The following is a 144179-nucleotide window of genomic DNA, read 5'->3' as shown; positions in this document are numbered from 1 at the left end:
GGGGCTAGAGGAAACTAAGTAAGCTGTAAGTCTCCATACACTGGGAATCTCCCTTAAATTTGGGTGCATTTGGGAGCTCTCACTGCACATGAGATGAGGATTAAATCTGTTTGATTTAAGTCTCAGTGGTCCGAGCATCTCAGTAGACATTTGTGTTACACTTCCATGATCCTCCATCAGTTAAGACTCAAATGTAAGCTTCTTAGCATAGTGAAGGAGATCAGAGTATGCCTCCCTGAAATATTCCACTTTGGCATGAGGATTATTTTGAGCTGAAAGCAACTGAAAATAGCAGACATAGAAACAGCTCTCAAGCCTTCCCCTGTCTGCCTAAAGGCAGGGCATAAATCTCCCTTTATGTGAAGGTGTCCTCACCCCTCTCCTGTACCAGGAAGAGGAGACAACTCTTATGGACTTAAATCTGCATAAAGAAATCTTACAGAAATAACACTTATCTGCCATTAGTTTCCTCATATATTTGCCTTCCTATGATTTATTACCCCTAGAAGCTCAAAACTCTTTTCCGTTGTCTTGTTGCTTCTCCACAAATTTATCGCCCTTTGTTAAAATGGTATATAAGTTTCTGGGTTTGACCCCCTCTTTGGGGTTTTCATTTCATTTCTGTGAGGTCCCCCATATGCATATGAAATAAACATTTTTCTTCTGTAAATCTGTCTTTTGCCAGTTCAATTTATAGGGCCCCAGGCACTGAAATTAACAGGGTAAAGAAAAAAGTTTTTTTCTCTCTGACAATAGCACACATCATCCTCTTGCCCCTGCCTAATTCTCTAGCCCTATCTCCTTTACCTCTTCTATGTACTCGGTCTCTCCAACCAAACCGCCTACAGCTGCTTGGATGTGTCAGGCTGCCTCACACCTTGGTGCTCTGCACATGCTGTTTCCTTGGCCTGGGAAGTTCCTTTTTTATTATATATCTACCAAATTCTTAAAAACCCCCAAGGCTCACCACAGGGCCCTCTGGATGGTTGATGTAGATCTGCCCTCCCCTGTATTCCCCAAGGACTCTGTGCACACTTCCCTCACAGTCCTCTTCACAGCATGGCTTTGGATCTGGGCAACTGGGGCCCTTGCTTGGGCCACTAGTTTTTTTTAACAGCTTTAGTGAAGTATAATTTGCATACCATAAAATTCATCCACTTAAATGCACAATTCAGTGGTTTTTAATATAGTTACGGATATGTGCAACCATCCGCACAGTCAATTTTAGAACATTTTCATCATCTCAGGAGGAAACCTGTACCACTTAGCTATCAATACTATTCCCCATCCCCCCCAAGCAACCACTAATTCCAGCCCTAAGCAACCAATAATCTACTTTCTGTCTCTTTAGATTTACCTGTTCTTGACATTTCCTATAAATGGAATCATACAATATGTGGTCTTTTGTACAATTCAGTGGCATTTAGTGCATTCATGATGTTGTTTCCTCTGGGTCTGTCCTTCAAGGATGGACCAGGGATGCTGAAGTGCACACCCTCAGGTGGCCTGGGAAAGCTATTTGTGGAGGTGTGGATAGGGACTTAGATGTCAACATACGTGTTCATAAGGCCCCTTGAGTGTGGCAGGCAGACAGGGTAGGAAGAGAAGGGAGGCTTATCCTGGACTCCATGAATGTTAGAGGTGAGTCTGCTTTTCACACAATGCCTGACCTGTCAAAATGTTCTCCTAACAGTGCCCTTATTCCAACACCACACTGTCTCATCACTGTCAGCCACGTTTTCACTAAAGCTGCCCCAGCACCCCATCCTCGTCAACACACAACATTGATTGGACAGGATTGTATAGCTGAGCTAAGGTAAGCCAGTCAAATGCTCCTCTTCAGGAATGTAGAATTCATATTCAGGGATAGCCAGAAGTATAAGATGTGAAATTGGAGACTGTGGGTTGGCCGTAGTGTTCTACGGAGCTGAAGGAGCAGAGGAGTGGTCTGCAGAGAGACCCAGATGGTTATTGGCAGGGAGGAGCAGAGGTCAGTCCTGCAGACTCACTGCTTCCTGGGCCCAGCTCTTTCTGAGTTATGGCAGGTTTTGAGTTATACTCCTATGTCCTTAAAATAAAATACTCCCACTTTTTCTTAAGCCAACCTGGGTTGTGTGTGTTAGTTGAAATGAAAAATTTGACTAATAGGCTATGAATTTGTTGGGGACAGGGATCACCTCTCTATCTATAAAATAAACCTATCTCTAACAGTAACATGTAAAACTCTTAAAACAGTGCTTTATCATCACCATCATCTTCTTCATCTTTATCTTATCATAATCTTAGTAAGAGATTCATTATTATTCTTTTTATTATGAGCCCACAATCCCTTATCTGCAATTCCAAAATCCACAAAGCTCTGAAATCCAAAAGCTTTTCAAAACTCAAGTGGTGGCATCACTTAAACTTACTTGGTGGGAGGTTTTGCACAGTCTGTATTCATTTCAGCATTTTTAGCAAAAATATAAATGTTATCTGATTACAGGGTGTTCCCCAGACTCCATAGGGTGTTACATAATGCATGATATGTGTGTTGTAAAACTTTTCCAAAATTGGAAAAATTATCAGTTTTGGAACATATCAGGCCCCAAGTATTTTAAAGGTTGTGGGTCTGTATTTATATGGTTAAAATGATAGGGCCCCCCTATTAAAGATGTCTTTCTTATCTAGATGTGTTACCCTTTAACCCTTCCACTTTTGAGTCATATTTTACCAGGCTTGGGCTGTTCTGACCTGAAAGGAGCAGGGCGCCTCTAGTTGGTTTAGGGTTGCGGCTGTGATGCATCTTGCTGGAGGTGTCACTAGCTGGAGCCCCATTTTTATGCTTATTTCTCTGCTTGAGTGCTTTGGCCCACTTGGAGTGTATGAATGTTAGTTCCACATGGCATGAGGCTTGGGCTCACGGGTATAAATTCTCATGGGAGACTTTCATTTTTTCCACCCAGATTCCAGGTGAAAATGAGATTTCCTGTCTCTGCATAAATGGAGGGATTTTTTTCCCACTCTTTTCTTGACTGTGCACTTTTAAAGCACTTTTAACAAATACATTCATAATGCTTGGGTTTCCCTCAAGCAAAGACCTTGATGGATTGTTTAATATCCTCTCCCAGCATCAGCTTCTGATCTATTGATTAGCAAAGCAGAAGAAAAGTAACGGAACTGCCTCTAAATATATTCTGTCAAGCCTTAACTACAAATCTTAATACAGACCTGATATCTTTAGGACATCCAAGAACCTTTGTGCCTAATTGGCCTATGCAGAAAGAAACTTGAGCAAACTATCCTGAGGATAGTGAGGTAATGACAAGATTGAAGTGAGAGAGAAATTGTCAGGGTTTGGCTGAGCCCTCTGACTGCCAAGACCAATCTATTGCTTCTCCTTTTTTAGTAGCTTGTCTAAGAAATGTGAGTGAGAATCTGGTTCAATGATATTCAGAAAGCATTTTCTGGAACATGATTTTGTACCACGTTCTATTTTAGGGTCTAGGGATACAAAAACAGATATGATAGGGCCACTCCACTGTCATCCATGACTCACACACAAATGGAGAAAATAGAAATGACATAATTCAGTCCATAAGAAATACCATTACATTTTTAAAATGCTGTAAAATTGGGCAATTATTATATCTGCTGGGTGTATGCCAGTGTCCTTGTTAGGAAAGACAATACCTATTCCGTCACCAATAAACTACTCAAGAGGGAAAAAGAGAAATATATTTACAAAGGCTAGGTGTATCAACAAGGTAGGTGAGTTATTCCTCTTCTCAAAACTTCTCTTTATCTGGACCTTAAGAACTGGTGTCTCAGGGGACCAGCCCTGTGGCCTAGTGGTTAGGTTCGGCACACTCTGCTTCGGCAGCTGGGGATCAGTTCCTGGGCGTGGAACTATACCACTCGCTGGTGGCCATGCTGTGGAGGAGACCCACATGCAAAATAGAGGAAGTTTGGCACAGACGTTAGCTCGGGGCAAATCTTTCTCAAGCAAAAAGTGGAAGAATGGCAACAGATGTTAACTCAGGGCAAATCTTCCTCATAAAAAAAAAAAGAAGAAGAAGAAGAAGAATTGGTGTCTCAGTGTGGGACATTGGCATTTTCAATCCAACCAATGTTTTTTGAGGCATACCACATGAGAGGTTCTGCAAGGGATACAAAGATTAACAGGGCTCAGTGCCTGTCCTCCAGGGCTTACACTCTGTGTGTGTGTATGTGTGTGTGTGTGTGTGATATTAGGGACAAAAAATAACTATCTGAAAAGCTACCATAGATTGGATACTTCCTGGATGCTAGGCACTGCTCAAAGTTACTTTTAATCTCCTTTAATCCTCTCAACAACCATGTAAGGTAGGTATTATTCTCACTTTACAAGTAAGTGACTTTCCCAGGGTCACAAAGCTAACAAGAGAAGGATCAGAGGAGAATTCTGTGGGGGCTTGAAGGAGGAAATATCACATTTGAATAAGAAGATACCAAAAGCTGCATAGTGGAGGGTGTTTTTTGCGAGGCCTGGACATTTGGGCAGCATTTTGAAAGGCAAAGATTTTGGGTGCAGGGTGTGGAAAGTGTTCTCAGTAGAGGGAAGAATAAGACCAAAAGCCCAGGGTGCACATGCAGAGCATAATGCGTTTTGGCCGGTGTGTTGGGAGGTGTAGGAGTGTGGTGATAGATAAGACTGGAAAGACAGAACATTTTGTTGGAGGCCATTTTTTCAAATGACAGCTGAGGAGTTTCTGCAATGTGGGGGTTGTTAAAGGCAGTGGTGTGGTCATAGCTGTGCTTTAGGAAGATGACTCTGTCAGGATTAATACTGGAGAGCAGGAAGGCAGGAAGCAGTGAGACCCATAGGAGGGTGTCAGAAGAATTTCATGGAAGGTAATGAGAGTCTTAAGTAGGGCAATGGCTTTGGGAGTGGACAGCATTATGTCTTTTAAAACGAGCATCCTGTGGGTTGTTTTGTTTCAGGATTCCTAAAGAATTGTGCCTATTTCCACCAAGTAAACCCATAATATCAGTACTTTGATTGAGAATATGGTCCTACTAATCATCTAAAAAATTAATATACGTCATTACTTTCCAAACAACATTGTTTCCAAGTGGCTTCAGTAGCTAAGCACTGATGCTTAAGGCAAAGCACAGGTGGTAACACCAACCCCCAGCCCTCAGTCACATGAGGTGCCCCCAGCAGCTCAGCCTCTGACTCACAGGCTGGAGCAGGTGGACTGTGGCAGATGCTGCACCTCCTGGTGCCCATGTCACTCAAGGATTTAATCACAGGGGGGCCATGCCAGGTCATATAGAGGTCCTTTCTTTTTGAGGAAGAAGATTGGCCCCAAGCCCCAGTACATAGTTGTATATTCTAGTTGTTGGTCCTTCTAGTTCTGCTATGTGGCACACTGCCTGAGCACGGCTTAATGAGCCCCCAGGATCTGAACTGGTGAACCCGGGCCGCTGAAGCCAAATGCACAAACTTAACTGCTATGCCACCGGGTTGGCCCAAGGTCCTTCTTGTGAGACACCAACCAGGCAGGCTTTTTTCCCTTGATTAGATGGGCACAAAAGTGATGAGTGAGAAAAGGGGTAAAGAGTCACATTTGGGGCAAATTGCCACCCGAAACTAAGCAGGGAGTTTGTGTGGTAGAAAGGTTAAGTGCATAGATTGGGGATCCAGATAGACCTGAGTTCAAGTGCTACCTCTGGTCCTGGCTGGCTGTGTGACTATGGTAAGATGGATCACTCAGTCTTAGTTTCCTCTCTTGGCATGGGATCAGTAATACCACCACCTCAATATTTATTTAATATAACATCGTCTATTCAATTTCCACCTCTCCCATAAGACCCATTTCTTTAATCCCGTAACTACCTTACAAAGTTGTAGAGAAAAATGCTAGACACATAGAAGTGTCCAGTAATTGTTTGATATTGTTATTATCATATATTATTATTTTAATATTATTAAGATTACAGTGTCAAAAGCTCCAGTAAGATAAAAACTGTTTTTGTCATCTACCTTTATAAAAAGCTTAATAGAGTTCCCATTCGTTTAACTGTGGTTTAAAAATAGTGTTTGGCGATGACAATTAAAGCATGGAGATCAGGCAGCTCAGTGCAAAGTACAAACTTTCTAGGAGTAACTGCCAATCACTGAAAGAAGCCGTGATTATAGGGCTTGATACCATTGATCACAGACAGTCTAGAAAGTACTTGGAGATATGGATTACTGGTTAGGGCAAAAAGGAGTGGCGGAGAGGAGGTTGCAGGATGGAATGAGGTAGGATGCCATCACTCATGTCAGTGAGGATAAAGGATGAACATGCTTCTGGTATATAATACAGTGCCATGCATATCAAAGGGTTCGATACATGTGCCAGCAATCAGTGGTGACCTACTACAGAGGGGTGGAGAGAAGTGGTCTGGAGAAAAGGCCCACCTGGCCCTTAGTGGGCAAAAAATACATTTAAATTAAAGGAGAGAATTAAGGAACTAGGATTTCTAGTTCCCTTACACAGAAAGGAAGTTTACTGATGAAGAAACCTAACAGGGAATTTTACAAAATTTGCAGAATTTTACCAAAAAAACCTCTCTGGTTGGTCATCAGCAGAACTAAAATTTTTATATGATTTGAGGGCAAGGAAAGGGACCCTGTACCCAAAGTGACTTCCTTCCGTGGGTATCATGTTGCTTCAGAGTTCCCATGAAGAGTACTTCTTTCCATTCTATTGCCAATTTGCAGCTTAGTTAGAATGGGTTGTAAGATTGCTTTCCTTGGATAGAGACTGGGGCATTAGAAAGGCCCTTGGCTTCTGGAATGAGAGTAACGCAAGATGGAGGCTGGGAAGAGAGACCGCCCAAATAGAATGATGGGGAGCCATTGCCTTTTTCACTGTTTTTCCGTAGGACTGACCTTTAGTCATTCTCCACATCCTTAGATATGGTTGGCTCCTTTGGGTGGATTCCCTGCCATGGCTTTAAAAGGTCCAACATCTGTTTTCGTCATATTATTTCAGTTAGGTGCACAGACTTTTCAGGGAGATCAAATTCCCACTTGCTGTTGGTCTTCCCAGCCTAAAAGTAAACACGCTTTACTTGGGCTCCTGTGGACTGAATTTTTTTCCCACCTTGGGACTGACATAAAACATCTAATTCCTCCTTAGGGCTTCAACATTTCCAGATGCCTTTATAGGATGCCCTGCCTGGGGCTCCCACGGGGCTCAGCATAGACGAGAAAAGGAAGATCAGACAGTTGATCTGACTAGTAATGGTTTGCTCCCCTTGGAACTTCACAGTCCCTGGCTCTGCTCCAGAGCCACCCTTTCTGCCTGTGCTGAGCCACTCATCCTCAGGGACGCTTGGTAATCAGCTCTGTCAGAAGCTCATCTATCTCCTATACAGAATGGCTCAGGTAGAAAAAGATGGTCATTCTTTAAAGCAGAAGCAGATCAGAAGAAGGGGGGACAGTGGAGAGCCAGTAAAAGCCTTTTTGTCACCTAGTGCCCAGTCTGAGGGCTTTGCCATATAGCCTTTGTCCAGATCTGACCTGGCATTTGAGACCTTGAACAACCATGAGAGAACATCTCACACACACACACACACACACACACACACACAGTATCTGATATTGTCAAAGAACTATTCTGATTGACTGTGGATAGTGAATATATCTGGCTGGCAACCTACAGGGAAATCTGAAAGGACTTGTCTATAAGGGAAATAAGAATAACACAAGAGCTTCTTTCCAGCTAAGCTTATTTTGGTACCTGCTGATGCAAAGACCAGCTTCTCATAACATTGAGAGTGGGGGCCTTGCCGGTTTTTGAAGATTTAAACACTTTCAGATGCCACCTTGTGAACGACTTGATGGAAAACGTTCTGTCAACTCAATTCCCCAAACAAGGCATATTTTTCAAGATGTCTGGAGGATGAGGGATGGCTTTGAGAACCCACATTCGAGAGGGCATATCTAATCAGGAAACACGATGAGTACAGAGCACCCTCCTCCTTCCTGCCCCAGCAAATATTACTGCTTCTACTTCATGGAGAAACAAGAATGAATGTCCTAAATTCCTACCTCCTCTCATGCTGTTATACCAAAATAGTCTTAAACATTTACCAATTTGTTGCCCGTTTCTTACCCGCACTGTTCTTACTGCTAAGTAAGTGGTATCCAGCCCCTGTTCAAAAGGGTCAATTCTCCTGTGCTCTGATCTGAAGAGAAGGTTCCTCTTCCCTTCATTCTTTCCCTCTGCACCAGCTCCTGCCCCTCAATCTATGGTCACAGGCAAGACTTCCATCTTAATCAAACAATTGAAATCCTCTTGGACCTTCCTTACTTTAATAGCCATACTTTTCAAGAGAGAAATTTCGCTCATTTATTCTTTACTCATTCACTCATCCATCAGCCTTTGATTGAGGACCACCCACATGCCAGGAACTGTGCAAGGTGCAGGGAACACGAAGATGAACAAGACAATCTTTGCCCTCAGGGAGTTCACAGTCTGGTGGAGGAGACCAGTATATTAATAACCACATAGAGAGGGGTAAGTGCTACATCAGAGATATTTACAGGTTCTCTGGAAGTACACATCACTTTCCAGTTCATCCTTCAAGACATAGTAGAAAACTTACTTCCTTTATGAAAATTTTCAGCAGTACTAGTCTTTCCCATCTTGATGCTCCCACACCACCTTGTTTGTACTATCATGATATCACTTATCATATTTCACTGTAATTCTCTCTTTGCTCAGCTTACTCCTCTGCTATCCTGTGAGTTTCCTAAGGTCAGGGAGTTTGCCCTCTTCACCCCAGGACCTTTATCCCAATGCCCAGTACTTACAAAGTAGAAGCTCTCAACAAGTGCTGATCGAGTGAGAATGAGTGAATGTTAGAAGGAGCACAATATCTTTGGGGCCAACTTAGATTATGGTGACAAGGATAAAGTGAGAGAAGCCTTATGATGGAGGGCAGAGCCATGGGAAGAAAGCCTCAAGAACCACTTGCACATTCAATCCATTCTCTCTTTCCTATTACCTAGAGTTTCTCCTTTCCACCACATTTCTGTCCAAACCTGGGAGGGTTTTGAGTTTGGTTTTTATCACAGAGGTCATTTCCCTTTCAAAACTGGAAGAGTTTGGCTGGTTGTGCATGAAAACCATGCCTTCCACCGTGATGCAACCGAACCCCTCCAGCCATTGTGGAAGGAAGCTTTAGACCTTCTGAAAATGAGGAAGAAGGCGAGTATTGGAATTAGGACAGCAACCAAGTAAAATCTATGAGGCTCCCACCTTTCAATCATGGAGGAGATGTTGGGCAGAATTTATCTGACCAAACACTGTTCTTGGAAGCAGGTAAGTTTTTATATCTATATTTTACTGAAGATGTAATTGGAGCCCACAGTTAATGGGTTAAGTGGTTTGCCCACCAGCTAGTAAGAACCTAGATCTTCTGAATTCTAAGACAAGAGTCTTTTCTCAAACTCTCTGAAGCTAATTGAGCAGTAAAGTGAAGAGATCAGCTTGCAGTTTCTCCAAGGAGTGAGTCAACTTCCCAACTATTTCATGTTGACGCAAATGCCTTTCTTCTTTTGGCCTGTGGATTTATCCAAAGTTATCTTAGATGCAGACATAGCAGATGGTTAGGGTTAAGGGAAGGGGGCTATAAGAACCCCCAGGGGTAAAGCGGCTTTCTGCTACCCTGCTCTTGTTCTGTAGGGAGTCACTACATAGAACAGTGCTCTGATAAACTGCCCAGTTTATCACCCCAAATCTTGTCAGGGCTCTAGAGAAATGGCATCTTTTTCTGAAAGTTCAATACCTTTTAACTTTGCTAAATTTCCGCTAATTCTGTGCGTTTCTTTTTGTTACAAACTCCATGGAAAACTCATTAGTAGCTTATTAGCCAGGACTGTTGGAGCTGAGCTGATGCTGTTCAGGAAAATTAGTTTGTGGAGCTTAAATCAATGCCGGAAGTGATCCTTGTTCAGCTAACAAGAGCTTGATAAATGCCACAGCACAATTGGCAAATGCCAGCAATCAGAAGTAATAAAACCATGAATGGATCTCAATAATTCAGTCAAAAAAGGTCGCACATCAATCAGGGATGGGATGAGCAGAAGGAGGATGTAGGAGTTAAAGAGCAATCTCTTCAGCAATCCAATAAATTTGCCAGGTTTGGGGAAAGGAAACAGTGATGTTGAAGACAGGACTGCTGGACATCTGTGAATGTATTGAAGGAATCCTGTTAAATGTTAAAGAAATATATTAATTTCTGATAACTTTCATGACCTTGGTTTCCTTACTTGTGTGATAGAAAGGATTGGTAAGTTGGGATTCGCAGTGAAAGTCTGAAAAAGAATGCTTTCCATTTGCAAAGCCCTTAATTCGTTCCTTAACAATTGCCCCTCTTGTTTGATTCTTGCAATAATTCTGAGATAGGTAAGAAGGTTCCATCTAGAGTGGCTTATAAATTCTAGCACCTTTCATTCTACCTGAAGTGAACATTCCTTTCTTTAGGATGATTTGTAACTTTGGAAAACTTCAAAGGCAGAACTTGTGAGGTTGTAGCATTTAAAAAAATTCAATTTTATTTAGATGTACAGACAGTAAAATTGACGTGTGTGTGTGCGTGTGTGTGTGTGTGATCTGTTTCAGGTCTCCTTGTCAAATAACAAAATTTCCATCACATTTTACAATTCAATAGACTCTTTTAAAAAAATTTTAAAAAATTGACATACAACATCATATTAGTTTTAGGTGTATACCACAATGATTTGATATTTGTATATATTGTGAAATGATCACCACAGTGAGTCTCGTTAACATCGATCACCATACATAGTTACAAATGTTTTTTTTCTTGTAATAAGCAGATCGGTAGACTCCTGAAGGCAACATATCAAACAAAATAAATGTCACTGACTAGGTGCCTTGAGAAACTTAAAGGTGGGTTTGGAAGCAATTAACTGTTTTTCCAAGTTGTTTCTTTTCCTTTTATACGTTAAGGAGATGTAACCACCAACCATCCTGAAACTGACCAAGCCTCACCATAGAGCTATGCCCAGGACCTTTGCCTTATTTTTAATGCAAAGATCTCTCCAAGAGGAGCTTAGGTCTCATTGTGTGGAAGCATGTTCTCCAACTGAGCCTGTGCAAGCAAGTACCCACCTCTCCCTTTTGAATATTCATTCCCCAACTAAAATAAAAGTTCCTGCTTCACTTTGTTGGGGGATGCCATGACTTTGGAAATGATTCCTCATGGTCTCCTGTTCGCTGCAAATACGCTTTACTCTGTGAGACAACTTTCACTGGTGTAGAGTCTTATTTTACTCACCAGGAGGCGAGCCCACTTGATTTGGTAAGGTAACTACTACCAGAAAAAACTTACATTTGTGGTGAGGAACATCACTGAAACCCAGAGCCAAAGGATCTGCTGGATAATAACACATGGTAGATATCCTGTCTGTTTGAGCACTTTCCCCTAAACAAGAGAAGGGAGAAACATTTTGCAAGTAATTAGGAGATTTATTTATTCTTGTATATATTTACTTCTGTATATTTACTTACTCCTGTAGGTTCTTAAGAATGTTTCCTTCAGCTCAGTTTCCACAAATGCTCAATTTCTTTCAGTTAAGTTTCTCCCAAATTTATGTGTTCATGTCTTTGGCTCCTACCTGTCTTCTGACTGTACCGCATAGATCCAACTGCCTCTTCCACATTTCCATTTAATGTCTTCCAGGCGTCTTACATTTTGCATGTACGAAACCGAGCTTTTGATCTGGAAGCCCTCCTCTCCCACGCCCCCTAACCCCCAAATCAAACATTCTCCCTATAGCCTTACCTGTTTAGATAAATGGCAATTTTATTTATTCACTTACTTAGGCCAAAACTTTTGGCCTCACGCTTGACTTTCTTTTTTCTCATGTCTCACATCTGATCTGCCAGCAAATGCTGTAGACCTGATCTTCAAAATATATTTGGAGTCCTTAATAAATCTATAAATGTAATTCATCATGTGCACAATTAAAGAATAAAATGATATGATTATCTCAGTAGCTACAGGAAAAGCATTTAATACTTAACATAAATTTTGATTTAAAAAAGTCTCTGGTTAAATTAAGAATAGAAAGGAAATCCTTTAACTGAATAAAGGGTATAAAAATCTATAAAAATCATCAACCTAAATTGAGAAATATTAGGAGCATGCCCTTTAAAATTACAAACAAGACAAGAATGATTATTATCACTTCTATACAACATTATCCTGGAGGTCCTAGTCAGTGACATAGACAAAAAAAAAAAAGGAATAAGACTGTCTTACTGTCCTTCCTTTCACATGCGAACATCGTCTCACTTAAGCTGTTTGCTTGTGCAATTCTCTTCTCCTGAAGTGTTATTCCTCATATAGTAAGTGATCAATAAATATTTGTTAAGTGAATTAACAGATGAAGAATGTAAGCTCCATGAAAGCAGAGGTTTTTGTCTGTTGTGTTTGTTGCTGTATCTCCAGCTCTTAGAAGGGTGTGTACAGGAGCAGAAGCAGATACATAATTGCAACATGAAAACATGGGGCTCCTCATTAAAGAAAATTCTTAAGATTTTCAAGAGAGTGACAGTAAAGCATTAAACAAAGTGTGGGACCTTCTGAGCATATGACCCTCTGCAACTGCACAGATGACATACCCAGGAAGCCAGCCCTACAGGGAAATTACATAGTAGGCACTCAAAACTAATTGCTGAATGAATGAACAAATGAATGATGTCATCTTATCATCTCAACATCCCATAAGGCAGTGGGTACAAATGAAGCTCAGAGATCTAAACGGTTTGCCCAGTTTTACAGAGTCTGTGCCCTACTGTATCTGAACTCAATGGGCTTGTCTCCCGGTGAGTGCAGAGCTGAAAAGCACAACCAAGGCAGAAGTAGGTGAAGAAAAGGTTTATTGCTTGCACAAGCAGTGGAGAACATGAGGAATAACTCCCAAAGCAGTGTCTCCCCTAACTCAGTGCTGTGGAGACTTTACCTGAAAGATCAGGGTTTATTTGTAACAACTGTGTAACAAGTGTGTTCTCTTAAGGCACATGCGTAGCATGTATACATATTATTACATACATCACATGATCTAAAAACAGCTATTTGGACCCTCCCAGAGGAGGAGAATTTAAGATGCTAATGAGTTAGGGTAACTTTAGGACGTCTTGGTGCTGGGACATTTTGCAGGGGGTCTTTCTGCAAATGTGTGGTTTCTCTGCAAAACAGCAACATCTGCAACACAGGGACAACAATTCCTGCAAAACAGAACATATAGTTTCCTTTTTTCTGAAAACCACTGGACAGATTATGTCAGTTGCTAACCGGTTGCTCAGTAACCCTTTCTTTGCCTGGTTCCATGGACTCACTACCTTGGCCAGATAGAACTGGAAGGCAGGGCAAAGGAGCCCGTTGATGGAGTCCATACAGGACAACCCCTGGGCCACAGAGCAGGGTGGAGAGGAACACCCTGGGTGTTGGGGGACACCCGTTTATCATACCCTTCTCCTGACTTGTTTCTTCATGAGACTGTAAGTTCCCTGAGGGCAGTGGAACTGTATGAAGTCCCCAGAACCTAGCCGCAGGGCAGACGCATACACGGTAGTCTTCAATAAATAATTAGTGAATAAATGAACAAATGAATTAATGAAAAAGAGGTTGATATAGAGAAGATGTAGCCAAAGCCCTGCAGGTAAAGGGATACAAGTTAGTGAGTTCATTGAACAGATGAAGACATTTCACAGAAGTGGTGGAAAACAAACAAATTATGGTCTTTTCCAAGGCGGTGAGTCAAATGTGCTGAGCCTGCCTTCCATCCTGCTTCAATTTCCTGTGGTGCTGCCGATGGCGGTGTGGGGGTGGGAGAATGGGAGACTTGCCTGTCTAACTTGTTTTACCTCTATCCCAAGTTTCCTTTTCCCACAGTCTCTTTCTCTCTCTCTCTCTCCTTTCTCCTCCTCCCCTCTCTTTCTCCTCCTGCCATGGACATCACTGGGGGTGGGATGGAGTTATAGGAGGGGGAAGGGAGCTGGATGGGGTTGATAGCCAAGGATAGAGAAAGTGATTTTTGGTTGACTTTATTAAGGGAGTGAACTGATGATACAGGTCTCACAGGGGTTATTTTCTGAAACTCTTCATCACTGCATCCCACCCCCAGCCTCAAGGGTCTCACAGGCCTTCAATAGACAGTGATGGAGACAAAGGGTCTAATACTGTAGATTGCTGGTGGTAGTAGAAAAAAAATTTTTTTCTTACTTTGAACAGATTTGCCTCTCTCTAAATCAGATGATTATCATTTTAACTCACTGATGTTTTTCTTTTGCCTTGACCTCTAGGAAGCTCCAAGCTAAATGTAATGCCCAAATTCAAATATCATAGGAACTATTGTGTTTATTACATATACTTTTTCCTCTTTACTCTAAAATTTTGTTTTTCTATTGCAGTTGTAGTAGCTTTACGCCAAACTTTCAAAAAATTACACTTTTTTAGTATTATGTATGGAATATGGTGAAATACAGATAATCAGCAAAAAAAAACACTTAGCTTTTGGGTCTAAGTCACGTGAAAAAATTCACAAAAGATGTGTGTAAGCAGGTGTATTAGTTAGGTTGGGCTGCCATAGTGAGATCCCACAGACTGGGGCTTAAACAGCAGAAATTTATTCCTCACTGTTCTGGAGTCTGGAAGTCTGAGATCAAGGTGTTGGCAGGGTTGGTTTCTCCTGAGGCCTCTCTCCTTGGCTTGTAGATGGCCACCTTCTCACTGTGTCCTCACAGGGCCTTTCCTCTGTGAGCACATCTCTGGTGTGTCTCTTCCTCTTCTTGTAAGGACACCAGTCCTATCACATTAGGACTCTACTCTTATGACCTCATTTAACATTAATCACTTCTTTAAAGGCCCTGTCTCCAAAACCAGTCACATTGGGGGTTAGGGCTTCAACATATAAATTTTGGGGAAACAAAGTTCTGTTCATAACACTGAATCTAATTGAGTTTCTAGAAAATAATTAAAAGACTCAGAGGCCATGATTTTGCTTTCTGCATGGCCAGGAATTGAGAATGGATATCAAAGGCGTCTGCCCCCCATCTGACTTTGAGGTCACTGAGGCTGCCTCTACCTGCAAGAAGAGAGGACTTTCTGTCCCATGTGCTTGTCCCATCTCCTTATCTTTTGTGGCTGAGCTTCCTTCTGAGAGATCCACATGCTTATTTCTGCTCTGTCTGGTTCTCTTCCCCTATAAGCAGTCATAGACATTTGCCAACAGATGGAATTGCCTTGAGCACCATGCTTTGCATTGATTTAAGATATTTAGCTTAATGTCCAAGGTACAGACTCTGCAAAGGGGAACCACCCCAGCCTGAGAGTTGAGGATCTTGGTTTCCAGCCCCAGCCTGGCCGCTGCCCGGCTGTGTGGCCCTGAACTTCTCATGTAATCTCTCCGGCCTTAGTTTCCTCATCTGTGAACAAGGGTTTGATGGGCTTTGTTCCTTCTCTGGTGGTCTCCAAGATTGGCAGCTTGTGATATAGTGCAGTATTAATTTTGTCTTCATCCGAACCTCAGCATAAGAAATTGAACAACTTCCCCGAAGTCACAGTGAAGTTTTTCAAGTTATTTAACTTCTCTAAGCCTAAGTTTCCTCATCTGAAAATGGAGTTAAATACTAGCATTTACTTGTGAGAAGTAAGTGTGCCGAGGTGTGTAAAGCACTTGAACAGTGGCTGGCACATGGTGAGCTATCTATTAATGTTATCTCTTAATTTATTATCACCTTTATTATAACACCAGTGTGTGGTACACAGTAGGCATTGGTCCACTAACTGACAGACTGTCACTGAAGCTAGGAGAGGGTCCAGGAGCTGCAGCCCCAGTTCTTTGTGTATGAGGCTGTGCTCTCTGTCATCGTCTTTTTTTTTTGGACAATTGTTGCTCCTGTTGGAATGACCCAAACTAACTGTGTTGGATCCTGGCCTTGGCACTTACTAACTCTATAATCCTGGGCTGATTTTGCAAGTCCTCCATTGTAAGGGGCCTTTCCATGTGTGATGTGAGTGGCGCAAGCTCTAAACTCAGTGTCTTGTTTGTTTTGCTTTCCCGAATGTCTGTCTCCTGGCCCATTCCTGTTCTGTCTGCACTTCGCTCCCTAATATTCATACTTTTCTCTCATGCTTTCACATGCAACATAGCACTCCTTGGAAAAATGAACTAAATGGCCAAAGGAGAAAAACTATGTTTATTCTACACTCAACACTTCTGATACCCAAAGTGTGTTTTTTCTCTCCCACGTTAACCAACTCTCCAATTCTCTGTGAACACTTACTGGGTGTCCTACAATTTAACTCAATTCTGACACTGTCTACTTGGAGTTAGCATCAGATCTCACAGGTTAAGGGCTCAGTCCCACAAAACTCCTCTTCTCCCTCAATTCAGATGCCAATCATATGTCCAGGTTGTCACCTGTGCTTCTGACCAACTGGCTACAAATTGGGATTCTCATGACTCCCTCCTCAAGTTAGATAATTTGTTAGAGCAGCTCACAGAACTCAGGGAATCAGTTTATTTATTAAATTACCAGTTTATTATAAAAGTATATAACCCAGGAACAGCCAGATGGAACAGAAGCATAGGGCAAGGTATGGGGAAGAGGTGCAGAGCTTCTATGCCCTCTCCAGGCTCACTACCCTCCCAGCACCTCCACGTGTTGACCAACCCAGAAGCTCTCAGAACCCCTTCAGTTAGAGTTTTTTTATGGAGGCTTCATTACCTAGGCATGGTTGATCAAATCATTGGCCCTTGGTTGGTAACTCAACTGCCCAATCCTCTGGAATTTAGGGAGTGGGGCTGAAGGTTCCAACACTCTAATCACTTGGTTGGTTCCCCTGGCAACCAGCCCCATCCTTAGGGACTTTCCAAAAGTCACCTCATTAACACAAACTCAGGTGTGGTTGAAAGGAGCTTGTTTGACTAACAAAAGGTGATCCTTACAGAGTTTTAGGAGCTGTGTGCCAGGAATGGGGACGAAGACCAAATATATATTTCTTATTATAAATCACAATGTCACAATGACCAAAAAGTAAAAAAAAAATGAAAAAAATCCACTTCAATAGGACCGTCTCAGGAAGAATCCTGTTCTGACTATTTTGTGCCATTTTGTTCCCGCTACTGGTCCCACTGACTAACAAGAACCTGATTCAGTACTCAGGGTTACCTGAAATCAACATGCAAAGTCTAATCAGGGGGACAAATGATAAAAGTTATTATCATCTTAAACATCAAAGTTGAATTAGACATAACACACAGAAATAAGTTTGCATTTAATTTGCAAACACCCCTGCTCAAGTATCCGGTAAGGCAGGAAGCCTTGAGTGTGAGTAACCAGAACATGGTACCTGTAACAGGATTCTAAGCCAATGGAAAGGGTAGGTTACTTAGATGGGCCATAAGTTGCATCGATCAAAGCCCCACTGAGAGAGATTATAGGGTTAGAGTCCAGCACATGGTGCCTGCTATTTAATACATATTTGTGGACTGAATTTGTTATTGTTAGCCATTGCATTTATGGATCTATACTGTAGGCAAAAAATTATGTAGATTTCCAGAAGTCCATTTAATGGCAAGGAGAATCCTAATGGTCTAAATTAAGGAAAGGCTCTACATTAAATTCTGTAAACTAATAAGAAGATAGAAGAAGCAGTAGAAGGTTGGCACCAGTGCCTCTGAACTCATCACCAGGAATGGCAGCTCAGGGGTACAGTTCTGGGTTGTCTTGTGACATCAGCATATTTTAGGAGTGTTTAAGGGAACAATTAAAGGTGATAGAAGTAGTTAAAAGGAAAGGCACAGAGGTGGGAGGGTTGAATCACACTCCAATATGATTATGTAGTGCTCAAAAATATGAACACAGAGCCGTCCAGACCAATTTGGCTAAAATTTTCCACCTTCATTATGTCACTTCTTCTATATAACTCATTATTTTAAATTAAAAAAATGGCTATTATTACATCACCTTTAAACCGTATAACATTTTAAAAGATTAAAAATTTGTCTCAAACTCACATATAGCTATTTTCAATTAAGTATCCTTTTAACATTTTCCCATGTGACTAATTTTGCTATAATTTTAGATCACATATAATTTAATTTGTTTCTATTTAATATTACATTATAAGCACATTTCCGTGCATCTACAGTCTTCGTGTATCTTTTTATAACGCCTGTAGAATATTTCCTGAAGTTGCTATACTTTGTCACCTGACAGTTGGTGGGCAGTTTGTATTTAAAGTTTTTTCTCTCTTGTGACTGCCTTGGCACAAAGTACCTTTATGTATATAGCTTTTTCTCTGTTTTTGAACTATTGGTTTGGGAATAAGTTCCCAAGATTGGGTTTAGTGGTTCAAAAGCATAACATTTTGGGGGCTTACAGTCCATCTGCCCTTCTCACTGGCTGCTGCATCTGCTACAAACTCCCCATGGAAGGCTGACCCTCAGGACTGAGTTTCTCTCTCCACTACTGTATTCATCAGCACTTGCCCCGTATTGTAGCGGGACAATCTCACTGATCCCGGCTCAGCCATGTTCGCTGTCCTGAAACTCATTCCTGCTTCCAGGCCTTTGATCTTGGTGTTCCTACCATACTTCCCAAACAATGCCCTCCCTCCTTGTCAATGCTCAGAGAACAGCCTTCCTCCTTAACACACGCCTCTTCACACTCCTACTGTGTCTTGCTTTTATCATGCAAATCAGCACATCATTCTTTTCTAATAATTTCATGCGAACTTGTTTTATTCTCTTCAATTTTAAGATTTTTAAGCTACTCAGATTTTAAGCTCTTCAATTTTCAGTTACTTTGAGGGCAAAGGCTGTGGGTTATTTATTTCTATAGCCTGATTGTCTCTATCAGAAGTGCTGGGACTACCTTTGAAACTCAATAAATACTTGATCATCAGTAAGTAGTTTTTACTTATAAGCCATTTCATCCAATAGTCACTGAACTATTCTTTCAAAACCTTGTATTAGTCTTCTTTTTATTCTAGCTGAGGGTAGGGAAGGACTGAGGCTTTGGGGGTGTGGCTTACTTGCTCTGAAGGAGATGAAATTGCACAGAGATTGGCAATAAAAACATAAGAAATGTCAAAGAACATATAAACAGAAGGAAACAATTTATTTTTATTTATTTATTTTTTAACTTAAGGTCATTTTATTTTTTTTTTAATTTTTTGTTTATTGCAGTAACATTGGTTTATAACAGTGTATAAATTTCAGGTGTACATCATTATACTTATATTTCTGCATAGATTACATCACGTTCACCACCCACATACTAATTACAACCCATCACCACACACATGTACCGAATTATCCCTATCACCCTCCTCCCTCCCCCCTTCCCCTCTGGTAATCACCAACCCAATCTCTGTCTCCATGTGTTTGTTTATTGTTGTTATTATCTACTACTTAATGAAGGAAATCATACGGTATTTGACCTTCTCCCTCTGACTTATTTCACTTTGCATAATACCCTCAATGTCCATCCATGTTGTCACAAATGGCTGGATTTCATCATTTCTTATGACTGAGTAGTATTCCATTGTGTATATATACCACATCTTCTTTATCTATTCGTCCCTTGATGGGCACTTAGGTTGCTTCCAAGTCTTGGCTATCGTGAATAACGCTGCAATGAACACAGGGGTGCATGTATCTTTATGCATTGGTGTTTTCAAGTTCTTTGGATAAATACTCAGCAGTGGAATAGCTGGATCATATGGTAGTTCTATCCTTGATTTTTTGAGGAATCTCCATACTGTTTTCCATAGTGGCTGCACCGGTTTGCACTCCCACCAGCAGTGTATGAGAGTTCAGAAGGAAACAATTTAAACATTGAACATAATGTTGGTGAATATTAGCAGTTGCAGATTGCACAAATAGTGTTATGTAACGCCCAGAAACTCAGTTGGCTTACAATCATAACCACATATTTAGCTCACAGTTCTGTGGGTCAACGATTTAGGCTGGTGGTTCTTCTGGTCCCAACTGGGCTCAGTTACAAGTCTAGAGGTCTGCTGACTGTTGGCTGAGGCAACTCAGCTCACCTCCCATCTCTCTCCCACCTCTCCAGGATATTCTCATGTGAGATCCTATTTGAGCTGTGGAGTTTGGCCAAAATGTGGATGGAAGCAGGCCAGAAGGAGGTGGAGATAGTAGCTGAGATATAAAGGAAACACTGCTGAGGGTCCCATGGCCATTAGAGTGGGCACTAAGTCAGCATCTCATGGGCCAGCTACCGTTGGAGTAGAAGAAATTGAGAGGCAGGAAAAACTGGGGGTCAGTAGTCAAACTGGAAAGAAACAGGTGGCTAAAACCTTGGCCAAAGGAGCCGGGAGATGTGCTGGAGCTGAGGGGGATAGAAGGGAGGGGGACCGCTGCACACAGGGAGAGGCCCTGCTAGCTGGAAATCCAACGTCTCAGCATCGCTATGCCTCGGGGAAGGCAGGCATCAATTTCCAGGTGGGGCTGTGGTTTCTAATGAAGGTAGGAAGGAAGGCAGGTCCTGAGGTATGTCTCGTTCTCCATTCTTGGACAACTGGACCAACTTAGATTTAAAGTTTTCTCTTCCTCACTGGTTTCTGGTCTGCATCTGCCCTCTTGTCAGAATGTGGACAGGAGATGAGGACTTCAATTGTATTAAGTGCGGCACGGTGACTGATCTGTGTTCTCTGCATTTGGAAATCAAATCAGAGTCAAATCTGATCATTGAGGAACAGAGAAACTCATTTAAGTCACGAGCTTTGCAGGCCATTTCCATCACTTTCAATAGGGGAAGGAAGTGGTCCTGGTTCAGTAATCCTGAAGAAGGGGCAAAGCCTTTGTAGGAAGCATTTATAATAGAGCTTAAAATAATGCCGGTATGGAGTCCTGGGACGGCTTCTTCCTACCGCACTCAAGGTGCAGGAGCAATGCTAATGTGTTCATCCCCATGAGGGTCTGTGCCTCTGCCTCTGTTCTGTGTCTCCATTTTAGGAGACTTAAGAGACGGCAGTGCACACTTCTGGTGTAACTTTAGGGGCATAACTCAAAATTATACCTCCCATTGGACGATCACGGTGTCTGGAATCAAACCATTTGAGATTTGCTGCTCTGAGGCTTGAGGCTTGTCAGTCGTCAGGAAACCCAGACAGATCCAAAGCCATGGAAAGAGTAATTCTTCCAACTATCACCAGCAGGGGGCCTTGAATAGCCAAGCCAGGAGGTAATGGGGCAAAGCAGATTTGGGAGGAGAAAGAGGAGCTCAGAATAAACCCAGGTGCTGGCCCGGTGGCGTAGTGGTTAAGTTCACGTGTGGTGGACTGGGGGTTCACGGGTTCAGATCCCAGGTGTGGACCTACGCACTGCTTATCAAGCCATGATGTGGCAGGCATCTCTCATGTAAAGTAGAGGAGGATGGGCACGGATGTTAGCCCAGGGCTAATCTTCCTCAGCAAAAAGAGGAGGATTGGCAACAGATGTTAGCTCAGGGCTAACCTTCCTCACCAAAAAAAAAAAAAAAAAAAAAAGAATCAAAACAAATCAGATCAGTTTCATAACCCTGTCCAAGGATGGCTCCAATTCCAAATACTGCTGGGATTATTTTCTTCTAAAGTTGATGTTTTGGGCAATAAAAAGGGTAAGCTAGGCTGCTGGAGCCTCTGGACTATGGAAGGTCATACTCTAAAACTTAGATGTTTTGTGGGAAGAATTCTCTTTTTTCTTTGCTAATTGTGTACCCTTTAGTCATGATTTTCTCTCTACTTTATTTAAAAATATAAGCTCCATGCAGTAGGAATTACACATATCTTATTGACACTATAACGCTGGCACAGAGTAGACACTCAAATAAATATGTGAACAAGATAGGTGAACCGTTGTGTTTTTCAACTTATAACACCTCCGAGGGAAACAAGTTCCAAAGATTGGCTGCCCACTGTGTAAAGTAACACTTCCTTTGCTTTGTTCTTAAAAAAGAAGTCAGTATTTCAGGTCAAAAAGAATAGGTGATTGGATTGCAAGTGGTTTTCATTTTCTCCCTTCTCTGTTTTTTTTTTTTTTTTAATTTATAAAAGCAATGAAACTATTTTATCAAATGAAATTTTGCTTAGAACTTTAATATATAAAACCTATATAAGCCAGGCTGCTTGATTCATAGTGGGGCAGACCACCACTTCATTTACTCCATGGGCAGCTCAGAAGATATCAGAATCCCAGTACTCCCCAGAATGTGAAAACCCTGGACCTTCCAAATCCAGCACTCTCTGCTATGAATAGCTAGTTCACAAACACCCCACAAGTGTCTAGAGAAGCATGGCCTTCTTTCACCCATTTTAGAATTTTATACTCATCTCTATTAAGAAATACTTCTTTTTATCTAAGCCTCCCCGCCTTTTTAAAAGTTTCATCTCAATTTAGGAGAGAGAGTTATATGACCCCAAAGTGATTTGAAAGTCAGTTAACGTCTTTTTATGATATGACCACAGTTTTTTTTGTTTAGAGTCAAATTCCAAATCAAAAACAATGAAGAGATATAAAGTTCATAGTTGTTCTATGTGATCACTTATTTGATTTGACTTGACTAGGTTTCTGGAATGTGTAGAACTTGAAATTTAAAAAAAAAACAACTTTTTTTTCCCTCTTGAAAACGTAAAAAAAAAAAAACACCTTTATTTTAGAGAAGTTTTAGGTTCACAGAAAAATTGAGCAGAAAGTACAAAGATTTTCCATACATGCCCCCACACGTGCAGTCTCCTCCACTATCAATATCCCCCACCAAATGGTACATTTGTTACAATCAGTAACCTACATTGACACATCATTATCACCCAAAGTCAGCAGTTTACATCAGGGTTCACTCTTGGTGTCATACATCTATGGGTTTGGACAAATAGATAATGACATGTAGTATCATACATAATTGTTTCAGCGATCTAACAATCCTCTGTACTCCACCTATTCATCCCTCTCTTCCTCCTCTCTGGCACCCACTGATCTGTTTACTGTCTCCACAGTTTTGCCCTTTCCAGGGTGTCGTATAATTGGAATCACACAGTATGTAGCTGTGGGAGATCAAGATTTGGCCACCCTAAAATATATCTCTTTACCTTGATTGTTTTCTCTGAGGGACATTTGACCTCCCCCACTAACTGCCTAAAGAATTTGACATGGTGGCTCCTTCCTGGAACAGATCTTCTATCATGATGGCTGTAAAGATAATGCAGGAGAAATGTTACAATAGGAAAGGCACCAACAAGCCCATCTTATCGGAAGTTCTGTCTCTCTGGCCACATTCTCTGGATGGCCCTGCAAGGAGTTGCCAGACAAACATTTACATTTATAAGGGAAATCTCTATTTGTAAAGGTATCTCCCTCTCTGTTTTGGGAAGGGGGGGGATGGCCTCATTTCTAGAGGCTTATCAGTGGAAGGTGAGGCCTTAAATCTGCATAATAACCTGTGCTTTAGTGGTAATCTCCTGTAACTGACTCCCCCCACCCCCAACATCCTCCTTTGTCATTGGCTGAACATGGTATTTAAGATGAGAATTTCTGCTATTGTGTTGAGAAACGAGTGTCCCTGCTTTCTCCCATGTATACATGTAATTAAACTTGGTATTATTTTCTCCTGCTAACCTGTCTTATTAATTATTTGGCCAGCCATAAGAACCTTAAGGAAAAGGGCAGAGGGAGATTCTCCCTCTTCCCCCACATAGCCTTTTCAGATTAGCTTCTTTCACTTAGTAATATGCATTTAAGGTTCCTCTGTGTCTTTTCATGGCTTGATAGCTCATTTATTTTTAGCACTTAATAATATTGCATTATTTGGGTGCACCACAGCATATTTTTCCATTCGACTGCTGAAAGACATCATGGTTGCTTCCATGTTTTGGCAATTATGAATAAAGCTTCTACTAAATAACTGTGTGCAGGTTTTTGTGTGGACAAAAATTTTCAGTTCATTTGAGTAAATAGCAAGGGGTATTATATGATAAGAGTATGTTTAGTTTTATAAGAAACTGCCAAACTGTCTTCTAATGTGGCCGTAGCATTTTGCATTCCCACCAGCAATGAATGAGACTTCCTGTCACTCCACATCCTTGCCAACATTTGCTGTGTCAGTGTTTTGGATTTTCCTCATTCTAATTGGCATGTAGTGGTATCACATTGTTATTTTAATTTGCAATTTCTTAATAACATGTGATGATTATCTTTTCATGTGCTTATTTTCCATCTGTATATCTTCTTTTTGAGATGTCTGTTCAGTTCTTTTGCCCATTTTTTAATTGGTTCATTTACTTTCTTATTGTTGAGTTTTAAGGGTTCTGTGCATATTTTGGATAACAGTCCTTTATGAGATATGTGTTTTGCAAATATTTTCTCCCAGTCTGTGGCTTGTCTTCTCGTTCTCTTGACACTGTCTCTCACAGAGCAGGTTTTAAATTTTAATGAACTCCAGCTTATCAATTATTTCTTTCATAGATTGTACTTTTGTGTTATATCTAAAAAGTCATTGCCAAATCCAATGTCATCTAGATTTTGTTCTATGTTATCTTCTAGGAGTTTTATAGTTTTGAGTTTTACATTTAGGTCTGTGATCTATTTTCAGTTGATTTTCGTAAAAGGTATAAGATCCATGTCTAGACTCATTTTTCATTTCACTTGCATGTCCAGTTATTCCAGCACCATTTGTTGAAAAAACTATTTTTTTCTCTATTGTATTACTTTTGCTCTTTTGTCAAAAATTGGTTGACTATATTTGTCTGGGCCTATTTTTAGGCTATTCATTCATCCATTCTGTTCCATTGATCTGTTTGTCTATTCTTTTGTCAATACCGCACTGTCTTGATTACTGTAGCTTCATAGTAAGTCTTGAAGTCACGTAGCATCAGTTCTTCCACTTTGTTGTTCTCCTTCCATATTATGTTGGCTATTCTTGGTCTTTTGCCTCTCCATATCAACTTCAGAATCGGTTTGTCAATATCCACAAAATAAGTTGCTGGGATTTTGATTGGGATTGCATTGAATCTATAGATCTAGTTGGGAAGAACTGATATATTGACAATATTGAGTCTTCCTATCCATTACATGGAATTCCTCTCCACATATTTAGTTACTCTTTGATTTCTTTTATCCTGAAAACTTTTTGTTTCACTTAAGGGAAAAATTGTAAACCAGAAAAATCCACATTTCTCAGTGGATTGAGTGGCTCATCCTGGCTTTGATCTGCTTTCTTTCGTCTTGTGCTCCTGCAGGTTATAGTAGTCTCTAGGGCAAGGAATAAGCAGGCAGTAAGGACTAACCAATTTCCCATGGTGTAGGAGGGAAGAGGCAGTGGTGGAAGCTATCCGGAAGTTGCTGTTTGTTGTTGACTCTGAACCTCACTTCCACACCCAATAAGCAAGGATTTTGGAAGCAAACAGACCTGAGTTCAAACTCCAGTTCTCTCACTTACCAGCTTGCCTCTGGCAGGTTATCTTTTCTAAGCTTCTGTTTCTTCATCTGTGTAAAGAACAAAATAACATGTATTTTGCAGGATTTCTGTGAAGATTAAATGAGGTTATATATATACAAATAGCCTCACATTTGGAGGATACCCAGTAAATGGTAGAACACAGAATAGAAACACACACAAAACAAAGTTATGTATTGATCAGTTGATGAGAATGTTGCGACCAGAGGCTGGCAGGAACCTAACCCTCTATTGCCCTTGGGTGCAATGGTTCAGTATTCATTAATTCAGTATTTGTAGGAACTTTCTAGAACATAAATATCACAAATAATGAGAATCCAGGATATTTAAAATTTTTGTCTTTTCTGTTTCTGGGATATAATACCATTTGATCATGATGTATTATTCTCTTTACATGTTGTTAGGTTTGATTAGCTAATATTTTGTTGAACATTTTTGTATCTGTGTTCATGAGGAATATCATTCTGTAGTTTCCTTTTTTTCTTGTGATATCTTTGGCTTTGGCATCAGGACTAATGGGCTCATAAAATGAGTAGGGATATGCTCTCTCCTCTTCCATTTTCTGGAAGAGTTTGTATAGAAATAGTATTATTTCATTTTTAAATATTTGGTAGAATTCACCAGTGAAGCCATATGGGTCTGAAGTTTTCTTTGTGGGAAGATTTTTAACTACAACTTCAATTTCATTAATAAATATAATGCTAGTCATATTATCTGTTTCTTCTTGAGTGAGCTCGTAGTGGCTGATGCAAGTTTTCCAAAACTATAATTTTCTTTGGAAAGTTCAAAATGGCAACAAATATTGTTAGTTGTCTTCCTTGCAATGAGAAAATGTCTGCCATTTACCTATGTTTGAATAACCAACCATAGTTTGTCTGTTAGTGTTCTTTCGAGTAAAAATAATGCTCTTTGGAAAAAGTGACTTGTTCAGCCTGCAATTCCAACAACTGCACAAGTGCTTTTCCTCAAAACAACCGTTGTGCTTTGGTGTGCTGCAGAGTGTACTTCCCATTCTGTCACCCAGGCTATTAAAAATATGCATACTTTAGAGTTGAGAGAATTGAGACTTAATAATAATCTACAATTTTTTTTGTGTGTGTGTGTGAGGAAGACCAGAGCTGAGCTAACATACGATGCCAGTCTTCCTCTTTTTTGCTGAGGAAGACTGGCCCTGGGCTAACATCCACGCCCATCTTCCCCTACTTTATATGGGACGCTGCCACAGCATGGCTTAACAAGCGGTGCGTCCGTGTGTGCGTGGGATCTGAACTGGCGAACCCGGGGCTGCCACAGGGGAGAGTGCGCACTTAACTGCTTGTGCCACCAGGCCGGCCCCCAATAATCTACAACCTTATTAAGGACGTTCTCAAATTAAACTGGCAGTCCTGTGCTGTCTGTTTTTTACTTGAAATATGTTTCATGTGTTTAGTCTGATTTTCTAGTTGCTTAAGGCAGGACAGGAAATGAGGTTCCTGTTACTCCCTCACAATCTATTTCTTTTTCTTCTTCTGGAAATCCTAGTCAACAAATCTCCTGGAGTTATTCTTTAAGTATCTTCTCTTTTCTCTCTGATTTTCATCTCTTATTTTTTATTCATTTTTTCTCTGTATTTTGCCACATTTCTCACACTTGGTTCCAATAGTGAATGATCATCCTCTTCTTTAATTCATGTACTAAATTTTAAAATTCAAAACATGATTTTGAGTAAGCTCCTGGAAGTCTGTTTGTGTTTTTCTTCCATCTCCTTAACTGCTCTTATTACCTCTTGTGGCAGGTGTTCATCTTTCTCCTCCAGTGGTACATTTTGTTGGGCATGTGGTCCAAACGTTTCACCGGTTCTTCCTCTCTGGCTGCTGTGTCCTTAGATGGGCTGTGATTTTTGTTCTCTGGGATCGCGGGGATTCACATCTTGTTGCTAGAACTCATGTAAAGGCAGGAAGCTGATACCACTTCTCATTAGATCAGTATCTTTTTTTAATTGAGGTATAATTGGCGAGTAAAATTGGACATATTTAAGGTATAGAACATGATGATTTGATATACATATACATCATGACATAATCACCACAATCAAGCTAATTAACATATCCATCACCTCATAGAGTTAGCATTCCCCCCTACTTCTTTGTGATGAGAACATGATTTACCCTCTCAGCAAATTTCAAATATACAATACAGTTTCTACCGACAGTCACCATGCTGTACATTACATCTCCAGGACGTATAATGTATTCATCTTGTTGAATGGAATTTTGTACCCCTCGACCAACATCTCTCCATCCCTCACTCCCCCCACCCCCAGGCCCTGGCAACCATGGTTCCATTCTCTGCTTCTATGAGTTCAACTCTTTTAGATTCCACACATCAGAGAGATCATGCAGTATTTGTCTTTCTGTGTCTGGCTTTCACAGACATGCTATTGCTTTTCCATATACTGCTATTTCACTTAGCATGATGTCCTCCAGGTTCATCCATGTGGTCTCAAATGGCAGAATCTCCTTCTTTTTTAAGGCTGAACATCAATGATATCTTTTTCCTGGTTATTGCTCTACATGTCTTAACCCTTTAGGAAAATAATGACTTAAGTAGGATTGAGATCAGAGGTAATTATTCCCTTTTTTGAATGTGGAGAAAATGAGGCTCTGAGTAATGAAACCCCTGCTTCACATTCATCAAGGGATCAGAAGTGGAAATCAGAGGGGACATCCATGTCATCGTAGTGGTTGTCAACCATCTGTAGAACTCTTACCCAGGGCCAGGCACTGAGGTAAATGTTTACACATATTATTTTAATTGAAGTTTCTTATGAAGCCAAGTTGTCTAGTTGTTAACACACAACATTTGCCCTGTGGTGTAGGTATGATGATTCTTCCCACTTCCCAGGTGAAGAAGCTGTGTCTTTCCCTGAGCTCACGTGGGTAGGAAATGGAGAACTTGGGATTTGAATTCAGGCCTGTCTGTCTTTGAAATGCTTGATTGCTCTTGACCATTCTGCTCCACTGTCCTGGCGTTTGCCTCCGCTGGCTTTGGACAAAAATGGGAGCTGCTTCCTTTCTCTGCTGCCCCTCAGCACTTTGCTCAGTGGGTGGCTCCACATTTAGAAAAATCCTTTATATTCTCAGTGTATGAGGTCAAGGGCACCACCTCCTCATCTCCATACATTCTTCCCGGCATAATGGCCCAGCTATTATTATTATTATTATTTTTAATTACTTTCCCATTTGATGCTTAATTAAAGACACTGGTGGGTTGGGTGGTGTTATCAGGTGATGGATTCCATGCTCGCTTTTGCTTGAATCTTCCCCGCCCCTTGCCCTTTAGATTAGTGTATTCATAGGCTGTCTCCTTATTACCATGAAATCTGGGGGCAGAACAATCCTATTTCTGGTTGCCATTAGCATTTGTATTTTGAAGACCTTTTGAGTGATGGGTATGGCATACTCAAAAGTTCTCTTAGGGATCCAATAGTCTCCGCCAAAGGAGTTTCCAAGCACAGTACATGAAAGGGAGAAGAGGTGTGGATAACCCGAACCAATGCTTAACCCCCAAATCACTTTTTAACAAAACTTTGGAATGCAGCCTGTGGGACAAGGTCTAAGGAAGAAAGTGGATATGACGGGCACCCAGATGGGGGCTACTGCAGGGACTCCATGGCAGGAGAAGGAGTTTAGTTTCTTCCTGGTGTGGTGGGATCAGTTAAACCAGGATGCGCTCCAGAGCCCATGTCAGCAGCTCTTAATAAGGAGTCATCCTGTTACCATCCAAAAAGAGGTTTGTCTGCCCACTGCAAGACATGGCAATAGTCAAGAGGCAAGATGGTAGGAAAGAAAGGACTTTTTATTACAGCTTGCTAGCAAGGGGGAAGATGGCCGACTCACGTCTGAAAGAATCATCTTAAGGGGCACAAAGTCTTTCTGCGGTTATATAGGCTGGTGGGTTATAGGGGAGGGGGTTAGAAATGTTGACCTTCTGGTGTTACAGACTGGGAGTTGCCACACCAGATCTTTCCGTTTTCATTGAGGATGGCTATTAGCATAGATTCTCTGTTCGGGGGCCATCACCTTCCTAAGGAACTCAAAAGAACAAAGTTATCATCTTATCGCAGCTGGGAGGTACATGCACAAGCAGGGGTCATAAAATCAACACAGCAGTTAGATCTCCCGGAGGGTGCATATCCAGCTGGGTTAGTTTGTCAGAGGTCATTCAAAGTTACGACAGAGTTTCTTTTCTACAATGGCTTCCTTCACGTCAACCTTATCTTGAGCCAGTATCAATCTTTCTGACCATCTGAACTCCTACTCTCCACCCCTACAGATTCTATTTCAGAAGATTTTGATGGGTGCTGGTACGTATATTTTGGCAAAGGTCCCCTGGTGATTCTGGGGCACACCCCTTGGGTAAGATGGTGCACCAGCCGCAATTACCCAGGGGAGGCAGGCCTTGGGGTCTATGGTCATTTACTACTGAAGTCAGAGATCCAGAGTTTATCAAATGAGATAACTCATGTAAAGCGCTTAGCATTGTGCCTAGGACTGACCGAATGACAATTATTGCTGTTACTGATCGGGAGTGGAGAGGGTACTCCTAGGACACAAACAGGAAGTAGGGTCAGGAACACTGAGGACCAGATCATCAAGCGAAGGACAGCAAGAGTCAGAGTCAGCCATGACAGGGGAGACCCCGGGATTCAGGTTTTAAGGTTGGAACAGTCCAGAAAGGTAGAGACAGCTTCACAAGGAATGCAAGCGATCAAGGGCCCTGAACACCCAACTCCACTGAATGCCTGACCTTCCCCCACCTCTCCCTGCTTTGCTAGTTAACTCCTGCTTGTTCAACCTTTCTAGTTCCCCACCTGGTTCTGACGTTATTTCCCCCGAAACTTTAGGATCCAATTCACTCTTTGTGCCCTAGTCCCATGGCAGATTTTCAATTTCTTGGTAACCAACACTTAAATGATTTTCCTTCCCATCCAGGCCCCCAGTGCACCATTTACGGCAAATCTGCACAGAGAAATGAGATGAAGAATGAGTCAGCTCAAGGAAGGCAGGTCACGAGGAGCTTGACAGTGGGCATGTGGGGACCTTGCTGTGATTAATGACATGCATCTCTCTTGCCTGGCAGAGTCAAATTTTTCATTTAGCTCTAAGTGACCCTGCCATTCCAGAATTTAATTGCTTCACTTGCCAACCTGAAATAGATTCAGACTGAAGTTTCAGAAGTGAGATAACCTGACGGTGAAGCTGTCTTCCCTGTCTGGACAACCAGAGAAGTCAGTGGCATTAAACGCCACAGAGGAGGGATGAGATGCGGACCCTCAGGCTGGCATCCCTCCCTCCCCTGCTCTGGGACTGGCTCTGACTGTGACCTCCTGTCCCCACTTGGGGGCTGAGATGTGAAGGATGTAAACCCCCTTCCCTGCCTGGGATCCCAGGCTGATGTTGGTCTCTAATTTTTGGTCAGAGTGACCCTCTTTGCTACAAGACTGACAAGTGATGTATTCATTTGCTTAAACATGAAAGTGAAAATTTGGGAATTTATCGTCAGTAGATTTTACTAATTTGCCCTTCAATGTGATTGTATCCGGTTTCACTTTTGTCGGTTGGGTGTGAATGTTCAACTTCCACATGCTCAGTGTCATCAAACATGGATGTTTTTGCCAGGCTGATGAGTGTGAAAAAGTATTTCACTTTACTTTAATTCATATTTTCCTAATTACAAGTAAAGCTGACCAACTTTCATATGGTGATTGGACATTTTTGCTTCCTCTTTGAATTGCTTGCTTATGTCCTTTGTCCATTTTTTCCATTTTTATAGTCTTTTGTCCTGATTTTAGGGTTTTCTTATCTTTTATGGCTCTAAATCCTTTGCTAGCTATTTGTAACATTTCTCCTGGTTTCTCCCTTGACTTTAACTTTCTTTGCTCTCTCTATCATAAGCTTTGAAATCTGATGTGGTCCAATTTGTCAGTCTCTTCCCTTTGATGTTTGCTTTTTTATGCCTTGGTTATGAGAGTCTCCCATCCTCCTAGAGATAGTCTCCTATATTTTCTTGTAATACTTTAAAAATATCGCCTAAATATTGCTATTTTTCTTGAGGTTATCACTCTCATTTTTTTGAAATGTTGTGAAGTAGGGATTTGCCTTAATCCTCCTCAAATGTACAGCCTATAGGGCTGGACCAGTATTGACTAGTCCCTCCCTCCTCCATCCCACTGTCCCTGATTGAAATGATAGCTTTACCATATACTAAATTCCATATACACAAGTTCTGTTTCTGGGCTTCATATTCTTTTCCATTGACAGATCTGTTGATTATTGTTCTGACAACACACTGTTTTAATCATAATAGCTCTAGAATATTTGAACTCTTAGGGCTGGTTCCACATCTTGTTCTTTTTCAACACTTTCTCATGCATGTGAATTTTGGAATCAGCATCAGTTTTCATGGTTGTTTGTCCTTTGCTTGTTTCTATCCTTTTCCCAGTTTAATCTTTCACCGTTTTCTTTTCTTCTCCTCCTTTTTTTTTTCCCCGTAGTTTTATCTCTTTACTTACTTTGTCACTCACTTTTCTCATTTTCCTCTGTTTTCTTTGTGGAGGTGGATAGGAACCTAGAATGGAAATCGGAAAATATGTTTTAGTGCAAGTTCTGTCACAAGCTAGCCGTGTGGCATTGGGCAAGTCATCTCTCCTCTCTGGGTTTAGTGTCTTTTTCTACAAAATGAGGGAGTGGACTAGACAAATTCTGACATCACTTCTAACTTCTGCTCTTCTTCCTTCACATGACAGCTCATTCTTCCTTGTGGCTTAGCTCTACTCAGCAAGGTACATGTCGTAGCAAAACAATCCTCTCTCTCTCCACCCTTCCATCCTCACCTTTACCCCCACCCTGCACCCTCTCTGCCACATTCGAGTGTGTAATGGTCATGTGCTATGGACTCATATGCTTGGAATCAATACTTTCAGACTGCTCCTCAGCAGAACAAAGAAAGGGAGCATTTGGTGGCTGCCCCTGGGAGGTTTACCTGTGTAAACAGGTTAATCTTCTGCTCGCCTTCCACTGAGTGCTCCTGGAAGACACAGAGGGCCTCTCAGCCATGCTCACGTGGTAGGATTAGCTGACAACTTGCTGCCCAGGGAACTGCCACCTGTGGGCCTTCTTCAATTGTGCAGGTGGCTAGATTGTGTTTGCCTTGTCCAGCTGTTGCGTTTCCTTTTCTAACTGTAATGGTCACAGTTAGAGGGCTAATGAGGCAATAGGTGTTCTTCTGGGTAATTAAACTCTCAGTGAAGATGAAGCATTAGATCAGGCTGAGTCCTCATTGGCCTGGAGGGAAATGCTAGTAGGCAACCCTTCTCGCCTAGATTTTCTAAGGGCATGGGGGAAGTCTGGGATGGATGTATGCTCTTCATGATGTGTAAAGTGGGAGGATGTGACCTCTGTGGCTTGATGATTTTGCCTATAGTTCTAGACATTCTCAGATGGCAGGATGGTTCACAGCTGTGCCCTTCATTGAGAATTGTCCCTGGAAGCAAGAAACTGCCTCACTCGAGGTTGCCCACCCTGCAGGGGGTGATTCACTGCCAATGATTGCTAAGGCAGTATGTAAATGCCCAGCCCCCTTGTCTCAATTTGGCTCAACTCACAAAGACCACCCCCAATCTAGAGCTCTCCTTAGGGTTAGTGGAGGCCTCAGTTGAAACTGCTTTGTGGGTCAGCTTCTCCTTCGGACCCATCTTGCCTTCCTCATTTCCTTATAGCTGTATCTGCCAAGAACGTTTGCCCAAAACCTTCTGCATGTAGCTCTCTGTCTCCAAGTCTTTCTAGGGACCCTAACTTCAGACACACAGAAGACACACACAGATTGCATCGTCTCCCTGGGTACACAATGCCCTCTTTTAGGGCAGGTGCTTCCACATCTCCATCTTCTTTATGTGGTGTCTGACTCAGAGAGCTCATGCAGGGTTCATCAAATGAACGAATGAATGAAGACAAAGTATGGGTGATGATGAGAAGGGAGAAGTTTGGAATTGTGTTTTGTTCTTCAGTTGAGCCTTACATTCTAACACTTCTCAGGCATATCAAAGTAAAGCAGGAAAAGGTGATAAAAAGTCCATTTTAAGGCAATTACAGAAAGAGCATGGAAAATGACTTTGGGGAGCATAATGGTAAGATGATACAACTCTTACAATATTGCCTGGAATGTTTCTTATCTTCTCAGCAAAATGACTTCAGATTTGACAGGTGGGTGGTGGGACCCAATCACCAGAGAACCTGTGACATGAAGAAGTGTTGATGTTCTCTTAGCTCCTTGCTGATTCTCTCAGGGACCCATCCTAGATCCTTCCACCAACCTGCTGACACCAGCCCTTCACTGTTGGCTCAGATCAGATTGCTCCCCCCAGGTGGGTCTGGTGGCCCTGGGCTCAGGGGCTTTGTGCTTGGTCTGTCTTCCTTCAACCTTGAAGCCACCCTAAAGGGCTGCTTGAGTCCTTCAAGAACCTGGTCTGTGGCTCATGATAGCCCCAACGACGGAAACTTACCAGTTCTTCTGGAGGAGTCCCTGAGGGCTGCCACTGCCCCACAGTGAAGAATAATTATAACTAGGCTTTCATATCTTTTCTTTTCCCTTTCCACAGTCATGATGATTTTTTGCTAAACCTTTTATTCTTCCTTAGACAACTCTAGGCTTTTTTCAGGTAGAGTCATTGTAACTCTTGGACTTGCATGTCTCAGAAAAGCAATGATGATAAAGTTAACATTTACTGAGTGCTGTTGATGTGATGAACTAAGTGCTTTTCATGTCAAGTCATTCACACATCCCAACACTCCTATGAGGTGTTGCCCAGGGAGGGTAAGTAGCTTGTCCAATTTATTACAGAGGAGGAAAATTTCGGGAAGCTGCCCAAGGTAACAATGAGTCAGCAACAGTCAGCTGGGATTTGAACTAGACAGTCTGGCTCTGAGCCCATCCTCTGTTGGACCACTAGATAGCATTGCCCTTCTGGAGAGTGTGACATTTTGCAAAGAGCACTGGCCACCTGGGTGATCATCTCAGCTCTGCCACTGACTTTCTGGATGAACTTGAGAGAATCACCCCCTCCTCTGGGCCTTAGTAAAACAACAGAGCTGTCTGGATCCCCTCTAAGAGTCATGCTAGCTAGAAGATTCTAGAAACCCCCTTCTTCCTTGATCAGTTACATCTTCCTCTCCTATCCCATCTTCCCACTCTTGATATAGAACACGGGTGGTGTTTGGGCAGAAAGAGATAATTTCCTGGTGCAAAGAAAAACTTCAAGGCCTACTCCCTTTCAGGGAAGAGGTGGGCAGCTGGTTTGAAGCTGGTGCCAATTCCTTAAATATGCTTATTGCAGGTATGGTTGCCCCCAGTCAGCAAAGATACTCTGTGATTCCAGCATTCATCTGGAGGTAGATTCATAAATGTTATTCTCTCAGGAGCTATTGCAGGCAATAGGGCACTTGATATCATTTGACATCCTTTCTAAGGTTAAGACAGAAAGTTGTTGCTATTTTAGTCTCTTCCTGGTGTCTGATAATATCAGCTAATTAGCTTTCTCCATCCTAAGTCTTTGTTTTGTACTTAAAATTTCCTTTAAGGGACAGTAAAACCAAGAGGGCCACAGAGACTCAGCTTGTTGGCTGTCAATATGATATAGCCACCAGCGTGGCCACATAACTCTGTAGTGTGACAGAGGGACATCTGTCTCAGGCTGGCCTGTGACTCAAACAGGAAAGAGTGACAGCTTTGGCCTAGTACCTGTTTTCCCTGGTAAAAGATAAATACTTTTTGGGAAGAGTAACATATCAAGATAGATTCATGATTTGTTCCTATAGGTATGGGATTATACAGTCCTTTATAAAGAAACTGCTATTTACGAGCAGGTCATCTTAGAGGGAGCAAGAAAATTGATCATTTTCTCATTTCTCTTTCTGGTAAAAGTTATTGAAAAAATCTGATGAAATATCTCTGCTCTCTTTCCTTCCATCTCCTCTTGAATCCACTTCCTGGGGCTTTCCCGTGCTCCACCCCATGAAATTCTTCTTCTCAAGGACACCACTGACCTCCATGTTGTCAAACATAATGGTCCATTCTCTCTCCTTGCTTTACTTGGCCTGTCAGCACTACTGACATCCTGGGGTCCAAGTGGATTCTTGCACATACAGTGGGTATGTAGAGGAGAGGAACATCGAGCTGGGAAGGTTCACTACTTTTGGAGCAAGTAGAAGCAAGCCTGTTCTCTGTCTGAGGAGGAGACATTACTTTATCCTGCAAGACTGCTCGCCATGAACACAACCCTGAGAAACAGTACTAGTAAAGAGCAGTCAGGACCATACATTCTCTGTATACTTGGCAAGAGTATGCGGGGACACTTGGGGCCCAGGGTGCATTGCCTGTCCCAGCAGGTGTGTCCCAAAGTGATCATTTTCAGATTGTTGAATCTTGGGTCTTCAGCCCAGCCTTAACTATTGACCATCAGCAAATATCCCAACACTAACATACGCCTAATAATGTGATGTATTATAGTGATAACTAACCTGCATTGATCATCTACCATCAGGTGAGCCTGAGTATGGCCTCCTTCAATCTCTGGGGCCTCCCAGTAAGGGCAGTATTTCTGGCTCATATAGGCTAAGTAATTCAGTCAGTGGCGGAACTGAGATTCAAACCTGTCTGCTTGATTCCAAAGTCCATCCTCTTTATGCCTCATCACACTTCCTGACTAAATCTGCAGTGGTGCGTGAAGTACACAAATAAGAGAGTAAGAGGAAAGAGAAGAAAAAGCCAAGAAACCAAGCGGTGAAGTTTTTAAAAGAGGAGTGGTGAGCATCAGTATATGATAGATAGATAAAGTCTGAGAACAGGCCAGCACTTGACTGCTCACGTAGAAAAAGGCATTTGTAATGGGAGCATCCTTATCCTCATCTGTCTCTTAGCCCATGAATTAGAGCTGGGTTGTCAGATTAGCTAATAGACATCCTGTCCCTTCCATAAGACATGGAGAACGTGACATGATGTCTTCTCAGTGGAGATAAGGGAAGATGGGGCAGCTGCAGCACCAGCCAGCCAGGACTGGAGGTGACAGAGGGAAGGAGGCAGTGTGGGGTGGGGATGGAGCGCATGGGCTCTGGGGTGAGACAGACCTGGGTTCAAGCCCTCATCTGTCACTTCTTAGTTCTTTGTTCTTAGGAGAATCATTTCACATCCCAGACTCTCCATTGTTCTCATCTATGAAGTAGGCATTGTGATACTTATGTCCCAAGTTTTTGTGGGAATTGAATGAGCTAAAGCATCATCTCAGGTATATAGATTTGAATGTGGTCTAAAAAGAGATCATTACACTTTCAACTTAAAAAAAAAAACAACACATAATGTATACAACTTAAATTCTTACCGTTTTTGTGATTTTCACCTCATTCCAGATTTCCATCCTATCCTGAATCTCATCCCATTCTCTAATTTTCTAGGGCAAGAGTTTATCATTTTTGTGTGTGTGTCATGGACTCCTTTGGCAAGTTGGTGAAGCCTATGGGCCCTTATCATAGTAATGTTTTTAAATCCAGAAAGTAAAGGAAAATGCATAGGATTGCAAAAGAAACAAATGATGTTGAAATACAATTGTATTGGTTTCTTTTTGTGCTATAACAAATTACCACAAACTTGGGGCTTAAAATAACACAAATTTATCTTACAGTTAGAAATGCAAAATGCCTCCTGCCTTCCTCGGCTTGTGGCCCCTTCCTCCATCCTGAAAGCTGCAATCGCATCACTCTGACCTCTGCTTCTACCATCACATCTCCCACCTGACTCTGATTTCCTGTGTCCCTCTTATAAGGAGTTTTGTGATTACATTGGGCTTGCCTGAATAATCCAGGATAAACTTCCCATCTCAAGATCCTTAATTTACATCTTCAAAGTACTTTTTACTGTCTAAGAAAACCTATTCCAGGTTCCTGGGAGGCATTATTCTACCTACCACAACAGTTAACCAAACATTATTATATAGTAATGCATGAGCCTCTTTATTAATGCATTCAATAGCAAGATCTAGAGGCAGGTCTAATAAGTACTGTGACTTCAAAATAGCGACGAGGGTAACAGATCCAGAATATCTGTAACAGCTGTGATGCAGGAGGAAATACCTGCTTATTCTGTGGGTGAGTCGTAGGGACTGTTAAAATCTGCGGTCATAATAGAAGGAAATGCTAGCTTAAGCTGAATCTCAGTGCCAATACAGATGTGATTTTTTTGCCTTTCAAGTTCGTGAACGCTCTGAACTCTATCCATCTATGGTCTATGGGCCCCAGATTAAGAAACTCTGCTCTAGAATGTTTCTCAGAGACGAAGTGGGCCTGATGGATGGTGAACATCAGTGAGAGGTGAGGCTCATGACTGTGGGAACCAAGACGTTTGTAAACCAGGAGATGTTTGTAGATCACACGCTAACCTGGCCGCTTCCAATAGCACATGTCAAAATATCCTGTTTCACCTGGCACACAGGAAGCTTTCCATTAATTGCACTGGCAGTTATTATTACACTGAGTTGCAAGGTCAGGAGCAGTAGGGGAGAAGGAGAGGAAGTGAAGAAGACCATCATCACCAAACTGGCAATAAGCCAGGCTGGCCTGGACATGGCCTGCGACCCCGGAGGCGGTTGCAGCTCTCTGCCTGAGCGCACTGATTTCAGCGCTTCAGTGTAGCTCACTGCCTGTCCCGTTTCCCAGCCCGTGGGCATCTTCCAGAGCCAGAGATAGAGGTGGGGCTTTGTCATTGTCATCTCACTTTGACGATGATGAAGTGGGGGTGAGTGCAAGATGATAGTGTCACCTGAAAGTAGCATGCTGGGACAGTGGTTCAAACTAAAATGTCAGTTTTGTGTCCATATTGGGGAAGGTCATGGGAGTGACACCCAAAGGTTGTTGTTCTTGAGGAGAAATAAACTCAGATGGGCTAGAGGCTCTCCGTGCCTTTGGAAGCTAGAGACACCCTTATAACAAGGCCTTGTTAGATCATCTCCCAGCCATTCCTGCTCCCTTACCCTATTCACATGCGTGGCCTTGTGGGGCAGTGTCTCTCTGGGGCCCTTCCCCAGGTGTGTCCCCTAGATGTGCTTCCTGGTAGGAGAGCAAGGGCTCAGGGGATCACTGTGCTCTCCTACTTGTTTGCTTTCAAGATTTTCTTAACATACTTTATCTTACATGGACATTGAGTATTAATGTCTCCTCCTTCCTTTGCACCACTCCTCTTAGTAGAGGGAATGGAAAGTAAAAGGTGCGTGTGCTCATTATACAGGTAACCACAGCTGGGTGGGATCTCTTGAGTAACCGAATCTCGTCAATGGCTCCTCGTGGAAAGTGGAAAATGTGCAGGCAGTCTTCATCTGTGACGTGCAGGGATCCTGTGCTCAGGAAATCCTTTTACTTTGAAACTCTATATAAACTTTTTGTTTGCTCATGTATTTTTTTTTAGCTTGTAAATGGCCTCTTCCTCATTTTCCCTAGGTGAGTAATATTCCACCCTGGTGAGTAGTAGAGAAGTGATTATTTCATTTACTTTATTGCTAGTCCCCTTTCTGGTGGAGAGTGAGTCTGTGACATTTTTTGTGGCTCAGAAATTTATCTGAGGTGTAAATTAACACAGCTGAAAGGTGGAGAAGTGACAATCTCACTGAGTCATCTTGGAGAGAAGAAAATAAAGGCATCTTTGTGGTGAACATAGAATGTTTTCTACTCTGGACTTTATTCCTGAGTTTCTTCATCCCACAAGTGTTTGCCAGCACTCAATCTATGCCAGCTGTTGTTTTGAGGGTTTACTTAGAATTAAAGCTGGAAGAAACACACAGCCCTCTATTGATCAAAACTATTCAATAGTTTTCTTCTTCCGTTCCATCAGTCTTGTATGCATTCTATTTCTCCACTCTTAAATTCCAATATTCCATTAAACAAATCTTTTTCTCTCCAGCCAACTGGTCGACTCTTTCTCCTAACTCACCACACGCATTCTCCCATCTTTGTCTTTGTTGTCATTATTCTGCATGCCCAGAATGCACTCTCCTCTTCATGTGTATAACTGTCACTTTCCCTTCAGGACCTAATTCAGGTCCCACTGCTTCCGTGAAGCCCTCTCTGCCTGCCATTGCCTATAGCCATCTCTCATTCCACTGCCTGCCCAGCACCCTTTCTGTCTGTGCCACCCATTGGATTTCATTTACAAAATAAGGTTAATTATTTTGATTATAAAAATATTACAGGATAAGTAAGAAAAATTTGAAGAAGGAAATATATCGTTTTACTTCTTCTAGCCACAAAAAACAACACTTAACATCTTGTGAATTTTCTAAATATGGATTTTTGAAAAAATAACTGATATAATGATGCATATAAAATTTTATATCCTGCCTTTTTCATTTAGTGTTGCAGAATGACTATTTCTCCAAGTCATTGAAAACATTCATTGATATTATTTTTAATATTTGCCTAATATTCCATTTAAGTATGTACCATAATTTACTTAATGATTCCTCTGCTATGAAAAATGCAGTTTGATTTCTGTCTTTCCTAATATAAATAGCCTTGAGATAAACATAAGCTTTTTCCATATTATAGATTATTTTTTTAATTAAAAAAATCTTAGAATTAGAATCACTATATTGAATGATATAAACATTTTGATATTGCAAAATTGTTTTTGAAAATGGTTAATATTAATTTGTGTTCTTACAGGAGAGTGTTATCTTACTATGTCCTCATCAGCATTGAGTACTGAAGAAAAAGCTTTGCAAATCTTTATCGTGTTCATAATTAGCATACACAGCACCGTCTCTCCCAAACAGCCCCCCGAACCCCGCCAAGTTAGAGAGCCAGTTATGATTTAGGCTCTACTGTTAATTTGAATTCCCACTTAGAGCTCTGGAGCCTCTAATATTTCATATGTTGAAAACTTACTGTTCCGCTCACAAAGAACACTATAGTGACAGTGAGGACACACAGACCCCTTTTCCTCAAGGACGATCCTGTTATTTTGGGATATACTCTCAAAGATCTCTATCTTCCTTCGTCCTCTCTTAACATCTTGGCCTCTCTCTCTTGACTTGGGGTAACTTGTACCCTTATAGGGCCTTTGATGCCTTTCACCTCTTGATGTGTCCTTGCTTGGGAGTTTGGAGTTACTTTTCTTTTTTCGCAGTGTTTGACAGGGTTTAGCACACTTTTGCTTGAAATTGCTTGCCTCTCTTCTGTGATCGGAGACCCTACAGTTAGCCCTCTGACAGCTCTGCCTCCCCTTCTCAGTCTCATATGCGTACCCCACCCATCCTCTACGTGGGGTGGGTACTCTTCCATCGCCCTCTTGTCTTCTCATTCTGCACCGTCTCCCTGATCTTCCTCGGACTCTTGCATGTCTGTTTATGGTCAAAACACAGGATAATGTAATATCATAGCCACACACTAGAGGGAAGCATTGACTAAAATTTGCTGCGTTTATGTACACCAGACCCTATCTCGGAAGTTTATTTTGCTTTGTTTCAGCAAATACTGGTGATGAAGGTCATGGTAGAGTGAACGTAGCTTGTCTATTCAGTGGAATATTTTCCCTGAGCTTAGGGTTGTTTATTGTCATTATTTGTCTAGATGGGAATGCTCCCTTAGACTTCCACAGGGGCATGCAAGTGGGTGGGAGTCGACTAACCCATCCACCCTACAGTGAGGACACTGAATTTCTCCTCACAATCCTGTGGCCAAGACCACTTTCCTTGTGTCCAACCAATATCCTTCTGGGCAAAATGAGCTCTTCTTTTCCTGTCCTAAGTGGGGATGTTAACAGATTGGGGGACTATATAGGAAAACCTCAAATATTCAAAATGATTAATTGTCAATTTTCATCTTTGTTTACTTTAGAAAATTTTCAATCCACTGAAACTCTTTTTCCCTCGCAGGATTCTCTGTGAGTTCTACCCATGGCTGTGGAACTAGAACTTGCCAACAGGGATTCTGATGATGAATCAAAGATAGAGAAGAATGTTTTACCAAGGAATACTTAAAGCTCTTCACATCCGTGGGAGGAGCTCAATGTTTTGGAAATATCTGTTCTCTTTACTTGTGGAGTGTGAAGAGCAGGCGATAACTGGATGACCACGTTCAGCACACAGTTGTTGAGCCCTGCTATGTGTCAGGCAGTGTGCTAGAGGCTGGGGACATCATGCTTAGCAAGAGGTAGCACTGGCCCCCATGACTCTCACTATTTTGTGAGAGAGACAGACAGGTAAATAGACAATTACAATGTAGTGTGACAAGTCCTAAAGTTAGGAGTGAGTGTAGTTAGCTAAGGGAACTCATAAGAAGGGTCCCTGCCTAGTCTTGAGCTGTCTAGGGGAGCTTCCTGGAGGAGGTGGTACCACAGCATTATACCGAAGGAAGGGTGAAGAGTCATAAGCCAGGCAGAGGAAACTTTCTAGGGGTGAGGTGGGGCATGGCATGTAAGGGGAATTGTAAGTAGTTCAATACTGTCAGAATATAGAGCACAAGAGAAGGAAGGCCAAGATATGAAGTTCAAGAGGTGGATCATAAAGAGGCTTCATACTAAGGGGTATGGACTCCCTCTTGAGTGCAGTCTCAAGGGAAGCCAGTGAAGGACTGAACAGGGGATTGCCTTGTTTGGAAGGAGAGCTCGACTGCTATGTGGGTATAGATGGGAGGAAGGTAAGGACTGGAGGCTGGGACATTAGTTGGCAAGCTTCTGCTGTTGGATAGAAAGATGTCCAAGTGTTTCAGCACCATTTGTGGAAAAGACTATCCCTTCCCCTTGAATTACCTTGGCACCTTTATAGAAAATCGATGACTATATATGTGTCCATCTCTTTCTGGACTCTATTTTGCTCCATTGGTCTATATGTCTATCTTTTCATTATATCACACTGTCTTAATTACTATACATTTATAGTGAGTCTTGAAATAAGATAGTTTGAGTTCTCCAAATTGCTTCCTTTTCAAAATTGTTTTTGTTATTCTAACTCCTTTGCTTGTTCATATAAATTTTAGAATCAGTTTGTCAATTTCTAAAGAAAAAAGTGCTGGGATTTTTAGCAGGATGGTATTGAATCTAGGAAACATTTTGGGAAGAATTGACATCTTAGCAATATTGAGTCTTCCAATCTATGAGCACAATATATCTCTTCATTTATTTAGATATTCTTAATTTCTCTCATCAATATTTTGTATATTTTACATACAAATCTTGCACATATTTTTAGATTTGTCCCTAAATATTTATGTTCCTTAATACAATAGTTAAGTGATACTGTTTTAAAAATTTCAATTTGTAACTGTTTTATTGCTAGTATATAAAAAATGTCATTGATCTTCTAAATGTTGACTTTGTATTCTGTGTCGTTACTAAAGTTACATATTACTTCCATTAACTTAAAAAATGGTTTTTGGAATTTTCTATATTGATAACCATGTCATCTGTGAATAGAGACAGTGTTATCTGTTTCTATATGCTATAGATAGCCTATAAAAAGCTTTTGCTTTTTCTACAGTCTAAATATCTCTGCCTTTTAAATGGAGTGTTTAAACCATTTATATGTAAAGTAATTATCAATATGCTTGGGCTTGAATCCACCATCCTGCTATTTGTTTCTATTTGTCTCATCTGTCTCTTTGTTCTTTTTCTGCTTTCTTTTGTATTAATATTCTATTAGTTGTGTTTAGCTTCATTATTGTCCTATTGGCTTACCTCTTTAACCTTTTTTTGTGGTTCCTCTAGAATTTAAAATATTAGTTTTCTAAGGTCTGTATTGAATTCCATGGGTGTTCAACAAAGATTCTCCACTCTGCTGGTTAGAACTCAAATGCATCCTAGCTGTGTCATCTCTGGGAATTGTTCAACTACGAGCTCCCTCATCTTCATTTGTATGGCTTTGTGAAGTTTCAGTATTCACATCTCAGTAGTTAGTCATACAGTCAAGCAGACTCCTACGCAGATTTTGGGGCCTCTTTTGCTATATAGCTGGCGTTTGCTGGTACCCGCCGTGCAATATCCAGCTTTCTCAGCCTTCCTGTGCTTTTACTTCAGTCTGCTTAATTCAATAAGACTGATGTGCTCTGCTTGGCTTTCACCTCCTTGTACTGGAGTCTGGACAGTCTCCCCTTCAAGTGTGGCTTTCATTCTCAAGTACTACAAGGCTTCAGGATATTTTACTCTGCTGCTCAGAAGCTTCTGGCTTTGACCCTAAGCCACCAGCACCACCCCAGAACTCAGTAAACGTCTCTTGGGAAAAACCCTGCAGTACATTTGGGGCTTTTTTTAGTTTCTAATCTGGAATGCTAGCCCTGAACTAGACAAAAACTTCTCTATTAGTTTATAATTCCTGAGTAGAATTCCTCTGTCTGTGTCAAGCCTGACTTCAGCTCATCAAAGTTGGCAAATTCCCTGGAAATAAAACAGGTATTAATCGCCAGCACACTTAGTAGGGGCTCTTTCTTTTCGAGAACTTTAGTTTACCTAATTTCTGTTGTTTCCACAATTTTCCAGTATATTTTAAAATGTGGTTGTTGTAGTTTATCTGTTATTTTTCTTAAAAATTTGCAGCTATACTGTTGTACTTCTCATTATATCCTGCTTCATAGTAACTTTGCCTATCTTATTTTTAACTTCTATCAGCTCTTCCTTTTTCTCTGATTGTTCCTTTTAAAGAATGGAATTCTATTTTTGTTTTTATGAATTCATTCTTGTCTTACCCCTCTGAGGATAACTGTAGTCTTTAAAAAAATTCCACTGCCTAATAGTCTCTACCTTTTTATTTTTTTCTCCGCTATTGGTCCCAGAATGCCAAAAACCAGGCCTATAGACTTCAGCCAGGAGGATAAAAGATCCTTCTCTAGGGAAGTGACCAGACCTAGAGAAAATTCTTACTGTGACTGAGTTTTGAGGTACCCCAGTTTATATTGGGGTGGAGCTCTGCCCAATACCCCATGGAGTCACTCACCAATCAACAAGCTCCAATCATGTGCACAGAACTTCCAATCAGCTTTATAGTGTTTCACTTTTAAATATGAACAGATAACCAGGGTTATCATTCATTTGAGGAAATTCTCTAGCATGAAAGACAGAGGAAAAAACAGAAGAAAAAATAACTTAGAAAAGTTCTCCTTTTCTGTCTCTTATAACGACACTCATCTTGAGATCCTTAACTTAATTATATTTGCAAAGACCCTTTTTCCAAATAAGATCTCATTTATAGGGTGGACTTTTCTTTTGGGGGTCACCATTCAATCCTCCTATAAGACATATTCATTTTTCAGCATGGATCTCCTGTGGTATGTCTTCTCTGAAGATTGTTATATGTGTTTTTATGTATGAGGATGCCTTTACAGTCATGACTGATAGCAGTTCAATGATATTTGCCCTGCAAAGCTGGATATTGTAGACTTTAATGGTGAGCAGCATCATGTACCATAATTCTTCGAATCTAAGATGCTGACAGTAGTAAGATGCGTTATTATTTGGTGTGCTACCTAAAAAAGAAAAAACTCTGCCCATTAAATGACGACATGCCATCAATTTTAAGATGCACCCTGATATCATTTTATGTGAAAAGATGTGCAACTAAGGAAATACAGCATAACCTATAAAAAGTCAATGTGAATGATAAAGAATTCCATTTCCTGGGATCACAAGATTAGGATATATCAAAGCCAATAAACATTAAAAAATGTATGTTGGTCAAATTGGTCAAGTGCAAGGAAGTTAAGAGAACTTAGTGAAACTCTTGAAAATAGAGTTTCTACATGCTAATTGGATTCTGCCAATTAAAACCACTCACATGTGATTTGGAAGTCAGAAGCCACCATCCTATGGCTTTGTTTGTTTTCTGAGTCAGTTAATGTAACACAGGTGGCAGGCTGCAGCCTCTGGCTTCAGAGGTGACTACGAGCGATTGTGGTGGGGTAGCTGCATTCATGGATCACCTTGCACCTGCTTTGTACAATGAAGACAATGTCACTGTGGGGTGGTAACTGGGTTTTGGCATCCAGGGCGTTATGGTGGCAATGGGTTCGTGATCTCTGGATATCATAGTTATGGAGGTATGTTCTTGAACTCAAGCATTGCTGAGGTAGCCTCCTGATGGCCCTGCTTTCTGACTGTGGTGGGTTTGGATACACTTGTGGCGAATCAGTTCTTGGAGCCATCCTCACAGATCCTGTTGAGATCCCACCTTCTGGCCCTGCCAGTGATTTTCTGAGCACCCAATTTTTTGCATCATTTCCGAGTAAAATGCATAGAATGATTTCTGTTTCTGGCACCAAACTCTGACTAATATAGTATTTTAAACCAATTATAATTGCAGGCAACAGACTCTCAAGGCTGGTGTATTAGGGTGGACTAGGTGTTATGGATTGAATGTTTGTGTTCCCCCGTAGTTAATATGTTGAAGTCCCAATCCCCAAGGTGATGGTACTAGGAGGTGGGGTCTTTTTCTTCACTGCAATGAGATGATCCCACACATAAGTATGGGGGTAAAATAGAAATTTAGGGGCAAAGAACGAGTGGCCTCTCTCAGGTCCCTAAAATAAACCACCTTCTCACACTCAGTTTTATCAGAGCTCCATGTTGAACGCCAGGGACTCATCCAGATGCATAGAGTTGTATATGGTGTCCTCAATTATATGACACACATTTTTAATATTTTTACATTCCCAAAATCTGAACAAGGCTTATAATTGATGGAGTCCAACAATCTGAGGCCTAGAGGAGTTTAAAGGTATCTTTGAACTCAGAATGACTATGACAGAGATTGAGTTAGAAATTCATGTCTCTGGGCAGAGTGTGGGAAGCTTAACCCTGCTCTTCAACTGCTATTTTGATCCTGACAATATATGAAATTTTAATTCTTTATGAAAACAAACATTTAATCATCTCAAAATTATTTATGTCAAGATATGTTTCCCAATGTAGACTTCATTTAATATCTTTTATCAATTTTCCACATAGAACAGCTAAAATGTCTCTGAATTTTTATGTGCATTTTTTAATCAAAGCCATTTTTACTTGAATCAATTATTTTCTGTAATTATTTTATGGTGGCAGTTTCATTTGATCAGTTTTTCAACACCACATCTTATCGATTACAACTTCTGCCACCACGAGTCTCCTTCTGTAGTCAGCATTTCTATCAAGTCCAATTTTCCCAGGTCACATTATGCAGATCTTATTTTAGCAAAAGATGTTCAATTCTTTCTTCAATTGTTAGTATTAAATTTTATTGTATGTAGTTTTAGCTTTTTCTAGTTTATTTTGAATTTATTGTTTTATCCTGGATCAATTTTTGCAATGTTGTCAACATGATATGATTCTTTGATATTGAATCTATAGCAAATTTTGCTGTTTGCAATTTTAACTGGTCAGGTTTACTTGATATTCGTTATTGCTCACAATACCATCCAGTATGACTTGAATAAAGGATGAGAATTTGTATGTATTTCTCAAAGCAAAGAGCCGTGACAGGCAAAAATGAGTGCTATGGGAACATGGAAAGGACAGAGGTACAACATTCTTGGGGTCAAATCAGCAATGTCGGATGCCCTGTTTTCATAATTAAGTTTTTAAGAATTGTACAGAAATCATCCACATGCAATATGGTACACTTCAGTCCAGCAAACATTTATTGAATGCTGATGATGAATAAGACATTAGACATTAACCAGAAAGATCATCCTTGTAGGCTCTGCAATCTAGAATAGAATATGACAAATAATATAAGTATATATGAAGAGTGGGAATAGCACAAAGATAGGAATCATTATCCCTGGTATTCCTGTCTGCTGTCAAGTGGAAGGTCTCGATAACCTTCAAAGTAAATATAACTTCTGAGCAGGATTTGAGAGGTGTCCTTGCTAGCAGAGCAAGGACACACTTTGAACAAAGAACTCAGCATATATAAAGATGTGTAGGCATATAAAAGCAATATATGTTCCAGGACTATGAGTAACTTGATTGTGCTGAAGTATAAAGTCTGCATAAAAAGAGGTGAGAGAGACAAAGACTCATTATTTGGAGAAGAGGCTAGATACTGAGCAGACTGTGGTATCTTGGGCACCATGCTAAGGAGGATTTGAAGAGCTAGAGATCAAATAAAAACTCTTGTTGGTCTAAAGTGATTTAAATATTCTGGCCAGGACAAATCACTGTTCTAGGTTCTGAGGCTTTGCAAATAACAGTACTTAAGTACTATTGATGGTCTGAAAAGAGTTTTAGAATGTGAGATATGATAGGAAGAAAATAATTGTAATTTCAAACAGAGAATAGGTGGATAATACAAGTGACAAATCAATATGCAGAACAATTTCTGGCAATATTTTAGAATTAATTACTAAGTAAGAGGTTTTTGAGCACATAGGAGAGGAAGATCTAGTTACTAGGACCCAGCTTACATTTATACTCAGCAATAATCATGCCAAAATAAATTCCTTTCTTTCTTTGAAACAGCTTCAATGGAACAAGGAGATGCAATAGACCTACAGTGTATTTGAACTTTATCTTGGCTTTAGGAAGTTGGCCTATAGACAGGTTTTCTGTAAAGTGCCACAGGTTTCTGTCCTTACCCTACTTTGTTTATAAAGGATGAGAGTTTAGAGAATATGTTCATCAAATTTGCAGATGTCACAAAATGGGAAAGTAGAGGAAATACATTGAAAGAGAGCAACCAGAATAATGAAAGGACTCCAAATTTAGTATAAAGAATACCTAAAGGAAGACGAGTTGATTTGCAGAAGAAGAAACAACTCAGAGTGGGTAGGTAGATATGCACATATCGTAATGGATTTCCTGTTCAAGGCTGGCTCGACAGCAGTTCTGCCAAGCTGTGGGGGTCTATACCACTTACTTGGAGGTGCTTGTCTAGTGTAAGGATCCCTAGGTCTCACCCCCACGTATGCTGAGGCAGTAAGTTAGGGACATAGACCACAGATCTGCATTTTAATAGGGCACAGCCTGAGATTCTGGTACAGGTTATCTATGAATCACTCTTTGAGGAAAACAGGATCAGATTTATTCCTTTTAGTTCCATTTATTCAAACTAAGACCAAAAAATGACAGCTATAGGGAAACAGATTTGTGCTAAACACTAGAAAGAATGATATTGTAGTTAGAGGTACCCAAATAGGGAATAAATTGCCCCGAAAGGAAGTGTCCTCTGTCATTGAAGAGATTCAAGCATCATTTGATGACACTCTGGAAAGGATGCCAAAGGCAAGCTTAGTACCAGTGGGGTGGTTGATGTCCGTGACCTATATGGCCCTTTCTAATCCTGATGGTCTCTGGTGGAAAAATATCATTCAACACTAACTGAACACCAATGGGATTGATAATAGAGCCTCTCCTTTCTCATGGGCTGCTTGGACATTTATTAGTTGGCTGATGAGCACTGCCCAGTTACGTCTCTGCTTGTCTAGACCATCTACTTCCTTCTCTCTTCACCAATTCTAGAGAATAAGCGGGAAGAATAAGAGTCAGGGAAAAACAAGAAGGAGAGAGGAAAATGAATGAAGGAAATAGAAAAGATATGAAGAGGAAGGAGGGGAAGAAAATATTACCAGGCGAGAACTCAGGAAAAGTGGGTTTTAGCGCTGGCTCCATGAGAGAGATGAGTGACCCTGGAAAATTCACTAACCCGCTGTGGACTTTAAATTATGAAATTATAGTTCCATAAGGTGAACCAAACACTGAATCGAGTTCAGGTCTGCATTACATGATTATTAAAATGAATAAAGAACAAACAAAATAAAAGAGTACTCTGCATGGGCCAATGATGACAACATGTCCTGAACTAGAGATTACAATGAACATTGTTCTGAGTGTAGTCACCTGAGGTCTGTTTTTAAAAACTCAAAACAAACAAACACTGGATTGGGGCAGCTCCTGCGTGCCTCTGGGCAAGTCACTTTTCTTCCAAGACTCAGTTTCGTCACCTATAAGACGATGATAATTATAGTTTCTACTGAATGACATTGTTGTGAGTTAATATACATGGCACATATTAAACACTTGAAGGGGTTCAGGGTATCCACTCCAAAATATTCCACTTTGGCATAAGGATTGTTTTGAGCTGAAGGCAATTGAGAAGCATCAGATAGAATAAAAGCTCTCTGCCCTCCCCCCATCAGGAAGGGCAGAAAGATTCTTCATCACTGGAGACAACTCTAGACCTTCATCAGCCGACAGATGGCACCAGAGGACTCTACACAACAAACCTCACTAACTAGCCCTCATCTGCCATTAGTTCCCCTATATATTCCCACATATTTACCTTCCCCTTTTTCCTTTGTATTGTTACTTCTCTACAAAATGTATTGTTCTTTTGCTAAGATGCTCCCTAAGCTTAAGTTCTAGCTTAACATTACTCATCACTGTGTTCTCCTGTGTGTGTACTTGATGCACGTGTTAATAGACTGTTTTTGTTTTTCTCTGGTGAATCTGTCTTTCGTCAGTCTAATTTGCAGGATCCCAGCCAAAGAACCTAGGAGGGTAAAGGGAAGAAGTTAAAAATTTTTCCTCTCTAAACATTCTGTAAATGTTAGCTATCATCACCATTACTCTAAAGCATTTTCATTCTGGTTGAATATTCAGCTCTTTTTAAACTCTCCTACTCTACGATTGCAAGATGACTGTGAGGTTTCCAGGCAACGTGACTGAGAGGAATGTGACACTATTATATTAGTCAATCAGCAAATATTTGCTGAATTCATATTATATGCCTGGTGCTGAGCGAGGTAGTAAGGATCGAACAGTGAACAAGAACGTAACATCAATGAGAAATCGACCTTATGTGGGGTGCGGAATGTGAATTGTAAAACTATAAGCGCAGGTCACCTACAGTTACTGCCCGCGTCTAGTTCTGCGACAGAGGAGATGATCTCGACTATAGGCCTGAGAATATCAATGGCTCTCGTGGCTGTCGTTGCCGGAGAGCGTAGTGGCCAAGAACACTGGTTTTAGCTTCAGACAATTGAGTAATAGCAGCTTTATATGTTTACCGCATGCTCAAAACCATCCCAAGGATCTTACATGCACTAATTTATTTATTCCTCAAACATCCCCACTTTACCAATCAGGGAGCTAAAGCCCCAGGTCCCTCAGTTAGGAAGTGACAGGGCCAGGGTGTGAACTGAGGCAGTGTGACTCCAAAGTGGCTCATGCTCTTCACGGCTACACCAGCTTCTGGCTCCAAAAGAGGTGGAGTGTCCCATTGCAGTATTCTGCCCTGCTTATCACGCCTAAAAATGTTAGAAGAGTCTGTAAGGTAGATCAAAGAAAGCAGACTGTTTTGGGACCTAGACCTCGGGATTTGAGAAATGACTGGGTAGTGAGTTCTCTGGGATTTCTTTTTGCCTCCTCTGTATCGTGGCCTGGGTGCTGGACGTGCTCAACTTAGGAGTACCAGTGGGCATAAACAACAAAACAAACAAACCACAGGGTAAGGCTGCTTTCTCAGGCCAGGGGACTGAAGAGGGAAAACTTCGTACACTGTGCTTTGGAAAATAAATTGTGTAACAACTTGGGAATCGGTTTGGCAGTTTCTTGACAAGTTAAACATACACTTATGCAACCTAGCAATCTCAGTCCTATGTATCATCCTAATTATCCACCCAGGAGAAGTGAAAACTTACGGTTCACACAAGACTTGTATGCAAATGTTCATGGCAACGTTGTTATTCATCATAGCCAAAAAATGGAAACCATCCAAATGCCATTAACCAGTGAATGGAGAAATGCAATGTGATACATACGTACAATGGGGTACTTCTCAACAATGAAAAGGAACTAACTATTGGTACATGCAGCCACATGGATGAATCTGAAAAACATGTTGCTAAGTGAAAGAAGCCAAACGTAAAAGACTACGTATTTTGTGATTCCATTTCTATGAAATTTGCGGGAGAGGCAGAACTCTATAGACAGAAATGGGGTTAGAGGTTGCTTAGAGCTGGGGTTTGGGAGCAATAATTGTCTTCCAATGGACACTAGGGGACTTTTTAGGGATGATGGAAGTGTTCTGAAACAAGATAGTGGTGATGATTGCAAAACTCTATCAATTTACTAAAATTCATTGAAATATACATTTGGAATGGGTGAATTTCGTGATCTGTAAATGACACCTCAATAAAGTTGCTGAAAAATATCAGTAAATACTGCTGTTGTAATTACTATTCCTATTGTTGTAGGATTGGTCTCACCTTCCTGTGGCATGAACACTAGGAACAGTGATGGTCATAGTTCCAAGCAGCTGCCCTACAGGCTCTGTTCCTAGTCTGGATAGGCACTCTTGGGTGTGGGGCAGGAGACCTGGGGCTCCTCAAGTCTTCAGTGTGTCTCCTGATTACTTTCTTTTTGAGTCTGGATGTCTCTTCTCTTTCTAAAGTTCATGCATCATATAAGGTCTGGGAGAGCAGAAAACTCAGGATGCTGAAATCAGCTGGCTCTTGGTGTTGAAGAGGTGGCTCCACTGTCTGAAGTCTGAATGTCTTCTTTTTGTGGTTCATCTGCCAGCAAATGCCATGCACAAAATCCATAATGTGGATTCTTAGGAAGACCGTGGTGAAGAATGCGGAATCCTAGGCTAGCCCAAACTCTGCAGCTTAGAAAAGCCAGATGTTCAGTCTACTGGGCTCCCCTGGCCAAGGGTGTTATAACCTATAGATGGTGGAGCCATCAGCACTCCAGTTCCTGAAGTTTTTCTGTGCCGTAATCCACAGTGTAATCCTTGGTCTTTTAGGCTGTAGTTTGGGAAGGAGTTTACTCCCGGGACTAGGGACTAGGAACTAGGGGACAAGATCCAGCAATAACTACCCCAACGTCCTTGTTTCAAAGGAGGTCATTATTTTAGTGCCAGGGAAAGATTTGAGGATGTTGCCGTGCATAGGAAAATTTCAAAACTCTTAGACTTGTTCTTACGTGCATGATCTCCAAAAAAAAATTAGGAACAGTGTTTTGCATGTGTGAGAGACTGAGTAAATATTTGCTGATCTGAATTCTGGTTAGGACATTTTATGTAACGCCGCCTGTGCTAATCCCCACTTTTGGCAAAGGTGACCTGAATCTTGTGAATGCTAAAGAATTTGAGCATTTCCCTGGAAGTAAATTTTAACATATTTTAGTTACCCCACTCAGTTTACATTCTAATACATAATCCGATGTTCTGGCCCCATCTGCATGGAGTACAAAATGAAGGGGTTCAGAATGAGCCTCCGCAAAATGTGCCATTTTAGCATGTGGATTCCTTTGAGCTGAACTCAGTCAAGGCCCCAAAGACTCAGGAAGAGCTTTTTACTTCCCCCTCTAACTGCTTAAAAGAATTTAGATAGAAGGCCTGGAACGGGAAGAGAACTATCACCAGAGACAACCTCAAAGAGTATGGGCTAGGTGTGGCAGGCTGGTGGGGAGCCTGGCGGGGCCAGTTTGTTCAAAGTCCTCTCTGTATCCCATCGTCTCTGTGTGGTATGAGGAATATTTGTTTACCAAACGTTTGCTCTTCCCATCTTCCTGTGAATTGTCTTCATTCCCTTTGAAGCCCCAGACCCCTAAAGCCTTTTCCTTAGCTCAGGATGGCATACAAGCCTCAATTGTCTGACTGTTGGGGAGACTCTCATGTCTTTATGGGGCTCCTGTATATACACAATTGAAATTTGTTTTTCTCCTGTTAATTTACCTTATGGCCATTTAATTAATAGACCATCCAAAAGAACCTAGCAGGATAGAGGAAACTTTATCCTTTCCTACAAAAAGGAGGCTATATTTCATCAATACCCAGTTCAGGATGCTGGGCCAGGACCAGCTTAGTTGATTGATGCTACACTGCTGGCCCTCAGAGCACTTCCTTACCCTTTTCCTGCAGCCATAACTGTTTATGGATCAGAGCTGATCTCTGCAGGCTGCATCCTGGCTTCCCTGCCTCCTGATTTCCAGCTAGGTTTGGGTATTTGGAGGCACTGATGAGAGACTAGAATTGGAGGGAGATATCAGGGTGATATCCCTCTTTTCTGAGGGATACAACAGCAGCTGCCATGTTTTCAGTAGTTCTAGCACTCACCCATTGGGAAAGTGGGAGATGGTTCTACCTTGGAAGGCAAGTGGAGGAACTGTTTCAAGGAGAAGAGTCAAATGCTACTAATAGAACAAGTAAGATGAGGACTGAAATTGACCATTGGTTTGGAATCTAATACTCAGAATGCAATGTGACCAGATCAAAGGTTAGAATAGGGGAAGGGTCAGACAACAGCCCATTGCATCTGGATATAAAATTCCTTAGAAAGAAGGATGCAGGAAACTGTTCTTTTAAGGCTGATATCATCTTGACCCTATTATCTTACCCACTTCTCAGTGCACTCCCTTCATGGTCTTTGTTTATAATTCCTTCTCAGGATGTGCTGACATCATCTTTGTTCATGCAGACAACTCAAGCTTCTCAGTGTTCTGATGTCTCAACTCCTGAGAGTTTCTACTTGTAGCTAGACTACATGAGGGAACTATTCCCATGTTAACTTCTGAGAACTGTTTTAGCTCTGAAATTGTACCTTTAACACACTTCACCTTGATCCATTTTCTTACTCTGTGGTTTCAACTACACGACAATCCACCAGGTCCTTGATTCATCATGAATTGTAATCACTGAGCCTTTTTTTCTCCTTTTCATCCTTTCAATTCCCATGAAGTTTACGTATTCCAATCAGATTAACTAATACATTAAATTGAAGTTAAGTCAGACTCCACTCATTCTCTCTACACTTGTCCTTTAAACAGATTGGTGCAGGGTGAGGTCTCCTGGCTCTGTCACCTCTTAGTCTGTCATTGGACCAATAATACAGGACAAATGGCTTTACAACCAAGACAATCGATCTGCTTTTATTTATGTGAACACTTTTCTCTGAAGCTGAGACCCACACCAACTGGAAATTCTCGTTCATTTGACTGTAGTAAAGTCTAGGTATCCCTATGTTTTAAAAGCTCACTAAGCAGTTCTAAGTGTGGCCAAGATCTCAAATTTCTAATCTATAGAACATCTGGCTGTCACTATGATTTCAGTGGTCAAGGTGTTTGCCTTCCCAACACCCATTGTACTCCAAATGGTTGGATTAGGTCACTCATGTTCACTCCATTGCCCTTGACATGTAATCACCTTGGGAAGAGGATTGTGACCCAATCCTGGCCACTGACACATGAGGGGAACTGTGCTGGGGGGCTTCTAAGAGAGGTTCCCTCACTTCTTAAAACAGGTGGCCCCTCTCCTTCGACTGGATATGTCCTGTTGCATTGTGATGTCTAATATTGCTGCACTGTCTTCCCCCAGCCCAAGGGTGATGCCAATACACACAAGAAGAAAGAGCCAAGAGAATATAGGAGAAGATGTTGGATGTCCCTAGGCTGACCCAGAGCTAGCCCTTCCCAAGAAGCTGGACTTCTTGTTATGGGCATAACACATTTCTGTGAGGCTTAAACCCATAGGTTTTTTTGACTTGGTTGTATCCTAACTGAAGCAGCCGTTGATGAAAATTTTCTCTTTACAACTCCCTGCACTACACACCAGCCAGGAGTTTCACAATCTGTGGAAGTTGCTAAGTCATCCTCTGAGAGCAGGAGCCCCAGTCAATTCTAAGGGTTGGATTGTATTGAGTTATAATAAAATACAAAATGATGCAGTGGAGGTAGTGATCTCCTAAAGAGGCTCAGCTTTTCCTTCACTTGTCTTGAGGCTACATTCAGGGCACATTTTGTTCTTCAGACAGAACTCCTCTGACACAATAGTGAGTGAAGTAGATTTTACTTCAAATTCCATGGGTTATGAATTTCATCAAACACCCTAATTCGAACTTTATAAATATCTCCTCAAATGTCTCTGTTTATTCCCCCAAATTCCTCCCAGGGCAAAAACAGTGCCTCATATCCTCTCTCCACCCTCCCTCCCTTCCATCTCTCCTCCCATACAACCTCTACCATCTCCTGCCTTTTCCAAAGCAATGCAGTCTGACTTTGGCCTGCACAGCCCCTCAACCCCCGACTCCACACCCATAAACCTGTGTCAAGCACAAGCGTACTCTATTTTTGCTCCCACAGAACACCACATGACCCCACTCTCCCCCAGAGAATTCATTAGACAAAATGGGTCACACCCAAGGGATGAGTACTGCTGGCAACATAACTGTATTTTATTTTTTTAAAACTTAATGTACCCTTTGCTCAGCAAATATTTGCTGTTTTCTGTACACTGACAATTCTCTTGTAGGGAATGAGTGAGCAGAAAAATCAAGCAATTATTTACTGGTGAACACAAGCATTACTTATTTATAACTCCAGGGTACCCACTCCTCCAGGACCAGGAAATCCTGAGGTCTCTTGACATACGGTTTTCTTGTTCAGCCTGATTCTATAAATGGGGAATGTTTGAATGCCCGCCAATTCCATTTATCCAGATTGGTCACGCACAAGTCCCAATGGACAAGCCAGTGAATCTTGGGAGGCTGGAGAATTCTAAATGTCCAGCCTAGGCCCTCTGTGATATATAGTCTATCCTATAAGTCAGAGCCTGCCCTAGTATCCCCAAAGGAGCAGCATACTGTTGATGCACAATAATAGTTTTTTCTTGCCACAAAGATTCAAAGAAGCAAGACACGGAAATCAGAAGGGGAAATGAGATCTTGATGTAAGAAAAAAGATAATAGAATTAGCAGTGGGGCTCCTGAGGCATTTTGTTATATGTACGCTGGGCGTAGGAGTTAGTCTTTGTTCAAGAAATTCTGAATAAATCTTATTGATGGGATTTTTGACAAAATGAAGGGTGAGGTATTTAACTAAAGTCTTACAGTGGAATTCATATTTAGAAATGACCAATCTACTGATTATTTTGCTCCTTGTAAGGTAAGTCTGATGTAATTATCAAGGACAAATTGACATGGTTAAATTTATTTTTAACTTAAGAGTTAAGGATGAGCAATACTGAAGAGAAAATTCAAACTCCTGTAGCATGCATAACATTTCTGCATTCTATTCCTGTAAGATATGCCTGTAGAGACATGAAAGAATTATAAAACAGGCAGTGGCTTGATTCTAGTTTCACTTTGAAATCACTGGCGTCTGAAATCCCAGCCCCACTATCTTGTTATTAGTAGAAATAAAGAATGCTGGAGCCTTGTCTCCTACTCGGTTCACAGTTAGGGAAAGGAAGGAAAGACAGAGTCAGGTTATCCAGGACTGTGGACAGCAATGGACCTCAACCATAGTTGTTCTGTGACACTGAATGATGGGAACTTTATGCCTGTGCTTGGATTTGGCACTTTTGCTTCAGATGAAGTAAGTGGAGCCCAGGGGATTGGAGGGTTGAATGCAAACAGCCTGGAAGCGTGGTCAGCAGACCCGCTCTCCATGCCTAGTACACTCTTGTTGATTTGAAATGACTCATTTGAACCTCCATTTCACCATCTCTAACATTGCACTAAGTGGGATGAAAAGCTGTTAACTATGGGGATTCCGAGGATGGGGATTTTGAGGGTGGCTTAAAGTTATATTATTTTGTTTATTTAACATATATTGAATGCTTACCATGTATTTTAAGTACTTTCCGTGCATTGTCTTCAATTCCTCAACAACTCTCCTAGGTTTACTATTATTATTTTTTTTCTTACACATGTAAAATCAAAGCTGAGGCTGCTCTCCCTGCACTCATCTGCTGCCTCAGTCAGAGTCACTCTGCTCTTTGTTAGAAACTCCTGACGGGCAGTAGGCATAGGAGGAAAGGACTGCTTTGTAGCAGCTTTGCTGTAGGTTTCAGGGGCTCTAAGTGTTTGCCAAAGAATTTGCCAAAGTTTCCATCACTGCAATATTTTGTCATATCAGAAGCCAATATTATCCCAAGTTTTAGGTGTTTAGAAAAGAAGACTTAGGAGGCATAAAGTGACAATGGAGACAGAATTGTGCATCCCACCAAATGTATTCTTCACACATCCACATGGTCGACTGCAACATGCTAAAAGAGTCAAACTCTGGTCACAGTGAGGTAGGGGCAGTTTTGGGGGTGTTTGCGAGGGATTGCCCCCATAATTACAGAGACCAATACACTCTATCTTGGTAGAGCTATGACATGAAATATCAATAGCTAATAGCTGTCAGACCGGGCCAGTTTGCTTGCAACATCGTAATTATCCAAGGTATTCACCATTATAGCTTAAGGATAAAGTATGTCTTACCTAGGTTATATCCAACTTTTATTACTGTTGTTAAAGATAGAAAAGGACCACAGAGAATACAACAAGTAGGCAATGTTACATGGGATCCTATAATGATAAACCCAACTCTCTGTAGCTCTTACATAGTAACGCTGACTGAGGGACTGGGAAAATAGATGGCAACTCATACGTAGAATGTGATCAGTTTCAGTAAAGATGAATTGCTGCTTCCATCCCCAGTTAGATCGAGAGTTTAATATGATCAGCTCACCACCCAGGGGCTGGTTTGTTTCCAGGAGAAATGGTTCTTTACCAAGACTCAGTGTCAGTCCCTGCTGCTGCTGACAGGTCACTGATGTCAAAGTAGCGGGAGCTCAAACAGCCTTGGTGAGAAGTAGCCCATGCAGTTGGCCCATGCATGGTCCCAATTCCTTCCAACATGGCTACTTCATTCATGGGCCCATCATGTAAGTACAGCCATGATCAAGTATAGAGGTTAAGTAGCAACCAGTGGACAAGACCTCCTCTTTACCTAAATATCGAGAGCATCTCCTGAAGACTCTGGTGGTGATAGAAATCCCCCAGGCAGAGTCATAGTTGCTCCCAGTTGGAAGTCTAGGTCAGTGTACACGGATATGTTGAGTGCCAAGCAGATATAGGCAGAGAGACAACTATGACTATCACAATAATGTACTCTATATAGTATGTTTCTCATTTAATCCTCCTCATAACCTTCCTGAAAATTAACTACTCTTCTCCCTTTAATCCAATTGGTACACATTATTTTTTAAATTTTTTTCAGCTTTATTGAGGTAAAACTGACAAATAAAATTCTAAGATGATTAAAGTGTAAGAGATGAGATTTGATTTGACATATGTATACATTGTGAAAAGATCCCCCCATCAAGTTTAACATATCCTTCACTTCACATATTCATCTTTTTTTTCCTGGTGGAGATGTTTAAATTCTATTCTCTTAGCAAAATTAAATTATACAATACACTGTTATCAACTGTAGTTACCATGTTATACATCCGATCCCCAGACCTTATTTGTTTTGTAGCTGAAAGTTTGTACCATTTTACCATTTTACCAACATCTCCCTTTTTCCCCCACCCCCAGCCCCTGGCAACTACTTTTCTACCCTCTGTTTCTATGAACTCAATTGTTTTTCAGATTCCACTGTGCAGTATTTGTCTTTCTCTGTCTAACTTATTTCACTTAGTATAATACCCTTCAGCTTCATCCATATTGTTGAAAATGACAAGCTTTCCTTCTTGTTCAAAGCCAAGTAATATTCCATTGTATATATATAACCCACGTATTATTTATCCATTTATCCATCGATGGACACATAGGTTGTTTTCATACTTTGGCTATTGGAAATAATGCTGAAATGAACATGGGAGTACATGCATCTCTTTGAGATAATGATTTTGTTTCCTCTAAAAAAATACCCAGAAGTGGAATTGCTGGATCATGTGGTAATTCTATCTTTCATTTACAGAGGCATCTCCACACTGTTTTCCTCAGAGGCTGCACCAATTTACATTCCCACCAACAGTATACAAGGGTTCCCTTTTCTCCACATCCTTGCCAGCATTTGTTATCTCTTGTCTTTTTGATAATGACCATCCTAACAGGTGAGAGGTGATATCTCGTGGTTTTCCTTTGCATTTCCCTAGTGATTGGTGATGTTGAGCAGGTTTTCAGGTACCCATTTGCTATTTGTATGTCTTCTTTGGAAAAATGTCTCTTCATATCCTTTACCTATTTTTAAATTGGGTTGTTTATTGTTTTGCTATTCAGTTGTATGGGTTCTTTGTAGATTTAGAATATTGACCCCCTATCAGATATGTGATTTGCAAATATTTTCTCCAATTCCATTGGTTGTTATTTAATTTTGTTGATGGTTTCCTTTGCTGTGTGGAAGCTTTTTATTTTGATGTATTCCCACCTGTTTACTTTTGCATTTATTACCTTTGCTTTTGGTATCAAATCCAAAATATGATTGCCAAGACCAAAGTCAAGGAGCTTTATCAACATGTTTTCTTTTAGGAGTTTTAAGCAGGTTTCTTTTGTTAATGTTAAATCCTCAGGGCTTCAGGGTCTAGCACAATATCAGGCACACAGGAGGCACTTAATGCTTGTGTGTTGTGTAAATGTTGGATGAGAGAACCTGGTGAATGAAGGATAAAAAAACAATCATGAAAGACTTAAGAGCCCAGTTGGGTGGAAACTGGATGGAGGAGGAGTATTATGGATTCATTTCCAATTCTAAGCCAAAAATAGATTCTGGTATCTATATCTATATCTATATCTATATCTATATCTATATCTATATCTATATCTATATCTATATCTATATCTATATGGTCTACATCTACATCTATATCTATATCTGTCTCTATCTATATCTTCAGATGTTTTCTCCAAGTGTCGGAAGTTTTCCTGTTAGTTACTTCCTTACAACGAATTCTTTATTGACTGAGACTTGATTGTCCATGTTCTACAGTGAAGGCCGTTTCACTAACTCATTTCAGATTAGAGGTCATATTGGAGTTTAGTCTGTGCCCCCTGAGGACAGGTTTGTTACCAAGGCTTGCACCATCAAACAGGAGAATAGGTGACATGGAGAAACACCTGGTAAAAATGCTATGAAGGAAATAAATAGCTTCTCCCTGAATCAGATTTGCAACCCTCCTTATTCATATTTTATAGGTTCCTAAGAACAAGGCTGGAGAGGCCACCAAAGTGGCTATTGATGTAGGTTTCCGTCACATCGACGCCGCATACTTCTATCAAAATGAGGAGGAGATTGGCAAAACCCTCCGAGAGAAGATGGCGGATGGTACTGTGAAGAGAGAGGACATATTCTACACCACCAAGGTGCTGTGGGCGGAGTGACAAGAGGTTGCTGTCATCATAGATATGTTATTTTGAAAAAAAACTTTGATCTTGGTTTGAATAATTTATTTATCTCCTAACACTGTAGAGGCCCATTATAGAAAAATAGAAAACAGAAAAGGCTTGCTTTGCCCTGAAATATGTTAAGGGTGGGACCCTGTTGCTCAACATCTCTGAACATCAGTCAGCATTCATATGTGAAGCACGAGTAATGATAGTTTTCTTCTTCATCTGTTGTATGGATGGACTGAGCCACTGTGGAGTGAGTCCACTCCTTTTATTCTTCAGCAGATTCTCTCAGTTCACATCCAAGTGAGGCTGACATATTATTCAGAAAAGGGAACTAGACTAGGCAATACTTGTTTCAAGTCAGCATTGAGTTTACTGAAGTGTGTAAAATTTTCTGAGGTGGAAAACCCTGCTTCCAAGGTCAAGAGAGCTAAGGTCTCTACAGAATGATATTCAACATCAGTGGTAACATGGTTCTGAGAATGTGGGCCCCTCAGCAGAACTATTTCCAGGTATTTATTATATGGGACAGTAGGTTCCATTTCCCCTTGCCTGACATTTCTTGACTCTCCTTCTAGGGATGACTTTTCTAATCCTTGAAACACTTAGGCTGCTTTTCCTGGGCCATTTAACCATTATTCACATTTTTCTTAGAGTCACTCAAATAAATCTCAGAATCCCATTAAGGAGCTCATTTACACTAAGCCACTAAACTTTAGCCTCAGGGCTTCTTATTTTTAGACCACCACAGTGGTTTGTTCTCACTTCTCAATATTTTAACTATGAGGTTTCATTTGGGTCCCCAAATGTGTGAAATCATAAGCCATTTTTTAATTTCTTTTGGTCACTGCAGCTTTGGCTTACTTTCCTTCGGCAAGAATTGGTGCGACCAGCCCTGGAAAAATCACTGAAGAAACTTGGACTGGACTATGTCGATCTCTTCATCATTCATTTTCCTTTTGCTCTGAAGGTCAGCTTCTGCTTTTCTTGTTATGAACAGGAGTATTTCCTCACTGCTGTTGCACTTCCATTCTCTCATTCCGTCTGGGTTTTCTGGGTTTTTACTGAGAGTGGTAGGTTTGAGTGTGGTGGATGGAATTGCTAAATGATTTATGAGTCTGCTTGACAGCTGTGTCACTTCAGCATCAAGATTTTTTTTATCCTCATCCCATAGACTTCAGAAAGGTTGAAATTCAATGATCTCACTGCCTTCATCTCAAAGAGTTGAGGACATCACCTTACATGTCTAAGTGATATGCTTCTGTCCGTTGTCTGTTAGAGATTAGAGTCCTCAAGGAAGTTGAGTTACAATAGACTGCAGAGACACAATGGGAAATCCCCACCTTAATAGGGGAACAGTTCCTCCCATATGGACCTCTCAGTCCCAATCAAGAGTGAGGTACTCAGGGATGGTCCACGTTACACAACTGGGCTCCTCTGGGCTTCCCTGCTCCAACATCTCATTACAGTGGACATTCACTGAGCACACCTGATATCTTCATTATCTCTGAGTTAGGTTATCATAAACTGAAGCTAAAGCACATTGCTCAATAGTAAAGGTAAGTCCTGTCATCCAACCCAGCCTCTCCCTAGGAAATAAAATCAATTCCAACTGTAGGAGAATTCATTCTTAGAGAATTTCAGGGGTGTGTGTGGATAGGAGGGTGGAGGTCACTGGAGGAGAAGCACTTTGCTACAGTCTCTCAGGTGCATCTGATCTTCCTTACCCCCATGTCTTCTCTTATCCAACACACACACACACATAGACACACAAACACTTGGATTAGCCTCTTGAAGGTTTTGTGACCAAGCTCCTTAGCACCAGGAAGGTCATTTTTTTTTAAAAAAACAAACCCTTTCATGATCTCTCCTTTATGTATTCCAGCCTGGGGAGGAGCTTGTGCTGAAGGATGCCAGTGGGGAAATTATTTTAGACATAGTGGATTTTCGTGACACATGGGAGGTAAGTGGTGAGTCTGACACCCAAGAAGTGCAGGGCAACAAGATAGAAATTACTGGATGGGGACTGAGAAGAAATGGGTTCTGGCCCAATCGGTTGTCTGCCCTCGGCCACATTGCAGCACTCCCTGGTACCATGGTGTTGTCATCTGTAAAGGAAGGAATCTGAACGGGATGACCTCTAGGGCTAAACTTCCATGGTTCTAAGTAGGGGTTTCTTTGCCCCACTGATCAGGTTGTGCCTGAGAGCCCTATAAGAGGATCTAAGAGCAAATTCAAGAGGAGTTAGAGCTCCATCCCAGGATGGACAAACAGGCCCGTGGAGGGAGGGAAAACTGTGTCTGACTCAGCAGAAGAGCAACTGTGGAGGGAGAGTGAAGCCTGCCCTTATGTAGCCCTTCCCACCACATCTTTCACCATTCTAGGAAAGAGGAAGCAGCCATACCCTCTACTAGGAAAACCTGAGAATTTCTCTTTGCCCTTGCCTCTGACACTGTTTGCTAAAGAACTATTAGATGCCTAACAGCATCTAATATAGGCACAAGCATGGGGGAGGGACTGGAATTGAAAAGCATCGTCATGTCTATTTATCATCCTGGGTGTGCATGTAATAGAACAAAGAAGACAAAGTATGTGTGCCTACCAATAAAGGACATTAGCAAATAATGTATTCAAGTGATAAAATGGGTTCAGTCAAGTTGTGATATATGTGAAAAAGATTTCCTGAGTGTAAAGTGTTCAATGTCCAATGAATGGACCAAAGTACACGACAGGCTTACCACACACTTCCCTCCTCCCCAGGCCGGGAGAAGTGTAAAGATGCAGGTTTAACCAAGTCCATCAGGGTGTCCAATTTCAATCACAAACAGCTGGAGATGATCCTGAACAAGCCAGGGCTCAAGTACAGGCCTGTCTGCAACCAGGTGAGCCTGGAGCCCACCAGGGCTTCTTTGATATCTGCTCTTCACACTCTCTTCCTTAAGTAACAGTCTCCAAGTTTCTGACTCGATGTCAACTCTGTAATGGTTGTTGCTTTTACTGCCATAGGAAATGCCAAAGAAGGAACAGATTGAGTGGCATGGGAAGAGTATTGTTTCAATTCTTCAGAGGTGGATTTGATGTTCCAATGAGACATCCAAGTGGAGATGCTGAGTTGGAACATGGCAATAGTGGTCTGGAGCTCAGGAAGGAGGTCAGGGCTGGTGGTACAGATTTTGGAGTCGTTGCTTTATGGATGGTAATTAAACTCACATGTGGATTTTCTTTCCTGGGAAAGTTCATAGAATGAACAGGAAGAGGGCAGGAAAGTCAACATTTAAGGATCAGGCCAAGAGGCACTTGTTAGGAGATTGAAGAGGAGTTCCCAGACAGGGAGAGAGAAAATGAGGAGAGTGTGGTGTTAGGAAAGCCAAAGAAGAGGGATGAACATGTTTGTGTGAGCCATAGGGTGGGTCCTGCTGAGGAGCAGCCAATCCCAGTATGGATGGAAACAGTTATTGGATTTAATGACATGGAGTTCATGGAAACCTCTCAGGAACAGCTACACAGAGGTGAGAGAAAAAGCCAGAGAGAAAAGCAAAGGAGTGATAAGTGAGGAAATGGAGAAATCATAATGAAAAGAAATACCTTCTAGGAATAACACCCAGCGCTGCCAATTTTTAAACACTGTGACATTGTAAAGCTGTGTAGCTTTTTTGTAAAACAGAAAATTATGCGAAACCATTCAAATATTTATACTCTTTGTCTGAGTTATTTCATTTCTAGAAATCTATTTGTAGAAAATAATTCAAAATAAGTTAAAATATGTCCCTCCATTTTTCCTCTCCTTCTCCCCCTCCTCCTCCTCCTTCTTCTTTTTCTCTTTCTCTCCAATTTATTTGTGAAAGAAACTAAGGCTTTTTTCCCTTAACTTTTTCCACACAATTGATATTACTGATTGATCACTGTGAGACAGTTTGATATCATACTGTGTTTTGTACCCCTGTAAATTGGAGGTTACATCTAAAGACTTGATCACATTTGTATGTCATTGTGAGTTCATGAATTTTAACAAATATGATGTTTTCCTTACAATGTAGTTACTTTTCTTATTGATGATCAGATCGTCACCGTTTTATTGCGTCTTCAAGTGAGCTCCTGAGTCCTTTGACATGCCTCATGGTCTTTCCTATCTTCTTCACTTTCTAGAGTGTAAGATGTTCTAGGCTCAATTTGCAGCTTTTTGCCCAGACCAGGAATCAGCCATTTTTCTAAGGAATCTTGGTTTCTTCCAGTAGAAAATGACATTTACAGGCCAAAATCTCATGTATGAGTGTTTAGTCATTTTAAATACTAGTAAAAATAGAAGAGAATTGCTTGATCATTTCTGAAAACCAACAGCATTTGAAAGTGTTTCAGAAGGTGCATGGGAAAAAGTACCAATCTGAAACATATAGTATATATATTAATTTAGTATTAGATATTCCTTCAAAGGACTTTTCAAATTTACATGTTATTGGCTCATGTATTCTGATACCTTTTGTTCTTGGCAACTCACAGGTGGAATGTCACCCTTCAACCAGAGCAAACTGCTGGAGTTCTGCCAGTCCAAGGACATCGTTGTAGTTGCCTACAGTGCCCTGGGGTCCCATAGAGACCCAAACTGGTAATAAGATTAGTAGAGTTAACCTATGTCAGCAACTCTATTCTTGAAGAAACACTTTTTTTTAAGTTTTAACATTCTATTATGGAAGAGTTCAAACATCAAAAAGTGAACACAATAGTGTAGTGATCAATGGATGAATGGATAAAGAAGATGTGGTATATATACATAACAGAATCGTACTCAGCCATGAAAAAGATGAAATCTTGCCATTTGCGACAACGTGGATGGACCTTAAGGATATTATGCTAAGTGAAATAAGTCAGATGGAGAAATTCAAATACTGTATGATCTCACTTATTAGTACAAGATGAAAACAACAACAACAACACACAAATACATAGATACAGAGTTTAGATTGGTGGTTACCAGAGCGGAAGGGGGGGAAGAGAGGAGGGTGAAATTGGTGTCAGGGCGCATGTATATGGTGATGGATGGTAATTAGTCTTTGGGTGGTGAATATGATTTAATCTACACAGAGATAAAAATATAATGATGCACACCTGAAATTCATATAATGTTATAAACCAATGTTACCTAAATAAAAAAAGAAATTGTGTAGTCAATTCCCAGGTACCATCCCTGGACTTCAACCATCACTAGCATTCTTTCATTCTGTTGCCTCTATATGTCCACCTACTCCAAACCACACTCTAAACATGATTTTTTAAAGTGATTTAATGGTAAAATTTATACCGTTTGTCATGCATAAATCTTGACAAATGGATGTACTATATAACCTGACCCCTATCATGAAACAGAACAATTCTATCTCCCAACAAAGCTCTTTTGTGTTCCTTTACGGACAATTCTTCCTCACCCCAAGACAGCTATCCTTCTGATTTCCTTTTTCAACTTAGATTAGCTTGGTGTGTGCCAGTACTTCACATATAAAAGAAGTCATAGAGTACGTACTCCTTTGTGTCCAGCTTCTTGGGCTCAGCACAACATCTGTTAGATTTATCCACGTTTTTACAGGTATCTAATTCAATCCGTTTTACTGCTGAGTAATATTCCATCACATGGACGTAAATACCACAAATTGTTTCTCCATTCACTTGTCAATGGAAATATTAGTTGTTTCCAGTTTGGTACAATTATGAATGAATATCTGCAAATATTCATGAAACTCTTTTTTAAACATATCATTTTGTACCTATTTCTGTCAATTATCTGAGGAATTTAGGGAAAACGTTACTCTAGATGTTCAGTCCTACACCCTTCAAATATATGTTCTTTGATTTGTTTTCAGGGTGGAAAGGGATAGTCCGTATCTCTTGGAGGATCCAATCTTGAATGCCATTGCCAAGAAACACAATCGAAGCCCAGGCCAGGTTGCCCTGTGCTACCAGCTGCAGCGGGGGGTGGTGGTCCTGGCTAAGAGCTTCAATGAGAAGAGAATCAAAGAGAACTTCCAGGTACAGGCCGGACAGTCTCTCCAGAGTGAGGAATGGGTGCTGTACTGGGGGCCATCTCTCTTGCCTTTCAGAACCAACCCCTGTTCATTCATTGCTGTGCGTCTCTCCCCTGTGTGCTATGGGGGCAGCTTGGAAGGGTAGGAAGAAAGCACTGGCCTCAGAGTCCTAAGTTTTATGGCCCCTAGGCCTGGCTTTGCTGCTTCCTAGTTGTGTGACACTTAGCATATTTCATCTTTATTTTTTTGTCAGTGGTTGGATTCCTTCCATGCACTAGAGAACTTTTAAAACCCTGGTCCCTCTTCTTCAACTTCTCTACCTGATGACCCCCTATTTGTATGTCAATATCAAACCAAATAGGATTGGATGCTTTGTTAAACTATTGAGACACCCCAGCACAGTTGTTGACCACCATGGCACTGTTAGTGAGTTTTTCCTTATTAAACTAAAATTGTTTGTTTACATGTCACTGTGGTTTCTAGACTGTGAGACCCTAAAGGTAGTGACTCCTTCTGGGTCATCTTTTAGAATATTTTCTCCAGAAGAGCTCCTGTGAGGTAGGAAGCTGGATAAATAAGTTTATAGATGGACCAAATTAACAAATGAATAAGTAAAGTTTTTCCCTAAGTTCTCCCTCACACATCTCCTGGTCCCTTAGATCAATCAGTGGTCTTCAATTTATTTTGTTGTGAACCCCATGACAATTGTGAAAAACTACTTAAGCTCTATCCCATTTTAAGGTGACAGCTAAAAATTTCATCATGAGTTTAGTATATGCAAGAGATGACATTCAAAGCATATTATTTATAATGTATTTGCTCTAAAACCTTGGAGCTATAGATTTAGTTCATTCAATTTATGAAAATTTCAGATACATAAATCTAAATCTCGTTGTTAAACCTATCACAAAAAATACCCATTTTCTGTTTGAATTCAACTCAACATGTTTTTTTATTTTATTTTATTTTAGCAACTCAACATGTTAATACATATCCCTATAACAACCAAATAACTTCTGAAGTATATTCTTAAGATGAATGACAGGTGGACAAGTAGATGACAGATAGATAGGTAGATAGATAGATAGATAGATAGATAGATAGATAAATAATAGATAGACAGACAGATAGAAAGATAAAGCTCTGGGTTTTCCATGAAGTTTTCCCAGGGTGAAATAATGAGCTTCCCACTTTCATATTTCTTACCAAAGATTTGTACTCTCCATAAGAGGCTATGCCTCGTCAAATAAAAACAAAACTGGACTTAAATAAGATAGACTTTCTTCAAAAGGGAGAACTCTCTGAATGTAAGATCTATAAGTGTCCCAAAGATCAGTAAGAAAGAGTTTTCTTTTATAGGGAAGAGTAAACACTACTATAGAGAGAACGGTGTTTGGGGGTTGGCATGAGTAGGTGGTGTGGTCAGACAGTTGATCAGGGAATGCTTTTTCTGAAGGGCGACAGATTCTTGGAGACGACCTAACAGGGGGTTGCTCTTCCTCCTAACACTTGCTTAAGTTCAAGGCAGTCAAATTCTAGAGGGTTGTGGGGAAGGAAAAATCTGACTAAAGTTGGGTCAAGTAAACAGGTATTCTGTCCAGATTGTCCAACTGTCCCTTTGTTTGGAAAAAGGGGATATTTTTCCTGTCTGTCAAAAGCAATTCACTTGGAAAGATTTGGAATTGATGACTTGTTAGCTTTTCTTTTGTGAAGTGGAGAGAGAAGGAGAAGGAGTGGGGAAGGAGATGGTGGGAACCCAGGCAGAAGCATTCTCAGGCCACTACACCTGGAAGTTGAGGACAGGGAAGGCTTCCCTGGACACTCTCCTTACCTCCATCCAGCTGGAAAGTCCTCAAGTTCCCAGGTAGAAGCCAGCTGCCTCAGGGGAGAGTTTAATGTGATCCTGTCCTTTATTTCAGGTTTTTGACTTTGAATTGACTCCAGAAGACATGAAAGCAATTGACGGCCTCAACAGAAATTTCCGATATGCTAAATTCCTCTTGTAAGTGACCTGTAGATTGTTTTTCACGGATTGTTTTCTGTAGCATGCAGGATAGCAGAGGAACTAAGCTGCCCTAAATCAAGAAGACAGGCCTGATTTCTGGTGTAGGAGTAAAACAGGAGCTTCCTGTAGACTCAGACCAGAGGTCACCCAGGGCTCAGTCTCTGACCCAACACATAACATGAGCAAAGCCCAGAATAGATCATAAGTAAAATCACCAAAGTTTGAATCATGGGGAATCACTACTTTTATGCCGCTAGTCTCTGTGTCTGGTGAGCTTCCACACAGGGCTGACTTATCCATTCAACATGGAAGGAGCAGTGCCTACAGCCCACTATACTTTTTAGGAGCCTATAAAATGTTTCAGCTTTAATTCTTTTTAAAATCAGGAGAAAAAATGATTATATTAATAATGCTGACATAATAATGAATCCAGCCTGGCTTCTATTCATTTTTATCCTTACATAATAGTAAAATGTAACATTAATATTTTTTATGAAGGAGGGGGCCCAGGAAGGCAAATGTGCATAGGTGAGGTGAAAGTCATACTGGAGCCCTGCTTCCACTTTCTCTCCTAAGTGTCCAGTGGTGTTTCTCCTTAATGTCTTTTCCTGTTCCCAGACACCATCCATTTCTTCCAATTTTATCTCTTCATTGGACTTTTTTCTCTATCATGACTCCTGTTTCCTCAGCCGTGTCATCTCATCAAGCTGAATTATAAATGGATCATGAAATTAATTCACCCTAACATTAGGGACTGATGTGTCCCCAGTGGCACACACCAAGATGAGATCCTCTGGATTTCTCTGTTTCTTAAATCAAGGCTTACTCTAGCGTGGCCTTTGCCCATCAGGAGACTATCCACTGGAAGCCTCCACCTCCTTTGCCTTTCACATGTTCACAAACGTAGCATTCCTGTTGTTCAATTCCTGCAGGAGGATCTCCGGATGAAGAGAAAGAAGACTCATTGAACTGAGAAGTTTGGAAGGGAGGTTAGAGATAATGCGAATAAAATTTTAGTTATAGAATAAAGGTTTAGTTCCAAAAGAAAGATCTCAAAATTCTCCTTCTTGTTTGTAAAACTATATCTTGATTCTGAGAAACTAACTTTTCTCTTCACAAAGACTTTTAAGGAAAGCCTATGATCTCCTTCATTAGGCTGTGAATGCCTAGTCTCACTCATCTTTGTGGCCCTATGTCAACAGCACAGCTCCTGGCCCATAGAATTGCTCAGAATGTACTCTTCAATGATATTGAGTTAAAAAGAACAAATTTAAAAAGGAAAATAAAAACATGGAAAAAAATGGAAAACAAAAGTAATACTAATGAGTGAATAACAAGTATCCTCATAAATGATAAATTCAGAAAACAGTAATCACATTTTGTAGGTATGGTTGTTTAGGTGTACATGTTGTCTCCTCAATAGATTAGAAGTTCCTTGAAGGAGGGACCCTGGATTGTTGAGGGTGCTCAGTTTATATTTGTTGAATGAAGGTGTGAAGAAGAGCATCGAAATCCTTACTGTGATCATTCTCATCGGCTAGGGACAAGAGTTACACGTGGGGCTGAAGTGACCACAACATTTTAGTCATAGTTCTTACTTATAAATAAATATAAATTGTAATCTAAATCTAACTACCTGTCACTTTGGCATTTATTTACATGGTGATGTGGGAATTGGGCATGCTGGTGGAGTTTGCACATGGACAGGGAGCCTGCATATATGTTTGTTGGAGTAGAAGGAGTGACGTAGTCGTGAATTTAGTTTTCAGCCCATCCTGACAGCATCCTCAGAGAAACCCTCTCTTCGAAAACGTGAAGACAGAGTTAATGCATTAATATCCCTCCTTCTCTTTCAGTGCTGTTGATCACCCTCATTATCCATTGTCTGAAGAATATTGACCCTGAGCTATCCACCATGAGCTCCACCAGAATTTCCTGCTTCTAAGGGTGTGGAGAGGATTTCTGAACTTGGTGGAGGTGATTCAAACAGCGTCTGTACTTTCAGGCTGCTGGCGTTTCTTTTTCTTCATTTTTATTTCTTTTTTTTTCATTTTATGAAATAATAAAGACTTCAAAATAAGGATGTTTGCTTTTCCTGATTATTAAAAAAGTACATACAAATTACAGAAAATGTGAAAAATGAAGGGGAAAGGATAGAAAGTAAAAGTAACTTATAATTAGCCCATTTAAAAACTCTTCAACTTTTGGTGCATTTTCCTTCATGATTTTCCTATAGAAATGTGGTGGTGTGTGTTTCTTTACAACTTGAAATAATCTTCAATATACAGGTTAAATACTTTGTTTTTACTTAACTTAAATATTTCCCCAAGGTATCAAATATTATTAAAAAGTCCAGTATTATATTTTGTTTGTTGTAAAGCAGTGCATCTTGTTCATTTATTTAATTTCTTAATCATCTGCCTGTTTTGGCATTTTGATTAGTTCTTGTATATTTTGCCACTGATTCTTTTATTTGTCCAGCAAAAACTTTATTGTACATCCTTTATGTGCCAGATTTTGTTTTATTAATGAATAATATAGACAAGAATTAAATTAAGATGAGAAGTGTCTTGAGTTTACAGGCTAGTGGAGAAGAAGACCATGAAGGAAATAAGGAGTATGTAGCTGTTAGAAATGAGTAAGTGCCTGTTGGGAGAAAATTCTGCAGGGTCTCACATTTCCATATGCCTGATAAGCAGAGGCACTGTCTAGTCTGCATTCCACACTACTTGTTCAAAAAGTTTGTCCAGTAAGCAGCCTTGGAATGTAGAGAGAGTGGCTTGCTCCAAAGAAATGAAAGGCATACCTGCTGTCCAGTTATATATAGAATATATCTCCCTCCAAAGAAAGGGCCAAGATGCTCAGTGCCTGCTCTAATCCACCCAAGTTCCCTAGAGCCAGGTTTTCCTCCTGTGAGTCACTCTGCAAGTTCAGGGGTCATGTGGGCCCCTCACTTCACCCTGTAGAAATGGGGCTCAAAGACCTAGCACAGCAAACCTTATTGTGGGAAACATATTCACAATATAGCCTTGTATCAAATCATCACATTGTAAACCTTAAACTTACACAATGTCATATGCCAACTATATTTCAATAATGCTGGAAAAAATGCTGTTACTTTGGCTATAGCTATTGTTGTGAGTATCAAAGTGTCCTTCTTCTCCAGTCTACAAGTTTCCTGACATCTACCAGCATCCATGAAACCAGGGCAGGTTAATCTGTTAGCTTGCAAGTCTGGTTAAAATCTTAGATCCTTCATGATGCTTGACAGATATATGGAGAAAAATTAAGCAGGTAGGAAAAGAGATAGTGGTGGGCAGTGGGAGTGTTAGGTGCTATTTTAAATAGGAAGGTCAGAGAAGGCTTCACTGAGAAGGTGCTCTTGAGGAAAAATTTGAATGACAGAGAGTGATCTATGTGAATGTGTGGGGAGTATTCTTGGACATGGAACAGAAAATGCTAAGGCCAAGAAGAAAGGATGTTCCTATAATACTTAAGTGGCAGGAAGTTCTAATGCTGGTGACGTTTAGTGTGCGAGGGAGATAGTAGTAGAAGGTAAGTTCCAGATCCGCAGTTGGGGGCTGGCTATGCCATGCAGGCTTTTGAAAAGGCTTTAACTTTTTTTCTGAGAGAAATGGAGAATGATTGCAAAATAGCTACATGAGCTGACATGTTTTAAATGGATCACTCTGGAGGTTATGTCAAGAAGAAAAAAGGAAAAAGACCCCTCTGTTAGGGCTGTCTACGAAAATTCAGGTAAGAGATGATGTTGGATGGACCATGACATGAGCAGTCAATGTCATCAGAAGTTGTCAGAATATGGATCTATTTTAAAAGTAGAGACAACAAAGCTTTCTTACATATTGGGTATATGGTAAAAGGAAAAAAGGAGTCAAAGTTGACTCAAGACATTTTGAGATAAGGAACTGGAAGGAAGGAGTTGCCATTTGCTGAGATGGAGACGATGTGGAGGAGCAAATTTTTGTGGGAGGATGATAAGTTTAATTTTAGACATGTATGTTGAGACGTCTTTTAGGTATCCAGGTGAAGATGCTGTGTAGACAGCTGGGCATACAAGTCTAGAGGGAGAGGAGAGGTCTAGACCAAAGATACGTATTTGGGATTTGTCAGAATATAGTTGTCATTTTAAAGCCACAAAGGCGGATGATCAGAAATTAGATTAGATGAGTGAGTGTGGACAAAGAAGAGAAGATCCATGAGGGATCCCATCATTAAGAAGTTGTTAAAAAAGTTGAGGAAGCTGCAATGGAGGCTGCGAAGGAGGAGTAGTGAGGTAGGAGGGAAAGCAGGTGTTTGTTCTGTCTTGGAAAGCAAATGAAGGAACTGTTTCAAGAAGAGTCAAATGCTACTAACAGGACAAGTAAGATGAGGACTGAAATGGACCATTCCCTTTAGCAATTGACCTTAACAAGGTCCAGAGCAGTTCTGAGAGAATGGTGGAGACAAAAGGCTGAATAGAGTGGGTTCAAGAAAGTGTGTGAAGAGAGCAATTAGAGAGAGAGCATAGACAGTTTTCAAAGAATTTGCTATGAAGAGAATCACAGAATCGGGCAGCTGCTGAAGAAAACATGAAGTCAAGTGAGGATTGTCAGCGATGAAAGAAATAACAGCATGCCCCTATGCTCTTAGAATGTTCTAGTAGAGAGAGGAAAATTGATGATGCAGGAGATGGAGGGGAGAATTGCTGGTATCATGTCTGCATTAGTTTCCTGTTGCTGCTATAACAGGTTTACTAACTTTGTGGCTTGAAACAACAAATTTATTATCTTATACTTCTGGAGATCAGAATTTCAAAATCAGGTTCAATGGGCTAAAATCAATGAGTGGGTGGGCCTGCATTCCTTGAACTTCTGCAGGAAAATCCATATCCTTGCCTTTTCCAGCTTCTAGAGGACAACTTCATTCCTTGTCTCATGGACTCTTATCTCCAAAGCTAGTTGCACAGCATCTTCGAATCTCTTATCTATGCTTCTCTCCTCACATCTCTTTGACTGAAACCCTACTTATAAGGACTTTGTGATTACACTAGGCCTCCTCAGGTAATCTAGGAAAATCCTCCTGTCTCGTGATCCTTAATCACATCTACAGAGTCCTTTTTGCCATGCAAGGTGACATATTCACAGGTTTCAGGTATTAGGGCATGGACATCTTTGGGGTCGTTATTCAGTCTACTACACTAGTTCTGTGGTTACTTTGGGGCAACTAAGCATCAGTTTCCTAATCTTTCTAGTAGGAATACTTATATCACCAGGTGCTAAATACTGAAACTCTAGATTTTCATCTCAGAAATCAAGTGGAAATCCATGTTAATAAAATATTGTCCTTTTAAGGCTGGGATCAGTTTGACCGTACCACCTTAGCCACTTCTCAGTACACTCACTTCATGGTTTTAGTTTATCATTCCTTCCCTGGATATGTTGACATCATCCTTCTTCATGTAGACAACTCAAGGTTCTCAGTGTTTTGACATCCTCAACTCCTGAGAGTTTCTACTTGTACCTACACTACACGAGGTAACTACTCCCACATTTACTTCTTAGAACTATTTCATCTCTGAAATCCTAACTTTAACACATTCCACCTCAATCAATTCTCTTACACTGTGGTTTCTACTACACCTAAATCCAACAAGTTATTGATTCATCATGCATTGTAATCCCTGCGTCTTTTTTTCTCCTTTTCGTCCTTTCAGTTCCCATAGAAGTTTACACATTCAAGTTAGGTTAAATAATAAATTAAACTCCAGTTAAATCAGACTCCACTAATTCTCTCTACATTTCTCCTTTAAACAGATTTGCTGCTGGGTGAGGCCTCCTGGCTTTTTTCACCTCTTAGTCTGTGCTTGTACCAATCACACAGGACAAATGTCTCTACAACCAAGACAATCACTCTGCTTTTACTTATGTGGACCCTTTGATCTGAACCTGAACTCACACCCACCAAAGATTCTCATTCATTTGACAGTAGTAAAGCCTAAGTATCCCTATGTTTTAAAAGCTCACCAAGCAGTTCTAAGTATGGCCAAGATCTTAAACATCTAATCTAAAGACCATCAGGTTCTTACCACGATTTCAGTGGTCAAGGTGTTTGCCATCCCAACACCCATTGTACTCCAAATGGTTTGTTTAGGTCACTCGGGCTCACTCCATTGCCCTTGACATGTAATCACCTTGGGAATAGGACTGTTACCAAATCCTACCAATGGTACATGAGGGGAACTATGCTGGGGAGCTTCTAAGAGAGGTTCCCTCACTTCTTAACACAGGTGGTCCCTCTCCTTTGACTTGATATGTCCTGAGATGTGATGTCTGAAATTGTTGCACCGTCTTAACCCAGCCCAAGGATGATGCCAATACACATAAGAAGGAAGAGCCAGGAGAATATTGGAGAAGATCTGGGCCTCCCTAGGCTGACCCAGAGCTGGCCCTTCTTCTGGACTTCTGGTTATGGGGTAACACATTTCTGTGGGGCTTAAGACAATTTGAGATAGGTTTTCTTGACCCGGTTGTATCCTAACTTCAAAAGCCTGTGAAGTTAATAGTTTTCTCTTTACAGCTTCTTGAACTATACACCAGCCAGGAGTTTCACAATCTGTGGAAATTGCTGAGTCTCCTCTGAAAGCAGGAGCCTCAGTGGATTCTAAGTTTTTGATGATAGTATTGAGTGATATTAAAGTAAAAAATGATGCAGTATAGGCATTGATCCCCAAAAGACCCTCATCTTTTCCTTCACTCATCTTGAGGCCACATTCAGGACACATTTTGTTCTTCAGACAGACCCCACTCCATGACACAAGAGTGAGTGAAGTGGATTTTACTTCATATTCAATGGGTTATGAATTTCATCAAATATCAGGATTCAAACTTCATAAGTATCTCCTTAAACAAATCTATTTTTTCCCCGATATTCCTTCCAGAGCCACAACAGTGCCTCAGATCCTTTCTCCACCCTCCCTCCCTTGTACCCCTCCTCCCACACAGCCTCTATCATCGCCTGCCTTTTCCAAAGCAATGCAGTCTGACCTTTGGCCTGCATAACCCCTCAGCCCCCAACTCCACACCCATAAACCTGTGTCAAGCTCAAGTGTACTCTATTTTGTTCCCACAGAACACCATGTGACCCCACTCTCCCTCCAGAGAATTCATTAGATAAAACAGGTCACTTCCTAGGGACAAGTACTGTGGGCAACACAATGTTTTTTTTTTTCTTTAAACCATATCAATATACCCTTTGCTCAGGAAATATTTGCGATTCTCTGCACACTCACAATTCTCTTGTAGGGAATGAGTAAGGAGAAAAATCAGGCAATTATTTACTGGTGAACACAAACATTACTCATTTATAACTCAAGGATGCCTTTCTCTTTTTCCTCTCCTACAGGACTGGGAAATCCTGAGGTCTCTTGACATACAGTTTTCTTCTTCAGCCTGATTATATACACCGGGGAAAGTTTGAATCTCCACCAACTCCGTTAACCCAGACTGGTCAAGCACAAGCTCCAGTGGACCAGCCAGTTCCTCCAGTGAACCTTGGGACAGTGGAGGATTCTATCTGATCATTGGGTTATCAGGGGAATGTCCAGCCTGGGTCCTCTGTGATATATAGTCTATCCTACAAGTCAGAGCCTGCCCTAATGTACCCAAAGGGGCAACACACTGAGACTGAGGCCCCTTCTATCCTTCACTCCAAGCGTCTGGGTCCAGTGAAGGCCAAAGTTGCTAAGTGTCCCAGGCTTTACCTCCTGCTTCCAGGCTCCGCAAGAGGCCTTTCCTTCCCCAAACCCACACAATTTCACAAAATCCTAGCAGTTCTTGCTTATTCTTTTTCTGCACAAGTAGGACCAGCATGTTATGGAGGGGGTGACATTAGTGCCTGATATCCACAGTCCTACTGTTTGTAATGAAACCTTCCAGATTGGAGACAAACTAGAGGGTGTAGCTCCTGACTACAGGTCCTGATTTGCTGGAGGAGTCCTCCATGGTGATGAATTTGGTGCTCTTGTTATCTCTGTAAACCTGGATCTCCTCCAGTCCAAGCCCACACTGGAGCCAAATCCACACGCAGGTTTTGTTAACCACATGTAACCAAGGTCATTTCCCTGGTTGTTTTCTCCTAAGTGCCCAGGTGAACCCAGGATTCTGAACTTTTATGAAAGCTTCAGAGGTGAGTTGAATGTGGCTACTTTACAGACTGGTATTTGGGAAGTCTGTTTTAAAGACTTGAATAGTTTACAGTTTGTTTGGAAAGGTCCAGTAATGCTTATGAGGCATTTTTTTGTAAGGTACTCCCTGCTTCTCTTTTTTGAGGAATTTATTATTCTTGATGCAATGGGCTATTGTCTGACCATTCCCTGTTGTAACCTTTGCTCCAGTCAAGTTGCATTTGAGTATTAGGTTCTGAATAAACATGGAAAAGGAGCACTGGTTGGGATGAGATCCAAATCTTACTGAGTAAGTACATGATTCCATAGCACTGGACTGCCAAGGGTCGATGGGTGTGCTTTGCTTAGTTGCAGCAGGCTGTGTGTCTCCGACCTTGGCACTGACAACGCGAGTGGTAGAGTAGCTTCCTACTAGTTCCCCCAAAGCCACATCTGTTCTCTTTCAGAGGTTGTAGTTCAGGAAACTGAACTGATTTCTTCATCTTCCTTAAAGCTGTAATCAGAAATTCCACCTATTCTATTCTGCTAGGAATTACACCTAATACTATTCTATTCTAACTCTTGCCCATAGTTAACTGATATTCATTATTTATAAGGCAGTCCTAAAATATCCTCTTCTCTATATTTCATGTTGGAAACCCACTTATCAACATTGCTAACTAGGAACAAATATGCTCTATCCCACTATAATCCCACAGAAAATGAGGAAAATAGAAACTTTGATCTTTCTTTCTTTTCAGAAATTAATTAAAAGAACAACCACTATCCCTTCCCAAAGCATAGAGAACTGACCATGACTCCGGTCTGTGAAGGAGTAGAGAAAAATAGAAATAATTAATCCGGACACATTCAATATTTATATTTCAACACTATAATAAGTACAGTGTTCATCACCTCATCCCAACCAGTGCTTCCTTCCTATGTTTATTCAGAAGCTAATTCTCAGAATGCATTGTGACCTGAACTAAGGTTAGAATAGGGAATGGTTAGACACTAACCCATTGCATTGGAGGATGTTGAATTCGGTAAAAGGATAAATAGTGACCCCAAACTGCAACTAGTAACACTATTGTTCTCCTTGAGTGTGTCTGGATATTAAAATTTAACAACATTCTGACAGGACACCTGTCATCTGAATGAAGGACTTCAGTGGGACAGATGGCAGGGGAGGTGAATAATCAGAGGGCTGACTAAGACAGAAAATTCAGCAGGTGAAATTCAAATAACATCCACAATCAGAGAGGGCACAAGGGAAGGTAAGACTGTGGAATTCCAACTAGTATATTGTTGATCTCAGTTTCATCAATTTGTGGTGTCTATAATAGAGATCATGGGGCAAATCCTGAACATCCCCAATTTGAGGTAGTCACTGGAGCCACCCAATTGTGGACAACCTCCTCACTGATCATGAAGGATCCTTGGAACTTCTAAACTGGTGGCTCTTAATAGGGTCATTAGATGTGGGTACAGGAGATCCACTGTGAGAAGAGAGGAGCTACACATGGCACTGAGATATATGAGGAATCTATTGAATGTGTAAATCACTTTGGTAAATATTTCCATCCTAATATTTTCTTTCATTTATGATCATGATTGTCTTCCCATATATTTGAATCTTCTTTAACTTATTTATATGCCTTTTTGTAATTTTGATTATACATGTCTTTTGCCTCCTTGGTTGAGTTACTCCTATTTTATTCTTTTTCATGCTATTATAAATGGATTTTTTTAAAAAATTTATTTCTCAGATTGTTCATTTTTAGTGTATAGAAATGCAATTGATTTTACTGTTTTGATTTTGTATCCTGCACCTTTGCTGAAATTGTTTATTAGTTTCAAGAATTTGTTATTTGATCTTTAGGGTTTTCTACATATAAGATCATGTCATCTTGAAACAGAGATAATTTTATTTTTTTCCTTCCCATTTTGGATGCATATTATTTCTTTTTCTTGTCTTGTTACTATAACTGGAACTTCCAATACCATGCTGACTATGAGTAGAAAAATCAGGCAAAGTTTTCATATCATTATCTTAAGGGGAAATGTTTTCAGTTTTTCACCATCAACTATGATGTTAGTTGTGGGTTTTTCATATATGGGCATCATTTTGTTGAGGAAGATTCTTTCTGTTTCTAGTCCGTTGACTGTTTTTTATCATGAAAGCATGTCGAGTTTCGTCAAGTGCTTTTTCCACATCAGTTGAGATGATTATGTGGTTTTTCCTTCATCCTGTTAATGTGGTGTATTGCCTTTATTAATTTTTGTATGTTGAACAATCCTTGCCTCCCAGATATGAATCCCACTTGCTCATGGTATAAAATTTATCGTATGCTGCTGAGTTCAGTTTTCCAATATATTTTGAGAATGTTTCATTTTAAAATCATATGGAATATTTGTCTTTAGTTGATTTTCTCATAGTATCTTTGTCTGGCTTTGTATGAGGGTAATGCTGGCCTCCTAGAATGAGTCAGAAAGTGTTCCCTCCTCTTCAGATTTTTGCAAGGGTTAAGAACAATTTTTGTTAATTCTTCTTTAAAGACTTGGTGGAGGAGAGAAGTCAAGATGGTGGCATAAGCAGACTCTGAACTCACCTCCTCCCACGGACACAGCCAATTTGCAACTACTCTTGGAAAAATTACCCCTGAGACAGAACTGAAAGCTGGATGAGAGGAACTCCTGCAACAAAGGACCATCCTATTGGGGTGAAAGAGGCAGAAACTCCCTTCTGGAGAGAAAAAACACCGCCTTCACAAGCCACCAGCTTCACGACCTCCCGGGAGCAGCCCAAAGGTAAGCATCTCTCCCTGGAGGAGTGGGGTCCTGAGCCAGGGAGCACCCCCACTGTAGGCACTATGTGGACCCAGCACAATTGAGACAAGTGGCATAATATCTGACTTTGCCTGCTACTAAAACATTGAGGTGTACCCCCAGAAAAGCTGGTTCACAAAGAAATTAAAACCGGCTCTTATAGGGCCCACGCGCAAACTCACCCGTTTCAGAATGCTACCGAAAATCACCAGAAAGGTGCATAGTGCTTTGGTGAAAAGAGACTCACCTGATAGGCTCTGAGTGCATTGCAGTCAGAGGTGAGACCTCTCCAGAGACTGGGACATTGGTGGCGGCCATTGTTGTGGCCTGGTGTGGGTGTGCTGATACAGACGCCATTGGAGTTCTCCCTGGGGCCTGCTAGCCCAGGTCTGCCCCACCCACTAGAGCACCGATTTAATCCAGCTCAGCCAGGGCAGGCAGCTCACCCTAGAGACTGGCCCCACCCAACAACAAGCCCTCAGGCAACTTGTGGGCCTGCATAGATTGGTGACTGGATTCTCTGCAGCCTGGCAACTGAGCCCACTTCAGTGGGGCAGGGTGTGCACAAGGAGCAGGTGGAGAGTGTGGGGTGGTGGTGGAGAGTGTGGGGCTCCCGCCGTGGAGAGACTGGGTCCACCTCGGGAGGTCAGGGCGTGCACACGGGGCAGGACTGTTTTGACTGTGTGTGTGGGCCTGTGGGTGGCAGGGCTTATAAGCTGCAGAAGACTTGTGCTTCTCAAAGACCCACATAGGGTGTTTGCCCCACCTTCCAAAGCCTGAAACAATTGGGTGCTCCCGTGCCTGAGGCCAGCCCCACCCAGCTGCAATCCTCAGAGAGCTGACAAGAGAACTAAAGGCTGGAGGCTTATAGCAATTGTAAGGCCCTGAGCCTAACAACCTGCCACGCTGGAGTCTATTCACTTAAAAGAAATACTGCAACACAAATGTGGTATTAGAACTTGCAGCCAACTGTGCTGGGGCTCCCCACACCTGATAAAGAGACTGAAGGGCCCACAACAACTACAAGCAGCTGAGCATTACAACAGCTGTCCAGGAGCATAACTCAGCCTCCCTGGGCACCTACAGGGAGAGCAAAGAGGCTACAACAGAAGGACACACGTAGCCCACACAGGGGTCACCCCTGGAACATTGAGAACCGAGGGAAGCACACTGCAGGCCTGCTAAGGCATCACTTATATAAGGTCACCTATCAAAGAGCAGGAGAGGTAGCTGACTACCTAATACATAGACATAAGCACAGGGAAAGAGGCAAAATGAGGGGGCAAAGGAAGACATTCTAAGTAAGGGAACAGGACAAAACCCCAGAAAAGGAACTAAGTGAAACAGAAATGAGCAACCTACTCAACAGAGAGTTCAAACAAAGAGTGTTAAGGATGCTCACTGATCTGGGGAGAAGAATAGATGAACTCAGTCAGAATGTCAACAAAGAAATGGAAGATATAAAAACGAACCATTCAGAAATGAAGAATAAAATACGGGAAATAAAAAATTCATTAGAGGGACTCAAAAGCAGAGTAGAGGATACAGAAGAATGGATCTGCGAGCTGGACAAAAGACTGGAAGAAATTACCCAAGCTGAACAGGTAAAAGAGAAAAGAATTAAAAAGAGTGAGGACAGTCTAAGGGACCTCTGGGACAACATCAAGCACACTAATATCCATGTTATAGGTGTCCTGGAAGGAGAAGAGTGAGACAAAGAGGGAGAATATCTATTTCAAGAAATAATAGATGAAAACTTCCCTAACCTAAGGAAAGAAACAGACATCCAGGTACAGGAAGCACAGAGAGCCACAAACAAGATAAACCCAAAGAGGCCCACACCAAGACACATCATAATCAAAATGTCCAGGATTAAAGATAAAGAGAGAATCCTAAAAACCACAAGAGAAAGACAAGTTACATACAAAGGAAACCCCATAAGGCTATCAGCTGACTTCTCAGCAGAAACCTTACAGGCTAGAAGAGAGTGACATGATATATTTAAAGAGCTAAAAGGAAAAAACTTACAGCCAAGAATACTCTACCCAGCAAGGTTATCATTCAAAATGGAAGGAGAGTTCAAAAATTTCCTAGACAAGCCAAAATTAAAGGAGTTTGTCACCAAGAAACCAGCGCTACAAGAAATGTTAAAGGGACTGGTTTAAGGGGAAAAAAGAAGACCACAAATGGGAAAAATTATCTATTTTTGTGATAAGAGGGTAATGGATACAAATGCACACAAAAGAGGTTAGATATATCAAAAACATAAAATGAGGGAGGAGGGAAGTTAAAGAGTAGAGCTTTCAGACAGAGGTCAAACTAAAGAGACCATCAATTCTGTATAGAAGGAGAAAGGAACAGAGGAGGACTACTAAAACACTGAGAAAAAATAGTTAAAAAGTGGCAGTAAGTACATACTTATCAATAGCTACTTTAAACGTCAATGGACTAAATGCTCCAATTAAAAGGCATAGGGTGGCTGATTAGATAAAACAACAAGATGCGTATATATGCTGCATACAAGAGACATATTTCAGACCTAAAGACACTCACAAACTGAAAGTGAAGGGATGGAAAAAGATACACCACGCAAATGGCAATGAAAAGAAAGCTGGCGTGGCAGTACTCACATCAGACAAAATAGACTTTAAAACAAAAACTGCAAAAAGAGACAAAGAAGGGCATTACATAATGATCAAGGGAACAATCCAACAAGAGGATATAAAACTTGTAAATATCTATGCACCCAATGTAGGTGCACCTAAATATATAAAGCAATTATTAACAGACGTAAAAAAAGAAATAGACAGTAACACAATAATGGTAGGGGACTTTAACACTCCACTTAAACCAATGGATAGATCATCCAAACAGAAGATCAGTAAGGAAACATTGGCCTTAAAAGACACACTAGAACAGATGGACCTAGTAGATATATACAGAGCATTCCATCAAAAAACCAAAGAATACACGTCCTTTTCAAATGCACATGGAACATTATCCAGGATTGATCACATATTAGGCCACAAAACAAGTCTCCATAAATTTAAGAAGATTGAAATAATACCAAGCATCCTTTCTGACCACAATGGTATGAAACTGGAAATCAACTATAGGAAGAAAATCAGAAAAGCCACAAATACGTGGAGATTAAACAAAATGCTACTGAACAACGACTGGGTCAATGAAGAAATCAAAGAAGCAATCAAAAAATACATGGAGATGAATGAAAATGAAAATACGACATGCCAGAATTTGTGGGATACAGCAAAAGCAGTTCTAAGAGGGAAGTTTATAGCAATACAGGCCTATCTCAACAAACAAGAAAAATCTCAAATAGACAATCTAACAATGCACCTAAAGGAATTGGAAAAAGAAGAAGAAACCAAGCCCAAAATCAGTAGAAGAAGGGAAATAATAAAAATCAGAGCAGAAATAAATGAAATAGAGACCAAAAAACAATAGAAAAAATTAATAAAACCAAGAGCTGGTTCTTTGAAAAGATCAACAAAATTGACAAACCTTTAGCTAGACTCACCAAGAAAAAAAGAGAGAAGGCACAAATAAGCAAAATCAGAAATGAAAGAGGAGAGGTTACAACAGACACCTCAGAAATACAAAAGATTATAAGAGAATACTATGAAAAGCTATATGCCAACCAATTGGACAATCTGGAAGAAATGGATAAATTCTTAGACTCATACAACCTTCCAAAGCTGGATGAAGAAGAAGTAGAGAATTTGAATAGACCAATCACCAGTAAGGAGATCGAAACAGTAATCACAAACCTCCCCAAAAATAAAAGTCCAGGACCAGACGGCTTCCCTGGTGAATTCTACCAAACATTCAAAGAAGACTTAATACCTATCCTTTTCAAACTCTTCCAAAAATTGAGGAGGGGGGCAAGCTCCCTAACTCATCCTATGAAGCTGACATTACCCTGATACCAAAAGCAGACAAGGACAACACAAAAAAAGAAAATTACAGGCCAATATCACTGATGAACATCGATGCAAAAATCCTCAACAAAATACTAGCAAATCGCATACAACAATACGTTAAAAAGATTATACACCATGATCAAGTGGGATTTATTCCAGATACGCAGGGATGGTTCACCATTCACAAATCAATCAATGTAATACACCACATTAATAAAATGAAGAATAAAAATCAAATGATGATCTCAATAGATGCAGAGAAAGTATTTGACAAGATACAGCATCTATTTATGATAAAAACTCTGAATAAATTGGGGATAGAAGGAAAGTACCTCAACATAATAAAGGCCATATATGACAAACCCACAGCTAATATCATCCTCAATGGTGAAAGACTGAAAGCTATCCCTCTAAGAACAGGAACCAGACAAGGATGCCCACAGTCACCACTCCTATTTAACATAGTACTGGAAGTCCTAGCCAGAGCAATCAGGCAAGAAAAAGAAATAAAAGGGATCCAAATTGGAAAGGAAGAAGTGAAACTGTCACTATTTGCAGATGACATGATTTTATATATAGAAAACCCTAAAGAATCCACCAAAAAACTTTTAGAAGTAATAAATGAATACAGTAAAGTTGCAGGATACAAATTCAACATACAAAAATCAGTTGCATTTCTATACACTAACAACGAAGTAGCAAAAAGAGAAATTAAGAATACAATCCCATTTACAATTGCAACAAAAAGAATAAAATACCTAGGAATAAACTTAACCAAAGAGGTGAAAGATCTGTACACCAAAAACTATAAAACATTGCTGAAAGAAATTGAAGAAGACACAAAGAAATGGAAAGATATTCTGTGCTCTTGGATTGGAAGAATTAACATAGTTAAGATGTCCATACTTCCTAAAGCAATCTATAGATTCAACGCAATCCCTCTCAAAGTTCCAACAACATTTTTCACAGAAATAGAACAAAGAATCCTAAAATTTATATGGAACAATGAAAGACCCTGAATAGCTAAAGGAATCCTGAGAAAAAAGAACAAAGCTGGAGGTATCACACTCTCTGATTTCAAAATATACTACAAAGCTGTAGTAACCAAAACAGCATGGTACTGGCACAAAAACAGACACACAGATCAAAGGAATAGAATAGAAAGCCCAGAAATAAACCCACACATCCATGGACAGCTACTCTTTGACAAAGGAGCCAAGAACATACAATGGAGAAAAGAAAGACTCTTCAACAAATGGTGTTGGGAAAACTGGATAGCCACATGCAAAAAAATGAAAGTAGACTCTTACCTTACAACATACACAAAAATTAACTCAAATTCGATTAAAGACTTGAATGTAAGACCTGACTATGAAACTTCTAGAAGAAAACATAGGAAGTACGCTCTTCAGCATCAGTCTTAGCAACATATTTTCAAGGACCATGTCTGACCGGGCAAGAGAAACAATAGAAAAAATAAACAACTGGGACTACATCAAACTGAAAAGCTTCTGCACAGCAAAGGAAACCATCAACAAAACGAAAAGACAATCTAACAATTGGGAGAAGATATTTGCAAACCATATATCAGATAAGGGGTTAATCTCCAAAATATATAAAGAACTCATACATCTCAACAACAAAAACTAACAACCCAGTTGAAAAATGGGCAAAAGACCTGAACAGACATTTCTGCAAAGAAGATATACAGATGGCCAACAGACTCATGAAAAGATGTTTAAAATCATTAACCGTCAGGGAAATGCAAACCAAAACTACAATGAGATATCACCTCATGCCCATCAGAATGACTATAATAAACAAGACAGGAAACAACATGTGTTGGAGAGGATGTGGAGAGAAGGGAACTCTCATACACTGCTGTTGGGAGTGCAAACTGGTGTAGCCACTATGGAAAATAGTATGGAGATTCCTCAAAAAATTAAGGATAGAACTACCATATGATCCAGCTATTCCACTGCTGGGTATTTATCAAAGAACTTGAAAACACTAATGCGTAAAGATACATGCACCCCTGTGTTCATTGCAGCGTTATTCACAATAGCCAAGACCTGGAAGCAACCTAAGTGCCCATCAAGGGATGAATGGATAAGGAAGATGTGGTATATATACACAATGGAATACTACTCAGCCATAAGAAAGGATGAAATCCAGCCATTTGTGACAACATGGATGGACATTGAGGGTATTATGCGAAGTGAAATAAGTCAGAGGGAGAAGGTCAAATACCGTATGATTTCTCTCATTAAGTAGAGGATAATAACAACAACAAACAAACACATAGAGACAGAGATTGGATTGGTGGTTACCAGAGGGGAAGGGGGGAGGGAGGAGGGCGAAAGGGATAATTCGGCACATGTGTGTGGTGCTGGGTTGTAATTATTATTTGGGTGGTGAATATGATGTAATCTATGTATAAATAGAAGTATAATGATATACACCTGAAATTTATACAATGTTATAAACCAATGTAACTGCAATAAACAAAAAATTAAAAAAAAAATAAAGACTTGGTCTAATTCACTAGTTAAGCATTCTGGTCCTGGGGTTTTTTGCCAGGGAGGTTTTTAATTCCTGATTCAATCTCCTTAATAGTTATAGATCTATTCAGAGTTTCTATTCCTTTGTCATTCAGTCTTTGTAGGTTATGTGTTTTTAGGAAGTTTCCATTTCATCAGGGTTTCTGAATTTGTTGGCATAAAATTGTTCATCGTACTCTCTATCTATTTCCTTATTGATCTTCTGTCTGGTTGTTCTATCCATTATTGAAACTGGGTTACTGAATTTTCCAACTAGTTTCGTAGAGTTGTTTATTTGTCTCTTCAGTTCTGTCAATGTGGGTTTCATATATTTTGGAGCTCTGATGTTTGGTACATATATGTTTATAATTGTTCTACATTCTTGGTTGGACTGACAATTTTATCAATATATAATATCCTTTTGGTCTCTCTTCACAATTTTTATCTTTAATTATTTTTGTATATTATGGTATAGCCATGCCAGCTGTCCTTTGGTTACTATATACATGGAATACCTTTTACCATCTTTGCCTTTCAAACTGTTTGTGTCCTTAGATCCAAAGTGAGTCGATTATAGAGAATATATACTTGATTCTTTTTTTTTAATCCATTCTACCTGTCTATACGTTTTGATTGGGGGAGATTATATTTACATGTAAAGTAATTATTGGTAGAGAAATACTTACATTTTTATTGTTTTTCTGTATGACTCAAGTCTCTTATTTCCTCCTTTACTACCTTCATTTGTATTTAGACGATTTTTGGTAGTGACGTATTTTGATTCCCTTCTCATTTTCAGTTGTGTATATTCTATTGTTATTTTCTTTGTGTATACCATGGAGATTATAGATAACGTAAAGGTTTTTTTTTGTGAGGAAGATCAGCCCTGAGCTAACACCCATGCCAATCCTCATCTTTTTTTTGGTGAGGAGGATTGGCCCTGGGCTTACATCCATGCCCATCTTCCTCCACTTTACGTGGGACACCGCCACAGCATGGCCTGACAAGTGGTGCATCAGTGTGTGCTCGGGATCCGAACCCGGGCTGCCAGCAGTGAAGCGTGCATACTTAACTGCTACGCCACGGGGCTGGCCCCTAGATAATGTAAAGTTTTAACAATCTATTTTTTTTTAAATTTTTTGTTTATTGCAGTAACATTGGCTTATAACATTGTATAAAATTTCAGGTGTACATCATTATACTTCTATTTATACATAGATTACATCATGTTCACCACCCAAATACTAATTACAACCCATCACCACACACATGTGCCGAATTATCCCTTTTGCCCTCCTCCCTCCCCCCTTCCCCTCTGGTAACCACCAATCCAATCTCTGTCTCTATGTGTTTGTTTGTTGTTGTTATTATCTATTACTTAATGAAGGAAATCATACGGTATTTGACCTTCTCCCTCTGACTTATTTCACTTTGCATAATACCCTCAATGTCCATCCATGTTGTCACAAATGGCTGGATTTCATTTTTTATGGCTTTATTTCTTATGGCTGAGTAGTATTCCATTGTGTATATATACCACATCTTCTTTATCCATTCGTCCCTGGATGGGAACTTAGGTTGCTTCCAAGTCTTGGCTATCGTGAATAACGCTGCAATGAACACAGGGGTGCATGTATCTTTACGCATTGGTGTTTTCAAGTTCTTTGATAAATACCCAGCAGTGGAATAGCTGGATCATATGATAGTTCTATCCTTGATTTTTTGAGGAATCTCCATACTATTTTCCACAGTAGCTGCACCAGTTTGCACTCCCACCAGCAGTGTGAGAGTTCCCTTTTCTCCACATCCTCTCCAACGTATGTTGTTTCCTGTCTTTTAACAATCTGTTTTGAATTGATACCAATTTAACTGCAGTTCTATACAAAAAGTCTACTCCTATACAGCTCTGATACTCTCTCCTAATTAATGTTATTGACATTACTAATTTCATCTTTATACATTGTGTAAATATTAACATGGATGCATAATTATTTTTATGCATTCTTCTTTTAAATGTTATAGAAATGAAAAAATAGGGTTACAAAGCAAAATTATGAAAGTAATTTTTGTGTTTTTCTGTTTTTTCCTTTTAGCACTTTAAATATATCATCCCACTGCCTTGCATCGTCCAAGGTCTCTGATGAGAAATCTGTTGATAGTCTTATCCAGGATCTCTTGTACCTGATGAGTCATGTTTCCTTTGCTGCTTCAAGGTAGTCTCTTGTCTTTGTTTTTCAACACTTTGAATATAATGTATGTAGGTGTAAATATCTTTGAGTTCATCCTACCTGTAATTCTTTGGGCTTCTTGGATTTGTTGATTACTCATGTCTTACATCCAGTTTGGGGAGTTTTTGTTCATTATTTCTTCACATAATCTCTCTCTCCCATTTTCTCTCTCTTCTTCTGGGACTCCAATAATGTTTATATTAGTCCACAGGATTTTGTCCTATAAGTCCTTTAGTGTCTGTTCACATTTCTTCATATTTTTCTTTCCATTGTTTAGGCTCCATAATTTCTATATATTTTTTGATATTGTCATTTTATTCATATATGGTTTACCTGATTTCCTTTAGTTCTTTGTCATATTTTTGCTTTAGCAATTTCAGCATATATGAGAGTTGTTTTGAAACTCTTTGTCTACTAAGTCCAATGCCTGTGCTTGTTCAGGAACAGTTTCTGCCAATTTATTTTCTTCTTTTTAATGGATCATTGTTTTGTATGGTTTTGTGTGTGTTTAATTGGGCATTAAAAAAACAGCCACCTTTCTCTCTCTTTGCAGATTTTTTCTGTGTCCTGACAATCCTTCACTTACTAGCTTGACATGTTCCTAGTCTTCGGGTCAGCCCAGCATGAACGCTGAAGGTCTATTCAGTTCTTTTCTAAGAATGCTTCTTGCCCGGCCCATGTGTGATTTTTTTAATTCTCTGGAAGAGATGGTGCTTATTGAATGTCTTAATATCCCCAAAATACACACCCCAGTTTCTCCTCAAAGCTTTATATGGTCTATTCTATGTCTCCCCTCTTAATCTCTTGCTCCTGGCATCTGTGCATCTGTAGTCCTATGGAGCTGTAATGAGCCATTCCATCTGCTTTTCAGGTCAAGCTCAGAGTTAGGCAAAACAGCCAGCAGGCTTTCAGGCAGCCTCCAAGTAGGAGAGAACATTGCAAATATGATCCATGATCACTCTGGTTTGAGAGAGGTAACTGTGAACTGGGCAGATGCCTCTTACAGACCAAGCCTGCACTGTGCCAGGCAGGAGGAGGGGCAAGGGAGAGTAAGAACATGATGAAATTTCCTACCACTTTGAATTTGGCTTTTTCCTAACTGGATGTTTACTTTGTTGCTGTAGGTCTTTTTTTGACTGTTTTCCCCAGCTCCTGTAAGGTTATTTCAGCTAGTTTCTGGTTGTTACCTTATGTTTCCATGGGAGAACTCAGAGCTTCCTAGTCCACCATTTTGCTGACATCACTTTATGTGTTCAATTTTAAGTGGCTTCATAAGATTCCAGCGTATCAATGCATCAGAATTTCCCTAACTCCTCCCAAGTTTATTGTAATTTAAGTTGTTTCCAGTTTTTCCTTGCATAAATATTGTTGAGTAAGATAACAAATTATGTAAAATATTCATGAATTTTTTTGGTAGTTACATCATGATAGTTTTCTAAAAGTTATATAACTGAGTGAAAGATATAAACACTCTAAGATTCTGTTTGCATACAGCAAATGATATCCAAAAACTGTTAATAATTAATACTCTAATAATCATCCTGCCAGAATGTCTTTTTTGGCACCCATTTCTGGAATGCACCCCTGTTAGACTGGATATTCTTTTAACAGAGCCAAGAAAACAGAAACAAAAATAATTTTGCTGATGGGAAAAGCAAAAAGGCAAATTTTCTTTCAGTTTGAAGTTTTGTTTCTTGAGGGTCAACTTTTTGAAAAATGCTTATTAATCATTCCTCTAAATTGTGTGTGTGTGTGTGTGTGTGTGTGTGTGTGTGCTTGTATGGTGGAAGATAGTTAATTGTGTAAAATGATGTATAATCAAGAAGGGCTTCATCATGGCAAAAACAAAAGAGAGATTGGTATCGGGAGGTTTCTAGTCTAACATATGGTCAATAAATGCTCAGTAAATCTCTTTTAACAATTTACTAACATATGTGAAAGCTGTATAAAATATTTACTTGTGTAAGAAGTTAATGATTTCTTTATCTAACTGTACAATAATTTGTTATGATTACACTTTGATAAAAAAATAGTTAACTGATTCCAAATCTCTTCTGACTTCACGGGTTACTGCTTTAACCTTGCTCCTCCCACAATCCACTTGCTGACAGTTGGACAGTGGACTTGGGTGTTACTTTCCTGTTATTCACATATCCTGTGAAGGCAGAAGAGTAAAACAGTCTGCTTAGACAGAGGAGCCACAGGCAATGGATCCCAAAGGTTGGCGTGTGGAACTAAATGATGGCCACTTCATTCCTGTACTGGGATTTGGCACGGCTGCACCTGAAGAGGTAACAATAGTGGTCTTGGGGTTGAGAATTTGAAAGAAAATCATCCTAGCATGAGTGGAAGTTGCCCTGGGTTGTCAAGTCATTTTGTTCCTGTGTGACCCTGGGACACTCACTTGGTTCTTGTAACCAGGCTAGAACCACTCCTTATACAAAGAGACAAAGCAGTCAGTGTTCACTCTGCACCAGGGTCTGACCGTGTGGACACCTCCAGATTATTCTTGGTTTCCTCCAGTTTCCATCTATTTCCCAGGTTTTCAAAAGAGGTGAATCTCAGCAGTCAAGAACACTGACTATCAGCTGCCTTGCTTGAAGGGTGATTGAAAAAATTGAAAGGCAAACTTCTTGCTTCCAGTCAATAACAGAGAGCAACATAAGTGGGACTTTGTGTATTAAACAAGATATAGCTAGAGTGACTTGAGTCGTGTCTAAAACACTGACTATCAGCTGCCTTGCTTTGAGGGTGGTTGCATGGGAGTGGTTTCTCTATTTCTGGAATTCAAGAAATCTTTCTTCCACCCCAGAAGACATGATCCAGAGAAATATTTGTGGTAAAAGGTCCTGGAGATGGGGTGAATGACAAATGATGGGAGAGAGTTACTGTTCTGCTGTGGGGTAGCCTGCTGAGTGCCAGGCAATAAATACTCCACGTGTACTTTCCCTCAAACTTCTCCTACTGCTTGGGATTTTATCCTGAATGGAAAATATAATATCATTTAAGAGAATAAGCTATAGTCTTCCAGGGCAAAGTTTCAATTCTTGGTCCTTGTTATTACTTTTGATTGCAGCAAATATGTAGAATTGGACGTTGGACAAAAGAGGGAGCCAAGTGGACAAGTCACTGGACTGGAAGCCAGATGCTTGCCTTTTGATTTTTTCTTCAGACTAGTTGTATGACAAGACACTAGCACTTAAACTTTTGAGTCTCAATTTCTCATCTATAAAACAGAAGGAAATATTCAAAGAGACAGATGACAAGACTTGTTTATTTTGTAGGACAAAGTTGGATGAAAGAAAGCGAAGGGTCAAAGATACTCCTGAAACTTCAGCTTCAGTAAACCTTTGAGTGCCTCCACAATGAAGGAAAGAGCATGGCCAGCAGCAGGCAGTTAGACCAATTATCTAATTCCTCACAACATCAGTGGAAAAAGAGTTTCTGAATTACTTAGAAAGAAATGGGATATTATTCAGCCTTAAAACAGAAGGAAATCCTGCCATTTGCAACCACAAGGATGAACCTGGAGGACATTATACTAAGCGAAATAAGCCAGACACAGAAAGACAAATACTGCATGATCCCACTTATATGTCAAACTCATAGAAGCAGAGAGTAGAGGAGTGGTAGGGGAGGAGGCAATGGGAAAAATGGAGAGATGGTCAAAGGATACAAACTTTCAGTTATAAGATGACTAAGATCTGGAGAACTAATGTACAGCATGGTGACTATAGTTAATAATAATGTATTATATTCTTGAGATTTGCTAAGAGAGGAGATCTTAAGTGTTCTCATCACATACACAAAAAAGATAACTATGATGTGATGGATATGTTATTTAGCTTAATTGTGGTAATCATTTCACAATGTATACATGTATGAAAACATCACACTGTACACCTTAAATATGTACTTTATTTATTTGTATACAATCTTTATTTAGTATATTCTATGTGACTACACTGGTAGAGGACTCTTGAAAGCTTTCACTTTGTTTCTTGAGACGTCATTCCATGTACCTTTTCCCTTTGTTGTAACGTCTCACAATATAAATCATATTCATGACTAAAACTGTATGCTAAGTCCTGTGAGTTCTTTTAGCAAATCACTGAAGCTTGGGATGGTTGTGGGGACCTCTGATGCTAGTGATTAACCAGTGATCGCCCGGGATTGAAGGGGTTCCTGGGATGCCCCACTTTTATTACTTCCCAGGGAAGACCCAGGCAAACTGCCAAGGGTTCACCACCACATGCAGAACTAGCCTAAGACATGAGGAAAAGTTAATTCTTGGGAAGGCCAAAGTTAGCTCTCTCTCAATCATGTGAATTTCCAACTACTACCTTTGGTTGCTCATCTAGGTTCCTAAAAGCAAAGCTCTGGAGGCCACTAAATCAGCTATTGGTGCTGGGTTCCGCCATATTGATTGTGCTCATTTGTACAATAATGAAAAGGAGGTTGGACTGGCTATCCGAAGCAAAATTGAAGATGGTACTGTGAAGAGAAAAGATATATTCTACACTTCAAAGGTGCTGTATAAGTGGTGTGTTTGTGTGCACACACGGGAACATGATAGTGTGGAAATGACAATTACACAACGGGACCAGTAGTTGTTGGGTACATTGTGCTTATTGGTACAATTTCTTCACATATTTATGTGTTAAACCTGATGTCAAGAAAAGATGATGGCTTTCTTATCATTGCTTTGTTGAAATTTTATAATTTTAAAGTAAAGTCGCTTTCCTTTTCTGAGCCTCAGACCATTTCAGTGTGATTTAATATGGACTATTGAATCAGAGAGAACTGTGATCGGATTATAGCTTTCCTTATCATCTGGGTGCCTTACTACAATTTCTTAACGTTCTGAATCTCACTTCTTACCTCCATCAATAAGAGAGAGCAATATAAGAGGCACTTTGTGTATTAAACAAGATATAGCTAAAGTGTCTTGAATTGTGCACAGCACGCATTAATATATTCAAAACACTTTTTCTCTATAATTATCTAAACCAAAGGAATGCTACTGATCCCACATAGGATTGAATGTTTGACAGAATTAGTCTATGTTTTTAAATTGCTTTGTAAATTCCATCAAACAGAGTTCAGATAATGGGCGTGGTTATTGTTTGATAACACTTTTTATCTCTTGGGTCATTTCCTTCTGTGGTTATTAGATGTACTGGGGATAAATGCAAATGAATAATTGAATATCAAACAAATAATAGAGTTTCATTTTTTTTTTCTATCTTGGGTAAGACAGATCAAAAGGGAACTAAGGAAAAAAATATTTTTCCTCTGTGGTCATCAGTTTCCAACCAGTAGAAAATGTCTAATTCTTAGATGAAACAAGAAAAACAAACCTGACTGAAGTATTAACCCAACACAACTTCCATTCTTTAACCTCTGCAGCTTTGGGTCACTTCCCTTCGACCAGAGATGGTCCGACCAGCCTTGGAAAAGTCTCTGAAAAATCTTCAACTGGACTATGTTGATCTGTATATTATTCATTTTCCAATGGCTCTGAAGGTTGGCAATTTGTGTGATTACACCTACTTTACTTCTTGTGTCAGAATGTCTAGAAACTTGTGTGGATGTGTGGATAGTTGAATTTAGATTTTCCTTAGAGGATGTAGGGATTATTACAGAAGAGAAGAATCCCCAAAATAATAAGTCCTGATTAGCTTTTTATGTAAATTTTTTGAATCCTTAATTTCTTTTCCATACCTCCAAGTGAAAAACGTCAACAATCTCAAATCCTCTGCCTCATAAACTCAAGGAAATAAAAATATGCATGTTCAACATGCAGTCCTGACTATGATTCCTGAGTCTCTTGGGGATGTCGCAAACGCAGAGTTTCACACAGGCGTGGTGAGTAATGAAACTGCCTTACAATTGGGCATAATGAGTTTATTTGCTCTCTCACTACTTCAGGTTGAAAGCAGGTTTGGTGGTGCTCCCTCTGCGTGGGTCTACAACTAGCAGCCTTCATAGAGACTTGCGAGACCTTGCTTACACTGTTGGGTACCTTCACAATGGAATTTTGTAGACTGTAGTTAACTATTAAGGACTGTGTTATGTAGAATTCTTAATTTTAGTTATTAAAAGCAACTCAAGTTCTCCTATGCAAATGAGTTTACTGGACTATGTAAATAGGAAGTACAAGCCATGGAGAGATTTAAGGATTTGGAATAGTCTTCAGAAATGTCTCCTTTTTTTTGCATTACTATTGGTTTGCTTTATTTTTGTCTCAACATTTTCTGTTGGTGGCAAATATGGCCTTTGGAATGTTCAAGGCTCATGGTCATTACACTTGAGAGCATCTCTGGATCTTCCAGCATCCATAATAATCTTGAAGAGAATCTCAACTGACCCTGTGTGGTTCAGGTGCCTGCCCTTGGACCATGAAATGTTCCGAGGGATAAGGAACTCTGATTATCTAGCCTGGGTCAAGATTGCAATGGTTTTTCTGGAAATAAGGCCATGTCACTTACTGTCATTCCCAGTGCAAGGGAAGCCTTTTGCAAAAGGAAAGTATAGGGGGCAGAGAAAGGTAACAGAAGTCATGATGTTATCCACATTAGGACTCAGAAAAATGGTATTTATTAAAACACATGAGTGTAAGAGATTAGAGGAAGCCTGTCTCCTAAAGGCATTCTCTGTAACTTCACAGGCAAATCACTTTGCAAGTGTTACTATCTAGAATGTTACACCACCTAACTCATGGAGGTTTAATGTCCTGGCCCTAGATGTACTTGGCAGCCTGGCTAGGTGTGGAGAAATTATTTTGTGACATCACTAAAATAACTGCTTCTGTTCCAGCCAGGGGAAGAATTTTTTCCAGTAGATGAACATGGAAAAGTAATAGCTGACACAGTGGATCTCTGTGCCACGTGGGAGGTGAGTGCTTGAAGGAGACAGCACAGAGGAGGAAGCTGAGAGATGGGGATTCTGGTTCATTTCTTCCACTTGTGTGAATGGACTATGCACCTTCTGATTCAGCAATTCATCAACTTTTAAAGAGCTAGTGTACTGTAGCAGTGTGCAGGAAATCATTGCTGACACGTTTATAGAAAGGAACAGAGGAGAAGAATTTGGGACAATGAGGATAGGCATCTCTTTCATTCAATGTGTGATACTCTTTCACGTTTTTCTAAGGAGAAGACAGTAATTCTTGTTCTTGCTGTCACTACATTCTTTCCCTGTTTAATTTACTACTTTTCTTCCTCTTGGTAATCATGCCAATTGGCTTCATTGTCATTTCTTGATAGTTGTTCCTTTTAACAGATTTTCTTGCATTTACTCTTAATCTATAGCCAACTGCACAAATGATTCTTCACCACCCCTTCCTCCCCAGGCCATGGAGAAGTGTAAGGATGCAGGACTGACCAAGTCTATCGGGGTGTCCAACTTTAACCGCAGGCAGCTGGAGAAGATCCTGAACAAGCCAGGGCTCAAGTACAAGCCCGTCTGCAACCAGGTGAGCCTCCTTGGCCTCCTCTCCTTTCTGTTCTTAATCTCCTTTTTGAACTACTTTGAGACGTCTATTTGGCCTCCCCTCCTATTCATCCTACCTTTATGGAACAGAAGAACCTAGGAGAAAAACTTCTTCCTAGAAGGGTGTGAATAGAACCCATAATTGTATCTCTGTTTTGTAAAGTCTTAGTGAAAAAAGTGGTGAGACCTTTGCCCTAACTTGTGCGTAAGAATTTAAGGAAGGTTAAAAAGATAACAGAGGGCTGGAATAGTTAGTTACCAGACTTTAGAAGGAAGGTGACATTGCCCTGAACTGCAAAGGATATCCAGAGATGGGATGGGTGACAGTGATATAGAGGGAATTGTACACAGGGAGGAAGGCCATGAAAATGTGGAATGAGCAATAAATAAGGAAAGAGTGAAAATAAGATGAGGTAGGTGTTAGGGCTTTGTGTGGGGTTTGGATGCCTGAATCCTTCATCTTGGTATTTCTGCTTTCAGGAGTCTTTGAGTAGGAAGCATAGATACAAGAAAAATTAACTGAAAAGTACGAAAGTCATCCAGGCTAGAGGGATGAAGTTACTGGTTTATGGAGATACTAATGGTGGTCAACATAAACCCTCGGATCATTTAGCAGGAACATAGATTGTGATTTAGTCAATCTTAGTCTGGTTCTCCTCATCGATTTCTACCCTTAGATTGTTTAGACATTTTATTCCATGTCTGGTTCTCTGCTCTTACATTTTGTTCTATTTGTATTTTATGTGGTAAGATCACAACATGAGATCTATCCTCTTAACAAATTTTTAAGTACACAATACAATATTGTTAACTATGGGGACAATGTTATACAGCAGATCCCTAGAACTTAGTCATCTTGCATAACTGAGACTTCATGCCCACAATTAGCAACTCTCAATTTCTCCCTCCTCCCGGCAGCTGGTGACCACCATTCTGCCCTCTGATTCTATGAGTTTGACTATTTTAGATTCCTCACATAACTGGTATCATGTAGTACTTGTCCTACTGTGAATGTCTTATTTCAGTTACCTTAATGTCCTCAAGGTATAACTTGGAGTCAAGGAGTAGGCATCTTTGATTGGAAAGTGTGGCTTATAAAATTCAAGAATTTGACATATAGCATTATAGCACTATTGATTTTCACTTATAAGTGTTAAAAATTCATGTGATTCTAGCACTAGTTTTACTCCTAACTTTAATTATGAAAATTTTCAGACATTCAAAAAAGTTGAATATGATAGAGAACATCCATATTTTCCCTCCTTTATCTGAAATTTTTCACATTTTGCCATGTTGCCAAATATATGTATATATATATGGATCTATCTGCATATGTGTATGTAGTATTTTGTTGACCCTCTTAGACGTAAGCCTTAGAAATGACTATTCACCTCCACGGACCTCAGAAAGCTTATGGTCTATTGTCCAACCCATATTTAGTGTTCTGTATGGTTTTCCCAATGTCTTTCATAGATCTTCTTCTGTAATCAGAAGCTGATTGTGGTTCACATGTTACTTTGACACATGGTTCTTAAGCACTCTTAATCTAGAATGGGCACTCAACCCTTTTATTTTTTACCATGACCTCCAGATAGGTTTATGTCGAATATTGTGGACTTATCTCATTGTTATCTTGTGATGTTAATTAACTTGTTTCTCTATTTCCAGTTTCTGTAAATTAGAAGTTAGATTTGAATGCCTTATTACATTAAGGTTAAGTGTTTTTGGCAAGAAAATGTCCTTTGCATGCTGTGTCCCTCAAATCACTCTCTAATAGGAAGCCCATCATGGGAAGTTGTCCCCGTATGAGAGATGTCAGTCTTGTTCTCTTGGTTAAGCTAGTGGTAGCCAGGTCTTTTCTTTGTAAATGTGTATTTTCTCCTCTGAAATCGCCTAGCAATCTGTTAGGTGATAATCATCATCAGTGGAAGGCACGTTGCCCCCAGATTTTCACGTAATGTTTGAGCATCCATCAATCATTTTACGCTGAAATAGTTATTTAATTGGGATTTGTAAATACTTATTTTCAATTTTAAACGCTCTTTTTAATTTTCTTAGCTAATATTTTATTGTAAAAAGAACATTTTCTCCTCAAGTCAGCATAAACTACAATTATTGCTGTAAGGCAGGATAAAAGCTATATCCTTCCCTTTAATTATCAATGTTCCAAGAAAGCAGTTACTGTAATACTCACCATCAGTGGGAACAAAAGTTTTTGTTCTCTCCCTCTCTCATCACTATGGACTCGTGGATTTTTATTGACTCTATGTGCAGTGATTGCTTTTAGTCATTATTCTCTTTGATGCTCAAATCTACCTAATGTCACCAGTGGGATCCCATCCCACTGGTTCTTTTGTCCTTTAGACGTCCCTTCATGAGTCTTTGAGGAATTTCTTGCTTTCTGGCACAATTTGATGTCCTAGGCTCAAACAGTTCTCTTCCTGTCCCAGATCTGGAATTACCCATGTCTCCTTGGAGTGTACAATGGTGTTGAGTAACCAAGATCTGGTGCATAGAGTTGCTTGTTCTCAGGAACATCATTTTCTTTTTTACGTCTCTGTGAACAGAGATATAACGTTTATTTAAAAAAAAATCATTACTTGATGTTGATATTTCCAGTTTAAATTTAATATTAAACAGCTTTCTGTTCAGGTTTTTTTCCTTTGAACCTTTCTCTTTCATATTAATATTGCTGTTTCGTGTAATCTGACACTTTTCTCTCTTGGCATTCTACAGGTGGAATGTCATCTTTATCTCAACCAGAGCAAACTGTTGGATTTCTGCAAGTCGAAAGATATCGTCCTCGTTGCGTACAGTGCTTTGGGATCCCAACGTATAAAAGAATGGTAACGAAGACAGCAAAGTGTTTACCTGAAACACCATTTTTTTTCTTTTCTTTATTTTTTGTGAGGAAGATTAGCCCTGAGCTAACATCTGTTGCCAATCCTCCTCTTTTTGCTGAAGAAGATTGGTCCTGGGCTAACATCCATTCCCATCTTCCTCTACTTTATATGTGGGACACCTGCCACAGCACGGCTTGATAAGTAGTGCATAGGTCTGCACCCAGGATTCTAAATGGTGATCCCTGGGCCACGGAAGTGGAGCACTTGAACTTAACCACTATACCACCAGACCACCCCCATAAACACCATTTTTGATGAAATATTTTTAATCATATCATACTCAGTTTTTGGAATTAACTCTTAACTGTCTTGGGGAGAGCGAGGTGGGCCAGAAAAAATCCTTCTCCTTTATAATCCCATCACCTAGCACATGCTTTTACATTATATGTGTCTGGTTGTAGATTAATCAATAACAAATGCCTGCACTAAAATGTATATATAATCCAACATTTGAGACAAAAGACATGAACTAAAGTCATTATTTAGATATTTATTAACTAATTAGCACATTTCTAATAATAGACTCTCAAAGCCTCATTTACTTTATGTTTAAAATTGGGATAATAATATATAACTCCCATGTTTATCATGATAGAAAAAAATTACAATCTGAAACATTTTTGTAAATTTCTATAGGAATATTGCACACTGTAAGTAAAGATAAAATGAATAGTTCTCATTTTGGAACTATTCAATTTTTATCAATATCTTAGAAAAGTTAAAATAAAAAGTACTCCGTTCTTTTCCTTTTTCTTTCTCCTTTTATACGCTGTTTTTACTTTGGGAGCTATGATCAGAGAAGAAAAACAGCCACTGAGAAGTAAAAGAGAAAAAATACCTGAGTTTGGAAGCATTGGTCTGAACTTAAGCATGCATCAAAATGACCTGGAGGGCTTTGTAAACACAGATATTGCTAGGTGCCACACTTGAGTTTATGATTCAGGGGGTCCTGGGTGAAGCCATGGAATTTGCCTCCCTAACAAGATCCCAGATGCTAGCGATGCTACTGGTCCAGGGACCACCTTTTGAGAAGCACTGGTCTAGAGTGGACCTACTTGGTCTAGCTGGGAAGCCTCCTAACAAACTGAACAGAGAGTCTCAGGTCTTCAGCATTTCTGATTTCCTTTCAGGGTAGACCAGAGCTCCCCAGTTCTCTTGGATGATCCAGTTCTTTGTGCCATGGCAAAAAAGTACAAGCAAACTCCAGCACTGATTGCCCTTCGCTACCAGCTACAGCGTGGGGTTGTGGTCCTGGCCAAGAGTTACAATGAGAAGCGGATCAAAGAGAACATGCAGGTGATGAGAGAGGCTTGGTCAAAGGGTTTCTAAATAATTTCCTTCACATGTGTTCTTCTTTGTAAGGCCCTCATGACACCTTTGGGCCCAGATGAGTTACCTGTTATTTCCCATTCATGTGTGCCTTATGTGTATTCCCATTGCTTTTCTCCTGCTGTGTCAACAGGAGAGGCTGCATGGCTGGATGAAATTCAGACTGGACAGAAAACAGAGATTTTAGTTCCAGCATGAATTCTGCAATGTACTCTGTAGCCCCTATGCAAGTAAATCTCGTTTCCCCCATTCTAAAACGAGGGACTTTGATTATGTGATTTTCTTTGTCCGTTTGGGTTGCTGTAACAAAATATCACAGACTGGGTGGCTTGAACAACAGACACTTATTTCTCACAGTTCTAGAGAGTTCTAGAGGCTGGAAGTCTGAGATCAGGGTGCCAGCATGGTTGGGTGGGGACTCTCTTCGGGGTCTCACACTTATGGTATCTTAACAAGGTAGAAGGGGCAAGGGTCTCTTTCATGAAGGCATTAATCTCATCCAAGAGGGCTCCGCTGTCATGACCTATTCACCACCCAAGGACCCCACTGTCTAATAAAATCACAATGAGTGTTAGGTTTCCAACTTACAATTTTGGGGGCACACAAATGTTCAGACTGTAGCAGTGATCTTCAGTATCCAAATCTCTGTGTTTTTAGTTTGCATTTCCTTGAATATTAATGTAGTTTCATTTTCATGTATTTATTCTCCTTGAGTTTCCACTTTTGCAAAGTGCCTGTTCAAATCTTTGTCCATTTTTATTTTGTTGTCTCTCTTTTTTGTGTGTGTATAAGACCATTATTTTACCATTAGCTATAGCTACATAACAAACTATCCCCAACTTAGAGGTTTCCTACAAAAGCCATTTATTTAGCTCATGATTCTCTGGTTTGACAATTAGCCTGGGATCAACGAAGCAGTTCTCTTCTTGGCTGGGCTCTCTCATGTATTTGCTGTTCAATGAAGAGCAACCAGGCAGCTCTGCTTTAGGGGTTGATTTGGCTGTTGTCAGAGGTTCATAAACTTTGCTCCATATAATTTTTCATATAGTTGGCCAGACTATAGCCAACCTGCCTGTTCTTCATCTCATGACAATGGCATGATCCCAAGGCAGTGAGCGGATACTTGCAAAGACTTTTCATGTCTAGGCTCAGAACAGACTCACCACTGGTTCTGGGGAATTTTATTGTCCAGTACAAGTTACTGGCCAGGTCAGATGCAAAGGGCAGAGAATCTTGTAAAAGTGGTTCTGTCTTTCCTTTCAAATTTGGGTCTTTAATTCACTTTGAATTGATTTTTAAATATGATATGAAAATGGACCCAAATATGTATGTGTTTAAATGGAAATCCAAATGTCTGTATTTTCTGGTACATTTTCATTGTTGTCTCTGTCATATATCAAATGTCTCTCAGTCCATTTCTGTGCTCTCTCTTCTACTCAACTACTTGCTTTTCTGTAATGTCATCTTATAGTGGAAAATAAATCTTCTTTTCAGAATGGTAAAATTTTTTCTTCATTCCTTTTTCTTCTTTAAGAACATCTTCACTATTCTTGACTAGTTGTTCTTTTACATCAGATATGGTATCACTTCTCAACTTCCATGAAAAACAAGAGTGTAAGTCTTTGTTTCATATTGCATTGAAACTATAGATCAATTTGGAGAAAATTCACTTCTTTGCAATATTGAGATTTCCATCCCAAAATTGTGATACGAATTTTTAATTACTTAGGTGTTCTTTACGTACTTTTAATAAATTTCATAATTTTCTCCACAACAGAATTTACATAATGCTTTTGTTGGGTTTATTCACAGATAGTAAGTTTGATATCCTTTTGATTACTTTTTCCTAACTTTTTTTTTTTTTTTTTTTTTTTTTACATTTTTATTGATATTTTAATGGTTTCTAACATTGTGAGATTTTGGGTTGTACATTTTTGTTTGTCCTTCACCCCATATATGACTCCCTTCACCCCTTGTGCCCACCCCCCACCCCCACTTCCCGGGTAACCACAGTCCAGTTTTCTCTGTCCATGTGTTGGTTTATATTCCACATATGAGTGAGATCATACAGTGTTTGTCTTTCTCTTTCTGGCTTATTTCACTTAACATAATACGCTCCAGGCCCATCCATGTTGTTGCAAATGGGACGATTTTGTCTTTTTTTATGGCTGAGTAGTATTCCATTGTATATATATACCACATTTTCTTAATCCAATCGTCAGTCGAGGGACACTTAGGTTGCTTCCACTTCTTGGCTATGGTGAATAATGCTGCAATGAACATAGGGGTGCATAAGCCTCTTTGGATTGTTGATTTCAGGTGCGTTGGATAGATTCCCAGTAGTGGGATGGCTGGATCATAGGGCATCTCTATTTTTAATTCTTTGAGGAATCTCCATACCGTTTTCCATAGAGGCTGCACCAATTTGCATTCCCACCAGCTGTGTATGAGGGTTCCTGTTTCTCCACATCCTCTCCAACATTTGTTGTTTTTTGTCTTGGTGATTATAGCCATTCTAACCGGCGTGAGGTGGTATCTTAGTGTTGTTTTGATTTGCATTTCCCTGATGATTAGTGATGTTGAGCATCTTTTCATGTGCCTATTGGCCATCTGTATATCTTCCTTGGAGAAGTGTCTGTTCATTTCCTCTGCCCATTTTTTGATCGGGTTGTTTGTTTTTTTGTTGTTCAATTGTGTGAGTTCTTTATATATTATGGAGATCAACCCCTTGTCAGATGTATGTTTTGCAAATATTCTCTCCCAGCTGGTTGGTTGTTTGTTCATCTTGATTCTGATTTCATTTGTCTTATAAAAGCTCTTTAGTCTGATAAAGTCCCACTTGTTTATTTTTTCTTTAGTTTCCCTAGTCTGGGTAGGCATGTCATCCGAAAAGATTCCTTTAAGCCCAATGTCAAATAGTGTGTTGCCTATATTTTCTTCTATGAGTTTTATAGTTTCAGGTCTCACCTTCAGGTCTTTGATCCATTTTGAGTTAATTTTTGTGTATGGCGATAGCACATGGTCCACTTTCATTCTTTTGCATGTGGATGTCCAGTTTTCCCAACACCATTTATTGAAGAGACTTTCCTTTCTCCATTGCATGTCCTTAGCACCTTTGTCGAAAATTAGCTGTCCGTATATGTGTGGTTTTATTTCTGGGCTTTCAATTCTGTTCCATTGATCTGTGTGTCTGTTTTTGTACCAGTACCATGCTGTTTTGATTACTATTGCTTTGTAGTATGTTTTGAAGTCAGGAATTGTGATGCCTCCTGCTTTGTTCTTTTTCTTTAGGATTTCTTTAGCTATTCGGGGTCTTTTGTTGCCCCATATAAATTTTAGTATTCTTTTTTCTATTTCTGTGAAGAATGTCATTGGGATTCTGATTGGGATTGCATTGAATCTGTAGATTGCTTTAGGTAATATAGACATTTTAACTATGTTTATTCTTCCAATCCACGTGCATGGGATATCTTTCCATTTCTTTATGTCATCGTGGATTTCCCTCAATAATGTCTTGTAGTTCTCATTGTATAGGTCCTTCACCTCCTTGGTAAGATTTATTCCTAGGTATTTTATTCTTTTTGATGCAATTGTAAATGGTATTATCTTTTTGAGCTCTCTTTCTGTTAGTTCATTATTAGCATATAGAAATGCAACTGATTTTTGTAGATTGATTTTGTACCCTGCAACTTTGCTGTAGTTGTTGATTGTTTCTAACAGTTTTCCAACAGATTCTTTAGGGTTTTCTATATATACAATCATGTCATCTGCAAATAGTGAGAGTTTCACTTCTTCGTTACCTATTTGGATTCCTTTTATTCCTTTTTCTTGCCTAATTGCTCTGGCCAAAACCTCCAGTACTATGTTGAACAGGAGTGGTGAGAGTGGGCAGCCCTGCCTCGTTCCTGTTCTCAGAGGAATGGCTTTCAGTCTTTCCCCGTTGAGTATGATGTTAGCTGTGGGTTTGTCATATATGGCCTTTATTATGTTGAGGTACTTTCCTTCTATTCCCATTTTGTTGAGAGTTTTTATCATAAATGGATGTTGTATCTTGTCAAATGCCTTCTCTGCGTCTATTGAGACGATCATGTGGTTTTTATTCTTTGTTTTGTTGATGTGATGTATCACGTTGATTGATTTGCGGATGTTGAACCATCCCTGCGTCTCTGGTATAAATCCCACTTGATCATGGTGTATGATCTTTTTAATATATTGTTGTATTCGGTTTGCCAATATTTTGTTGAGGATTTTTGCATCAATGTTCATCAGCGATATTGGCCTGTAATTTTCTTTCTTTGTATTGTCTTTGTCTGGTTTCGGTATCAGGGTGATGTTGGCCTCGTAGAATGATTCAGGAAGTGTTCCATCTTCCTCTATTTTTTGGAATAGTTTGAGGAGGATGGGTATTAAATCTTCTTTGAATGTTTGGTAAAATTCACTGGAGAAGCCATCTGGTCCTGGACTTTTATTTTTTGGGAGGTTTTTGATTACTATTTCAATCTCTTTACTTGTGATTGGTCTATTCAGATTCTCCATTTCTTCTTGGTTCAATTTTGGGAGGTTGTATAAGTCTAAGAATTTATCCATTTCTTCTAGATTGTCCAATTTGTTGGCATATAATTTCTCATAGTATTCTCTTATAATCCTCTGTATTTCCATGGTATCCGTTGTAATTTCTCCTCTTTCATTTCTAATTTTATTTACTTGAGCCTTTTCTCTTTTTTTCTTAGTTAGCCTGGCTAAGGGTTTGTCTATTTTGTTTATCTTCTCGAAGAACCAACTCTTTGTTTCATTAATCCTTTCTACTGTTTTTTTGGTCTCAATATCATTTATTTCTGCTCTGATTTTTATTATTTCTCTCCTTCTGCTGGCTTTGGGCTTTGTTTGTTCTTCTTTTTCTAGTTCTGTTAGGTGTAATTTAAGGTTGCCTATTAGGGCTTTTTCTTGTTTGTTAAGGTGGGCTTGTATCGCTATGAGTTTCCCTCTCAGGACCGCTTTTGCTGCGTCCCATATGGTTTGATATGGCATGTTATCATTTTCGTTTGTTTCCAGATAGTTTTTGATTTCTCCTTTAATTTCATCAATGATCCATTGGTTGTTCAGTAGCATGTTGTTTAATCTCCACATTTTTGTCACTTTCCCAGTTTTTTTTTCCTGGTTCATTTCCAGTTTCATAGCCTTATGGTCTGAAAAGATGCTTGTTATGATTTCAATCCTCTTAAATTTATTGAGGCTTGCTTTGTTTCCCAACATATGGTCTATCCTAGAGAATGTTCCATGCGCGCTTGAGAAGAATGTGTAGTCAGCTGTTTTTGGGTGGAGTGCTCTGTATATGTCTACTAGGTCCATCTCGTCCAGTTTTTCATTTAAGTCTAATATTTCTTTATTAACTTTTTGTCTGGATGATCTATCCATTGCTGTAAGTGGGGTGTTAAGATCCCCTACTATTATTGTGTTGTTGTTGATTTCTCCTTTTAGGTTTGTTAATAGTTGTTTTATGTACATTGGTGCTCCTATGTTGGGTGCATATATATTTATAAGTGATATGTCTTCTTGATGGAGTGTCCCTTTTATCATTATATATTTCCCTTCTTTGTCTTTCTTAACCTGTTTTATCTTGAAGTCTACTTTGTCTGATATGAGTATGGCAACACCTGCTTTCTTTTGTTTGCCATTGGCTTGGAGTATTGTCTTCCATCCTTTCACTCTGAGCCTGTGCTTGTCTTTAGTGCTAAGATGTGTTTCCTGAAGGCAGCATATTGTTGGGTCTTGCTTTTTAATCCATCCTGCCACTCTGTATCTTTTGATTGGAGAGTTCAATCCATTTACATTTAGGGTAATTATTGAAATATGAGGGTTGAATGTTGCTGTTTTGTCACTTATTTTCTGGTTCTTTTGCATTTCCTTTGTTTCTTGTCCCATTTGTTTTGGACTGCCAATTCAGTTTGGTTGTTCTGTCTTATGATTCTTCTAGTTTTCTCTTTGTTTATCATATGTGGTTTTAATTTGATTATTTGTTTAGTGGTTACCTTGAGGTTTGGGCAAAAAATCTTCTGTATGAGATAGTCCATTATCTGATAGCCTCCTATTTCCTTATACTAAGTCAATTCAGTCACTTTCCTCTTCCCCTTCTAAGTTGCTCTTGTTATACCTTATTCTATCTTGTGTTGTGGCTGTGTGTTTACAGTGATGAGGTTAAATTTATTTTTGGTGAATTTCTTCCTTTGATCTTTGAGTTTAGTATTTAAGTGGTTGCTAACCTATTCCGGTAAAGATCTACTATTTCTCTGATTTTGTCTGCCTACTTTTCTCCTTACTCCAAGCTTTGTGTTCCCTTTCTCTTCTTGTTTTCAGGCCTGAGGGCCTTCTTGAGTATTTCTTGTAGTGGCGGTCTCGTGGCCATGAACTCCCTTAGCTTTTGTTTATCTGGGAGAGTTACTATTTCTCCATCATATTTGAAGGATATTTTTGCTGGATAGAGTATTCTTGGCTGAAAGTTTTTGTCTTTTAGTATTTTGAATATATCATTCCAGTCTCTTCTAGCCTGAAAAGTTTCTGTTGAGAAATCCGCTGAGAGCCTGATGGGAGTTCCTTTGTACGTTATTTTTTGTTTTTGTCTAGCTGCCCTTAATATTGTTTCTTTGTCGTTGACCCTGGCTAGCCTTACCACTAGGTGTCGTGGTGAAGGCCTTTGTCTGTTAATATATATAGGGGTCCTGTTGGCTTCGCTTACTGGTATTTCCTGCTCCTTCCCCAGATTTGGGAAATTTTCAGCTATTATTTCCTTGAATAGGCTCTCTGTTCCTCTTTCCCTCTCCTCTCCCTCAGGAATACCTATAATTCTTATGTTACATTTTCTAATAGAGTCCGATATTTCTCGGAGTCTTTCTTCATTTCTTTTTAGTCTTAGTTCTCTCTCTTCTTCCATCTGGAGTATATCTGTATTCCTATCCTCTAAAGTACTAATTCTTTCCTCCATATTGTCAGCTCTGTTCTTTAAAGATTCCAGATTCTCCTTTATCTCCTCCATTGTGTTCTTCATCTCCATCAGCCCTGATAGGTTTTTCTTTATGATTTCAATCTCTTTTGTGAAGAAACTCCTAATCTCATTGAATTGTTTGTCTGTGTTGTCTCGTATTTCGTTGAGTGTTTTTATGATAGCTATTTTGAAATCTCTGTCATTTAGTTTATGGATTTCTGTGTCTTCGGGGTTGATTTCTGGTTGCTTGTCATTTTGTTTCTGGTCTGGTGATTTCATATATTTTTGCATTGTGGTTCCTGTGTTGGTTTTGGTTTTCCTCATCCTGGAAGTCTCTGGTTGCACTTTCCACCTGCCGCCACTGTGTGGTGGTGAAGGGCTGTGTAGTCTAAGCCCCCTGCGCTCTGCCCCAGTTTTTCTGCTGCGATCCGCAGTTTTGTTTTGTTTCTTTTCCCCACTGCGATCCACGGGTCCAGTCCAATTTATTCAGGTCTGCCTCGGACCGCTAGATCTGGTCGAGCTGCAGACTCCGGGTTGTGGGGAGGGGGGAGCTCTCTCTTTTGCCCTCTGGGTCCCTGACGTGGGAGGCTTCTCGTTTGCCCCTCTTTATCCGCTCTCTGGGTTGCTCAGATGTTGATGGTAGCCCTGTGGCTCCTCTGAGCCCTCTGTGCGGGAGTTTCCCACTGGCTGAGAGCGCCCGAAGAGCTGCAGTTTCCCGCCGAGGGCCGCCCCTCCCCCCTCTCTGGGAGCCGCGCGGACCGGATCGCTGATCTGATGGGGAGGGAGCGGAGTTCTCCTTACCTCTCCCCACTTCCTCCGGGGGCCCAGCACGTTCCGCTCTCAGATGTGCGGCAGTGTGGATCCCTCCGCTCCAGCTTTTGACTGTCTGGGATTCCGTTGTTTGTCTGTGGCTGTTACTTTTGTTGTATTTTGTGGGGGAAGAATTCACGGGAAAGCTCACTCCGCCATGATGCTGACGTCACTCTCATTTTTTCCTAACTTTTTATTTTGAAGATTTTTTCCTAACTTTTTTTTTTGAAGATTTTCAAATGTACAAAAAAGTTGAAAGAATAAATAATGCAATAAATGGCTGACAGATTCATCAATTGTGAAATTGTTGACATTTTCTCTGCTATCTATCTGCCATCTATAGATCTATCTGTCGATCTATCTATCCATCTTCTCTATATATCACTATCTTGAAGTATTTCTATGGATTTATTTGGTTAAACATTTTAGCCATTACTGTCGTTCTTTTTGACCCTTAAGTGTCCCGCATTTAGACAGTGACATCCTCTTTAACTCAGTTACTGTGTCCTTTGAACATGACATCATTAGTATTTGGACAATCATTGGTTTAATTATCTTGAAAATCTTTTTTAAACATTCTAACTGTTCATTGATGGGATATAGAAATCCATCTGTGTTCATCAAAATTACTAAATTATATTATGTATTTTTAAAAATTTATCTCTAGATTCTTCTGGATCTTCTAAGTACATGACCTTATCTCTTTGAATAATGTGAGCTTTGTTCCCTCAGCTCTCTTAAAGATCTCTTTTTTGTCTGTTTCAATATATTATATCTAGGGAGGGATTTATATTTAATTTTTGTTTTATATTTATTATGGTTTGAGTATTTTGCTTGATGTTTTTAAAAAGTTTTGGAAACTTCTAAGACATTTTGAGTATTGCCTCTGCACCATTCAGTCTGATTTGCTTGGATTTTCCAGATTGGCAATTATGCAATCTGAAAATCATAAAAATCTTTCTACTTCTGTGACAGGTTTTTGAATTCCAGTTGTCTTCAGAGGACATGAAAGTCCTAGACGGCCTAAACCGAAATTTTCGATATGCACTTTTTGAAAGGTAAGTGACTTTGGTAAATGTGTTTGCCTCAATTTATTTTCTGATAATGAGTGTATGATGATTGTTAAAATTTACCTCAATGCCAGGAAGACAGAGGCCAGTTTGAGTCATGGATGAGACACAAGCTTTCTGGAATCTCATCCCAGACTCACTCCACAGCTTTCTTCACTGACACCACAACAGGGTGAGTGGACCAGGGTCAGCTTGGACTTAGACACATACGTCCTGCACACACCACTCCATGTAACTTTCCAAGAAGTTCGATATCGTTGCTGGCTCTACATCTTCCATGTAGGCCTCCCATTTCTACAACAATCTAGAGGACATACACTGTGGATATCACCAGTGTAGCCTAATTCAGTGTTTCCAAAACCGTGTTTATCATCTTCTTCTCCCAACTTCTCAATTCTTTATCAGATTAAAGGATTCTCCATCAAGCTCGTGGTCCATGCCAGAAATGCCCATCACCCCCTTACGGAATCTTCATGAGATGCTGCCAATTTTATGTCCTTCATAAGTTTCCACATCTCTCCTTTCCTTTACATTCCATGTTTGTTCATGCCCAAAATACTGAATTTCCCTCCAGGAAGGCTGACCTTGGGGAGTCCATAGGGATTCTTGTTTTGTATTGTCTTAAATGTGGAGATCTCAATGCAGAAGACAAAGTTTTCAAGAAGACAGTTTTAAACCAAAGGAGGAGTGTGGAGGCAAAAGCACCATTGCTGGAGAGAATTTACAGTCTCCAAAGGATCTGTACTATTGCTTCATGCTCTAAGCTTCTGGAATGTTGAGAAAAGACCTTCATTTTAAATGAGGGAAAGGGAAGAATGCACATTCCTTTTGCCTGTGAGAATTTTAATTCATAATAGTAATAAATATGAAAATATATGGAAAAGGATCAGCACAATGACAAGTTGTGAATGCTCAAAACTTGGTAGACATATAAGTATCCTTGCTAATATATTTATTAATATAGAGACAAATGAAGAATAAGATAGAGAAATAATGCAGAAGAGGAAGAGAGAGCAGTAATCAATCAGTCATTATTCTAATAAATTAGATATTTTAATAATAAGCCATCATTTTTCTATCACTTTCTATTTTGGGTTATTACTGAATAGAGATCTCCCTGGTGTACACTAAATTCCTTGGAGATGGGACCTAATGTTTATATGACATTCTTTCTATTGCTGAATGTAACTTGATATGCGGTACGTGGTGGGCAGTTAGTAAAGAATTAATAAAATTAGAAAACACAAGTGAAATTAATATCAGTAAACTTTATAACCCTAAAGAATTTATTAGTGTTGAGCATGTGGCTGGACTTGCCCTTTACAAAACAAGGCAGAATCAGTCTCTTCTTCCCCTGAGGAGTTGAAATAAGAAAGGATGGGCTATCTTGTTGCTTTATTGACAGATGTAGCTAGAGAGGAACATATTTGAATTTTTGACTGCATGTTCTATCTATTAAGTTCTGGGCAGGGAATGCCATTTAAATAACTTAACTATTATTTTTTTTTAAACTGTTGTAAAGTCGTGTTTGTGAAAGAAAGAAAGGCAGACTTCACAACTACTCAGGAAATAAAATGTTTAACTTTACCCTAATGACAGCTCCATAGAAATCACTTCTCTACCACACTAGACTCAGAGTCATCGAACCCATATGTGCATTGTTCTTTCTCATTTTAGTGCTGCTGACCACCCTGAGTATCCATATTCTGATGAATATTGACATGGAGGCCTCTGTCCTGACTTCTACCAGAAGCCCTGTATGCCGATAGTGAGGTGGGAGAAGTCTCAGATGTTGGTGATCTGACACGTCAGCGCGGGTTCCATCCATGCTGCTTAGCAACTCATACTAAACTAGATGTAAGTCCATAGTCAGGAAGGAAAGGCACTCAATTTTTGTCACTTTCTTTAAAAATTAAAGATTTTTTCCCCTGAGGACTCTTACCTACTCCAGTCTCTGTTTTGTGTATCTTCTTTCCTTTTGACTCTTGAGAGCCAAAAACTGATTTGTCTAGAATTTGGGGTGGGTGGGAGATGGGATATGATAACAGAAATTTTATAGACATTTCTGGAGTGGAATGGGTAGAGTTGTCAGCCTCTAGGAAAGTGTTAGTTAACAGATATTTATCAGTCAGTGTTCCTTTAGCCCCTCGAAGAATAAAAGGAGACTGCATATGGTATGGAAAGTGAGGCACATATTGTAAGGATGACCAGAAATGCAAACACTCCTTTCCATCAAAGCTCCAGGAAATCCCAGAATGAGGTGTACCTGTGGCATGTCTGGCCCAGGAGGTGCGGGCGGAACCAGCTGGGAAAGATGATTAGGACACAGACATACAGAAGGTTTATGAGAAGGGAGTTGAACACATATCTGTTTGGGAAACTTTGGAAAATGTCTCTTTGCTACTTCTCTCCTGCACATAAAAAGAAACTTTTCACAGCATTTTACCAAAGGACCAGAGCTGAGAGTCAGGACTAGACTTCCACATGTGCTCAGGTAACAGTAACGAGCTCGCTGGGTTGTAGTTGGGCAGGAATTCAAAGGAACAACTGACTGATCAAATCACCCTGAACATTAACTCCATATTTATCAAATTTTCTCAGGTTCAAAAAATATTGATATACTTGATCCTTTTAAGTGTTTCAAACACAAAGCAATCCACACTTACAAATACAAAATATTCCTACGCCATTAAATATTTTCTGTAAAGCCAATATTAATTTGATGAATACATTTGGTAACTCTAATTCTCCTAAATTTTCAAACACCATTGAAAATATATGCATGCAAAATAGCACAGCACTTACAACATTTGTTAACTTTTAGGAACCTCTTTTAAAAGAATATATTTTCTACAATTTTTAGCAGTACACACTCAATCACGTGATTGTAAAGAACCACATTTTGATCTCAGACCACTTTGTTGAAATCTGGGACAATCATGGGCCAAACAGGGACAATCACAGAACTTTGAGACTGACAGTTGTTCAGGACTTGGGTACACTTTCTAACGCTTTTATCTGCAACCATTGCTTCCTTTCATGACCACATTCATCTGTCATATGCACTGGACTTTCTAAAGCCATGCTCTTCAGCTGGGACCTAACCAAAGAGCTGTGCAGTACATGGTCTTTCCTAAAGTGATTCATCCTTTAAATTAGAGGAGGTCATATATATTCTCAGATTTTAGTTCATATATGTATGACTATAGCATAACCTGATGTTGTTAAAACCTAGTGAATAATTACTAGGATTGAATCCTTTAGGTAAAGATGCAGTTGTACCCCTTTTATTCTTTATAATGTCTCTTTGGACATTTTTTTAGTCAATTGATTAAAATTCATCTTGAAGGGTTACTCCCCTGGGAAGATCAGTGTATATGACAGAGGTAGCCAATCAAACTCCCTAGGTCTGCTTCAGGAGGTAAAAAGGTAGGAGAAGATGCTAAGGCTCAAAAATCTATATTGTCTAGCCAATTCAGAACTGTTTACAAAAGAGGGCCAAATTTTAATAATATTGAAAAAGCTAGACTTCTGGCTTCCAGTCTCGTAGGTAAAGACCTCGGATGTCAACACTTCCACCCTGATAACAGGAGAAAAGACAAACAAACTGAAAATCAGCAACTCTCCTTAGATCCATCAGAAAATTGAAGTCACAGGGAAAATTGCAGGCCCCAAAATTGGAGAGACGGGTGGATACAGAGAATTATGACTTAACAGGAGCAGGAGAATAACAAAGTGAGTGGACTGGCATTACTCAATTATAAGCCTTACTAGAAACTATAGCAATCAGGACAGTGTGGTATTGATGAAATTGATCAATGGAACAGAACAGGGAGCCTGGAAATAGACCCACACTGATAGAGTTAACTGATCTTTGAGCAAAGAGCAAAGGCAATCCAATGGAGAAAGACTACTCTTTTCAACAAATGGTGCTGGAACAACTAGACATTCACATACAGAAGATGAATCTAGACTCAGACTTTACACCTTACACAAAAGTTAGCTCAAAATAAATTAATAGACCTAAATGTAAAATGCAAAACTATAAAACTCTATAAGATAACATAGGTGAAAACCTAGATGACTTGGGCACGGTGATGACTTTCCAGACACAACACCAAATACCCAATCCATGTAAGAAAAAGATGGTTAAACTTCATTAAAATAAAAAACATTCTGCTCTGTGAAAGACACTGTGAATAGAATGAAAAGACAAGCCACAGACTATGGGAAAATATGTGAAAATTCTATCTAATAAAGGATCAGTATCCAGAATATACAAAGAACACTTAAAACTCCATGGTAAGAAAACAAAGAAACCAATTTTAAAATGAAATAAGTCAGAGGGAGAAGGTCAAATACCATATGATCTCACTCATTAAGTAGTAGATAATAACAACAAACAAACACATAGAGACAGAGATTGGGTTGGTGGTTACCAGAGGGGAAGTGTGGAGGGAGGAGGGCGAAAGGGCTAATTAGGCACATGTGTGTGGTGATGGATTGTAATTAGTATTTGGCTGGTGAACATGAGAACATGATGTAATCCATGCAGAAATAGAAGTATAATGATGAAATTTATACAATGTTATAAACCAATGTTACTGCAATAAACAAAAAAATTTAAAAAAAATTGAAAGAAAAAAATAATAAAATGCGCAAAACATCTGTACAGACACTTTGCCAAAGAAGATATACAGATGGCAAATAAGCATGAAAAGTTACCCAATATCATCTGCCATTATGGAATTGCAAACTAAAAAAAAATGAGATACCACCACACATCTATTAGAATGGCCAAAATCCAAAACAGTGACAACACCAAATGCAGGCGAGGATGTGGAGCAACAGGAACTGTCTTTCATTACTAGTGGGAATGCACAATTTGGAAGGCATTTTGGAAGATAGTTGGGCAGTTTCTTACAAAGCTAAACATACTTTTACTATATGGTCCAACAATTGTTCTCCCTGGTATTTACCAAAATGAGTTGAAACCTGTGTTCACACAAAAACATTTATGCAAATATTTATCACAGCTTTTAATAATTGCCAAATTATGTATAGAGCTTCTTTGGATGTGGATACATAATGGTATCAGACCTACCAGGTTGTCATGAGACAGTAGAATTGCATGTCTTAGAGATTCTTATTCAGTGACAAGAATAAGTAGAATCTTATTCAGTGACAGGAAGAAACCATGAAAAGATATAGAGGAAACTTCAATGCATGTTATTAAGCAAAAAAGCCAATCTTAAAAGGCTACATACAGCATGATTCCAACTGTATGACATTCTTGAAAAAACAAAACTATGGAGACAGTAAAGAGACCAAGGTTACCAGGGGTTTGGAGGAAGAGACAAAAGGAAGGGTGGATAAGTGGAGCACAGAGGATTTTTGGGGTGATGAAACTATTCTGTATGTAGACAGTAATGGAGGATACCTATCAATATGTATTTTTCAATATTCATAGAGCTGTACAACCCAGAGGAACCCTAACGTAAACCAGGGACCTTAGTTAATAATAATGTATCAATATCGGCTCATCAGTCATAACAAATGTCCCACAATAACGCAAGATACTAATAATACGGAAAGTGGAGGGGGGGACCGTGTAGGAACTCTCTGTACTTTATGTGCAATTTTTCTGTAAATCCAAAATTACACTAAAAAGTGCAGCTATCAATAAAAATAAAAAAAATCTATGGTTCAATTTTTATTCCTTCTAACACTTTATTCCCTCTAGCTTAGAAAGTTTTTGAGCACCTGCTAAGAGTCAGATTTTGTGACTGTCTCATGACACAACTGCTAAAGGATCTGATATTCCAATAGCCAAGGTGTTGGTGTTTCCAATAATTCTGAGGTCTGTGAAGGTGAACTGGAATATGAGATGAGGTCATTCTCTGGTCATCACCTACATCATAGTGAACTAGGTTAGCCAGGCTTACTCACTGGAGACCATGTGGAGCTGTTTTGGGGAAACTTGTTTCTCAGGGGCTATTTCCTTCATAAGGAAAGTGGAATCAGACCTCAAGGGACCATCCACCTCTGTGAGTTGACCTGCTCATCTCTGCAGGTTTGTGGGAACTCTCCTAGGTAGACATTTTCTGCCTGCACAGCATTTAGAGATGCCAAAATTCTTTCATAACCTGCAGAGCCAAGTAACAATTTCATTCCATACTGGATTGCAGTAGCAGAAAGGTAAAGAGCAGATACTCCCTGGGCCTATAGGAAAGTTCGGAGATGAAGCCTGAGACAGCGTGGTCTGTGAATGCCACTATGTCCAAGGCAGACTGCAAGAACAGCCTGGTAGTTGTAGAACTGAGACAAGGGGGCAAAATACCTAGCTTGATGATAGTTTCTGCAATGTATCCTATAGAACTGAAGCTGTCAAAAATAGTCCTTGCCAGTAAGAGCAATTCCAGCAATTCCAATTTACTTGCCAATAAATTGCAATTCCAAACACAAAGGGGTTGAGAAATCATAGAATCCCTTATAGAGATTCAGCTAAGATGCTCTAAGCAAAAGGCCAATGAGTTATACCAATATTGGTCTATTTGGAATCCAAGTAAGGAAACTTGACACTCAGAAGGAAGAGAGCAATCATCCTGAATCCTAACCTAAGATCTGGAACCACAAGAGTTAATGACAAAACCCCGAGACATGCAGGAACATGATTGTTTCTCAAATCAAAAATAACGAAGCAAACAAGGAAATCTACCACCATGTGAAAGAACCAGTACACCCAACAAAGAGGAAAAAAGTCACACGAGAAGAAATAAAAACAATGGAGTCATTTCAGCATGATATGAAAATAATTTGGTTTAGCACTCTCAAAGGAATTAAGAAGGGACAAGCATTTATGAAAGGACAAGGAAACTAAGTAAGAAAAGACAGATAGGAGAAAGAACTAATTGGAAAATACTAGTTTGTGAAAAATAAATTATCTGAATAAAAAGAGGAAAACCTCAATAGATGCAATAAACAGGAGACTAGACACAACAGCTATGAATTTTTATTTAAATTGGTGATTGCTTTTAGAACTTACTTGATTTCTCTTTTTCTACCAAAGCCAATGACAAGAGTATATTCTGATGACTTTCACGTAAAAGACGTCAATGAGTGTTATTTTCCCAGTGAAAGTTATTTTGCCTCTAAAGCTTTTTCGTATTTGCATTCAATTGTTAAGCCATATTTACAAATCTTTAGGCTTCACTCTTTATATAGCTTTCAAGCTTCAATCCCACTCCTTTTATGCATGGCTACCACTGTTGGTTCCTTCTTCCTGACTCTCCTTCATGAGCCTCCATGTCTGCTCCATAGCAGAAAGCTAAATCAGGCCAATTCAGATTTAACCAGCAAATTCAGTGATTCAGTCACTTCAGTCTTAAAATTTGTCTCTTTCAGAAACTTTCCCATCCACAGAAATACTTGCAAAGGCAACTGCGTGCTCCCTCACTCCTTCCTTTGCTAGCTCTCTTGTTCTGACCAGAAGATATTGACAGCCCACGGGCTCTATTTTTTCTCACAGGTCAATCTTTGTGTTCCCCTCAGAACCCACGGAAACTTTCACATGTCATGTTCTCACCTGAAATAAGATCAAATCACTGATGTTGCTGTTGGGACTCATAAAATGGGAGCCTGTGGTATTGCATACACCAGGAAAAATTGTTCAACTCTCCATTGGCATCTGAGACAAGGTATGGAGGAGCTATGTCCCATTATTAAAGATCTCTTTGCTGGAAATGTTATAATTGAAAAGGTAATTCTCCATTTAATAGCCCCTATGGCCAGTTTTAAAGGCAGACAAAATGGGGTGATGACTCACAGCTGACTATTGTCATTTAAATGTGGTTGTCTTGCCAAATATTATTGAAGTCATCCAGGACTCCGGGTGACTGTCTTGCTGGCATCCATTTGACTACCTTATTTTACTCGATACCTATATCTGGTTTAACATCATGTATGAAGGCACTCAATCCACATTCACCTGCCTCCCATGGGTACCTCGGTAGCCCGGCCATGTCACACAACCTCTGCTCCTACAACTGAAACAGCTAAATAATACCATATTTTGGCATTACATGGACGATATCCTTTTGTGGGGCCCTGCTTTAGAACAGGTGACCCAAAATCATAAGTGTCATGCAAGTTGTTTACAAAATATGATACTGGCTCAAGACAAGGTTGACATGAGAGAAGCCATGTTGTAGAAAAGAAACCCTACTTTAACTTTGAATGACCTCTGACAAACTAACCCAGCTGGATATGGACCCTCCAGGAGGTCTAACTGCTGTGTTGATTTTATGACCCCTGCTTGTGCATGTACCTCCTAGCGGCGATAAGATAACTTTGTTCTTTTCAGTTCCTTAGGAATGCGATGACCCCTGAACAGAGAATCTATGCTAATAGCCATCATCAATGAAAACGGAAAGATCTGGTGTGGTGTAAAGGCATCATGAATGGACGGCTGGGGAACCAAGGACCACTGGATGTGGAATCAGAGCTCCGGGATCAAGTTAGAGGGGTCTTGGACATTCTCCTTGCCCTTTCTGACCCAGAGAGACCTAACTTTGTGGACATTGTATTGTTGCTTTGCTAGAACACATATTAGAGCAAAGAAGACTTAACACCTAGCTGACCACAGAAGATTTTGAAGAAAAAGATTTCACACTGCTGCGTGGACCCCTCCCCTACTCCTTCCTCCTCCTCCCTCCCTAAAAGCTTCTGTACTCAATAAAATCCCAAGCATGCCAAGGCTCCAGGAGGCAGACTCCTGGAGTTGACCTTGAGTGATGCAGCTGCTCCTCTGAACCATCTAGCTGTTCCTCGGTCCTCCAGCTCTGCCTCCCCCTGCCGAAGCTGCTGACTGGGTTGCACCGCACTACCTGAGTCTGGACTCTTATTTCCTGCTCTTCTCTGAATCTCCACCAGTAAGCTCCCCCTGGCTTGATAGGTAGATCCCCTCATGGCCCATGAGGTGATGATCGAGTCCCTGCCTCGGCCCTAGGTTCCCAAGGTCGCCGGGGGTGCCCAGAGTAGGGAACCTATCAGTGTGGGGACTCCCAGTCTGTAATACCAGAAGGTCAACATTCCTAACCCCCTCCCCTATAACCCACTGGCCTATATAACTGCTGTAAGACTTTGTGCCCCTTAAGATGGTTTTTTTTCAGACATTAGTCAGCCATCTTCCCTCTTGCTAGCACGCTGTAATAAAAAAGTCCTTTTTCTCCTACCATCTTGCCTCTTGACTATTGGCATGTCTTGCGGAGAGCAGAAGATCCCATGTTGGGCGCTAACAATTAGAGGGTGGGCCATTGCCCCTCACAAGATTTAAGGGCCTCCCAAATCAGTCAGATTCCTTGGTTAAGGTAATGCGGTCCTCCGAAGGGCAAACAATTCTCGAGACCACCAAACAACTTTCGTTGCTTAGGCCACCTTGAACCTGAAAACAGGCACGACATCTCTGGGCTTGTTCACCTTTGGAGACAACACATATCCTTCTTGCTGATTTTACTAAACCAATTTCTCAAGTTGCTGGAGAGTCTGCCTCCTTCCAGGGGATGCCATTAACAGTGGGCCTTGAGATTAACACACAAGCTATTCAGCAGGCCTGTTCTCTGGTCCTGAGTATTGACTTTCCAGTGAGGCCCTGGCTACTATACACTATGCCTCCTAGAGTTTATGGACCAAGCATAGCTCTAAGGGCCGCCCATGGGTTTTGGGACCAAACAGCTGCCACAAGGAGCCTTGAGGAGACATTTTAGAAAAACAGATACTTGAGCCTACTGGTGTGTCTTGGAGCCTGAGGTCCTGGGCCCCAGTCAGTGTGGCCTGAAGACTCAGATTCTTCTCTGCCATGTGGAAGAGACTCTTCACGTGTAGCAGGGCCCAGACATGGAGTCTGCTTGGTTAAACAGCAATAGCTCCTTCAGGAAAGGGCCAATCTCCAGGAAGATGACCTTCCCCATGCTCAGCCCCTCACCTCTGACCATGGGGGAGGTGTACGTGACCCCTCTGCCTGCCCCCTTGGGAAAATGAGGAGCTCCTTGGGACGATGGCAATGACACCATCACACAGAATGGAGCTCACGGGCCAGTGGTGGCATTCCACCCGCCTCTAGCACATCTGTGACCAGAATGGGATAGACGGCTCTGCTCAGTTGGCAGGGTTGAATGCTTTCCATTTGGCCCTCCCAAGATGCCCTGAAGAGACACCTACCTGAGGTCCATGTTTTTACTTATTCGTGGGCAGCCGCTAATGGGCTTGCAACGTGGCCTGGAAAGTGGAAAAAGTTGAATTCTTTATTGCAAGGGAAACTGCTTTGGGCAGCCCCTGTTTGGCAGGCATTGGTGGATTTTCTCCTCTCATTTGTGTTACTCATGTCACGGCTATCATCCGGGCCCGCACACTGGATGCTCTGTTAATGCCACGGAGGACAATCTATAAAAAACTCAAGCAGCTGTATTGGCTAGCCCCGAGCCCCAGGGTCACAAATAGGCCACCCCAACACATCAACTTTGGCCATCTGGGCTCATAGGTCTCGCGGCTGTAGTGGTATCCAGGCTCTGCCTTGGGACTGTCCCTGGACAAAACAGCCATCAATAACAGTGTCCCTTGTAACTAAAGTAAACACTGGAGACTCTTTCAATGGGGAGCTCTTCCCTGCAGCCAGTTACCTTACTCCTGATGCCAAACTGATTATATTGCTCCACTGTGCTCCTCAGGTGCCACGTGACATGATCTTACATGGTATACATACAGCAGGCTAATGCTCGCTACCCCTGTGGACTCCACAATACAGGCCTTAGTCTATGTTGGTACCTTTGATCACAGACTCTGATAGAGGGTCCCATCTGACTTCCCAGCCTGTACAAGCATGGACGTTGGAACAAGGCATACAATGGAATTTTCACCCTCCTATTGCCCTCAGTGGCAGGTTTAACTCAAGACATAATGGCCTCCTTAGGGAATTGCCTTGTATGTTACAAGCAGACAATGGTCCTTTCAAATGAATCTCTCTCCTCCTTAGGCCTTGGTCCTATTACATTCTAGACTGCTGGGCCTTAAAAGACCCCATAGCAACTTTCATAAGCCACCACATCTCCCCTTATTAATTTTCAAGGGGAGGTAAAAGGTGAACATTCCATGTTCACCGAGTCTATTTTTATATTTACCTCCTCACCCACTTCTACTTTTATTTCCTAATCATCCATCCTCCCATGAGGGCTGAGGGTGGGGCACATTCTATGACATAGCGACAATAGAATGCCCTGAGGGACGCCTGGGGGCCCTGACATGAGACTTTCAGGAAAAGCCTATCTCTTCTCCTTGCTCCAAAATCTTTGCCAGAGTTCCCAGGAGGTAAAGGCTGGTTATTAAATCCTAATGCCCTCTCTGCTCCCTTGCAGGAAATAGAAATAATTGCCCCAGGGCTGACTTCAGGATGAGTGTGGACCATTAAGAGAGGAGATGTCAAACTCCACTTAGTGAATGCTAGCTGTATCTGAAAACGATCAGGGAAGAAATTCCTGTGCTTTTGGTGGAGCCACCAAACCACACACAGATAGTCTAGGGGCCACACTCCTATGGATATAGAGATAAAAAGCCCCTACCTCCACAACCATCCCACTCTCCCCTGGTAAGGGTAGAGCTCCTTGGGAAAGTGGCTACAAAATCCACAAGAAACAAATCTATCAAAGGCAACCATTAGCCCTTAGGGTGGACGGCTGTGTCTATACTTGGTCTGGGTACTTGGCTAGTTTGTGACACTCAGGCTCAAATGCTTCAACGTGAGGCTGGTTACAAGCTCCTGGACAATCAAATGGGTCCCTAGAACAATTGGATATTTGCAAATTGGAAATGTATTGAGTTTCCTAAACTTGTTCAGAACTACTTACTGCTGCGTATGGCTTGTCCAGGGCCTAGGTGAGCACAAAGGTTGCATGCCAGACGGACAGCCTGGAGAGCCCACATGCCGAACCACTCACAAGGCTGTTGTTACAGCTGAACACATTTTACCTGAGGCTGGTCCACCTGCACTCTTATTGACATGAACCCAGATTGCCCAAGGCACCTGTCATGACTTATCCCAGTAAAACGGGATTCTTTATCAAGCCTATCGCCATCCCAGTTACACCGGATTTCCAACGTGCTTCCAGCAAATGAGCTATGTGGTCAGGCTCAGATATCATTGCACCAGCAGGCCAGACCTTTGCCAACCTTCAAGATCGCATTGATATTTCAAGTCCAGCTCTTGAGCCCAGCAATGCCAGGAGGTCCCCCAGATTGTCCAGGCCAATTTTAATCTTAGAGAGCCTAGTGTTAGGAACCCCACACCATCTGAGCGGGTAGCCACTTGGGAAGGCTATCCCAGCCCAGAGAGACAATGTCGCCCCAGTCCAAGGACTTGCCACTGCATATGACAGCCTGCATCTCAGACCCTTCCATTCCCTGGGGAAATCAGAGAGCGTCCCCATGCGAGACTACAACTATGCATCTCTGAGTGACCAACTTTACAGAAAGTAAACACTGGACCCTGCTGACACAACTGACTATCTGACCTTGGTGCTGGTTGGCCCTGTGACCCTGCTTGCTCAAGGACACCTGCCCCACTGTGAAGCCTGCCCCTCATGACTAGGACTCCAACATAACTCATGCCCATCTTCTTCAGGTTCAAGTGTAGTGATTACATAACTCTCTTAAAACAAAGGTACACACCAACATTACCACCCTATCTAGCCTACATGGATACCTAGAGAAGTACCCTCCCTCTGTACACTCCAAAAAACCATGGGAGACTTTTGTTGGCCCAAAAACATACCACCGGGAGACCTCCACAAGTACCCCTCTTTCTCTAGCACTAGAGAATACCCGTCCCTACACAACTCCTCTGTTGGCACTTTCTCCATCTCTTATATCAGAGAATATCCTTCCCTACAAGAATCCCCTACTGACACCCACATCCTGTCTTACATGACAAATTATCCATTGCTGCACGCGGCCTCCACCAATATCCTCTCTTTTATACCAGAGAATACCCCTCCCCACCTCATAGCCCACACTCCCTTTTACACTCTAGAACACTCATCCCAGCACCAGGCCTTGACCAACACCCACTATCTGTCACTTACAAGAGACTCATCATCCCAACATGAGGCCTCTGATAATACATATTCTCTCTAGTGCCGTGGATAGTATCTGTCACAACACTAGCCTTCCACTGACATCCACCCTCTCAATGACACTAGAGGATACCCATGCCAGCAGGAGGCCCCACTAATAACCACTCTTCCTAGCACTGGAGGATACTCATGCCATTGCATGGACACCACTGACACTCTCTCTATTTCTTACTGTAGTGAATATGCATTCCAACATGACACCTCCACTCACCCCCCCCCACCATAGAGAACACCCATCCCTGCTCTCCCATGCCACACTGTACTGCTCAGGCCCTCACTGTATCCCTCCCCTTGCTGCTCTTCCTTACTGCCACATCACCACCACCAACATATGTGTCCATCTTGCTCAGATGACAACTGAGCCTTTAAACAAATGCATCTATTGGACTTACCCTGATCACTGTCTTTACTGAAGCACCACGTATTCCTCTACCCAACAGACGTCTAGATCAGCAACGACATATGTGAATATCAGCACCACAGTCAATGCCCATCTGCCCTGTACCATGTATTCCTCTCATCCCATCTAGGCTTTCACTAATTGTTTACCACAGTCCTCCCCAGGGGTGAAGTGCAAAACCCCTCTAGAGGACAGCACAAATCTCGCACAGTCTGTGTCTGTGCTGCCCCACCTACTGTCCTCTTCCCTCAATCTTGACTCATATGTCACCTACTTCACTTCACATCACCCTCTCTTACAGATCGTTCCAGAGATGGGCTATCAGGGGTATTGTGGAACTGATACCTCCACTTCTCCCACTTCATAACCCATCTATTTTGTGATCCCCTTTCCCATAGATCAGCTATCAATCACTTGTTTCCCCATCGTGGTAGGATTTCTTGTTCTCATTAAGGACACCCCTACCCTGCCTGCGTCCTTCTGCCAACACAAATTGTGAGTCCTAACTATCCCGTATACTCTTTGGTGTGTAAGCATTGCCCATTCCAAAGAGGAGTGACACAGCAGGCAGACTTATAGAGGCCAAAGGGCAAATGCCTCAGGCTTTAATCTCTCAAATGACACAGACATCATAAGCCCTTGGCCTCGTAAATAAGGTCACGTCTGTCACAGAATTTATACATACAGGAATTTTCTTGTATTCTGAACACATTTCTTTGCAATAGGAATACTGGAAGGATGGGAGCAGGAGTTGCTAAAAGATAGAGAACCAGAATGTGGAAAGGGAAGGTGGGTTGACGTTCAAGGCAGTTTTGACAAATGTCACAAGATACCAAGCCCTAGATCTTACCTTGTTGGAGAATCACTTAATAAAGCCTTTGACAGTGGTCAGAGTTTGTCTAGTGCATTGTTATGTATGGAGAAGAATAATATCTACAATTAATTATCCTAGTTTCATGCTAAGTAGACTAAACTTACTCCACCAATTAACACACGCAAACCAATTTTTATTGAATAGCTAAAAATTGGTTAAATTTTTGGAAAAATCGTATTTCTGAGGGCCAGCCTCAGTGGCCTAGTGGTTAAGTTTCGCATGCTCCACTTCAGTGGCCCAAGTTTGGTTCCTAGGCGTGGACCTATAACCACTTGTCAGTGGCCATGCTGTGGCAGCGGCTCACATACAAAAAGAGGAAGATTGGCAACAGATGTTAGCTCAGGGTGAACTCAGTTACAAATTTAATATCACTGGTGAAACAAACTGCAGAAAAACATATGAAAGCAATGATTATAAAATATATTACTATATCGACACAAACTTCTTTCAAAAGATTTTATTTTTTCATCATTTCATCAGTTTAGTTTTATAACTTTCTAGGGCTATGGCTACCTATTTTAATGCTTTCCTGGAATTTCAATAATCTTACCAGATCTGAAATAAAATTATACCTTCAAAGAAAAGCCCAAATATTGTACAGAGTGACTTCAGGGAAATGGCAGACTGAGAGGCATCAGGAATCCATGTCTCCACCTAGACAACAGCTGTTTGGGTAGAGTCTGTCTGAAGTAACAATTTTGGAATCCTAGATCTCTTTGAAAGCTTGCCACATCCAGGGGAAAGCTTGGCTGGCAAATTGCAGTTAATATTGGTCGATTACAGCCCTCAGGGTGACAGAGCCTACCCGCCCCCCACCTCCCAGGCCTTTGGCAGGCAGCTGTGAAGATGGAAACCAGAGGTTCTGGTGTGGCTTGCTGGAGCCACGGTGGGCAATAAAGAACCTGTCTTCCATGTATCAGTGTTCTGTGTTTGATTATGGGTTGCTGCTTCTGATTGTTGATGTGCAAACACAGAGGCTGCCATTGGTTCATACCCCACTGGCTAAAGTGGCTTCCAGGGCATTTAAAGGAGACATTCTTGCTTTGTAGGGTATTCAAGAACACTGTTATCAAAGGCATGCCCTTCTGGGGGTGTTGGCTAGTGTCAGTTTAGGGCCCCTGCAGGCCACTTAGCCACACAAAATTGATGTCAAGGCGGCAATGTTATGGGGTAGTTTAGCTAAAGTCTCAACAAAGCCATGTATCACAAACCCACATGAAACATTATACCCAGTGTCGAAAGACTGAAAGCATTCCTCCTAAAGTTGAGAACAAAACAGGGTGCCTGTTTTCACCACTGCTATTCAACACTGTTCTTTACATTCTAGCTAGAGCCATTAGACCAGAAAAAGAAACAAAACAGTTGTGGAGGCTGGAAATACACGGTCAAGGTGCCAACATGGTTTTCTTCCCATGAGAGCCCTTTCCCTGGATGCAGACAGCCATCGTCTTGTATCTTCACATGTACGCTCATCTCTCTTGTGTCTCTTCTTCTTATAAGGACACTAATCTCATTCATGGGGGCTCCAGCCTTATGATTTAATCAACCCCTAAAGGCCCCGCCTCCTAATACCATTACATTGGGAGATAGGATTTCAACATACAAATTTTGGGTGGACACAAACACTCCATAGCGCAGGCAAAGTGGCATGCACAGAAATGTCCTGCAAAAACAAGAGTCACAGATGACATGACCCCACATATAGAAAATCCCAAACAATCCACAGGAAAACTACTAGAGCTAAGAAACACATTCAGCAGAGTTTCAGGGTACAAGATGAACACACACAGATCGGTTGTGTTTCTATACATCCACAATGAACATTCCAAAAGGAAATTTTTTAACAGAGTTTTTGTTGGCTGTGACAAAAATGTTTTGGGTATAAATAATGGTGATGGTTCTACCACATTGTGAATATATTTAATGCCACTGGATTGTACAATTATGGATGGTCAAAATGATAAATATTATGTTATGTGCATTTTACCACAATAAAAAGTAATAATCTATAGAAAGAGAATTATAGATACTATATTAACATCTACTAATTATATAGAGCTGAGATCCACAAACTGTGGTGTGTGGGCATAGCTCACTGCCCATTTTTGTATAGCCCACCAGCTAAAAATAGTTTATACAGTTTATAATGGTGGAAAAATTTTAAAAATGAATATATTTTAAGACATGCAAATTATGTAATTTTAACTTTCAGTATTCAAAAAGAAATTTTTTGGAACAAAGAAAAATTAGCCCAAATTGCTGAATTTGGATGATTGACTTATTCTTAGTAGGACCCTGCTACTACTGCCTCTCTGGGAATGATTCCAATCCAAGCCACTGTCATCAAACTGACTTCTCTTTTTATGGTAAAATTTTACTTTCTACGCTCTTTTTAAAATGTCCATGCCTTTTTCCTTTCTCATAAGTTTTAGTATTTTTGCAACCTGATGTCTCCTGAATTGACACCCCTTTTAGAGTTTCCATTTGTCAGCATTATATAACGCATGATATTTAATTACCTCTTTCCCACACTGTTGAACTCTGCTTTATCTTGGGTAATGTGCCTCACCCTGGGAGTGCTTAACGTTCCTTTGATGTGGCCCAGATGGGATCAATTGGCCCGCTTCTACTCAGCATACTTTCCGAAATGCTTGGCTTGCTCTCAATTTCCTGCTTACGAAAACAGAGAAGTACAGGGCTCCATATTACATTACTCATACACATTTACCTTCCTCAAATTCTTCAAATCAATGAGAAATTAAATGTATTTTATTTTTGTTCATCCTTCTTTTATATTTACACTTTTTCCTAAACTTCATCTTAGTTTTCTGTTTTTCAATATAATTAGAAACTCATGGCTTTTCATAGACTAAACTGTTTTTCAAATGACAATGCTAACATTATTTTCATTTTCAAATTGTCACATCTGGTTGAGCAGTATTCCCTCAGTCGACACCTTTGTTTTTTCAGAGATGTTGCTGGCAGCCATGGTAACCAGCCTTGATTTGTGGCAACAACAGAATGTTCGGTTCTGTCCTGAATTTTCCTGATGCAAGATAAAAACAGCTACTCACCAAGAAGGCAGATTTCTTTCAGAGGAAATAGAGTTAGGGACCAAATTCTGATCATTAGCGTTGCACATGAAATTGGTGCTGAGTAAATGTGCTACTGGATACTCTTTGCCTCCTTTAGGAGAAACAGAGCTGGAAACATTATTTTAAAGGTATGAGTTCACATAATTTTTCCAATTTAATATATTATGTTTCTTACAGTGTGAGGTATTGTCAGTCATTAATATTTTCTACTATGTCGACTGTTAATTTGTTAAGGAAGTTGTTTAAAGAAAATTAAAATAAAACAGAGGAATCAGCAGGCAAATAGAAACTTGGGTTTGAAAAATATTGAGAATAAGTACTGAGGGGAATTGCAGAGAGCGAGACTGATACAAGGAGACAATCTGCCTCAAAGACCACAAAATACCAACGGGTATTTCATAATCACACAGTCCCTGGTGTGGCCTGGGGAACAAAGTGGATGTGCTGGTAGCTGAGCTGGCTTCAGCAAGCTCAAAAGTCTCAGAAGAATTTCTACACTTGGCAAGACAGAGAAGGAGGCAATTCTAGGCAGTGGCGCCAAAATCAGAAGTCAAAGTGCAAGATCGAGGAGAGGTCTGAACAGAGGAGGTCAAGCAGGTTGAGAAGGAGGCATTGTAGCACTCTATATATATTGAGGCTGGCACATGATGGGAAGTTCATTGTGGTGAAGGGGAGTGGAATATGCCACCAAAAAATATGCCATGTTGTCATATGGAGTATTTTGAATTAGTTACTTAAGAAAGAGCCAGTGCAAGGACACTCTGAGCTTCCTTTGACCATCTGAAAGCAGGAAATAAATCTCCCATGTGAAATTACCCTCCCTACACCAGGAGGGTAGAAGGCATCCTTATCTCCAGAGATAGGGAATGCAGGGCTGAGAAGCCCATATAAACAAACCTTGTCATTTCCTCACTAATTTGCTAGCTCAACCCCAAACCCCCTTGTTTTGTCAATTCTTCACAAACATATTATTTCCATGTTGAAAAAGTATAAAAGCTGCCTGCTTTGGTCACTTCTTTGACTCTCATATTATTATGGGCTCCTGTATGTAAGAAATTAAATTTGTTTTTTTCCTGTTAATCTGTTTTATGTCAATTTAATTCTTAGACCAGCCGAAGAACCTATGAGAGAAGAAGGGAAAAGTTATCCATCCCTGTAGTGGCCAATTTGCAATAAAATCTGCAAATCCATGGAATTTAAAAATAAATTTTAATCTGTTTCTTCAAAAATAATACATTTTTATTTAAAAATATTAAAAATTTGTTATTATAGATAAAGGAACAAAATCACAATAAAATAATATATAGTTTCCAAAGCCGTGTCTCCTGAGGAAGGGAAAACAGGTCCCTTTTATTTCGGAAAGGGAATGAATATTCAAAAGGGAACTTTCATCATCACATGTAGAGGTGGGTATTCGCTCTCGCAGGCCCACCTTGAAAACGTACTTCCACATACACGGCATGTTATGGTCATAAGGCCTAAGCTCCTCATGGGGCAGAGATCCTCACATTAAAATGAAGCAAAGGTAGCCCTTGGCCACTTGCTGTCACTCTTGTGGTGGAATTTGGACTGGTTCGGGGTCGTTGGTGTTTGCATCTCTTAACATAACTGAAGAAGTGCTTCAGAAACCTCCTTTGAGTTGCTGGGAGCAATTAGTCAGTGACTCTGGGTTAAAGGGCAATAGCTCCTTAAAGATAGGGCCAAACTCAAGGAGGATGACTTCCCCTATACTCAGCCCCCATCTCCTTTCCGTGGCTATGGTGGAAATGGAGGTACCCCCTCTACACTCCCCCTTGGCAAAATGAGGAGCACCTTGGGATGATGGAGGTGACATCATTATACAGAATGGCTCTCACAGGCGAATGGCAGCATTCCACTTGCCTCTAGCACATCCCTGACCAGGATGGATCAGAGGGCTCTGATCAGCTGGCAAAGCTGAATGCTGTCCACTTGGCCATTCCAGGATTCCCTGAAGACAGACCTACCTGAGGTCAGATTTTTACTTATTTATGGGCGGCTGCTAACGGTCTTGCGACATGGCCCAGAAAATGGAAAAAGCATAATTTTTATTACATGGGAAACCAGTTTTGAGCAGTCCACATTTGGCAGGTGTTACTGGATTTTCTCCTACCATTTGTGTTACTTATGTCTCCACTCTCACCCTGTATGATTGGGACAAAGACGGACTAAGAGGTGAAAGAGCCAGGAGTCCTCACCCAGCAGCAACTATGTTTAAAGGAGAAATGGAGAGGGAATGAGTGGAGTCTGATTTCACTTCAACTTAATTTATTACTTAACCTGATTTGAATACATAAATTTCTATGAGAACTGAAAAGATGAAAAGGAGAAACTACAGAGTAAGAGAATTGATCACAGTGGAATGTGTTAAAGTTGAAGTTTCAGAGATGAAGCAATTCTAAGAGGTAAATGTGGGAGTAGTTATCTTATGTGCTATGGGTACAAGTAGAAACTCTCAGGAGTTGAGGACGTCACAACACTGAGAAGCTGGAGTTGTCTGCACAAACAAGGATGATGTCAACATATCCTGGGAAGGAATTATAAACTTTATCAGCATATAAACACTGTAAAGACAATGAAGGGAGTGTACAGAGAAATGGGTAAGATAGTAGGGTCCAGATGCTGTCAGCCTTAAAAGAATAGTTACATGTTTCTCTCTTTCTAAGGAATTTAACATCCCCTACACAATGGGCTGTTGTGTGACAATACCATCATCTAACCTTTGCCCCAGTCACATTACATTCTGAGTATTATGTTCTGAATAAACATAGGGAGAAAGCACTGGTAGCGATGAGGTCCTAATCCTACCAATTCAGAACAGGGTTTCGTAGCACTAGGGTGCAGGGGGTGGTTGGCGGTGCTTTGCTTAGTTGGTGCAGGCTGTGTCTCCAACCTCACCACTGACAACAAGAATGGCAGAATAGCTTCCCACTGGTTCTCCCAAAGCCACATCTGCTCTCTTTCAGAGGTTGTATTTCAGGAAACTGAACTTAATGCCTCATCTTCATTAAAGCTCTAATCAGAAATTCTACCTTTTCTATTCTATTAGAATTTATGTCTAATCTATTCTAAGATAACTCTTGCACATAGTTAACTGATATTCATTTCTTATAAAGCAGTCCTAAAATATCCTCGTCTACATTTAATGTTGGAAACACGTTTGTCAATATGGCTAACTAGGAGCAAATCTGGTCTATCCACACTGTAATTCCACAGAAAATAAAGAGAATAGAAACTTTGATCTTTCTTTCTTTTCTGAAATTAATTAAAAGAACAACAGCCGTGTCTCCCCAAAGCATGGAGAATGGACCATGACTCAGGTGTGTGAAGGAGTAGAGAATAGTAGAAATAATTTTAATATTAATCCATATTCATTCAAAATATATAACAACACTATAACTATAGTGTTCATCACATTAGGATCTCATCCCCACCGGTGCTTCCTTTCTATGTCTATTCATAAGCTAATACTCAGACTGCAGTGTGACTGGAGCAAAGGTTAGAATAGAGTTATGGTCAGATAGTAGACCTTTGCATCAAGGGATGTTGAATTCCCTAAAAAGGAGAAACAGGTAACCCCAAACTGATACTGGCAGCACTATAATTCCCCTTGACTGTGTCTGGATATTAAAATTTAATGACATTCTGACAGGACACCTGCCATTTGAATGAATGACTTCAGTGGGATAGATAGCAAGGGAGGTGAATAATCAGAGGGCTGAATAAGGAAGGAAATTCTGAAGGTGAAATTCATATAACATCCACGATCAGAAAGGACACAAGGGAAGGTCAGGCTGTGGAATATCAATATACTATATTGTTGATCTCAGTGTCATCAATTTGTGGTCTCTATAATTGAGATCATGGGGCAAATCCTGAACATCTCCAGTTTGAGGTAGTCACCGGGACCACTCAACTCTGGACAACCTCCTCACTGATGGTGAAGGGTCCTTGGAACTTCTAAACTGGTGGCTCTTAACAGGGTCATTACATGTGGGTACAGGTGATCCAGTGTGAGAAGAAAGGAGCTATACCTGGATGTGGGGATGTATAAGGAACCCATTGAATGCGTACAACACTTTAGTTAGTATTGCCATCCTAATATTAAGTCTTTCATTTATGAACATGATTGTCTTTCCATATATTTGTGTCTTCTTTAATTTCTTTAAACAACTTGTTATAATTTTGATTCTACAAGTCTTTTGCCTCCTTAGTTAAGTTATTCCTAAGTATTTTATTCTTTTTCATGCTATTATAAGTGGAATTGTTTTTTTAAATTTCCATCTCAGATTGTTCATTGTTAGTGTATAGAAATGTCATTGATTAGTCTGTGTTGATTTTGTACCCTGCACCTTTGCTGAAATTGTTTATTAGTTCCAACAATTTGTTGTTTGATCTTTAGGGTTTTCTACAAATAAGATTATTTCATCTGAAAACGGAAATAATTTTACTTATTCTTTCCCATCTTGGATGTGTATTATTTCTTCTTCTTGTCTTCTTCCTATAACTGGAATTTTCAATACTATGCTGATTGTGAGTGACAAATGCATACAGATTTTTCATATTATTAATCTTAAGGGGAAATGTTTTCAGTCTTTCACCATCGAGTATGATGTTAGTTGTGGGTTTTTCATATATGGGCTTCATTGTGTTGAGGAAAATTCTTTCTCCTTCTAGTTTGTTGAGTGTTTTTTCTCATGAAAGAGTGTTCAGTTTAGTCAAGTGCTTTTTCCACATCAATTGAGGTGATCATGTGGTTTTTCCTTCATTCTGTTAAGGTGGTGTATTGCATTTACTAATTTTTGTATGTTGAACAATCCTTACGTTCCAGGAAAGAATTCCACTTGGGCATGGTACAAAATTTTTCATATGCTGCTGAAATCAGTTTTCTAGTATTCTTTGAGAATTTTTAGTTTTCAAATCATGGGGAATATTTGTCTTTAGTTGATTTTCTCATAGTATCTTTGCCTGGCTTAGTATCAGAGTAATGCCGGCCTCCTAGAATGAGTCAGAATGTGTTCACTTCTCTTCAGTTTTTGCAAGAGTTAAAAATGATTGTTGTTATTTCTGCTTTAGAGGCTTGGCAGAATTCACTAGTTAAGCAATCTGCTCCTGGGCTTTTCTTTCCTGGGAACATTTTTTTTTTTTTGCTTTTTTTTTAAATTGATGTTTTAATAGTTTATAACATTGTGAAATTTTGGGTTGTACATTTTTGTTTGTCCATCACCATATATATGTCTCCCTTCAGCCCTTGTGCCCACCCCCTACCCCCATTGCCCCTGGTAACCACAGTCCAGTTTTCTCTGTCCATGTGTTGGTTTATATTCCACATATGAGTGAGATCATACAGTGTTTGTCTTTCTATTTCTGGCTTATTTCACTTAACATAATACCTTCCAGCTCCATCCATTTTGTTGCAAATGGGACAATTTTGTCTTTTTTTATGGTTGAGTAATATTCTATTGTATATATATACCACATCTTCTTGATCCATTCATCAGTCGAGGGACACTTAGGTTGCTTCCACTTGTTGGCTATAGTGAATAATGCTGCAATGAACATAGGGGTGCACAAGCCTCTTTGGATTGCTGATTTCAGGTTCATTGGATAGATTTCTAGTAGTGGGATAGCTGGATCATAGGGTAGTTCTATTTTTAATTCTTTGAGGAATCTCCATATCGTTTTCCATAGAGGCTGCACCAGTTTGCATTCCCACCAGCTGTGTAAGAGGGTTCCTGTTTCTCCACATCCTCTCCAACATTTGTTGTTTATTGTCTTGGTGATTATAGCCATTCTAACGGGTGTGAGGTGATATCTTAGTGTTGTTTTGATTTGCATTTCCCTGATGATTAGTGATGAACATCTTTTCATGTGCCTATTGGCCATCTGTATATCTTTTTTGGAGAAGTGTCTGTTCATTTACTCTGTCCATTTTTTGATCGTGTTGTTTTTCTGTTGTTCAGTTGTGCGAGTTCTTTATATATTATGGAGATTAACCCCTTGTCAGATACATGTTTTGCAAATATTTTCTCCCAGCCAGTGGGTTGTCTGTTCATCTTGATTCTGGTTTCATTTGTCTTGTAGAAGCTCTTTAATCTGATAAAGTCCCACTTGCTTATTTTTTCTTTATTTTCCCTAGTCTGGGTAGGCATGTTATCCAAAAAGATTCCTTTATGACCAATGTCGAATAGTGTGTTGCCTATATTTTCTTCTATGAGTTTTATAGTTTCAGGTCTCACCTTCAGGTCTTTGATCCATTTTGAGTTAATTTTTGTGAATGGCGATAGCAGATGGTCCACTTTCATTCTTTTGCATGTGGCTGCCCAGTTTTCCCAACACCATTTATTGAAGAAACTTGCCTTTCTCCATTGTATGTTCTTAGCTCCTGTGTCAAAAATTAGCTGTTCGTATATGTGTGGTTTTATTTCTGGGCTTTCAATTCTGTTCCATTGTTCTGTGTGTCTGTTTTTGTACCAGTACAATGCTGTTTTGATTTCTATTGCTTTGTAGTATGTTTTGAAGTCAGGGATTGTATGCCTCCAAAAAATAGAGGAAGATAGAAGACTTCCTAACTCATTCTACGAGGCCAACATTACCCTAATACCAAAGCCAGACAAAGACAATACAAAGAAGGAAAATTACAGGCCAATATCACTGATGAACATAGATGCAAAAATCCTCAACAAAATGTTGGCAAACTGAATACAGCAATACATGAAAAAGATCATACACGATGATTAAGTGGGATTTATACCAGGGACACAGGTAAGGTTCAACATCTGCAAGTCAATCAACATGATACACCACATCAACAAAACAAAGAATAAAAACCACATGGTCGTCTCAATAGATGCAGAGAAGGCATTTGACAAGATACAACATCGTTTTATGATAAAAACTTTCAACAAAATGGGTATGGAAGGAAAGTACTTCAACATAATAAAGGCTATTTATGACAAACCCACGGCCAACATCACACCCAACAGGGAAAGACTGAAAGCCATTCCTCTGAGAACAGGAACGAGGCAGGGCTGCTCACTCTCACCACTCTTATTCAACATAGTACTGGAGGTTTTGGCCAGAGGAATTAGACAAGAAAAAGGAATAAAAGGAATCCAAATAGGCAACGAAGAAGCGAAACTCCACTATTTGCAGATAACATGATTTTATATACAGATAACCCTAAAGAATCCATTGGAAAACTATTAGAAATAATCAACAACTACAACAAAGTTACAGGGTACAAAATCAATCCACAAAAATCAGTTGCTTTTCTGTATGCTAATAACGAGCTAACAGAAAGAGAGCTCAAAAAGATAATACCATTTACAATTGCATCAAAAAGAATAAAATATCCGGAATAAATCTTACCAAGGAGGTGAAAGACTTATACAATTAAAACTACAAGACATTATTGAAAGAAATCCATGATGACATAAAGAAATGGAAAGACATCCCATGCACACGGATTGGAAGAATAAACATAGTTAAAATGTCCATACTACCTAAAGCAATCTACAGATTCAATGCAATCCCAATCAGAATCCCAATGACATTCTTGACAGAAATAGAAAAAAGAATACTAAAATTCACATGGGGCAACAAAAGACCCCAAATAGCTAAAGCAATCCTAAGAAAAAAGAACAAAGCTGGAGGCATCATAATCCCTGATTTCCCGGGAGCATTTTTATTAGTGATTCAATCTTCTTAATATTTATAGGTCAATTCAGGTTTTTCATTCCTTTATGATCAGACTTTTATGTTATACGTTCCTAGGAATTTTCCATTGGATCAGAATTTCTCTTGTTGGCATACAACTATTCATAGTACTCTCTTTTCTATTTCTGCATTGATCTTCTGTCTGGTTGGTTTATCCATTATTGAAAGTGGGGTATTAATTTTCCAAATAGTCATGTAGTGGTATCCATTTCTCCCTTCAATTCTGTGAATGTGGTTTTTATATATTTTGGAGCTCTGATGTTTGGTGCATATATGTTTATAATTGTTCTATATTCTTGGTGGACTGACTTTTTATCAATATATAATAACCTTCTTTTGTCTCTAATCACAATTTTTGTCTTAAAATTCTTTTTGTCTGTTACTAGTATAGCCACACCACCTCTCTTTTTAGTTACTATATCCATGGTATATCTTTTATCATCTTTCCCTTTCAAACTATTTGTGTCCTTAGATCCAAAGTGAATCTCTTATAGGGGACATATACTTTACCATATTTTAAAAAAATCTATACAACCAATCTATACTTTTTGGTTGGAAGAGTTTATTTACATCTTAAGTAATTACTGATAGAGAAAGACTTAATATTTTAATTTTTTTTCTATATGACTTAAGTCCCTTCTATCCTCCATTACTATCTTCCTTTGTGTTTAGATGATTTTTGGTTGTGACATGTATTGATTCCCTTCTCATTTTCAATTCTATGTGTTCTGTTGTTATTTTCTTTGTGTTTACCATGGGGATTACAGATAACCTTGTAAAGTTTTTTTTTTTTTTAATTTTTTGTTTATTGCAGTAACATTGGTTTATAACATTGTATAAATTTCAGGTGTACATCATTATACTTCTATTTCTGCATAGATTACATCATGTTCACCATCCAAATGCTAATTACAACCCATCACCACACACATGTGCCGAATTATCCCTTTCGCCCTCCTCCCTCCCCCCTTCCCCTCTGGTAACCACCAATCCAATCTCTGTCTCTATGTGTTCGTTTATTGTTGTTATTATCTACTACTAGAAGATGTGGTATATATACACAATGGAGTACTACTCAGCCATAAGAAACGATGAAATCCAGCATTTTGTGACAACATGGATGGACAATGAGGGTATTATGCAAAGTGAAATAAGTCAGAGGGAGAAGGTCAAATACCATATGATTTCCTTCATTAAGTAGTAGATAATAACCTTGTAAAGTTTTAACAATCTATTTTGACTTGATACCAGTGTAACTGCAATGCCGTACAAAAACTCTACTCCTATACAGCTCTGGTCCTCAGTCCCAATTAATGTTATTGATGTCACCAATTTCATATTTATACACTGTGTACATATTAACATAGATGAATAACTATTTTTAGGCATTCATCTTTTAAATTTTATAGAAATGAAAAAGTAGAGTTACAAACCAAAATTACAAAAGTACATGATTTTATATTTGCCCATATACTTACCTTTACTGGAGTTCTCTGTATCTTCATATGGCTCTAAGTTACTGTCTAGTGTCCTTTCATCTGAACCTGAATGAATCCCTTTATGTTTCCTGCAGGGATGCTCTAATAGTAATGAATGCTTTCAGCTTTTAAAAAATCTGATATTGTCTTAATTACTCTCTCATTTTTTTTTTTTTTTTTTGTGAGATCAGCCCTGTGCTAACATCCGCCAATCCTCCTCTTTTTTTTTGCTGAGGAAGACGGCCCTGGGCTAACATCTGTGCCCATCTTCCTCCACTTTATATGGGACGCCGCCACAGCATGGCTTGCCAAGCAGTGCGTCGGTGCGCGCCCGGGATCCGAACCAGTGAACCCCGGGCCACCGCAGTGGAGCGCGCGCACTTAACCGCTTGCGCCACCGGGCCGGCCCCTTAATTACTCTCTCATTTTTGAAAGACGTTTTACCTGATACAGAATCCTGGATGAGAGGTTTTTTTTTTTTCTTTTAGGACTTTAAATACATCATCTCATTGTCTTATCTCCTACAAGGTTTCTGATAAGAAATCTGTTGAAGATCTTATCCAGGATCCTTTGTTCTTGATGAGTCATGTGTCCTTTGCTGCTTTCAACATAGTTTCTTGCCTTTGTTTTTTAACACTTTGAACATAATGTATATGAGTGTGGACATCTTTGAGTTCATCCTACCTGTAATTCTTTGAGCTTCTTGTATTTGTTGATTATTCATGTCTTACATTCAGCTTGGGGACTTTTTGTTCATTATTTCTCCAAATAATCTCTCTCTTCCATTCTTTCTCTCTTTTCTTTCTGGGGCTTCAGTAATGTGTATATTAGTCTGCTTGATGGTGTCTCATAAGTCCTTTAGTGTCTATTCACATTTCTTCATGTTTTTTCTTTCTGTTCATTAAGCTCCATAATTTCTATATCTTTTTTGATATTATCATTTTATTCATATATGATTTACCTGATTTCCTTTAGTTCTTTGTCAAATTTTGCTTTAGCAATTTCAGCATATATAAGACAGTTATTTTAAAACTCTTTGTCTAGTAAATCTAATACCTGTGCTTGTTCAGGAACAGTTTCTGCCAATTATTTTTTCCCTTTTGGTGGATAATATATTTTTTTTGTGTGTGTTTAATTGGGTATTTGGAAAAACAGCCACCTCTCCCACTCTTCGCAGATTTGTTCTGTGCCCTGACAGTCCTTTGCTTTTTAACTTGGCCTGTTGCTTGCCTTGGGATGAGCCTAACACGAAAGCTGAGGTCTATTCAGTTCTTTCCTGAGCATGCATCTTGCCTGGCCTGTGTGTGGCTTTTTCAATTCCCATGAATACGTGGCTGAAATGATGGCTCCCAAATATTCACACTCAGCTTTCCCTCAGGACTTTATATGATGTATTCCATGTCTCCACCTTTAATCTCTTGCCTCTGGCATCTGTGCGTCTATAGTCCCGATGCAGCTGTAATGAGCCATTCCATCTGCTTTTCAGTTCAAGCTTAGAGTTAGGTGAAACAGACAGCAGTCTTTTAGGCAGCCTCGAAATGGCTTAGAACATAGCAAATAAGATCTCCAATAGCTCTGATTTGAGAGAGGTAACGAAACTGGGCTGATGTCTCTTACAGACCAACCCTGCACTGTGCTAGGCAGGGAGAAGGACAAGGGTGAGCAAAAACATGATGAAATTTCCCACCAATTTGGATATGGCTTTTTCCTAACTGGGTGTTCACTTTGTTGCTGTAGATCTTTGACTGTTTTCCAGAGCTCCTATAAGGTGATTTCAGCTAGTTTCTGGTTGTTTCCTTCTGTTCCCATGGGAGAACTCAGAGCTTCCTAGTCCACCATTTTGCTGACTCACTCCATGTGTTCAATTTTAAATTCCTTCATACTATTCCATTGCTTTAGCACATTATAATTTCCCTAACTCTTCCCAAGTTTATTGCAATTGAAGTTGTTTCCAGGTTTTTCTTTCATGAATACTGTTGACCAAGATAATAAATTATACAAAATATTCATCAATTTTTTGGTAGTTCCATCAAGATAGTTTTTGAAAAGTTATATAACTGGGTGAAAGATATAAACATCATAAAATTCTGTTTTCATACCGCAAATGATATCTAAAAACTGTTAATAATTAACTCAAATAATCACCTTGCCAGAATGTCTTTTTTGAGTAGCCTTTTCAGGATTGCGCCCTTGTTAGCATGGGATATTCTTTTTATAAAGCAAAGAAACAAGACAGAAAAATAATTTTGCTGATGGGAAGGATAAAAAGATAAACTTTCTTTCAGTTTGAAATTTTAATTCTTTGTTAAGGGTCAACTTTTTAAAAAATGTTAATTAATCATCCCTCCAAACTGTGTGTGTGTTTGTCTTTGTGTGTGTGTGTATGTGTGTGTGGTGTAAGATGTTTAATTGTTTCCAAGTGATGTATGATCAAGAAGGGGCTTCATCATGGCGAAAACAAAAAAAGAGATTAGTATCTGGAGGTTTCTAGTCTAATATACGGTCAATAATTGTTCAGCAAACCTCTTGTAACAATTTACTAATGTACGTGGATCCTGAATGAAAAATTTACTTGTGCAAGAAAGTAACGATTCGTTTGTTACTATATAATAGTTCATTAAGATTCTTCTTTGATAACAAACAAGTTAACTTGTTCCAACTCTCTTCTCACTCCATGGCTTCCTGCTTTAACCTTGTTCCTCCTACAATCCATTTTATAATAGTTGGACGATTACCCTCTGTTATTCACATAACTTGTGAGGGAAGAAGAATAAAACAAAGTTGGCTTAGAGAGAGGAACAAAAGCCAATGGATCCCAAAGTCTGGCGTGTGTAGCTAAATGATGGCCACTTCATTCTCTACTGGGATATGACACCTATGCACCTGGAGAGCTAAAAATAGTGGTCTTGGGTTTGAGGATTCAAAAGAAAATAGACATAGCATGAGTGGAGGCTGACTTGGGTTGTCAAGTCATGGAGTTCCTGTGTGATTCTTGGAGGCTCACTTGGTTCTTATAACTAGGCTAGAACTATTACTTACACAAAGACAGAAAGTATTCAGTGTTCGCTCTGCATCAGGGTCTGACCGTGTGGTCATTTACAGATTATTCTGGGTTTTCCTCAAGGTTCCATCTATCTCCCAGGTTGGCAAAAGGGATGAAACTCAGCAGTCAATAACACTGACAATCAGCTGCCTTCTTTGAGGGTGATTACTTGGGAGTGGTTTAGCTGTATATTTCTGGAATTCAAAAAATCTTTCTTCCCACCAAGACATTATCCACAGAGATATTTGTGGTAAAAGGTCCCAGAGATGAGGTGAATGACAAATGATGGGAAAGAGTTGCTGTTCTGTTGTGGGGTAGTCTTTGAGTGCCAGGCAATAAATATTTCACCTGCAGTTTCCATTGTACTTCTCCTCATGCTTGGGAATTTATCTGGAATGGAAAATATAATATCATTTGAGGGAATAAGCTACAGTCTCCAGGGCAAGGTTTCAGTTCTTCGTCTCTGTTATTACATTTTTTTGTGTGTGTGAGGAAGATCAGCCCTGAGCTAACATCCGTGCTAATCCTCCTCTTTTTGCTGAGGAAGACCGGCTCTGGGCTAACATCTATTGCCAATCCTCCTCCTTCCCCCCCCCCCCAAAGCTCCAGCAGATAGTTGTATGTCATAGTTGCACATCCTTCTAGTTGCTGTATGTGGGACGCCGCCTCAGCGCTGTCGGAGAAGCGGTGCGTAGGTGCCAGCCCGGGATCCGAACCGGGGCCACCAGTAGCGGAGCGCACGCAGTTAACCACTAAGCCACAGGGCCGGCCTTGTTATTACTTTTAGTTGAAGCAAACAAGTAGAGTTGGACCTTGGACAGAAGAAGGAGCCAAGTGGACAAGTCACTAGACTGGAAGCCAAAAGTTTGCCTTCCTAATTGTATGACAAGGGAGTAGTACTTAAATTTGAGTCTCACTTTCTCATTTATAAAACAGAAGGAAATATTCAAAGAGACGTTTTGTAAACAGATGACTGGACTTTTTTACTTTGTAGTGGAAAGTGGGATGAACGGGAGGGAATGGTCAAGGATAACACTGAAGATTTGCCTTTGGTAAACCTCTGAATGTCCATACACCTAAAGAGAGAGCACAACCAGCAGAGGGCAGTTAGACCAAATATCTAGCTCATAGCAACATAATTGAATAAAGAAAGCTTATGAAATACTTAAAAGGAAATGGAATATTATTCAGCATTAAAACAGAAGGAAATCCTGCCATTTATAAGCACATGGATGAACGTGGACAACATTATGCTAAGTGAAATAAGCCAGCCACAGAATGACAAATACTGCATGATCCCCACTTAAATATGGGATTTAAAACAGTCAAACTCATAGAAACAGAGAGTAGAGGAGTGATGACCAGGGGCTGGGGGGAGGGGGCAGTGGGGGTAATGGGGAGATGTTGGCCGAAGGGTACAAACTGTCAGTTATAAGATGAATGAGTTCTGGAGAAAAAATGTACACTATGGTGACTATAATTAATAATAATGTATTGTATACTTGAGATTTCCTAACAGAGGAGATCTTAAGTGTTCTCACCCAGACACAAGGAAGTTAACTACACGATATAATCGGTATTTTAATTTGCCTAATTGTGCTAATCATTTCACAATGTATATGTGTATGAAAACATCACATTGTAAGACACATATGTATTTTTTAAACTACCAAATGATTTTTATTTAGCCTGTTCTGTGTGACTACGCTGGTAGAGGACTCTTAGAAGTGATGACCTTGTTCTTTGAGATTTCGTTCCATGTACCTTTCCCATTTGTTGATTTTGCGTAGTAACGCTTCATGATACAAAACATATCCATGGCTACAAGAGTATGCTGAGTCCTGTGAGTTCTTTCAGCAAATCACTGAACCTAGGGGTGATCATGGGGACCTTTGATGCTAGTGATCAACCAGTGATCACCTGGGATTGAGGACTTTTTGGGATGCCCAACTTGCTTTACTTACCAGGCACCCAGGCAAACTGCCATGGGTTCATCACCACACATGTAGAACTAGCCTAAGACGTGAGGAAAAGTTAGTTCTTGAGAAGGTCAAAGTTGTGCCTTATCTATCTCTCAATCATGTGGATATCCAACTAATACTTTTGGTTGCTCATCTAGGTTCCTAAAAGCAAAGCTCTGGAGGACACTAAATTAGCTATTGGTGCTGGGTTCTGCCGCATCGATTGTGCTCATTTGTACAATAATGAAAAGGAGTTTGAACTGGCTATCTGAAGTAAAATTGAAGATGGAACTGTGACGAGAAAAGACATATTCTGCACTTCAAAGGTGCTCTGTATGTGGTGTGTTTGTGTGCACACGTGGGAACATGATAGTGTGGAGATGACAATTACATGATGGGACCAGCAGTTGTTTGGTGAATTGTGCTTATTCGTACAACTTTCTCCATATATTCATAGTATTAAATCTAGTGTCAAGAAAAGATGATGGGGCCGGCCCCGTGGCTTAGCGGTTGAGTGCGTGCGCTCCGCTGCTGGCGACCCGGGTTCATATCGCCCGGCGCGCACCAACGCACCGCTTCTCCTGCCATCCTGAGGCTGCGTCCCACGTACAGCAACTGGAAGGATGTGCAGCTGTGACATACAACTATCTACTGTGGCTTTGGGGGAATAAATAAAGCTTTAAAAAGAAAAGAAAAGAAAAGATGATGGCTTTCTCATCATGCTTTGTTCAATTTTTATGATTTTAAGCTAAAGTCACTTTACTTTTCTGAGCCTCAGACCATATCTGTGTGATTTAACATAGACTATTGAATCAGACAGAACTGTGATCAGATTATAGCTTTCCGTATCATCTAGTGACTTACTACAATTTCTTAACATTCCGAATCTCACTTCTCACTTCCATCAATAAGAGAGAGCAATATAAGAAGCACTTTGTGTATTAAACAGGATGTAGTTAAAGTGTCTTGAATTGTGCACAGCACATATTAATATGTTCAAAGCACTTTTTTGCTACAGTTAGGGAAACAAAAGGGATGATTTATCCCCATGGGATTGAACGTTTTATAGAATTAGTCTATGTTTGTGAACTGCTTTGTAAACTCCATCAAACAGAATTCAGATAATGGGCACTGTTATTGTTTGATAATGATTTTTATCTCTTGGGTCATTTCCTTCCATGGTTAGTAGATGTATTGAGTATAAATGCAAACAAATAATAGAGTTTCAAACAAATAATAGAGTTTCAAACAAATAATAGCGTTTCATTCTTTTTTTTTTTCCTATCTTGGGTAAGGCACATCAAAAGGGAACCCAAGAAGGAAAAATGTATTTTTCCTCTGCGGTCATCAGTTTCCAACCAGTAGAAAATGTCCATTTCTAATGTGAAACAAGAAAAACAAAACTCACTGAAGTATTAATCCAGCACAACTCCTATTTTTTAACCCCTGCAGCTTTGGATCACTTTCCTTCAACCAGATTTGGTCCGACCAGCCTTGGAAAAGTCTCTGAAAATTCTTCAACTGGACTATATTGATCTCTATATTATTCATTTTCCAATGGCTCTGAAAGTTGGCAATTTGTGTGATTACATTTATTTTACCTCTTGTATCAGAGTGTCTAGCAACTTGTTTGGATAGTTCAATTTAGATTTTCCTTAGAAGGATGTAGGGATTATTACAGTAGAGAAGAAGCCCCAAAATAATAAGTCCTGATTAGCTTTTTATGTAAACTTTTTGAATCCTTAATTTCCTTTCCTTACCTCCAAGAGAAAAAAAGTCAACAATCTCGAATCCTCTGCCTCAAAAACTTGAAGAAATAAAAATAGGCATGTTCAACATGCAGTTCTGACTATGATTCCTGAGTCTCTCGGGCCTGTCATTATCACTGAGTTTTATGCATCTGTGGTGAGCAATGAAACTGCTTCACCATTGGGCATAATGAGTTGATCTGCTCTCACCCTTTCAAGTTGAAAGCAGATTTGGTGGTGCTCCCTTTGGGTGGGTCTAAAAGTAGCAGCCTTCATAGGGACTTGAGACACCTTGCTTACACTGTTGGGTACCTTCACAATGGAATTTTGTAGACTGTACTTAGCCATTAAGGACTGTGTTATGTAGAATTCTTGATTTTAGTTGTAAAAAGCTACTCAAGCTCTCCTATACAAAAGAGTTTATTGGACTATGTAAATGGAAAGTCCAAGCCATGGATAGATTTAAGGATTCGGAATAGTCTTCAGAAATGTCCCTTTTTTTCTTTTCATTACTATTGGCTTGTTTTATTTTTGTCTCAACATTTTCTGTTGGTGGCAAATATGGCCTTGGGGCTGTTCAAGGCTCATGGTCATTAACACTTGAGAGCAACTCTTAATCTTCCAGCATCCATATTAATCTTGAAGAGAATATCTATTGACCCTGTATTGTTCATGTGCCTGCCCTTGGACCATAAAATGGTCAGAGGGATAAGGAACTCTGATTGTCTAGCCTGGGTCAAGATTGCAATGGTTTTTCTGGAAATAAGGCCATGTCACTTATTGTTATTCCCAGTGCAAGAGAAGCCTTTTACAAGAGGAAAGTATTGGGGGCAGAGAAAGGTAACAGAATTCACTATGAGTCTCAATTAGGACTTAGGAAAATGGTATTTATTAAAACACATAAGTGTAAGGGGTTAGAGGAAGCCTGTCTCCTAAAGACATTCCCTATAAATTCATATGCAAATCACTTTGCAAGTATTGTTATCTAGAATGTTACACCACCTAACTGATGGAGGTTTAATGTCCTGGCCCTAGATGTACTTGGCAGCCTGGCTAGGTGTGGAGAAATTATTTTGTGACCTTACTAATATAACTGTTCCAGCCTGGGGAGGAACTTCATCCGGAAGAAGAACATAGAAAACTAATATTTGACACAGTGGATCTCTGTGCCATGTGCGAGGTGAGTGCTTGGAGGAGACAGCACAGCGCAGGAAGCCAGGAGAGGGGGATTCTGGTTCATTTTTTTCCACTTGTGTGAATGGACTATGCACCTTCTGATTCAGCAATTCATCAGCTTTTAAAGAGCTGGTGTACTGTAGCAGTGTGCAGGAAATCATTACTGACATGTTTATAGAAAGGAACAGAGGAGAAGAATATGGGACAATGAGGATAGGCATCTCTTTCCTTCAATGTGTGATACTCTCTCACGTTTTTCTAAGGAGAAGACAGTAATTCTTGTTCTTGCTGTCACTACATTCTTTCCCTGTTTAATTTACTACTTTTTCTCTTTTTGGTAATCATGCCAATTGGCTTCCTTGTCATTTCTTGATAGTTGTTCCTTTTAACAGATTTTCTTGCATTTACTCTTAATCTATAGCCAACTGCACAAACGATTCTTCACCACCCCTTCATCCCCAGGCCATGGAGAAGTGTAAGGATGCAGGACTGACCAAGTCCATCGGGGTGTCCAACTTTAACCGCAGG

The 144179-nt window shown here is 40.1% G+C and overlaps 1 protein-coding gene and 2 pseudogenes across 1 annotated transcript; all 3 read left to right on the top strand.

The window, feature by feature from the left end:
• Positions 1 to 56780: 56780 nt before the first annotated feature.
• On the top strand, positions 56781 to 70749 carry LOC131398720 (aldo-keto reductase family 1 member C15-like; annotated as a pseudogene).
• A 19750-nt stretch (positions 70750 to 90499) lies between these two features.
• On the top strand, positions 90500 to 110678 carry LOC131398938 (aldo-keto reductase family 1 member C23). The gene is made up of 9 exons (XM_058532854.1): positions 90500 to 90664; positions 92735 to 92902; positions 93783 to 93899; positions 95193 to 95270; positions 95728 to 95850; positions 98604 to 98713; positions 99901 to 100066; positions 108864 to 108946; positions 110636 to 110678. Exons 1-9 carry the CDS (start codon positions 90581 to 90583, stop codon positions 110676 to 110678), a joined length of 972 nt encoding a protein of 323 aa, XP_058388837.1. The 5' UTR covers positions 90500 to 90580.
• Positions 110679 to 138531: 27853 nt separating this feature from the next.
• Positions 138532 to 144179, top strand: part of LOC131398937 (aldo-keto reductase family 1 member C23-like) — a 14446-nt pseudogene continuing 8798 nt past the window's right edge.

This window comes from Diceros bicornis, chromosome 36, assembly GCF_020826845.1.
Source record: "Diceros bicornis minor isolate mBicDic1 chromosome 36, mDicBic1.mat.cur, whole genome shotgun sequence".
NCBI classification, from domain to species: Eukaryota; Metazoa; Chordata; class Mammalia; order Perissodactyla; family Rhinocerotidae; genus Diceros; species Diceros bicornis.
This window is presented reverse-complemented; position numbering and strand designations above follow the sequence as displayed.

What these genes read in the sequence shown, in the direction of transcription:
- LOC131398938 (XM_058532854.1), top strand. Translation starts at nt 90,581, where the DNA reads ATGGATCCCAAAGGTTGGCGTGTGGAACTAAATGATGGCCACTTCATT. An exon ending in GCACGGCTGCACCTGAAGAG is followed by an intron (nt 90,665 to 92,734) that starts GTAACAATAGTG and finishes TTGCTCATCTAG; the next exon opens with GTTCCTAAAAGCAAAGCTCT. An exon ending in TCCCAACGTATAAAAGAATG is followed by an intron (nt 98,714 to 99,900) that starts GTAACGAAGACA and finishes ATTTCCTTTCAG; the next exon opens with GGTAGACCAGAGCTCCCCAG.